Consider the following 144,179-nt stretch of genomic DNA (forward strand, 5'->3'; position numbering starts at 1 on the left):
GTACAAACAATCCTCAACAATAAACCAAACAACCCTAAGATTATCATCCACACTGGCTCGTTTGATATCCTACACAAGAAAACTGGCACTGAGATACTTAAAAAACATTTCACCCAGCTACTGAACACACTTAACAGATATAAAGATGTATTCATCAGTGGACCGATTGCATGCTTTCGCAGAGGAAAAGAAGCCTTCAGTCGACTACTATCTTTCAACACATGGTTGGCATCTGTCTGTCTGACACACAAACTGAGATTTAGCGATAACTTCAATGTGTTCTGGAACTGTGCAGACCGTTTTCAAGCTGACGGACTCCACCCAAACCGTAGAGGATCTCGACTACTAACAGCAAACATCAATCACGTGCTCCTGACCACAAATCAAGCTTCTCTCCCTATCCCTGTTGTGTCTAAGCTGACTGACGCATCCCAAACAACCTCCCATGGAACAGAACATTCAAACAGCCTCCTGCAAGGACATGGGCCCTGCACAGATCTGCACCCCCCGGATGAATTCCCTTGTGATGGAACAGCTCAGTGACAGAGACTTTCCCAAAGAAAAGCTACGCTAGGACAGCCACCATGCTATTTCATTGGACATACCGGTCATCATCACAAACAGAAAATGGCATGGTAAAAAGCATGGTTACAAACCTGAAACTAGTGTTAGAAGTCACAGAACTATCCATATTCTTCCAACAGATTTATCTACCCCTGTTTTATCTGTTAATACCCCACAGATGAAACTGGCCTTTCTAAATGTTAGATCACTAAATAACAAAACATTTCTAGTTAATGATCTGGTCAAAGAAAACAACTTAGACTGCATCTGTCTAACAGAAACCTGGCTAAACAATGACACGGCAACAGCAACTTTGATAGAAGCGTGTCCGCCCGATTACAGCTTTCACCAAGTTTCAAGGACATCAAAAAAAGGTGGAGGAGTCGCAGCTATTTTCTCCTCTAAACTGTTGTTCAAAATCACTGAGCTAGGTGAATTCACATCATATGAATATCTTGCTATAGAGCTCAAAACTGAATCAATACTTTTTGTTATTATATATCGGCCACCCAAGCACTCGCCAATATTCATACAAGAATTCTCTGAACTATTATCACTATGTGTCACTAGATATGACAAAGTAGTTTTAAACGGAGACTTAAATATCCAAGTAAATAAAAAAGCAGACCCAAGAACTATTGAGCTCTTAAATCTCCTTGACAGTTTCAATCTAACTCAACACATAACAGACCCAACACACCGGCACGGAAACACACTAGATCTAGTGATAACAACTGGACTAAATATCAATAATATTTCAATAACTGATCTACCCCTCTCAGACCATCATTATATACTTTTTAATGTGGAAATTATCCTAACAAAAAAAACAAAAAAGAATTCTTAGTCCATAGAAGATATTTAGACGATACAGCTATGATGACATTTTCTGAACAATTTGCTCTATATGAGCCGACTAACCATGATTGCTCTCTGAATGAAATGGTAGAGAACCTCAATGATGCACTATTATCTGTGTTAGACTCTGTTGCACCACTGAAAACCAAAAAGAAGTGCACAAGCAGAACCTCCCCATGGCTGAGAAATAAAAATGTTAGTGAAACGAAAAGAAAATGCTGTGCAGCAGAGAGAAAATGGAGGAAAACAAAGATCACTATCCACTACAATATCTACAAAGATACACTAACCACCTACAACAAAACCATCCGTCTAGCAAGGAGAGAATATTTCTCCAACATTATTACAGAAAATGCCAGAAATTCCAGAGTTCTTTTCTCCACCATTGACCAGCTGCTAAACACTGTCCCTGCCCCACCTCCATCCTCAGCAGTTAAATGTGAAGAGCTTGCTTTGTTCTTCAAGAACAAAATAACTTTGATCAGAGCGAGTATTATTAATAGTGGGGTCGAAACTGACATCAGTAGATTCTGCAACATAACCATGAGCACATTTACCTGTATCACACTCAGTGAACTTTCCAAAATTGTCAGCGAATCTAACTCCACAACCTCAGATATTGATCCTATACCCACAACATTCTTTAAGCGAGTGTTTGATAGTATCTCAGGTCCGGTGCTAGAGATTATAAACACATCCCTTAGAACTGGCGTCTTCCCAGATGCCTTCAAAACAGCTGTTGTAAAGCCCCTATTAAAGAAACCCAAATTGGATATGAAATGGCATAAATTCCAGCGGCACTGTGCAGATTTGAATAGTCAAGAGATGGCGGTTACAATAAATTTATTTTGCTTATACAGATCATGATTTAACAAAGTACTTTGTGATCAGTCATAACGAAGGAGGTGCTAGCCACAGGTCGTTCGCCAGAGTGATACAGAACAACCCCAAAACCCTGCCTTATATAAACTTTAGATCAAATGGTTTTTCTGAACTCTGTGATTGGTCAGCACTGCTCAGTGACAGTTAAGACAATGTAACCCCCCAGGTCAAGTGACCAAAGTCTTTTGATGTCACGGCTCTTTCTCTAAATGAGGACAGTAAAGATACCCTTAATGAAACACAAACAGGACACAGGACACAATCTCCTCGGCCAAAAGGTCAGGGCTGCTAGATCAACTGAATCCATCTATCCATCTCCCTTTAGGCCACAGAACTCAAACATCCCCCAACCTCTGTGCCCCTAGCTTCTCAATCAGGCATCATAAACCAATACCATAAATACCTTAAGACCAACTACAACATCCATTTGTTTAAACACAACCTCAGTCTATTAAAAATACATTCTTAGTAACTATATCAAAAAATGCCATTACATTCCTTACTTTTTTTTTTTAAACAACAAAGGCATACAAAAGCATAAGCATACAAAAATATAAAACATCCATACAGATATGGATGCAAGAAAATAAAGTAACCCCCTTTAATCAAAACATAACCCCAAAAATAACAAGAGAATTACATATCACTCACAGTAGCCTCTTCATCCTTAAATGGTGGAACCCAGTCAGAATCCTCTAAGGGACTATAGTTCATCATTTGAACAGCAAATGATTTAGCCATTGTCTTTTCCACAATCTTCCTTACACAGGGAAACAGACAACAAGCCAAAAACAATAGTATCAACAAAATGACACCTATTCCACACAAAACAGACAGAAGAACTGCCTTCCATTTACCAAACATTTCCCAAGAACCGTCAATCCATGACCAAACTCCTTTTGAATCATCAAATCCAGAATGTTCAGACAATTCTAATCTCAAAGTACGCATGCTTGATAATGCTTTAGTGACTGACCCATCCCTCGCTGTATTATTGGGAATGTACGTACAACATGTATTATTGAAAAGTACACAAACACCCCCTTTTTCAGCCAACAACATGTCTAGAGCAATCCTGTTTTGCCATGCCATCTCTGAAGTCTTAGCCAATTGTTCTGATAATCCAGAAATCGCATCAACAGTGTAATTAATAAAACTTTGCTGATTATAATATATATAATTAATCCAATCCACATTTTTGTTAACCGTACAATGTACGCAAAAGAATGATTCTAGTCCTGCAGCCACCTGATTTCTAGCTTTAAACTCAGTAGGCACCCCTCTTGGTACTCCAATATCATCTATGTAAATTCCACTATCAAAAGAACCAACAGGAGCAGCTCGTCTCTGTCTGCCTGAATCAACCGTCACATTTCCTAAAGGCTTAATCAACGTCTTACTAACTAACATCACCTTAGCACACACTCCCACCCATCCTTTTGGTAAACGTGATCTAATTCTACCCCCACAATACCAAAATATATCAGCTATATCGCGTCCTGGATATACCAATGGGCCAGAAGGTGGTGGAGTATGATGTTTTCCCTCACTATCCACACGAACAGAGCTTCTATACTTGTAACAAGGGTGTAAAGTCCCATTAACATCTCTAAACTGCATCGCCTCACAGTATGGATTTACCACCCAAGTATGTCCACAAGTTCCAATCTTTACTTTCCCTTCACTAAAGTTCCCCACGAATACTGTTTTAACAATATCGGAACTTTTCTCAAAACACTCAAACTTTTGCCCTGGAACTATAACAAAATCAATCAGAACATCTTCCGTTCCCTCGTTCTCAATTGGTCCAGTAAGCATAGGACGTACTGCTGCACATCCTAGATTGGAATTTAAATACCAAGCACTAGAACTCTGGTAATGATAGCAGTTAGTGGGACAGACTGGACAATTCCTGAACAAAACCAGATGACTACTGTCCACACATCTCGTTTTATCAATGTCACCTGAAATAATTCGATGGTAATTAAAATCATAACAACTAGTTGAATTAAATGGTGCTGGCATAATCAGTGAAACATCCTTAAGTGGCTGGCAATACACACATGGTGGGTGTTCTTCGCCTAAAACTTGTTTTACTGAATATGTTGCTAACTTATACCAAGAATTAAACTCCATCTCCGATTCCATTTCATCTACAACCTCTCTCTCATCACTTTTCAACATCTGGAACGTTGCAGGTGAAACAGTTGAAGTCATTGGATCTATTGTCATAGTATCATCAGAATTATGCATACTTTTATTCAAATACAAAAGCAAAAATACATTAAGAGCAATAAGAAATGCCATTCCCAAGACAAAACCCACTGCACCCCGTATACCACAAAGTCCAGGTTGTCGGAACTGATGCCATGGTCGTGCATCCGTAGTGGCCATCTTCAGTTGGCTTGTAGACAAACTTCTGTCTGGCGGTGTAGTCTAGTCGAATCGATTGCAAACGACGATCAAATTGCTCAGGGCAACTTTCAACGACACTGCACTTCACGTACAGCTCGGAAATTTCCTTGGTACTACGCAGAACGCGTATCCTCTGCTTCCGTCTCCAGACAAGGTGCACGCTTGCAATGGTTAGCGTGTATCCACGTTGCTCTCCCCTCGATCTTAACCGCCGGATTAGTCGTCAGGAGAATCTGGTATGGCCCCGTCCACCTTGGGTTTTACCAGGCGTTTCAGGTCCTTCACCACGATCCAGTCATCTGGTATCAAATCATGCAGCGGTCCAGTCATAGGAATAGCCTCCTTCACCTGCCTGTGAATCTCACACAAAATAGACTCCAAAAAGGTTGCACAGTGATAAACAAGCACATTCTCACAGAGGTCAGTTAAAGGTAACTGACTTCTTGTATCACTTCTCCAAAAATTGAACTCTACAAAATCCATCTATCAATACCCAAATGGTTTCTCTAACCTTAACTGTGAAGCTTATCGTGTTTAAATTCCTTTTCTCATAATACTTGTCCCACATATGAAGTATTAACAAAATGACCATGCATCCATTACAAATCCTCTTGTATGCTAAAATAATGCATTCTTCTTGATATCACACAAACTGTAGAGGCATGATCTTTCCATGTGTTAACTTAGCAAAATCTCAAGATAAATGTTTTATGCAGACCATACAACCTCCATTTTTTATTCTCATATCCTTCCTTTTTCCAAAACGCATTTTCTTGTGGATTAGTCCAAGTTCGAATCTCCATTCCACCATTCCTTTCTCCATCTGTCCGCTGTATTCTGTAATTCTTATCAAATATACTCAAACAAAACAAAATTCTCACTCTGGGTTAAATACAGTCCAATATTTTCAACTCAGCAATATCATATCAAACCCTCACAATCCTATCACAAATCCAAACTACTGAAGCTAAATTCATAAAACCATAAAACCCCCATAGTCACTCTCTGTTTAGATCAGTCAGTCATCAGTCAGTCATAAATTCCTAAACGTCATCTCTTCCTCTCTAAGAAGCCTGCGCTTCCCTTAAAGAATCCATAACAAATGTTGTATCAAGGTCACACAACAATTTTCCTCAAAAGAGTCCTGTAAGCCCAAATTTGTCAAGTTAGGCTCATCCGGACATAGCAACATCATCTCATCACTTCCTGTAAACATATCAACATCAAAAACATATTCTAGTTAGTTCATCAATGCATTCAGGCAATCTAGAAACTGCTCCAGCTAGTATCAGCACTAGCATTTTCCCTGTGGAATAATCATAATTGTTAGAGTGAATTCCACATTTGCATACAGCAAGTTGTGTCCCAGATCAAACTAAGAAACTTCCTGTTTCCATACCTTTCCCAAAATCATATGTAACACCAATGATGTATTTAACTATCAGTACATATTTTAACTCTTTTCCCTTTTATGAATTAACAAGCTTACACTGAAGCAAACTACTTTTGAACCAATTTGTATAAAATAAAACTATTTTAGAAAACAGCCAAATTACGAATAACCTCAACTTTTAGTCTCTTATTATCTTTTCTTCAAAAACCTTTAGGAACAGTTCAAATGAATACCTTTAAATTTCAGATTCCCTTTTAATTTTTCCCTATTTAAATTCACCAAATCAACTCTCTCTTTTTCCAAGACATGTAGAAAACTAGCATCACTACCCTAAACCAGAATTTAATCTGTATGATTCCAAAATAAAACATAGACCATAAAATGTTCTTAATGTAACCATTAACGAAACTTATACCCCATCTATATTTCTATATAGGTTAGATAGGTAGAACTTCATAACTTGCTTTGGCTGCAGTCCAGAACAAGCTACTTAGCACAACCATCACACCACAATTTATCAGACTTAATGAGTCTTCCCAAATTATTTCAAAACCAAATTATCATAACCCTCTTTATGAACCAATACCATAATGATACAACCTCATCACAGCCTAACTGTTTATCCCAAAACATTGTACCATGCCCTTAAGACAAAAGAAAATATAAACTCTCCCTTTTTCTTTTAAACCTTTAAATTCACAATTTAACATAAACCCGTAAAACAAAACCTTATTCTTTAACACCTCAAAAGTTTTATCAAAGCATGTAATGTATACACCTTTGAATATTCCTATATTTACCAGCTATCTCAATTACTCTTTGTTAGTGAATCAACTCAAATAAACAATCGCGCATTTCAAACTCGCATCAAACAGCGCGCTCTGGAACAAAGCAAAAACTCTCAACCTTTTTTCATTTCTTTTAAACAACACAGATGGTTGGCGTTTACCAGCTATTCACTTAATTTTGCTAAAGTATAACTTTTCCAATCCAATTAGAACTAATTTATGAACCAGGGTCTAATTTCTGCATTTTTATGGATACCATCACACCACAGATTTTCCGCTCGTAAATACAAGTTCTGGTCTGAAAGGCTCCTACCTCCCTGTTTGGCTAGGATTTAGAACAAATGTTAAATCATACATTTGTAAACCACCAAACTTCGAATTCATCTAAACGGACACATCTTTCACCATTAATACTCACATAATTATGCAGAATTACACCCTCTGGGATCACCTCAGTAAAACTCAACGTAACGGGACTTTTTTTTTTTTTTTTTTTTTGCCCCCACCTTTCCTCGGAATTTCTGAAACTCATTTAAAATGTCCTCAAACAAACAAAACCTTGTTAGCAAATGTCTCAAAATACTCATCACGTAACATATTTCAAAAGTAACCAAATTAATATGTAAAATTCGCTCCAAATGTATCTATTTCTCTAAATTTGCGTCTTTGTAAAGTTCTCAACTTCCATCTGCGCATGCGTCATGCGGTTACTCATCCTGGATCTCAAATATCAAGCTGCAATTCCTTTACTAGCCTGTACCCGCCTGTCGGTCTGTTAGTTTGTTAGCCAATGTCGTTGCCATAGTTGCAAATTCAACTTCCTGGACTCTCCTTTGTCTCAGGACAGAACAAAATGCACTTCCTCCACGTTTTCACCATTAGCCATTAACCAACAGTCACAGCCTAGATTTTCTTTACAATTACAACCTTTACAATTCTATCAACCATTAGTACTATTTTATTTTCAACATAAAAATTTGGCTCCGAAATCTACATATGCACCTAATATCACTCGCCAGAGAATGACAGTTTACCCATGTATTAGCATTCTGGTTGGACAAAGCTTCAACTTCAAGTCCATTTAAATAGGTAAATATGAATACCACCAAACCCAACACATTTCAACAAATCATCTCAGCAGCAATAAACACACATATGTAGTACCTTTGCCCTTGACAACAATCGCAATTCAGTCTCTCTAACTAGTTCCCCTTGTATACACTTAAGTCCCTCGGACTGGCTCAATCTTTCTAATCACTTCTTCATAACCCTTTACATATTTCTTTAAACAACAGTAACATCTGTGAACTTCCACAAAATTAAAAATAAAACCATCGAACATTTCCAGACATAAACAAAAAAAATTCCTTAAACAACATAACATTTCCGTTTGAACACATAACTTTCTATAAAAGTTTCAATAACCCCGGGATTGTAATTCTTCAAATGAATACCGCTTTTATTGCCAAAACTGGCCTTTTACCAATTATCCTACCCAAACACTAAATTTCCAGCGCGTTATTCAATAACGAATCAAGCTCATAATATAGAAAATCGGTCTGTACATAATTTCCAAATCAAGAGTATGGCAACTCACAATATTTTCTTAAGTTCGACAAAGAAACAGAAACACACATCTGTTTTCCCAACCAATATACTTCACAATTCAACGTCAAATTCTCAATAAAATGAGTGATAGTTTTTTTTTTTTTTTGCACTCACGTGTGGGCACTGCACGCAGAATGAGCTTCACTGAAAGAATCAACTTCCGCTAGGCTCAAGCGCATGCGCCTCTTTTCAAGTGGAGAATTCAGTCAAAGAATTAACATTAGCATTTTCAAAACAGAATGTCTCCGTCTTCAAAAACAAATGCCTTCTGGCGGTAATCAGACCGATGTAAAGTCTAACATCAAACATATAACGGTTAACACAGAGTTGTAAAACAATCGTCTCTCCTCTACCAACAGTGTCAACCGATAAACATTGTACGCCACCATTTCGAAACTCAACTTCCGGTCACGAACCCCTCTGATTTTGCGAGAGTTCGCTCACAATTTCCAGAAAACTTTCAACAAAGATGACACATCTCCGGACATTCACGTACATTTTGCTCAAATTCCCACAATTAAAGCACGCATTTTGGATTGACCTTACCTAGCAATTCGTGTTGGCCTACATGTTTTTTCAACAGCATGTCAACACGCTCTGCATCAGCTTTGACCATAGCCCACAACACGCTTATTCCAAACACAACAGGGACTCAAACCCTTTGTTCCGGAGAGGACTTTAACCTTTCCTTCTTGGAAACACAATGGCAATTGCAAGTCAAGGCACAAGCTTCAATCTTTGCGGGAATCCAAAGCAAATCTATAAAAAACATTCCAGGATCCTACTTTCTTGACTTTTCCTAGATATAACCGGCTGTCAGAAGAAATGGCAAATGTCTGACCTCTTCGTATTCTGTTCTCGCATTCCCGCAAACCCTCATGCGCCCGCGCATCCTGCCGCAACACCCCTGGCTGCGGATGAGGCGAAATTTGTTTGCGGAACAGCCAGAAAATCTCAATCGTGAATCTGTGGGGAAATAGATGAAAAATTCCCCACACTATTCTGTCCTAATATTTCTTTATCCCTCTACCTATCTCCATCCAATCAGAAAAAAAGCTCTCCAATCAGGCTAAAATCTATTCTTTTCTCCACTTCAAAAAAAATCGTGTATCTATTTCTCTCCACGAACCCATTTCGCAATACAATAAGGTCCTTAAAACAAAACGACTCCACACTCGAAAATCCACATTTATCAATCCATATTTGCATTTGCAATAAACTATCGTTACCATACTTTTGCTTCATGTAATCGATGTTTGGACAGGTCAATTCTGCCTCCAGACCATTCATTTTCAGAATTACAATCCATAAACGATAACCAACAACGGAAAATAAAGACACAATTACCACTTTTCTTTTCTAAAAACAATTAAATTCCGACTTCCCAACTTTCAATGAAAATAACTGCACAATCTTAAATTACAAATATTCAAACCGAAAAATAATTAAAGTTTTGAAAAATAATTAAAATTTTGATTTTTGTAATTTGTATATAGGTTGAATAATAGACACCATTAGTTACTCATACTTCTTTTAACCTCAAAAAACATAACTTGCAATTAAAACAAAAAATGAACACGCGTGTTGCAAACTTAAAACCTCTACTTTGAAATTTCACAGGCCCAATACCTTCTAAGCTTTTTTTTTTTTTTTTTAAACACTCAGCTGATTACCAATTACCAATTTTAATCTTTACCAATTTAATCTTTACCAATCCTCTAAAGTATACTTTTTACCATTTTACTCTTGGGACTCAGAAATCAATACATTTCCTGACCCAATTTCCCAGGGCCTTAAAGACACACAGCACGATATCACGTGTGAATTATTACCCTTTATGCGCTCGTCAGCACATTTCCTGCATGCTTTTTTGTACGACTCTAACGTAACGGGACCAACGTTCCAACGTTCCCCCAATTTGTACGACTCTAACGTAACGGGACCAACGTTCCAACGTTCTCCCAATTTGTACGACTTGCACGCACAGGACAAAGCTCTTCTCCAGTCTCCGCCCTATTACTAACTAAACCGAATTATTGACCATAGTCTAAACAACACACATTTAGACAACTCAAATTACACAGTAACCAAAAGAATATCTCACCGGTTCTTTTGAAGACCCCGCGTCAGCCACAAAACGTCCAACGGGCGCCCCCCCTGGCCCTGCTGTCTCACGCATGGCGGAAGGAAAGGCGGCTTTTTGCCGGAAGATCAATTCGCCGAGGGGAGCCGCCTGCTGAACGCCGTAGACCAATCGAGGATCCCCGTACTGGCCACCAAGTGAAATGGCATAAATTCCAGCGGCACTGTGCAGATTTGAATAGTCAAGAGATGGCGGTTACAATAAATTTATTTTGCTTATACAGATCATGATTTAACAAAGTACTTTGTGATCAGTCATAACGAAGGAGGTGCTAGCCACAGGTCGTTCGCCAGAGTGATACAGAACAACCCCAAAACCCTGCCTTATATAAACTTTAGATCAAATGGTTTTTCTGAACTCTGTGATTGGTCAGCACTGCTCAGTGACAGTTAAGACAATGTAACCCCCCAGGTCAAGTCACCAAAGTCTTTTGATGTCACGGCTCTTTCTCTAAATGAGGACAGTAAAGATACCCTTAATGAAACACAAACAGGACACAGGACACAATCTCCTCGGCCAAAAGGTCAGGGCTGCTAGATCAACTGAATCCATCTATCCATCTCCCTTTAGGCCACAGAACTCAAACATCCCCCAACCTCTGTGCCCCTAGCTTCTCAATCAGGCATCATAAACCAATACCATAAATACCTTAAGACCAACTACAACATCCATTTGTTTAAACACAACCTCAGTCTATTAAAAATACATTCTTAGTAACTATATCAAAAAATGCCATTACAGATAACAGTCTACTTGCAAATTACAGACCAATATCAAACCTTCCATTTATTAGTAAAGTACTGGAAAAGATAGTTTTAGTCCAATTAAATTCTTTTCTTGAAGAAAATAACATCCTGGAAGTCTCGCAGTCAGGTTTCAGGAAATATCACAGTACTGAAACTGCTCTCACCAAAATAATTAGCGACCTCAGACTAAACTCTGATGCAAATAAAGTCTCTATCCTTATCCTGTTAGATCTCAGTGCAGCATTTGATACAATTGATTACGACATCCTAATCAATAGACTGGAAAAGCTTATTGGGTTCACGGATAGTGTATTGAACTGGCTGAAATCATATATCACAGGAAGGAAGTTTTATGTTAGTTTAGGTGACCATAGGTCCAAGAAACATGAGAACTGCTACGGGGTTGCTCAAGGAAGCTGCTTAGGTCCATTACTTTTTTCTCTTTATATGTTACCACTCTGCAACATAATCAGAGAACATAACATAGATTTCCATAGCTATGCGGATGACACACAACTATATATATCCACTGAACCCAACGATGCAACGGCCATCAATTCCATTACCAACTGCCTGTTGGCAATAAACCAATTGATGAATGATAACTTTCTTAAATTAAATGAAGACAAAACCGAAGTCCTACTATGTGGCCCCAAATCCAAAAGAGAGATGCTTATTAAGAATCTTGGAGGCTTAACCCCCTGTCTTAAACCAGAGGTGACGAGTCTCGGTGTAATCCTGGACTCAGATTTGAATTTCAACTCTCACATTAATAAAGTGACCAAAACAGCTTTCTTTCACCTGAGGAATATAGCAAAGATACGACCATTCATAAACCAAAATGATGCAGAGAAGTTAATTCATGATTTTATATCCAGCCGGCTGGACTACTGTAACGCACTTTTCACTGGTCTTCCCAAGAAAACCACTGAAAGACTACAGCTCATTCAAAATTCTGCAGCTAGATTATTAACCAAAACTAAAAGGAGAGAACACATTAGTCCTGTCCTAGCTACTTTACACTGGCTCCCTGTTACCTTCAGAATTGACTTTAAGGTCCTTTTCCTCACATACAAAGCTCTACACGGACAAGGACCTAGCTACATTGCTAACTCCTTTATAAACTACACACCAGCTAGAACACTGCGATCATCAAATGCAGGCCTATTAGAGGTCACCAGAAGCAGTCATAAGAAGATTGGTGATTCGGCCTTTGTCAATTACACCCCAAAACTATGGAACAAATTACCCATAAATATTAGGGAAGCAAACACTCTAGACATTTTTAAAAGACAGCTTAAAACCTACCTTTTTACCGAAGCATTTAAGTAATTTTATCTCAAAAGGGTTTTCCTACTTTTTAAAGTTGTTTTCTCTCTTGAACAGAGATCTTATTGGGATTTTTATTTTTGTTTGAATTGTTTATCACTTGTATTATTGTTTTTATTGATTTTATGTAAAGCACCTTGAGCTACAATTCTTGTATGAAATGTGCTATATAAATAAAGTCTTACTTACTTATATGCTTATTGTCTTCGTAGAGACTCATTATAATAGTTTGCTCGGATGGCGAGAATATCACCGCTCTCTCTTTCGTCTTTTCCGCCATCATACCGTTAGAAAATCACCTAGCCCTAATCATAGGGATAACATATCAACATGAAACCTCCCCAGTTGATAACTAATATTAGGTCAAATATTTTTTTCATTACTAGTTTCCTGTAAATGTATGTTTAAATGAGCTAATGATGCATTAAGTTGTAAAATATTATATAATGTGCATACATTTCCAGAACGGAAATCAGAACATTGCATGAAGACAGAATGAAAATCCTTGTTTCATTTTGTCAACATATTAGAGTCCAAAGTTGACTCTAATATGTTGGCAAAGAAGCTGGCAAAGATACGTAATTCCCTCTGCTGAGAATCTATATCTTTCATAAAGATACTCATGAGGGAATGCGAAAGGGTTTTGTTGGTCTCTAAATGTTCTGGCTCTTCTGAGCGCACCTCTCACTATCCGCGCATCAAGCTCCACAGGATCTTCTATGAACGGTGATGGCATTATCCTCAAGAATGAGTTAGTGGGCGGGGCTTTTATACCGGTTGATCTCTGATCTCCAACTTAACCTGCTCCCGACCAGGTTAGCCGTTCAGCATGTGTTACCATGGCGATCTACCCCGGTAACAAGTGATCCTCCGTCGTAGTACAGAAAACCCTGGGTTGAACCTGAAGTTACCTCGCTAACGCCAAATCTTGATTCGTAGTACAGGCCCCTGGTCTGTTAAGATCTGTCAAGCTGGCTCCTCACAGGGAACTCTGCCCAATCAACAAAGGCAAAAATCTGATTAGACTCCAGTTCTCATGTGCGTTTCCCCAAATAGTTTTTCTGGATGCAAAATGAGAGGCATAGGATGAGGTTGATTAGTTTTGTCAGACCACTTAAAGTTGAAAGATTATATTACTTCATTCAATGTAAGTAAAGTGACATACTTTTTTTGGATGAATACACTGAGGCAAAGGGCAAGTTCAAAAGGAACAACTCCTTCAAAAAGGTTGTGTACAAGATCTGGAGGAAACCCAAAAGTAACATAAAAACATGAGGCGCTTTGACAAAATACAATTTGATTTCACACCATAATAATTCGGCAATTGTTTTTCCTCAAGGACTCCTAAATGACCCGCATGAATGTCTTTGGTTCTCAAAGTAAAGGCTCCACTTTTAACTTATTTAGTCTGGAACTCTGATCTTTGTGCAGTGCAAAATCTACATACATATGACCCTGAAAAACCTTCGACAAATCCTGCAAATTTCTGTGCACCAAGGTTGTCTGCAACCGCACACTGAACTGTGCCTTTTACGGTTCTGACCAACTTTGTTATAAATATCCCACTCTGTTCCAAAATTATAAGATCATTAATTACAGGTTCTAACACTTTCTCATAACCATAGCACTTCAGATCATTACTTTTGATTAAAGCAGCCAAATAGATGGAAGACAAAGCCGAGTTACCACCTGGTGGCAAATGACCCAGAATCCAATACAAACCACAAATGTTATGCTTCCGCTTTCGATGTCCCAAGTGGGTTACATATTTCAAAGTCATCAATGTATAATATCAATGAAATGCTTTCTTCCTTTGACAACAGTCAATTTTCTTTGAAAAGGGCACCATCGAAGAAAGATTTGTATATGTGTGCAGAAGTTCTCTGTGGCTGTCTATCTTCAGCCTTTAAATTAACAGCCTTGTCCAAGATTGTCTGGCAGTCAAGAATTTGCTGCAAAGACTTGAAATATACTGGAATGACTTATTAGTCTTTTGGTCGAGTATATATTCCACTGGTTCCACTACATTAAAGTAGTAAGCCTTTTCGCTTCCAAGCTGTAGAAAGAGGACCTGTATCTCCAATTGTTTCTTAAACAGGGTTTTTCTCACACAGTGCACTGGCTAGCTTTTCAACAACTGACTGGTCAAACTGTCATCCATTATCTTGTAATACTTTGCAAATGGTCTGTTGCGTAATCGGCAGAGAAAGAGAACCAATCAAATAGTTTAACTCCTGCAAAAGCTCATCAACAGCTGCATTAGACACAATACATGTTTTCTAACTTAAGGAGGACTGAAGCAAGTTTAAGCTCAATATCCTTATTCAAGTTTCTAGAATCCCCATTTTCAAAAGAAAAATCTAAATTGACATTGCTCTCTATACTTTCCCCATCTGAAATATCACTGGGAACAGTGGCACAGGATTCTTAAACAGTATGTATCCCAGGCTTAAAGACATTCACTGTACCAGAGTGTTTTCTGTATTTATGGCTTTTGAAGTTCCCATAGATGTTGGTTTTATATTCACAGTTTTGGAACACACGTTACGGTCTCCTTGTTGTTAAGATGCTGAAAGATGTGTTGAAAATATTCCCTTTCTGTGGAGAGTTGATTATGACCACAAATATGACATCTAAATGTGTATATAGCTTTGGTGACTGTTCATTGGGCAGGGTGATTTCTTGATAAATGGCTCAGTAGGGCATTCCAGGTCTTGAATCTACAAGCACAATTCAAATAAGTGCATGGATATGAATGGCCCAGTCCGTAATGCCTATGATTTAGTTTATAGTGCTTGTAAGGCAGAGTTTCTGGATACATGTACAGCTTGTGTCTCTGTAAGGTCAAGAGGTCATACAGCGAGGCCCCCTCTGAGCAGAATATAGCATGCAGTCCAGACAGTGGGGAGACAGTGAGGAAAATCATGTACAAATAGGGCTTATGTGATTAACGACCACTTCACCTGTTGAACGTTCTAGTGTATCAGTGTACTGACCACTGAAGACCCGTTAAGGAAGCGATTCTGTGCATTCTATGTTTGAACATGTCCAGATACTGTATTTAAGCACTCTTGTAAGAGAGTCTTCACTCATGCTAGCCACTCTGTTGTGGATTGGTGGCATGATCCGACGTCGAGATAATAAAACCGAGTCAACCCTTTTTATAATTGTCGTGACTCCTTCCGGCCTGCCTTCTCCAGAATTTACATCTTATCAGTGCTTGAGCAGTTCCGATCTTCTTGTAAGCTTCCTCCCACAGTCCTTGCATTTCCACATTCAGCACAACACTGGAAAAGCAAAGAGATGGACTTTAATGGGCAAAATCTAAATTTGGGAAAAACAAGGAGCCAATTGATTTAAAACACAAAAGTCCATCTTGTCCAATTTAGTCAGCCCTCTCTGAATAGACCTTAAGGGATAACTTTTTTGTCAGTCAAAATATTGTGTTTACTTCAGAACAGTCATGTCGGCTACATACAGCCTTTCCATTGCACTGTAGCACTCTATTCTAGGGGTATAACTTACCTTAGGTAGTCCAATGAGTCCAGGCTTGAAGTAACCACCATCAGTCAGGGAAAAAACACATGAGAAGAATATTAACATTAAGAGGAGATTACATTTCTATTCAGTGTTAACCTTTCATTCATTTGTTTACACATGGCTGTCACAGCTCATTACCCCACCTGATAGGCTTAACTGTTTATGGGCCAGAAGACATGAGTCTAAAGCATAAGCAGCAACCGGTGACACAAACTTACACTGCTGCTTATTAGTACACTGGCACAATACTGAGCTGGGTAACGCCTAACTTAACGTCAGCCTCCGAGCGACTAGTATAAGTGTGATGCTTTTGTACAACGAGCATTTACCACCGCCGCCTTCATCATTAATGTAAACACGAAGACAGCCCTGCCACCTAGTCAGACGGAGCAACATCGTGTTATCACGATGTCCGGGAGTCAGGTGGCTGAGCGGTGAGGGAATCGGGCTAGTAATCCGAAGGTTGCCAGTTCGATTCCCGGTCATGCCAACTGACGTTGTGTCCTTGGGCAAGGCACTTCACCCTACTTGCCTCGGGGGAATGTCCCTGTACTTACTGTAAGTCGCTCTGGATAAGAACGTCTGCTAAATGACTAAATGTAAAATGTTATCACTGCATGTCCCACACAGCAAAGGTTGGTGTTCTTTGGTGGGCAGCAGAACGTACATCCGTGTGTAAGAGAGCTACCTGCACTCTATCCTTGTCCTCCTCACCGGCCGCCTTCGTAATTAAATTGAAAGAAACAATGGCGGCAGCACTACTGTACATTCACACTTTCTAATAGGACCACAGTTAAGACAAAATTACACATCACTATGGCTGTAAGGTTCTGAGTGTAGATAAAAAAGTATGACCGTGCACAAACAGGCGCCGAAGTGGTGTGAACAAAACCGCGGGTGCGGGACCTGTAGCTTTTTCTGTCCTCGTAATGTGCTAATAAGCAGCTATACATTACCACAAAACTTTGTTACTACAGCTATACCAGTACGGTATTAAACTACAAGCATAGTCCTGCCCACATAGTACTAACCTACCAGTCTGCTTGAGAACAACAAACTGGTCTTATATAATTTGCATTAACTGCTAGCTAGCTCGTTCTTGCTCAAGGCTTTCTAGAAAACTGTTAATCTAACTGGCAAAGTAGCAGAACACTGCTAATGATTTTGCTAGCTACTGATTAACTAAACTATCTCTGAGTCTGGACTAGGGATGGGTATGGAGAACAGGTTCTTGTTTAGAACCGGTTCCCAGTGAATCGATTCCTTGGAATTGTTAGCAAAATTCCTTAAGGATTCTGTTAACGATTCTCTATTCCGTTGCGCATGCGCGAACTTTTATAGTTTATTCAGACAGACTGCAGCAAACATGGCAACTAGGAAGAAGCGTTCTAAAGTTTGGTTGTATTTCACACAACAAAATGACATCAACGCCACTTGTAACGCGTGTAAAAAGTCTATTTCGTCGAAGGGAGGAAATACTACAAATATGAAGAAGCATTTGAACACACAGAATGGAATGAAGTTACTGGAACGTCATGTGTTCGATGCATGCAGCAGCGCAGCTAACGTTCGCGCTTCATCTCTAACTATCTAAGGTAGAGCTAAACTGCTCAAAAGTGATCACAACCGCTTGTTACTGTGTGAAGCAATTTGCCTTTGTGTGTAGTCGATCTAGTTAAATTCTGTCCCGTCGTTTGAAGCATACATTTTAGCTCCGGCATTCGTCTCCCATTAGTATTGATCTTATTGATCATTTCACGTTATCGGGGCGGCGTGTGTTATCAGCAAATCTCCGTCTAGATTTTGTTTTGAAAACAGAGGCCTGAAGAGGCCTAGAGGTGGTAGGTATTAGCTCATTTCAGAGCCAGTCGAAGCCAGTTTGAGAAATTCGTGTAGAACGAGTGTGTGTGTGTGGGGGGGTGCAATACGCACAGACCTAGTTGGCTGTAGAGGGGAGAATCGATAAGGAATCGAATCGATAAGCAGGAATTGATAAGGAGTCGGAATCGTTAAAATCTTATCAATACGCATCCCTAGTCTGGACTATTAATTTTAATAGAAACGTTACACATTAGTGGATTGAATATAAAGCCATAACACTTTTCTTTTGAAAAACCATCAAAATACATCGAAAATAAGTTACGTTTTCGTAAAATTCCTGAGGAGTATTGAGAGCTAGCCACTAGCAGCATGTGCCCGCCTTTTGGATCTATGCCAATTTAACTCACTAACGTTTCACATTTAATGACAGTCTAGCTTTGGTTCAGTCAGTTTACTAATCACTTAACCCCCTACTGTATGCCTTATGAAATAATGGATAAAAAAATTATTTGGTCAGACTTTTGTACTTATTATGGTGCACAATAATAGCCTGGTCCTAACCAGACTCTCGTACATTGCATTTGTACAGAGAGTCTGGCCTCGCTCCATTGACAATCGTTGACTTCCTTGTAGGCGGGTTCTCTGTTGAAGTTTAAAACTATTGGATCTGCCCAGAGCCACTCTGATCTGCCATAACCAAACTCTAGCGTTCACCTTAGCCAATTCCTTCACCACTACTGTAACAGAGCTAGCTGCCGTAGCTGGAAAATCAAACTGTTCCCAAACCCCGTGGGGAGGAGGGCCACAACATCATGGCCACCAACAAAACTTGTTCTTGCTCCGGCTTTAGCTGTTGGATATTCGGCAGCGTTGCCACAACGGACCGAATGGCTTTGCTCACATCTTTCTCCGCCGCCATTACGGAACTACAACACAAACTAGTGCACGACATCAACGTCATCGTTGTCAGCCACTCCCTCTGTTCGCTGATTCGCCGGTAGAAAATCAACCTGAAAAATCTGACTTACGTACCTCATGGCCAGACATATGTACAGAAGCAAAAATTAAATTGAGCAGAAGTACGTAGGAGGGGCAGAGCCAGGCTATGGAAAATGGTGGTTAGAATGGAAATTTTCAGAAAAGGCGTGTACGTCATGACGTCATAGGAAAAGACAAACTGCAAATGTTTACTCCTCGACAGGTCTGCAAACGCCTTTGTAAACCGAGATTTGTTAAAACTTAACCGAGACCGTAGGTCGAGGTTTACAAACAAATCGTTTTACCAAATCGAGGCGACAAAGCATTTGCTGACCTGTCGAGGAGTAAACATTTGGCTTCTTATATACTACAACAATACGTGTGTAACCTACACCCTACTGGCTCTTCACTAAGAGCCAGCGGTAGCTAGAACGGTATTTCCCATGGTTGTTCAATTAAATGAATAGGGGAGGAGGCGGCGTACAAAATAATGCACTTTATTATCAGTATGGTAAGGGACTCACACGAGCTACTGATACAACACGCAAATCAAGGCTACAATTTTGTTACAATGCCTGTTACAAAATGTCAAATCAAACTATTGTAATTAAATCAATACAAAAGAGGGCACTCTCACTGCAAAGAAACAAAAAGACAGAATAAGACCCGTCCAACAAAATAAGTGACACACAAAACACTTGGAGGTGGTTTCACATGCTATAAAACAAAGGCACACAACGACAAACCGCAAGCCCTGAACTGCTGTTCTATAGTAGTTGCCCAGGAACCGCGACTGGTGTTTAAATAATTGATTTCATAAAAATCTACGGTGGGGAAAAAGTGGCTACTAATGATCCTTGAAAGTAGCAAACATCATATTAGCCACTCGTGCATCAAACGTACTGGTTTTACATACATTACAACTAGTGCAATTAATACCTGTACGTCCGTGCTGAGGTCAGACTGCAGACGGGAAATTGTATTTCTAGCACGGGACACTACAAAGACAATAAATGCATAATCAATACCAACATTTCCCATGTAATTCCACAACTTACACTGTTTAAAACACCTCACTTTTACCGTCTTAAAATCTCAGTTAAAACACAAACATTGGTAAGCATAGACTACGTGGTGACGCTTGTCCTTACCCGCTTCACATTAATCACCGCCAGCCAGCTCTGATTGAAAACAAAAGACTAATTGTGGCATACCATTTACCTGTATTTAATTGAAATTAATGTGGTCACGTGACAGAACCAGGTGAACCAGATGGCTCCCTGGTTTATTCCCCTCCCACCTGTCACACGTGGGAAGATCCCAAATCAAACACGTCGAATCTGGAGCAGACGCCATGTTGTCAGAGCAATCAGCTGCAGGTCACGTGAAAAACGATCCAAAGACTCGTAGAAAGGCAGAGTCGGGAAATTAACGAATCGTTCGTTTCCTCTAGCTACCACTACAGAGCCTATGCTGGTCACGTGAAAAAAGATCCAAAGACTCGTAGAAAGACCGAGTCGGGAAATGAACGAATCGTTCCCTCTAGCGTTTCCTCGAGCTACCACTACAGAGCCTATGCAGGTCACGTGAAAAATGATCCAAAGACTCGTACCCGAAGACCGAGTCGGGAAATGAACGAATAATTTCTGTTTACTTGGACGAGCCAATGCAACAGTCCCGATGCACGGCCACGAGAAAATGAACGAATCACTCTTTGAGAGGACTCGTTACTCCCGAGTCCTTGTAAGGATTCGTTCAAAATGAACGAATCGTTCACGAACGACACATCACTAATAACTTACCATAACAGCCCCGATCAGGGAATCCAGTACCCCGTACTCCCGGAGCACCCCCCACATGAGCCCCCGAGGGACACGGTCAAACGCCTTTTCCAAATCCACAAAACATGTGTAGACTAGTCGGGCGAACTCCCATGCACCCTCCAGGACCCTGCCGAGGGTGTAGAGCTGGTCCACAGTTCCACGGCCAGGACGAAAACCACATTGCTCCTCCTGAATCCGAGGTTCGACAATCCGACGGACCCTCCTCTCCAGAACCCCTGAATAGACTTTCCCAGGGAGGCTGAGGAGTGTGATCCCCCTAAAGTTGGAGCACACCCTCCGGTCCCCCTTTTTAAAGAGGGGAACCACCAGCCCGGTCTGCCAGTCCAGAGGCACTGTCCCCGATGTCCACGCGATGTTGCAGAGTCGTGTCAACCAAGACAGCCCTACAACATCCAGAGCCTTAAGCAACTCCGGGCGGACCTCATCCACCCCAGGGGCCCTGCCACCGCGGAGCTTTTCAACCACCTCGGCGACCTCAGCCCCAGAGATAGAAGGCCCCCCCCCCGATGTCCCCAGACTCTGCCTCCACGTCGGAAAGCGTGTTGGTGGAATTAAGGAAGTCTTCAAAGTATTCCTTCCACCGATCCAGGATGTCCCCCATCGAGGTCAGCAGCGCACCATCCCCACCATATACAGCGTTGACAGTGCACTGCTTCCCCCTCCTGAGTCGCCGGATGGTCGTCCAGAACCTTTTCGAAGCCGTTCGGAAGTCATTCTCCATGGCCTCGCCGAACTCCTCCGACGCCCAGGTTTTTGCCTCCGCGACCGCCAAAGCCGCATTCCGCTTGGCCTGCCGGTACACATCAGCTGCCTCTGGAGTCCTACCAGCCAATAAAGTCCGATAGGCCTCCTTCTTCAGCTTGACGGCATCCCTCACCTCCGGCGTCCACCACCGGGTCCGAGGGTTACCGCCGCGACATGCACCGACCGCCTTGCGTCCGCAGCTCTGGTCAGCCGCCTCAACAATGGAGGCCCGGAACATGGCCCATTCGGACTCAATGTCCCCGGCCCCCCCCGAGACATGATCGAAGCTCTCCCGGAGGTGGGAGTTGAAGCTCCTTCTGACAGAGGATTCTGCCAGCCGTTCCCAGCAGACCCTCACATTACGTTTGGGCCTGCCAGGCCTGACCGGCGTCTTCCCTCACCATCGTAGCCAACTCACCACCAGGTGGTGATCAGTTGAAAGCTCCGCCCCTCTCCTTACCCGAGTGTCCAAGACATTCGGCCTCAGATCCGACGACACGACTACAAAGTCTATCATCGAACTGAGACCTCGGGTGTCCTGGTACCAAGTGCACATATGGACACCCTTATGCTTGAACATGGTGTTCGTTATGGACAAGCCGTGTCTAGCACAGTAGTCCGACAACAAACGGCGCTGCCGTTTGGTGCGTAAGCACAAACAACAGTGAGGACCCGTCCCCCCACCCGAAGGCGGAGGGAGGCTACCCTCTCGTTCACCAGGGTGAACCACCAACGTACAGACGCCGAACCGAAGGGAAACAAGTATCCCCACCCCAGCTCGACGCCTCTCACTGAGGGCAACTCCAGAGTGGAAGAGAGTCCAGCCCCTCTCAAGGAGACTGGTTCCGGAGCCGATGCTGTGCGTCGAGGCGAGGCCGACTATATCTAGCCGGAACCTTTCTACCTCACGCACCAGCTCCGGCTCCTTTCCCGCCAGCGAGGTGACGTTCCACGTCCCTAGAGCTAGCTTCTGCAGCCGAGGATCGGACCGCCAAGGCCCCCGCCTTCGGCCGCCGCCCGTCTCACACTGCACCCGACCCCCATGACCCCTCCTGTGGATGGTTAAGCCACTGGAAGGGGGTCCCACGTTGTCTCTTCGGGCTGTGCCCGGCCGGGCCCCATGGGAAAAGGCCTGGCCACCAGGCGCTCGCCATCGAGCCCCACCCCCGGGCCTGGCTCCAGGGGGGGGCCCCGGTGACCCGCTTCCGGGCAGGGGCAACTGGGAACCATTGTTCGTTTTCTTCATGGTAGTTTTTTTGAGCCACGCTTTGTCTGGTCCTTCGCCTGGAATCTGTTTGCCTTGGGTGACCCTACCAGGGGCATAAAGCCCCCGACAACATAGCTTCCAGGATCACTAGGACACGCAAACCCCTCCACCGCGGTAAGGTGGTGACTCAGGGAGGGGCAAAATAAATAAATAAAAGATCTCGAATATACACCAGATTATTCTAATCATGTCTGGCCTACTTCCACACCCTTTACTTTTCCAATAAAGTTTTGAATAAAATTCCAATTAATCGCTAATCTATGAAAATAGCATGAAATCCTCGCAGATCTCAATATATTTTTCAATTTTGTGTCAAAAAATCTCAAATATACACCAGATTATTCTAATAATGTCTGGCCTACTTCCACACCCTTTACCTTTTCAATAAAGTTTTTAAAAGAATGATAGAAAATCGCTAATCTCTGAAAATAGCATGAAATCCACGCTAATCTCAATATCTTTTTCAAACTTGTCTCATAAAATCTCAAATACACACCATATTATTCTAATAATGTCTGGCCTACTTCCGCACCCTTTACTTTTTCAATACAACTTTTTTTTAAATGATAGAAAATTGCTAATCTCTGAAAATAGCATGAAATCCTTGCTTATCTCAATATCTTTTTCAAACTTGTGTCAAAAAAATCTCAAATATACACCAGATTATTCGAATAATGTCTGGCCTACTTCCACACCCTTTACGTTTTCAATAAAGTTTTGAATACAATTCCAATAAATCGCTAATCTAAGTAGGCCAGACATTATTAGAATAATCTGGTTGTGTATTTGAGATTTTTTTAAACAAGTTTGAAAAAGATATTGAGATAAGCAAGGATTTCATGCTATTTTCAGAGATTAGCATTTTTCTATCATTTAAAAAAAAGTTGTATTGAAAAAGTAAAGGGTGCTACCCTTTACTTTTTATGAGAATAATCTGGTGTGTATTTGAGATTTTATGAGACAAGTTTGAAAAAGATATTGAGATTAGCGTGGATTTCATGCTATTTTCAGAGATTAGCGATTTTCTATCATTTTTTAAAAAGTTTTATTTAAAAAGTAAAGGGTGTGGAAGTAGGCCAGACATTATTAGAATAATCTGGTGTGTATTTGAGATTTTATGAGACAAGTTTGAAAAAGATATTGAGATTAGCGTGGATTTCATTCTATTTTCAGAGATTAGCGATTTTCTATCATTCTTTTAAAAACATTATTGAAAAAGTAAAGGGTGTGGAAGTAGGCCAGACATTATTAGAATAATCTGGTTGTGTATTTGAGATTTTTTTAAACAAGTTTGAAAAAGATATTGAGATTAGTGAGGATTTCATGCTATTTTCAGAGATTAGCGATTAATTGGAATTTTATTCAAAACTTCATTGGAAAAGTAAAGGGTGTGGAAGTAGGCGAGACATTATTAGAATAATGTGGTCTATATTTGAGATTTTTGGACACAAGTCTGAAAACGTTATTGAGATTAGTGAAGATTTCATGCTATTTTCAGAGATTAGCGATTTATTGGAATTGTATTCAAAACTTTATTGAAAACGTAAAGGGTGTGGAAGTAGGCCAGACATTATTCGAATAATCTGGTGTATATTTGAGATTTTTTGACACAAGTTTGAAAAAGATATTGAGATAAGGAAGGATTTCATGCTATTTTCAGAGATTAGCAATTTTCTATCATTTAAAAAAAGTTGTATTGAAAAAGTAAAGGGTGCAGAAGTAGGCCAGACATTATTAGAATAATATGGTGTGTATTTGAGATTTTATGAGACAAGTTTGAAAAGAATATTGAGATTAGCGAGGATTTCATGCTATTTTCATAGATTAGCGATTAATTGGAATTTTATTCAAAACTTTATTGGAAAAGTAAAGGGTGTGGAATTAGGCCAGACATTATTAGAATAATCTGGTGTGTATTTGAGATTTTATGAGACAAGTTTGAAAAAGATATTGAGATTAGCGTGGATTTCATGCTATTTTCAGAGATTAGCGATTTTCTATCATTTTTTAAAAAGTTTTATTTAAAAAGTAAAGGGTGTGGAAGTAGGCCAGACATTATTAGAATAATCTGGTGTGTATTTGAGATTTTTTGGAACAAGTCTGAAAAAGATATTGAGATTAGCGAGGATTTCATGCTATTTCCGTAGATTAGCGATTAATTTGAATTTTATTAAAACCTTTATTGGAAAAGTAAAGGGTGTGGAAGTAGGCCAGACATTATTAGAATAATATGGTGACCGTTTGTTTTTTATATCCATAAAAATATTATAAAAGTCATAATTTTTCAAAATTGTATGGGTAATTTTCACCCGGTCCCTAACTCGACGCTGCAAAGTAGCGTCTTCTGAATGTGAGACGAATGTTGAACGTCGAATATGAAACAAATTTTACCTCGCTATACAGTATGATCAATCTACCCAGACGCTCCCATGTTACCCCGCTCCTCATCTCTCTCCACTGGCTACCTATCATGGCCCGTATCAGATTCAAGACCCTGGTACTGACCTTCCGAGCAGTGAACGGGACTGCACCCGTCTACATCAAGTCTCTCCTGCAGCCTTACACCCCCACCCGTCACCTACGGTCTTCTTCAGACAACCGCCTGGTGGTCCCACCGCTCAAGACCGCCCGGTCCCAACACAAGCTCTTCTCCTGTCTGGCCCCCCAGTGGTGGAATCAACTCCCCACCTCCATCAGAGACACTGACTGTCTCTCCACCTTCAAGAAAAGGCTCAAGACGCACTTGTTCCGGGAGTACAACGGTACTTAGGAATGGTTGGCTTGACCCGATGTTAGTTTCCTCAAGGATCACAATGACTCTTGCTTAGAGACTTGTTGCTCTTGTGGTTAGTGGTAACTGATTTAAAATTTTTGTACTCGCTGTGATATATTGTTTTTATTATTGTTGCTTGTTTTTTTTGTTTTTTTTCACAGGTACACTTGCACTTATAGCGGTTCATGTTGTTTAATTGTAACTTGTTTAACGACATGCTCTTATGGTTCTTCCCTTTGGCACTTACTTTGGTTGTTCACAATGTGTGCTTCATGTTTTGGCTACTCCCAATGTTTTTGTGGCTATCTTGTTGTTATGATCAGTGACCTATGCACTTTGTAAAGCTCTCTCTTGGAAGTCGCTTTGGATAAAAGCGTCTGCTAAATGAATAAATGTAAATGATAATCTATTTGCTATTTAGAGCTATGGAAGATGGGCATACACTTCAGGTGCGTTACCCTAGTTATATAGTACATTTTCATTAGGTTGCTATAGTCTGTTTATTGCTACAAACACGCCGTAGATAGTTTTTTTTCTTTATTCTGTCCTCACCAAAATCCAGCCGCCACTGATATGCATAGGCCCTATATTACTTTTTTTTGTCAGCCAGCAGATAACAACTCCGCCCCCTTTGACTGTAGGCTCCACCTGCGCACGGTGAGACTGTCAAACATGGCGGCGAATTGACAGATCAACGACTAGTTTTTTCTATCCGTGTCATCAGTCACAGATAGCCTATAAGCCAGGGACCTGGTAAACATAAGGATTGAGCATTTATGATAGTAAATGCTTAGTAAATTGAAATAACCCTCTTGATTGTTATTTCGGTGTCCGTTCTGAGACATTTAAGTGGACCATAGCGTGCAACAGTAAACAGTGGACTATAGCCTTGTGAATTCCACCGACATCGGAGAATATTTCTCGAAATCCGGGAGTCCTGCTTTCGCTTTAGCGAAATAGCAGTAATGTATTAGAGGTAAGATGTACGTTTTTCATAATTATATTTTAATGCTAATGGTTATTGCTTTTGATTGTGTGACTGTCAGCTGACACCTCGCCCCTGGCAGGTCGATTCTATCTTGACACGAGAAACCGAAGAGAGTAATAAGGGGGGAGAGAACAAGAAGGCAGGAAGAGTTGCGTAGCCTACAGGTGGCGTCATCCTTGGTCTTTCGTTAACAGGAGCCAAGTTTCAATATCATCCTTTTGTCATCTTAACAGTTCCTCACATCCACTCTCACAGTATCGCATGATTAATGAGCATCATAGGATAATAATGGACCTTCCTCCCATTCACTAGTAATAGAGTCGTCAAAAATAGATCAAAGTAGGCCTATATCCCTAAAACAAACGTTATAACAATTTAGTATACATATCACCATGCATCTTTGTAGGCCTAGTGCCCTTTGTTGTTGTTTATGCTATAATCCTCCAAATTAAGTTTAGACTTCTCCCATGGGAGGGGGGGGTCTGATTGGCTGGTAGGTGGCATGTAACTGTATAACTCGAGACAACTAGGCCTATATCAACAGGAGCACCTTTCAAAATAAAAGTGCACCATCGGAAGTTCGGTAACTAATAAAAACTAGTGCACAGTGCCCGTGATGCAGTCGATGTTTAAAGGGGTGATTGACTGGGTTTTTGGGGTATTTCACACTGTTCCTTAAGGTCTCTGAATAGGGTATGTAACATTGGTTGGGTTGAAAATGGCCCGGGTGCTGTTCTATGCCCCCTGATACATCCTCTGAAATTTTCCCGGGAAAAAACGCTACGTTTTCTCCTTTTATGGTATGCTCATGAATATATAGATGAGCTGCGCGCTGATTGGTTGGTTTACAGAGTGAAGCTGTGGAGCAAAGACGCAACACGGCCAACACTCACTGAAACAACAAAGGTGGAGACTTGAAATAAAAACTTACAAATAAATCTATTGTGTCTACACAACACTGTTTTCAACAGATTGACTAGATATCATTTGAAATGATTACTTTAGTTGTTTCCACTTCTGTTTTCGAAGCAAACTGGATCGACTTAGGTGGGTAGAACGTTACAGCTCCTGGTCTAATGCGCCACCTGGCTTGAGAAACCCGTTCTCAAAGACTTACTTTTAGTCATTATTTGGGTAGCACACATATTCTAAATGCCTTCGGCGGAATTCAAATGAGCCATTTTAATATAGATTAATCTAGATTAACGCCAAGATTACAGTGAGATTAATCTAGATAAAAAAAATTAATCTATGCCCACCACTACTCTTAACGCGCCAGAGTTCGTAATAAGGAAAACAGGGAAATTCTGTTTCTTTATTTAGAAGCCATTCACTTTCACAACCGATATGGCCATAGTGCTTACTGCTGGTGTAACAATGAATTGTCTGCTTTCAAAGGAGTTTGCTGGAATTAATAGACAGATAAACGTTAGATTTTTTGACGGAGCCGAAGCAAACGTCCGCGACCACTACACACCATCTCGCGAGAAACACTGCCAAATGACTCCACTTTCATGATGAATTCCACATAGACTATTGGTCCAGCCATTTGTTGTGTTTGCTTTATTCTGGATGCACACTAAGCCTGTGCATCTAGTAACTATGGCTTCATTGCTAGGTAATAGGAAAGTGTAATCGGTACTTGTTGATGAATTCTACAAAGCCTACCCTGATGCTTTTAAAATCAATCTGATATTCTCCCTTCTGTAATGTTCTGACATCAGTTACCTTACCCTTCACACATAGACTACCACTGGGCTATTTGGCCATTAATGTGTAATTAAATCAATTTAGTACAATTTGCCTATCTAGTTCAGTAATTTTAGACTGTATCCATGAATCTCTAGCTTCAGTCATTTATTGACAAAGACAGTTAGGCGAACTGGTGTTCTATTTATTGCGTTATTGAATTGTCTGTTGTATGTGTCAGTGAATTAATGTCTGAGTGATTGGTTGGGTACATTGAACTGTGTGTTGGTTGTGGTCTAGTGTACATGCCTACAAGGCAAATGCAGACATTCCCAGGGAGGATGGAATAGCACAGGCTTTCTGCTGCTGAAAAGAGATAGAACCGCTCACTCTTCACTAAAACTGTCTGATTGCACAGGCCTTATAACAAGACAAGCACCCGTGTGTATATGCACAGCACAACTTCTGTATCACTGCTGTCTGAAACTCCAAAACATAGAATTGCTCCTTCACTATGTATTCACTTGGGTTTTTAGGAGTATTGTTGTGCATTAGGGTATATCGGTTAAGTGGGGCTATAGACTTAAAGAGCCTGTTAATCAAAGTTTATTTTAACAAAAAAAAAATCTCACTCCATTTATTTTTTCATCCCTTCTCTGTCCACGAATAGGCAAATACCCCCCCCCCTCCGCCCCACAAACACACACACACACTCTCTGCAATGTCAGTACCCAACGCCACCTTCTCGACGTCCCCCACTTCAACCCTGTGCCCCCCTTCAGCCCTAGACTCCCTCTCTGTCTCCTCTCTCCTGTCCGGGGACCTTGATGATGACGTAGGAAGCACAGAGGATGTGGGGCTGGGGGATCTGGAGGTGAACCCATATGACGGACTGCCCTTCTCCTCTCGGTACTACTCTCTGCTGGAGGAGAGGAGGAGCCTGCCCATGTGGAGGATGAAGTACAGCCTGCTGGAACACCTAGAGAGCCACAGCATGGTGGTAGTCAGTGCCCGGAGTGGGACAGGCAAGAGCACACAGGTGAGGGGGAAGGTGAATGACACAAACTTAATGGGGCATTTGCACACACAGCGGCGCTGCAACAAATTGCAATACATTTTCAATGAAAATCGGGATTGGCAAGGAGTGTCTAGCTAGAACTAACGCTATATTAGATTACATTTGCAAAACTGGATTAAAAAATTATGGTTACTATTTACTAGTATGATTAGGCCTACTTCTAGTATTATCTTAATAGTAGCTAGCTATTACTATTACCAACAAACTAAACTAACCGCTGCGCTGTAAATTAAGCTAGATGGAGCTAGAAGTACCGTAACGTAAAATTGTCAACTGTATATGATGCTCTATCTAGCCACTACTACTAAATAATATTAGCAATAATCATATTAGTAAGTAATCATCATCAAGCGAGTCAGGTGGCTGAGCGGTTAGGGAATTTGGCTAGTAATCAGAAGGTTGCTAGTTCGATTCCCGGCCATGCAAAATGACGTTGTGTCCTTGGGCAAGGCACTTCCCCCTACTTGCCTCGGGGAATGGCCCTGTACTTACTGTAAGTCGCTCTGGATAAGAGCGTCTGCTAAATGACTAAATGGATATGGAAATGTAAACGATAGGCGCGAATAGCGCAAATGTGCATGTTTGCATTGACTTTACATGTAATCACGACGCGCAAATAATTTGCTTTGCGTTTGGTGTGAACACAGCATTAAGGTTGACGCAATATATAACCACGCAATATTGCAGCTTTTTGCGGCATTTCATAGTCAGTAGCGACTTTTGGTGAGATTTTTTGGCCAACTCTATTTTGTAGAGCACTGCCCCATAGGGGGGTTCTGCTCCCAGTGGTTTACTATGGTGGCCATGAAGTGCAAAACACACACACTAATACGAGTGCATCCCCCAAATGAAAACACTCCCCCAAATACAAGTCAACTCCCCCCAAATAGGATGACTTGCTCACCTCCCCCAGAATACAAAGACATGCTCCCCCAAATGGGAAACAAAATTACATTAACCTGTTTACGCTCCTGTTTCGCTCGCGAGACAAAAATGCTGCCCCCCCCCCCCCCCCCAGCTACGACGCACTAAATTCTAATAAATATATTTTTTAGACGCTACACATGTTATACATCATTGGAAAGCTACGATTCTTGTGCTTGTAGATATGTAAACCATTTCAAGATCGAGTCACAACAACAAGTTTAGTCAACGTCTTTGTCCAGTCACCACTTTGGTGTTGTTTACAAAGCCAAACTCTCTACTTACCCTCAAAGGTTCCGTGTCGTCCTGGTATGCAAACAACACATCAAAACTTGATCTGCGTACATTCCCAAGGGTTCAAAGTATCTAACCATGTAAAGTAATTCGTCCAAATACAATGTTTTACGTTCATGAATAGCCATTATCCTTTGTTTCATCATGCAAGTTAGCCGACGGAAGAAACAACTTGTTCACATAAAAGTGCACCTTTCTCCGGTTAGCAACGGTCTATTTACTATCCAAAGGCATCAAAATGTCCGCTGAACCCTCCCCTTTTGATTGACACCAAGATTGACCCAATCGGAGCTTCCATTGCCTGTCCAAGGCCTTCAACAGCCAAGCAACGACTCATCTGAATTGATGGCCCATCACACCCCCACCTGGGTTTTCTTTGTTTGAAGCTCAGCCCAATCAAAACCAATCTTGGAAATGACTGACACGTCTTTTAGCCAATCACATTCTGAAAACAATGATATGGGACTTCCCAGGTAAGTGAAAACATTGAAAAGCTGTACTCTCTGCGTAAATAGCTGCATATGTTCATGCGTTGTGCGCGCTGTTGGAACGGAGATTATTGACGCAGTTGGTTATCGATTTCATCATGGCAAAGAAGACACAGAAAACGAAGTATTGTCTCACAGAAGTTTTGGAAGAAGTAACTGGACATGATAGTGATTTATCAGACAATGTATCCGAGGAAAACACAGATTTTTCTGACTTTGATTCAGAAGCTGAGGATTTATATCAGGAAGGAGGAGATATTACCTTGGATAAGTAAGTTTCGTTTTATATTATAAAACATATTTTACTGTATATTCTGCACAAATAAGCTTTAGTTTCAAATCCAAAAAAAAAATGTTGCCGTGTGTTTGTAATCATTTGTTGTTTCTTTGTTCCACGTTTCAAGATACTAATAGAGCTACTTTGGCGTTGTAAAAACAATGTTTTATAACATATCAATAAGTAACCCTATTAGTATATCTTATTTAGTGAAACATGGAACAAAGAAACAACAAACACACGGCAACATTTTGTTTTCGTAATTGTTTTTGTAACTTTATATGCATACATATTTGTTGTTTCACTGAATCAGATCAGATAGCTCCATTTGTCATGGTATAACATTGTTTTTACATAGGGTTAGGGTTAGTATTTCTTCTAGCACCAGAAAAACTATATATTTGTGTAAAATAACTTACAACAGAAGTTCATGTGTGTGTGTTTCAATGTTTGAACTGCATTTGGGGGAGGTGTGTGTCTCTTTGTTTCAAGGTGTGAACTGAGTGTGGGGGTGGGGGTGGCTTTGTTTCAAGGTGTGAACTGAGTGTGGGGGTGTCTGTGTTTCAGTGTGTGTGTACTGCTGATGTAGAATACAGAAAATATGGGAATGGTTTGTAACTGACTGTTTATTTTGTCATTATAGGAAAACATCTGATGAGGACTACGAGCCGGATATTCCTGCTCAAGTCAGCAAGCGGCCCCGTACAGCAGCAGGACAGGAGGACAGCAGCAGCTCATCCAGTGATGAGCCTCAAACTCCCCAGAGAGGTTCTGCCAGCAGGAGAAGGCCAAGAGGAAGAGGAAGAGGAAGGGGAAGGGGGAGAGGCAGCAGCAGAACCAAAGCTGGAGCGTCAACAAGCCCATCTGGAGAGAGATGGAATGATGTTGACATTCCTGACATAACACCACCTCAGCCTACTTTCAGGCCGACGAACCCACCTGGACCCCAGCTAATTCGGACAGCGACCTACACAGCCCTGCAGCTTTTCCAACTTTTTTGGACAAACTCGGTATTACAAACTATCCTTCTAAACACCAATGAGTTTGGCTTGACTCACCACTCCACACCCACTCACCCCTGGATTGATCTGACATTGCAGGACATGTTTACCTTCATTTCCATGGTCATCTACATGGGTCTAGTAAAATGCTCTACATTTACTGATTACTGGCGAAAGGACAAACTGCACAGCTTCCCTTTCCCAAAACAGGTAATAACCGGGAAGAAGTTCCTCCGAATCTCCAGATCTCTTCATCTGAGTAGCATGGCGGACGATGCTACTAATGAGCAGAGGAGAGGCACAGCAGCCTTCAACCGTCTTTGCAAGATCAACCCAGTTTACCAGGAGATAAGAGAAGCATGCAAAAGGAACTATCACCCAGGCCAGGATATTGCCATTGACGAGAGGATGGTTGCCTCTAAAGCTCGCATTGGCCTAAAACAATATATGAAAAATAAGCCTGTTCGCTGGGGATACAAACTGTTTGTTCTGGCTGACTCGAAGAGCGGTTACACATGGGACTTTTTTGTGTATGAAGGAAAGCTCCAAGGAAACACTGGCAAGGGTCTCAGCTATGAATCAGTGATGGAGCTAATAGACACACAGTTGCTGGGCACCGGGTACAAACTCTTTGTTGACAATTTCTACACAAGTCCCACCCTTTTCCGAGACCTCCTTCAGAAGAGGATCTGGGCATGCGGAACCATCCGCACAAACAGAATTGGATTCCCGAAAACAAAAGAAAACAGTTTGGACTCAAAATCTCCCCGCGGCAGCATTCGCTGGATAAGGAACGACCCCCTCCTCTTTGTCCAGTGGCGAGACACAAGGGACGTCTTCCTGTGTTCAACGCTCCACACAGCACATGCACAGGACACGGTGCAGAGGAGGGTCAAAGGTGCAGATCAGCGCTGGATACTGAAAGACATCCCAGTTCCGCCAGTGGTAAAGAACTACAACCAGTGCATGGGTGGAGTGGACCTCTCCGATGCACTGATCGGATACTATAAAGTACTCCACAAGACCCAGAGATGGTACAAGACCTTCTTTTATCATTTCCTGGACATTGGGATTGTGAACGCCTTCCTCCTTCACAAAGACATTGCAAAAGGAAAAGGACAGGTACCTCTGACCCAGAAGGCCTTCAGAGAGACCCTTGCTGTTGAACTGGCAGAGTTGGGGCCTCAACCCTTACCCGGTCCCTCATCTTCCATCGTGACTCAACCCACAGCTAGTCACAGGCCAGTGCATATCAGTGGAGACAGCACCGCTGGTCGGCAGAGGTGCAAACACTGTGGTTTACTGACACCAGTGAAGTGTTCAACCTGCAATGTAGCTTTGTGCTTTGTCCCCAAACGTGACTGCTACAATAACTGGCATGTTGCCAAAAACATTTTGTGAAATTGTCAATAATTAGTGTCAACAATTCACTGTTTGTAAATAGTTTGGTGTGTTTTTCTTATATAAACTAGTTTTTCCACAATAGCTCTTGTTTTGACTCTTTTATTTGCACAAAGTTTAGTTTGAAGAAGGTAAAAAGCACTCTTATGCCTCAGTTACTCTGTTTCAACAACACTAATGGTGAATCTGAATATGGAATATGATAGATCTGAGTGTCACCTTTCATTAGAGCCCAAACATATGACTGTACGTGAAAGAGTTCAAAAGTTGTAGCCTTTTTAGGCTAGGTATGTGGCCATGGTTACCAAGGGTCCTTTTGGAGTCTCCAAAGGGCACTTTCAGAAAACGCCTGGATGTACCCTTAGAAAAACATGTGTATAACATTCATTTTTTGTGTTGTTATGATCTACTTTTGAGTTTTATTGGGTCAGGCTTCAGGCTGGTGTCCAATTTTATCTTCCAGCTAATACCTACCACTTCTAGGCCTCTTTAGGCTATTGTTTTCATAACAAAATCTAGGCGGAAATGGAAACTTTCAGTTTCCTTGTGTTCAAGCTTCTATTACTCAACACCAGTAGGACTAACATGGGTCCTGACAACAGGGGAAAAAACTTCAGAGTGTCAGCTTTCAAAAGAGATCATTTACATGCATGTACTCCAAATGGTTCAAGAACAGCTTCCAATTTACTTTGGGTATGCTGTTTAGGCGTTTTTAGGCACATTTAACAGGATGCTTAAGAGGTTAACTCAAAATGGAAAGGGTAAGTACAACACATTCGTCGCTGATTGGATGCACACTAACTAACAGGAAATAAGAAATTGATTGACAGAAATACGAAATGTGGACCAGGATCGTTGTTTGACTATCGATTTTTACGTTTAACACGCAATTTATACTTTTGCATAAGTAATTGCTACATGCTTCAACAGCCAAACAACTGTCCTGGTGCACGTAACTCTGTCATTATTGCATTTTGTACTTCTGTCAATTAATTTCTTATTTCCTGTTAGTTACTGTGCATACAATCAGCGATCTGTTTAGAGTTAATGTAATTTCGTTTCCCATTTGGAGGAGCCTGTCTTTGTATTCGGGGGTAGGTGAGCAAGTCACAAACAAAGTGAGAGAGATGGAGAGAGATAGACATTCATAGTGAGTGGACATACTTCATATCAGTAGCAAACTGACTTTAAACCTTGGCCCTCTGACCCCAATTACTCATCGAAAAAAAACACGATACAGCGCGCACACAGCATTGCTGCATTTCAACTGCTGGAGTTGAAATGCCTCTCAAAAGCTTTGGTTTTCTGCACAAAATTAACTTCTAGTGTAGGTCTTCCTTTGATGATTAACTCCAACTTCTCTTTAAAAGTTAACCTTGAAAATGGTGCATATAACAAATGTGAAACAATGTCCTCCTCACCAGGGGGGTATTCTGCGTAGCTCGCTAAGCGGTTTAGCAAGCTAATTTTCAGGCTAAGATAAAAAACGCCCTCTTTTTGGTTTGTGGAAGCAACTTTCGATAAATCACCATAGTAACATCAATTAGCACTAACCTGCTCCAGAGCAGGCTAACGTAAGTGTAGCTGGATAAGCTTGCCACACCCCCGGAAAATAACATGGCAGCTCCCTTTTTGAGAGACCCAGTTGACCAAGGAGCTATATATTTTAGTTTGATTAGCTTTCCATACCAATAGAGTTCTTCGCGATTGCCAAGATCCTTTATTTCACACGGACGAGTTCTTGTTTGAGCGATATCGATTCAGCCGACAAGGACTCATTTATTTGCAAGACCTTCTCGGGCCGTACATTGCAAATATCACACGCCGCAGCAAGTTTTATGCTTTATTATGAGCTTATGCTGCTGTATGTGAATATGTAACGCTGTTTTAGGAAATGTCTTGTTTTATCTGTTGTGCCTGTGCTTTTTATATGTTTCACTGTGGGAGAGTGGGAAACGTCATCGATTCCTTTTTATGTCTTGACGTGAAGAAATTGACAATAAAGCTACTTGAAACTTTAACTGTGCTTCAGACTCTGCATAGCCTTGAGTTTTTTTGCGTCAGGTATAGGCTACATTTTTATACAGTATAGGCGATGCAGAAAACATTGGCAAAGCCGCAGCATGCGTTGCTGTAAGAAAAGTGTACTTGGCGCTTAACCAGCTGATGAATCGATTCATCATATTCCCTGGCCATGTCCCAGTCAACGAAATCAAAGAGGGATTTACACATAGGCCTACATGCATCGTCTCCTTGGCCGTCTCCTTGGCCAGGAGGCATATGCGAGGAAACCCGCATCCTGGTTTACACCTGCTTTTCAGAGGCGGAGAATTTTCACCGCAAATTAGAGGTGCCCTTTCTATGGAGGATTATAGGGGCCACAACTAAATAAATAAATACTTGGATAAATAAATAATTATATAACACAAAGCTTAAATAAATGACAAATTATATAATGAAATGCCTAATTGACATACAAAATATATAAATTACAAATTAAATGAGACACTAAATATATAAATGTTACATGTATTTGTGTGTGTGAAATATATATATATATATATATTTATAATGTTTTAATGTGTTCACATTTATTTATTTATACTTTCATTTATTTATTTATCCTTACATTTATCCACGGTGTAACTTGCTGCAGCAAAATAAATCCGTCGTCCGCCGTCACCAAGTCAGGGGGCGGGTTAAAGCCTCTGATTGGTGGTTCAACTTGATTCGACTGCTTTTGACTCATTCAAGATGGCAGCACCTAGTGCAGATTCAATGAATGAAATATTGCATGCTACAGTTGTCGAATTTTGTCGGTAGCTGAAGAGATGGAGGCAACTGCCAATTCACCTTTTTTTTATACATCATATTGAGAGCTTCGCTGAAATTACAGCATTAGGGGTGGGCGAATCGATCTCAAGACCGATAGTATCGATACCAACGTTGGTATCAGTAATAAGATCGATACTTAATTTTCAAATTATGTTCTCTACATTCAGTACACAATTCCCTTTACATCATAGCGGTTGTAACTTATGCAAACACCGTCTAACTTCGCTCAAGCTCACTTTGCCCCTCCCCTGCTAGGCTGTGAGTTGTTGCCGGCGTGTACGTGCAGTAACACGACTCAGCGGCACACACTAACGTATTTTTGACAAAACTCTTTGTCCTGTGTTTTATTATGATCATAATCATGAACAAGTAATTAAAGGAAAAATCATTAAATTATCATGAAAATTCACATTTTAATTCAAATTTTAAATTTTAATTCAAATTTTAAATTTTAATTCAAATTTTCATATTGATGTTGCATTCACTTCATAAATTATGAGGCATTGCGCCCTCGACACGAAAGTAGATAAACTGCTTTTCTAAGTAAAAAGTAATATTGAAAATCAGCAATATTGGTATTGGCAGGGGCGCCGTATGGCCCTGTATTTACTCCTTGGTATCGGATCAATACCAAATTTTTCAGTATCGCACACCCCTAGCAGCTGCAGAGTGAGGCGATAGAGGATCCCTCTAGATCGAAGAGAGCTTGATCGACTGGTTGAGCCTGCCTGGTGTGTAATACTGTTCATTCACCAGAGGCTTGAACCCGCCCCCTGACTTGGTGACGCAGACGACGGATTTATTTTGCTGCAGCAAGTTACACCGTGGATAAATGTAAGGATAAATAAATAAATGTAAGGATAAATAAATACATGTAAGTATAAATAAATAAATGTGAACACATTAAAACGTAAATATATGTATATATATATATAAAACACTAGTGGTGGGCATAGATTAATTTTTTTAATCTAGATTAATCTCACTGTAATCTTGGCGTTAATCTAGATTAATAGATTAAAATCGCTCATTTGAATTCCGCCGAAGGCATTCAGAATATGTGTGCTACTCAAATAATGACTAAAAGTAAGTCTTTGAGAACGGGTTTCTCAAGCCAGGTGGCGCATTAGACCAAGAGCTCATCTCCTGTTTCCAAAATGCATCACAAACTGCTTGAGAAAGCTGTTCTACTATGGTAATTGGTGATGAAAATAAATTATGTTCAATAAGATGTACTTGTGTTTCTTATATACTAGTGTAATAATTGGACCAATACGCTGTTCCTATTGGTCCAGAAGACGTTCTCAAAAGTTAATAAATCCGTTTATATACCTCCTGAAAGTTCGCAGAGGTAAATAAACGTTTTTACGGACCTAGCAACAAGCGGTTGCCTTGGAGATGTAGCCATTGACCTTAACAACGTGGCATCTGCTCGGCAACAAAGTAGCCTAAATTGCCTTAAAAAAAACTAAAACAACCAAATATGGTTTTTGCACAGGTCCGCAAACGCCCCGCAACGCCCCGCAAACGCCCCGCAAACCTCGACCTGCGGTCTCGGTTAACAAACGTTTTAACAAATCTCGGTTTACAAAGGCGTTTGCAGACCTGTCGAGGAGTAAACATTTGCTGTTTATTAACTGTTTATTAGATTAGTTAGCTTGGCTGATAGAGCTGTGCTGACGGGCTTGCCTCGGTTGCACTCAAACATCGTAGTTTGACGACAACTCTTCCCCTGTGCTACATCAGTGCTTGGCCCGGCATCTTCCGCATTAGCTAAGGGATGCTTTGCGTTTAGGTGGTATTTGAGACTGGAAGAACTCCTACAGTAAACTAATTCCGCATAGCACAAGGTGCAAACAACCTTAGTTTTGTTGAGGTTTCCATAGGGAAGCTTCTTAAAAATACCTTTTCCCTGAAGCAAACCAGGCGGCTTCATAGCTGCATCCATGTTAGCACGTCACGTTTGATGTGATAATTTCATACACAAGGCATACACACAGGTTCGAAGACTCGTTCTCGCCCCCTACAGTGCAATTCGGCTAGGTATACATCCGCGCTAAAATATCAAGGTGAAAGTCATCATAGCTTGCGTAGTATAGACCCAGCTCCCAACCCAACTTTGAGAATAGATTAACGGCGATATTTTTTTTATCGCCAATAAGAGTCGCAACGCGTTAACGCGCGGTAATGCCGATAACGGCCCACCACTAATATACACACAAATACATGTAACATTTATATATTTAGTGTCTCATTTAATTAGTAATTTATATATTTTGTATGTCAATTAGGCATTTCATTATATAATTAGTCATTTATTTAAGCTTTATGTTATATAATGATTTATTTATCCAAGTATTTATTTATTTAGTTTTGGCCCCTATAATCCTCCATAGCTTTCACGGGCAGTTTTTGTACATACCACGGAATACATAATTAGGTGCACTTTACGCATCCCCTCCCATCTCTTTATGGGAAACTCCCACTTTCCCCTTGACCCTCCCGTGAATGCATATGCACGACACGGAAAAGCACAATTTGCCATTTTCAGTTCCCGTGACAGGCAGTCTGCGCTTTTACCTCAGCGGCATGTTTTTACATACCTCGCCATGCTTTTACGTGCACGTTGCGCGCACTGCCCTCAGTGTAGAGAAAGGCATGCAGGATTTCCTTCAGCAAGTGTTGGGAGATTATAGTAATTAATTGCTTTTTGCTGTAACTCAGTAACGCGTATTACAACGTATTTTTAATCCTATATTAGGTGTTGTTTAAGAAAAATAAAACAAGAAAATTCTTGTTTTAAGAATTCACCAACACCACGAAACATTTCGGCACCAGAGAAAAAGAAAATCTGTGAGTAAAAGAGTAACACTATTTCCTGTTGAAATAGAGACTGAATAGACAGATTCTACATTTGCGAGATGGACTCCCATCATTTTCAGTTAATCAGAGACAAGGATAAGAACATTATAGTCCAATCGATGTGCGACACCAAGGGAACGCTCTACTGGATGTATAATGAGCTGCAATAAACTCAATTTAGCATTTTGGAATACTTCCGCGGTTATTTTGGTGAAAGTAACGCAACAGTAGTGTAAAGCATTACAATTCAGAAACAGTAATATTGTAATATAACTAATGACTCTGAAATGACAGTAACTAGTAATCCACATTTTGAAAGTAACTTGCCCAACACTGTTCTTTAGCACCTGAAAAGAGGGGGCAGAGCATAATCCAGTCTACAAACAGATGCATACAGTAAATGTGCTCTCTTACACTACTGATGGTCAGCACAGGACAGAAAGACGAAAAATATAATCCTTAATAACATCCTTCCTCTTTATCGTGCTTAGATTCCTTCAGTAACCCCTCTCCTTTCCATCCCTCTCTCTCCCCCACCTCTCCCTCTTTCCCCAGGTACCCCAGTGGTGTGTGGAATACGCCCTCTCACATGAATTTTCCCAAGGTTTGGTGTGCTGTTCCCAGCCACATTCCGTAGCAGCTGCGAGCTTGGCTCTTAGGGTGGCTGACGAGATGGACCTGAGTCTAGGCCTAGAGGTGGGCTACAGGGTCCCCCACGATGATGGTTGCACACCAGATACGCTGCTCAGGTAAGGAGGGGAAGATAATCACACGCACACACATGTACATCTAGAGCATACGTGTCAAACTCAAGGCCCGCGGGACACATCTGGCCCGGCGTACGTTATATCTGGCCCGCTTGTTTTAATGGCACAGCGATATGAAGCACCAATAACACACAAACTACAAATCCCACAATGCAGCACAACAGCTGCCTTATGATGCGCTCTGTGCACGCTCACATTAACTGTGGAAGTCACTATCTAGCATCACATCAAACCCAGAATACGTCCTTAATTTGGGCTAATCCCCGAATGTTTACAACATCTGGCTCCGCGCCTGATTAACACTTGGATTGATAAGCAGTCTCGAAAATTGTAATAATATAACAAATAATGTGATCCCTTTCCGTCATCATGAATGATACCCCCCAAAAAAATTCACTGCACCCCCATTCAAACCAGGCTGCAAATGGCCCTGGATGGAAGGCAGTTTCAAGAAAGATGGGAAAGCGAATATATGTTTTCAAGGAGAAAAACTGGTATGTACTTTGTGTTATGAGGCGATGTCGGTCATTAAAGAGTACAATATCCGTCTGCATTTTGACACCAAACACAGAGATAAATATGCCAAATTTAGCCTCCAAGAAAAACAGCAGATTGTCCAAGAATTAAAAGGTGGACTGCATCGCAGCAGAATATGTTTACAAAAGCTACAGCTAAAAACAATGTTTTTACATAGTTACATCGTAGTTACAACTGGCCCTTTGAGGGCAACCATAATGCTGATGTGGCCCTCGGTGAAAATGAGTTTGACACCCCTGATCTAGAGGAACATACTGTAAACACACTAAGGCATACACATACAGTACAGCAGAACATGCTATAAAGACACGTCCTCATCCCCCCACACATATTACAAGTAATCTCAACTCCCTTATAACAGGGATTTCCACCTTTACCCCTCAAGCATGAAATAAAATACTGGATTTTTACATGTCCTTGTGTGTATCAGTACAATGGTACTTTGTATATGGTGTGTTGGGAAAAAAGTCTAAATAAAAAAATACAGCGATGTATTTTTCCATATCCTTCTCTATCTATCCATCCCTCGGTTTCTCCTTTAGATTTGTCAGTGACTCCCTACTGATAGAAGAAATTATGTCGGACCCGCTACTGCACCACTATGGCGTCCTGATCCTTGATGAACTCCAGGAGCGCACCGTGCCCACTGACGTCCTCCTAGGCCTCCTCCTCGACCTTTGCCGCCAGCGCCACGACCTCCGCGTGGTCCTACTCACTGTCCCATCTCTTGCCCCACGCCTTGTCACCTTCCTTGGCCCCGAGGTTCCACTCCTCACTCTGGACACACTTCTCACACATCAACCTGCCAGGGGTCAGGAGGAAGGTATGGTTGAGGATACCCTGCCATTGGTTGCTGTGGAGACGGTGTACCGGGAGCCCCCCATGGGGCGTGAGCCCGCTGTAGCAGCATGTCACATGGTATTGGACTTACATCGCCGAGGGGAGGAGGGAAATGTGATGGTGTTCCTGTGTAGTGGCCAGGTAAAAATACATAATTAAGTAAATGGCGTAGAGATTTACATTTATATTCATTCATCAGACACAGGCACCAGATTGTCAAGGGCTAGAGGTAAAGCACAGTGTTACAGTGATTTTTGTCAATGAATAGTCCGTGTTGCAAGACACAGAACAACAAAACTGTACAACAACATCCCCAAAAGTAAACAAGTACACAGAGGAGCCACTGTCCTGGGTTGCCATTGTTGGACTGGAGGAGATGGAATAGGAAGGACAGAAAAGTTGTGAGAAGAAGGGTGGAGAGTAATTCAGGGAGCAATTAAAGAGCAGGAAGAAGGAATGTGTTCAAATGTATGAGAGATGCCCAGGCAAAGAAAGAGTCAAAGAAGGATTATTAAAAGTTTGTCATAGAGACGGTGAAGAGGGGAGTGGTGTGAGTATTTCAGCTAGAGAGGGTAATAGATAGCAGAAAACATCTAAATATTGGTCGTTAAACTGACACAGATGTCTCTTTCTTAAGGTAAAGGGATAGTGTTGGGCAGTGTGGGTCAAAGATGAAAGCCACAGTTCTATCTTTTGAGATTCCAATCCCTTTAACTGATTGCCATAACCATAACCGCCATAACCATCTCCCTGAGAGAAGATAATTACAATTATAAAGTGCTGTGAAGAAGAAAACCAGTGAAATAAAGGTAGTGTTTACGTGATTGTAATTCCCCTATCATTTATCATTTGCTCTTATTTACAACTCTTGCTAAATCATATTGTAGGTGTGCAATAAAAGAGGCAAGCTCCTGTAGCTATAGCATCTCATGAAATAATGTCCCCCTGTCTCCTCAAGCATTCTTTGGCCATTCAGCATGGTGAAATAGGAAGTTTAAGATTATTGGAAATCCTGTTGCCACAACAGACATGTACTGGATATATCAGTAAAGTTTCCACTTTTGACATACACTTTCTTTCTTCCCCCATCTCCCCTCTATGTCTCTCTTCCAGGAGATTGAGGAATGTGTCTTTCTACTAGAGAAAGAGTCTGTGGCTTTCAGTCCTGAGCTGGGTCCTTTTCGAGTCCTCCCCCTTCATGTTGGCCTAGGCCGGGCCACCCAGCGCATCTACGAGCCCGAACCTGAAGCCTCTGTGCTGGGGAAGACGGAGAGCTCAGAAAACCAGGAGGATCTGGAAGCACCAGGGTCAAAGTCACGGGTTAAACGCAAAGTCATACTCACAGACACATTAGGGGAAGCTTCCTTCTCTCAGCCTGGAATACGATACGTCATTGACACAGGCCTTCAACTGAAAACAGTGAGTAACTCAGTGAGATTTAATGACATGTAGCTTCATGAAATCATTTCAGATTTTTATTTGCATACTAAAAGCAATATGGTGGTTAACATGGTATGTAGTTTTGACATTGGTAGAGATAAAGAAGTCAATTGACGAGCCATTCTTTGATGATCTCATTCCATTCCTGTCTCATAGGTTTATAAACCACAAATCAGAGCAGACTCCCAGGTCTTACGGCCAATCAGCAAGCACCAGGCAGACATGCGCACTCAGAGGATCAACAGTCACTTACCAGGTAGATTCACTTCAAAGTCCTAATCCGATGCTTGTTTTCCCTACTGATGATCCAAAACATTATAACCACTCACAGATTAAGCGAATAAGGTTGATAATCTACAAGCAAGGTCTGGGTAGATGTGATGGTAAGCAATAAATCAGTTCTCGTAGTTAACTTGTTGCACATTGGAGAAAAGACATGAGCGACTTTGAAAAGGGCCAAATTGTTATGGCCAGACGACTGGGTCAGAGAATCTCTGAAACTGCAAGGCTTGTGGTGTGCTCTCGGTCAGCAGTGGTTATTAAAAAAAAAAAAATCTCGATATTGTCCAAAAAAAAATAGATATTCGATATATATCTTGATATGTTTGCATTTGCATTTAAATAATAAATAAAAACATGGTTTTCTTTTTGCGTCCATTAGAAAACAACAAAAACTATCTAGATAGATCAGCTATTGTTACAAAGTACAAAACAGTGTTGTGCACATTTTTAGCAGTTGCCATAACATGGTACTTGCAACTTGATAAAATGGACCTCACATGGAACAATTCATGGAGAAGTCCTTATGTGACAGGACAAAAAGAGAGCAAAAGAGAGTGCCTGTGTGATTGCAATTTTGTTTGTGTGTTTGTGTGTTTGTGTGTGTATTTAAAGACAGAGTAGTCAGACGGTGATCTTAAAACACAAGCCACACACAAGGACCAGAAAAAAGGAAAAAATATATTTTTTATTTGTATTTTTTATATTCGATATTCACAATATTTTCTAATTTTACATTGTCGTCAAAATTATTGCGATATTATCGCTAATATTTGATATATCACCCAGCCCTAGTACCTATTGACATTGGTCCGAGGAGGGACAAACCGGCAACAGGGTGTTGAGTGCCCAAGGCTCATCGATGCGCGAAAGCAACAAAGGCTATACCATCTGAACCAACATTGGCTCAATTCACAGAAAATGTTAATGGAAGTTGATATGACAGAATGATAATGATGAAACAGGAAGAATTTGTCACACACATTGCATTGCACCCTGCTGTTTAAGGGGCTGCTTAGCTGCAGCCCGGTCAGAGTGCCCTTGATGAACTGGACGTTGGAGCAGTGGAATAAGGTTGTGTAGTCTGATGCGTCCTGTTCTCTTTTACATCACGTGGATGGATGTACAGTACTTGTGCTCTGTTTACCTGGGAAGTGATGGCACCAGGATGCATTGAGGAATGATGACAAGCCGGTGGAGGGAGTATGATGCCATCTTGGATATGACGCTGTAGGGATTAATATATGCCAAACACCCAAAACTAATTCCCCTATGTTTTAAAGGACGAGGGAAAACTGAGCAGTATTAACCAAATAATGCCAATACCAATGGAATTTAACCCTGATTTAACCCTATGGGTTAAAAACCCTATGGGTTAAAATTTAACCCTATGGGTTAAATCAGAGCAAGAATGGTCAAAGTAAGGAAATGAAACATATTTTATTTTTATTTTTTACACTTTATTTATGCAGGGTTTTTCCTGGGTCAAAATAGGTCTTCGGTGCTCCAAAAAAAAGAAAAAAGAAATGTATATATATATTCTTTTTTTTTCTTCTTTTTTCTAATCAATGTATTTATTCCCAGGTGTTTTGCATCTCCCACCCCTTCCCACCCCCCCCCCCACCACCAAAACTAAACCTATATTTCGGAACAGGTTAATGTAATAGTCTAATAGCTAATGTAATATTGCACATATTTTCATCCTAGAACGAGGGTTCGGCTGTAGTTTACTTGAAACATACTATTGAGAACATATTCGCTCACATGCATTGCACACGTTTTTTTTTCAGACTTTTTTTTGCCTTTGGCGCTCGGGATTTGTCATTGGTGCTCGGGAAAACGGCTTTTATGCAGGAAAAACCCTGTTTATGGTGATTTTTAAACAATTTACAGACAATACATTTTAGAAGTTGAATGATGTAAAATTAGTTACAACAACAATTGACATCTCACATGACATATGACCAGTGATGCCGGTACTCTAATCTGACCACTTTTTCCAGTAACGAGTAATCTAACGCGTTACTATTTCCAAACCAGTAATCAGATTACAGTTACTTGTCCAAGTCACTGTGCGTTACTATTTTGTCATTAATAGTAAAATATATATTTGATTTCTTCTTGCGTCTCTGGGAGTTAAGCCTATGCGACAATTAAGTCACGTTTTCAGCACGAGGGTCACGTGTATATACATAGACCTACCACTCAGCGACACAAACAACAATGTAGCAGGAGAGAGAGAGATGCGCATTTTCGAGTTGGAAATACAATCACTATTTTGAGTATTTGTCAGCTAAAGATGGAAATATCAAGGTTCGTTGTACACTTTGTGCTGGTGGCGACAAAGTGCTATCAAGCTACAAAAACACAACGTCAAATTTTAAGAAACATTTGGAGTCGCAGCACTGCACAGTCAAACTTATAGAGCCGGTTGTCAATAGGTGTGTTCGACTTCATGCAGCACCGGCGGCGCCTGCAGCCCGGCTGACTTGAAGCGGCCAATGGCATTCTCAACTTCAAGGCAGCCAGCTGCAGGCGACGCCGGCGCTGCATGAAGTCGAACGCACCTATTTTTATGTTGAGGCGGCGGGGGTGTTGTCGGCAGCTGCTGAATGTAACTAATAAAGTAACTTGTAATCGAACTTAGTTACTTTTAAAATCAAGTAACTTGTAAAGTAACTAAGTTACTTTTAAAATCAAGTAATCTGTAACGTAACTAAGTTACTTTTTCAAAGTAACTGTGGCAACACTGCATATGACAGACAGACCTAAGGGAACGAGAAAAATAAAAATAATAATAATAATAAATATAGCTGCAAGCAGCAGTGCAGGTTCCTCCGCAAAATGGCAAAATATTATAAACATGTACACTGTCGAAGATCGAGAGTTGGACAACAAGAGAGCAAAACTACTTCATGTTTGGCCAACAACAGGCTGAATGGGGATTTGAACTCATGAGCATAAGGTTACAAGTCAGTCTCTCTATCCTCTCTGCTACACACCAACTGTTGAGATTGTATGAATAGAAAGGGCAGAGTATTAGCTTAGCTAGGTCAGCTTTGCGACAAAGGAAGAAACGGTTGACATTTCAAGGTGAAATTGCATGAAATTGTGCATGGTATTTCAGAATGATGTCATCCTGTTTAGCAGATAATCAAAAGCTGTGGAGTATAGAGCTGTGGACCAGCTCTATACCCTCGGCAGGGTTCTGGAGGGTGCATGGGAGTTCGCCCAACCAGTCTACACATGTTTTGTGGATTTGGAAAAGGCGTTCGACCGTGTCCCTCGGGGGCTCATGTGGGGGGTGCTCCGGGAGTACGGGGTACCGGACTCCCTGATCGGGGCTGTTCGGTCCCTGTACGACCAGTGCCAGAGTTTGGTCCGCATTGCCGGTAGTAAGTCGAACTTATTCCCGGTGAGGGTTGGACTCCGCCAGGGCTGCCCTTTGTCACCGATTCTGTTCATAACCTATATGGACAGAATTTATAGGCACAGCCAGGGCGTTGAGGGGGTCCGGTTTGGTGACCTCAGGATCGGGTCGCTGCTTTTTGCAGATGATGTGGTCCTGTTGGCTTCATCGGGCCGTGACCTTCAGCTCTCACTGGAGCAGTTCGCAACCGAATGCGAAGCGGCTGGGATGGGAATCAGCACCTCCAAATCTGAGGCCATGGTTATCGACCGGAAAAGGGTGGAGTGCAATCTCCGGGTCGGGGAGGAGATCTTGTCCCAAGCGGAGGAGTTCAAGTATCTCGGGGTCTTGTTCACGAGTGAGGGAAGGATGGAGCGTGAGATCGACAGGCGGATCGGTGCGGCGTCCGCTGTGATGCGGGCTCTGCATCGGTCCGTCGTGGTGAAGGAGCTGAGTCGAAAGGCGAAGTTCTCTATTTACCAGTCGATCTACGTTCCTACCCTCACCTATGGTCACGAACTGTGGGTAGTGACCGAAAGAATGAGATCGCGAATACAAGCGGCCGAAATGAGTTTTCTCCGCAGGGTGTCCGGGCTCTCCCTTAGAGATAGGGTGAGAAGCTCGGTCATCCGGTAGGGGCTCAGAGTAGAACCGCTGCTCCTCCGCGTCGAGAGGGGCCAGTTGAGGTGGCTCGGGCATCTGATAAGGATGCCTCCTGGACGCCTCCCTGGTGAGTTGTTCTGGGCACGTCCCACTGGGAAGAGGCCCCGGGGAAGACCCAGGACACGCTGGAGGGACTATGTCTCTCGGCTGGCCTGGGAACGCCTCAGGGTCCCCCAGGAAGAGCTGGTGGAAGTGGCCGGGTGCTATAACTTGTCATGGAAGGAAATTTCAATTCATGCCTAGCATCAGTGGGGATGTGTCCTGGCTTAGGTTACTGAAATGAATTTGTGCAACAGGCAAGGGATCCACCTGAACAATAAATGTATTTCATTAGAGATAACCATTAGAGTTATCTCTACCATGCGTAGACTACAAGTAGCTAGCTACTGTGGTGAACCTGGCTTGTTTTGCAGTGGTTTACACAGTCTCGCTAAACAGATGATCGAAGTGTTGTGATGGGCTCAAATAATCAGAATCAGAATGGGTTTTATTCACCATGAGAGTTTGCACAGACAAGGAATTTGCTTTGGCAGGAAGGTGCAAACATTAAACATATAGGAATCAAAAATTTAAATATGAGGACTAACTATACTAAGGGTACATAACTACCAAACTATGGGTACATAACTAGCAATGGAATTAGATTAAAATAAACTTTACAATAAAATCAAAAATAAAATATAAGTAGCAGTAATTTACAATATAAAAATATAAATATTACAAAAAAATACAAGTGGTACAGGATTGTATTGTCCAGTGCAAAAAGCAGTGTTGTTTTAAGGGCATTTAGTCATGAAGTCAGTGTGAACCCTTGGCCTTATTGAAGAGGCCAACAGCGTAAGGTAAGAAACTGTTTTTGTGGCGTGTTGTATTGGTCCTGATGGACCGCAGCCTTCTGCCGGAGGGGAGTGACTGAAACAGGGAGTGACCAGGGTGGGAGGAGTCGGCCACAATCTTCCTTGCTCGCCTCAGGGTCCTCGAGGTGTGCAGGTCCTCGAGGGTAGGCAGATTGCAGCCAATCACCTTCTCAGCAGTGCGGATGATACGCTGCAGCCTGCTCTTGTCCTTGGCAGTGGCAGCAGCAGTACCAGATGGTGGTGGAGGAGGTGAGGATGGACTCAATGATGGCTGTGTAGAAGTGCACCATCATTGTCTTTGGCAGGTTGAATTTCTTCAGCTGCCGTAGGAAGTACATCCTCTGTTGTGCTTTCTTGGTGAGGGAGCTGATGTTCAGTTCCCACTTGAGGTCCTGGGAGAGGATAGTGCCCAGGAAGCGGAAGGACTCCACAGTGTTGACTGGGGAGTCACACAGGGTGATGGGGGTGAGTGGGGCTGTATTCTTCCTGAAGTCCACAACCATCTCCACTGTCTTAAGAGCATTGAGCTCTAGGTTGTTCTGGCTGCACCAGGTCACCAGGTTGGCCGCTTCCCACCTATAGTCAGACTCTACTCCACCAGAGATGAGCCCAATGAGGGTGGAGTCGTCCTCAAACTTCAGGAGTCTGACGGACGGATGACTCGAGGTGCAGCTGTTGGTGTACTGGGAGAAGAGCATAGGAGAAAGAACGCAGCCCTGGGGTGATCCAGTGCTGATGGACCGGGAGTCAGAGACTTGTGTTCCCAGCTTAACGCACTGCTTCCTGTCAGACAGGAAGTCTGTGATCCACCTGCAGGTGGAATCAGGCATGTTCAGCTGGGAGAGCTTGTCCTGAAGCAGGGCGGGGATGATGGTATTGAGGGCAGCTAGCATCTTTCTCCGCCGCCATTACGGAACTACAACACAAACTAGCGCATGACAGCCACTCCCTCTGTTCGCTGATTGGCCGGTAGAAAATTAACCGGAGACATCTGACTTACTTACCTCATGGCCAGACCTAGTACAGAAGCAAAATCAAAATTGAGCGGAAGTACGTAGGAGGGCAGAGCCAGGCTAGGGTGGGGGCTTCTTATCCAACAAATTACACCCCTGAACTTTTAAAACATATCAATGGCCTACTACAATTGTAAATATCCTTTGGCCTCTTCTCCTATTGGTCGTTGATACAATCTAATCTAAAATCAAATATTTTCTGCCAATTCTGCACAGTTTTTGGGGACTTTCCACATCAGCACCCATTTCCCAGTTCCTCTATTCTGCACTACTACACTTTGACTTTGAAACTTTTCACAGATGAGAGTGAATAAGAGATAATGGTAGTGGGATGGTGTTCCACTGTTCTGCTTCTCTTTTTCGCCACTCCTATGAAACATTTATGGGCACCACTGCTTTTGCCTGTCAGTGCCTGCAATGCTGGGAAGAAAACTATATGACAACAATAATGTTTAATGTAACTGGCCTTTCTAACAGTAAAACTGGCCCCAGCTTGGCACCACAATGGTCTAGAAACTCCCATAGCTGCATTGCAAATCAAGACAAGAGCCTTTTCATTAGGCCCAGTGGCAGACTCATGCTGTTTGAAGTTGTCAAATATCACCACTCATGGACTTCTGCCTAAATTGACATGCACCAACTCAGACTAATGAGTTTCAACAACCATTAGCACATTTACTCTCTATTTTTTTTACTCTTATCTTAATGCAAGACTATGTTTAAGTTATTGTCTGAAATTCACCAACTGCTTTGGTCATGCTATCTTAAAAGTCTAGTCCTTTAGTTTAATTGTGCCAAAGAAGATGATAAAATGACCAAGCTGTGTTTGGTTGATTCAACTTTATAGTTCTGTAGAAGAAGACATTCTGTTTCTTTTAGCAGTAGAATTAGCTGTGTTCAAACTAGCCACAGAATGACTACTAGTCTAGAATGGCTATTAGGCCAAGGAGTGGAGGTGGGGGCTTGGTCAGCCCACAATGTCCTGAAATGTTGTGTGTGCGTCTCCCCAAGCTCGCGCGTGTGTCAAGGGCTCTGGCTCCTTGTGTGTGTGAGAATTTGGAGTGAGGAGCAGAGGGAGAGAGGATTTGGGGAAAAAGCCCTAGCAATTATCCAAGCATGCATATTTTAAATATTCATAATAAATCTACTTTTCATCTTACATTCAACGTTTTCTCAGATTTGTGTACTAAACATTCTCAAGAGTCTTCATTGCTTTATTTCAATCATTTTTGGAGATATGAAGTTGCCTTTACACATGGTAACATGTGGTAGTGTCTTCCTCGTGACATACCAAGTTTGGTGTTGATATCTCAAAGATTTGCTGATATATGATCCAACTTCCTGTTTGGTTGCTTTGCTGCCGATTTTGATTTGCTGTACCGGACAAACGGTTTTGAAAATCAGAAATCCCTAGGATGCCTTTTGTGAGGCTCAGTCTGGAAATATGTAGGAGGAGTAGCGAAAAAACGTGTTTCCTTAATCTTTATTGTACAGAAAATCCAATATGGCGGCCGTTATAGGTTCTTGAGACTTTTTTGTTCATCCTGAGAAATAAGGCATATGTAATGAATTTCAGAATTTTGGAACTTATGGCCTGCAAATTAGCCTGGTCCTAACCAGACCCTCATACATTTCATATGTACAGAGGGTCTGGGATCGCTCCATTGACAAGCGTTAACTTCCTTGAAGGCGGTTACTCTGTTGAAGTTTAAAACTATTGGATCTGCCCAGAGCCACTCTGATCTGCCATAACCAATCACTAGCGTTCGCCTTAGCCAACTCCTTGACCACTACATACAAGGCATATGTAATGAATTTCAGAATTTTGAGAGTTATGGCCTGCAAATGGCATCACTTTGAAAATTGACATATTGGGGCGTGGCCTTTAGCGCCACCTATTGTCTAAAGTGACCCATGTTTGGTATGGTAGTTACTAATGGTCTGCAGTTTCAACATGCCAAATTTCACAACTTTTTACAGTTGTGGTCTAGGGGCTGCCATTGACTCCCATGGAACCAGCATTGTAATAATAATAATAATAATAATAATAATAACTAGAGAGGGTACAATTTCTGGGGAAATTGTAGGGTGTGCTTGCTTGCGTCGGTTGCACAGGGGTCCGTTTTTGAATGACATTTTTACAACTGATATTTCTGTATATTTTATATAAAAATGAATACTTATTATTTATAAAGATTACATAGATTTAAAAGCATTTTTTGCAGCTCATTTACAACTGAAAATACGAGTGAAGTGTAGAATGAAATAGATGTCTTCTCATTTCCCCTGCAAGAGGCAGCCTCATCGTTGAATCAAAACGAATACATTTGGCAGACCGGTGTAAAAATTGACCTAATCTCTATGACTTAAACGTCCTTTTAAGTTTTTCCCTTCTCGTGATATTTTAAGGAATTTAGCCTACTCATATTGCATTCATTCATGAATAAAGAACCCCCTTTGAAGATTATTCTACGACGTTACCGGCAGTAGAAGATGGAATCGCGATTCAAACAGTACCATCTGCTAACTGAAAATATGCCCTCAAAAACGTAAATAAGCTTGACATTTATTTAGTGAAAAATCGCTTTCATAAAAAGCTCACTGGTAGCGATCATTGTCAGTAACAACGCCAAGTGCGATATAGCCCTGTGTGGAGAAGCTGCCCCGGTAAATTGTACTACTACGGTACAGTACTAGACTACTGCTGTGTTCGTTCGTCTTGGTAGCGATTGCGTTGGTTGAATTGGATTCAACGTTCCGTTGTACGGTTTAGGCTGAAATTAATTATTTTCATGAACAGATTGACAAAGTTTAGGCTGTGGCAATGAAGTTAAGGTTAGTAGTTAGATAGACTTTTGATTTAAGTAAGGGGAGTGCCGAACATGTTCTGTCGCCGTTTGACTTCCTACAGCTGTGTCGATGTTTTTGTCGTGTCTCGCGTAGGCTACAGCGTTGCAGTGAGCAACACTGGTTTGAAACCACAGGTAATGATAATTTCACCCACAAATCGTTTACTTGTAATGTAATGTCATAATAAATCCTACAACGAAAATGTAATTGTGAGGAATGTTTATTTTAATGATTGAAAACAGATGCATCATAGACCACTGTAGTATGTGTTGCCCGGGCAACAGAGGCTAATGTCATGATGCTAATACTTCCGAAAGTAGATGTACTTCCTTAATAAAATCAGCTTATATTGTACATTACACGTCACAATTGTGTGTCATATCACAAAGTAAAATTAGTAAATAGTTATCACCCTGGCCTCTTTGCTTGTGGCGTTTCTGCAGCTGCCTTGCAGTAAAGCAGTTAGCTTAGCTATCTCCCAGAAGTTAACGAGCTGCTAAACTAATGTTCTGCTAGAGGTAGTCACGCGAGTTTTCGTGACGTTAGTGACGTAAGTAGCGTCATTGACTGTGGCTAGCAAGTTAGCCACCGTTAGCTTCACTTTTCGCCACAAAAACTTAATTTCCACTTAAACCATACAACGGAACGTAAATCCCAATAGAAGCAACTCAATCGCTACCAAGACGAAACTTTTGACACATAGGTTGTCTATGTATGCCAAATATTGACTGAGTTTTGGGGGGGCAAAAAGAATAATAATAATATATATGTGAGAGAACAAAGGTTGTGCCCTTGCCGAAGGCAAAGCACACCCAATAATACCACCAATAACAATAGGGTTCTCCTACCGGAGGAACCCTAATAAGAATACTAACAAAAATAAAAGGTTCCCTCCTACCGGAGGAACCCTAATAAGAAGAATACTAACAAAAACAATAGGTTCCCTCCTACCGGAGGAACCCTAATAATAATAAGAATACTAACAAAAACAATAGGTTCCCTCCAACCGGAGGAACCCTAATAATAAGAATAAGAATACTAACAAAATCAATAGGTTCCCTCCAACCGGAGGAACCCTAATAATAAGAATAAGAATACTAACAAAATCAATAGGTTCCCTCCAACCGGAGGAACCCTAATAATAAGAATACTAACAAAAACAATAGGTTCCCTCCAACCGGAGGAACCCTAATAATAAGAATAAGAATACTAACAAAATCAATAGGTTCCCTCCAACCGGAGGAACCCTAATAATAAGAATACTAACAAAAACAATAGGTTCCCTCCAACCGGAGGAACCCTAATAATAAGAATAAGAATACTAACAAAATCAATAGGTTCCCTCCTACCGGAGGAACCCTAATAATAGACAAAACAGCATCCTTATATCCCTATATTTCAGTATATGAGTAAGACAGATCAATAGTGACAAGATATACTACAGTGACAAGATATAATGCAATATATATTTACAGTTCTAGGCCAGGTAACATATTTACATGTTGTATAAAAGGATCCCATGTTTTATGAAATGTATTCATTGAGCCATTCAGTGTACATCTTATTTTTTCTAGTTTTATGTTTTGCATCATGTCTCTGATCCATTGATTATGTGTTGGAGGCTTCGAATCTTTCCATTTAAAAAGAATGGCACGCTTAGCCAAAATGAAACGCATATTTAATAACATTGCAAATGAATGAAATCAATTACAAGGTGAAGGTTTTAAATCTGACCGACTCTACCTTGATTATTGTAAATCAGAGAGAGAGAGAAACAGGTGAGCAAGGAGAATGAGTAGGACAAGCCAGAACTGAGGACAAGCCCTCAGGAGATGAAGAATCCAAAGAACAATGCTTCACAATTCTCTTTATACACAAGAACAACCAATCAGACCACATCTTGACCCTTACTTATCAATATATGGCAGCAAATCGCAGCCTCGGCTGGTCGGTGCGCACTGTTTTGTCTTGTTTTGTTCGTAAATTGACCCTTACATATCAACATATGACTATAAATGTGACAATAAGTTATACAATGAGGTGTGAGACCCATCAAGCAGTGACTCTGTCCAGCAACTCCAGATTTAAAAATATAAGAGGTGGGGGCAGCACTGGGACACTGACCACGCCATGGTCCACCTGATTCCTGCATACAGGCAGAAACTAAAGCTCTGTCAACCTGCTGTGAGGACATCAAAACAGTGGACCAGTGAGGCTATGGAGGATCTGCGGGCATGCTTGGACTATACTTACTGGTATGTGTTCACGACTGCTACCAGTCTTGTAACGCTGAGTCAAACCTTCAACACAAGAGAACGGACTTTGCATTTTATGACACCTCATACAATGCCACTATCTTTCTGGATGAGCTTCAGAGGGTTGATATCAGACCCGGTGTTTTCTTCTCCCCATGGGGGGGGAGGGGGAGAAGGGCCAGACAAATGGCCCACTTTCCTCAACCTCTCCTTACTCCAGAGAAACTCTGGATCAAACAAAGGGATCTATCCAAAACTGAACTTTATGGATGTATAAAACATTTCTCAAAGACTACACTGTTCATGAACACTTCAGGGACTAAATAGAATGAATAGGCTAATCTCAGACATTGCATTGTAATGAATTTGTCTTTGTTTGACTTGGTAAACCGTGAATAAATCTTTCAGGCTGTTTTCGGAAGATGCGATTCACACCAACAAGTTAACACAACTTGAACCATAATTGGGCCAGGTACAGTGCAATGTAGTCAGTACAACAATACTGGGTGATAAAACACACAGTCAAGAAACCAGGATCCTGGAATTTGATGGAGTGCGAATATTGTTTTCTTTTCTTCACTGCGGTGAAATAACCGGATCTCGACGCTTCTTATGATTAACACAAAACAATCACACCTCTCTTAAAAGCGTGAAAAGGTCTAAAATCTTTGAAGCTGAATATATGGGCTAAAGCTTTCCTGCTTTATCAACATTCAGACAGGCGTATCTGCTCCAACTATTTTCAGATTTCAATGTATGACACATCATTTGAAAGCTTACAATCTCCACTTTCACAATCTGTAACACAATGAGAAATGAGTTGGCCAACAACCTTTTCACCAGAGCATGTCACATATCAGGGGGGTGCCCCGATAAATGTGACACAGTCCAGTCAAAAGGGGACATTGTCGGCAAGGTCATTTCTCCACCCCACTCCATTAACGACTCACCTGGCCAACAACTTGAATGAGTTCTACTGTCAATTTTAAAGACAGTTGGACTGCCTGACCCACACCTACCCACCCCAGAGGCCCCCTCCCCCACCACCACAGAGATAACTCTTTCCATTCAGGAGGGAGAAGTAAACGGCAGAACCCCCGCAAAGCCGCTGGGGCAGACTATGTCTCTCTTGCCACCCTCAAGCACTGTGCTGACCAGCTGTCTCCGGTGTTCACAAACCTCTTTACCATCTCTCTGGAGTGATGCCATGTGCCAGCAATTTTGAAGTCGTCCACAATCATCCCTGTGCCCAAAAAGCCAAGGCCAACTAGACTTACTGACTACAGACCTGTCGCCCTGACCTCTGTGGTAATGAAGTCTTTTGAGCGCCATGGACCCTCTCTCCTGGACCCCTTGCAGTTTGCCTACAGAGCTAACAGGTCTGTAGACAATGCAGTAAACATGGCTCTTCACTTCCCCCTCCAGCACCTGGACTCCCCGGGATCTTATGCCAGGATCATGTTTGTGGACTCAAGCTCTGCTTTCAACACCATAATACTGGCTCTGCTACAGGACAAGCTCTCCCGGCTGAACATGCCAGACTCCACCTGAAGGTGGATCACTGACTTCCTGTCTGACAGGAAGCAGGGCGTGAAGCTGGGGAAACAAGTCTCTGACTCCCGGCCCATCAGCACTGGATCCCCTGAGGGCTGCATCCTTCTCCCTGTACACCAACAGCTGCACCTCCAGTCATCAGTCCGTCAAACTCCTGAATGTCCTTTCTGCGGCAGCTGAAGATGTTCAACCTGCCAAAGACAATGATGGTGCACTTTTACACAGCCATCATCGAGTGCATCTTCACCTCCTCCATCACCATCTGGTACACTGCTGCCACTGCCAAGGACAAGAGCAGACTGCGGCGTATCATCCGCACTGCTGAGAAGGTGATCGGCTGCAATTTGCCATCTATCGAGGACCTGCACACCTCAAGGTCCCTGAGACGAGCAAGAAAGATTGTGGCCGATTCCTCACAGCCTCGACACACACTGTTCCAGCCACTCCCCTCCGGCAGGAGGCTGCGGTCCATCAGGACCAAAACCTCATTCCACAATAACAGTTTCTTTCCATCGGCAGCTGGCCTCATCAACAAGGCCCAGAACTCCCAACTGCCACTAACACTGGGCCTCATTCACCAAATGTTCTAAAGAACAAATTTGTTCTTAAACCCCACGTTGCAGTTCATGAAGATTCTGGCATTCACCAATGTTTTCTTATTTGGGATTTGTTCTTAGGTAAGAACAGAATTTACGCACACCCAAGAGCACTCTTACACACAATTGAGAGCTGACATGTTTGCGCAAAATAAGTAGTTATACCGTTTTCGTCCATTCTAATTTAAAGATCCTGTAAAGTGGACCTGGAAACAAGTTTTAAGTTCGCCACACCACAGAATAATGTGTTATTAACTACCCATCCAAATTCGAATGAAAAAATAACACAGACAAGTATGTTAAATTAGGCTTTGAAATCGTGAAAAAATCAGCAGTCTTCTCTGCTTGAGACTGGGGGGGTGTGTCGCCTGAAGGAGCTGAAGCTCCCCCCCTCGCTGCCTAGTGCCTACCTCCGACCCAGATAATGGACGCTATGTCAAGCCGAACAAAACCGTATAGAATTAGAATGTATTTGTTCAATGAGTGAAACATACAGATGCATATAAATTAGATGTTCCCCTGAGCTGTAACAGTAAAAATGGACACCAGAGACAGCAGACAGTGAGCTCTCCAACTAGGCTACTTCTAACACATTAGCTACCATTTCACCAAAATACCATCATTATACACCAAGTAGCCTAATATCAATTTAGCGGTTTGCACTAACTCATAGCAGAGATACCTCTGGAAATGTTATCTAGTATAATTATAACAAGCACACAGAACTGAGTGATGAACTGCTGGCGGCGGTGGATGGTCCAGGTGAGACCGGAGGATGAACGGCCGGAGGGGCGATGCTCGGTACGGCTCCGCGCTGCAAGAGAAGCCGTGTGTTGGTGAACCCCGTCTGTCTCTGGTCCATGTTAAAACTGTCCGCCGTGAAATGGTCAGTGCAGAGGCGGCTGTTGGAGTTTATCCGAAGCTTTCCATGAGCGTGGCTCTTCACAAAATCTATCCACCTATTTTTCCTTTCATTATCAATAGTGAACTTAAATGGCGTTGCAGCGCAGCTGGAGTTCTTGCATCCAGGGAAGATGCAGTTGCGGGTGGTGGGAGACATCCTGAAGCTAGCTAGCTAGCTGATGTAGGCTGCAATAACAGTACAGCAGGAGGAGCATTCAGTGATCTGACGTAGATAGGGCGAAATGACGTAGATAGGGCATTTTTTGGCTCCGCCCATTAAAACCTGATCTGAAAACGGAAGAGAAACTGTTCTTCAGTTTAACTCCACATTTCAGTGTGACAAAGTTTTAGCGCTTTGCACATGCTTTCAGGAACTCATTTCACACATATATAATGTACTTAGAAGCAAAACATGGAATTTACTTTACAGGATCTTTAACACCGAATTTAATACTATTAACTAATATGGAACCAAGGTTAACTAAGCAGTAAGTAATAGCTAATTTACTACAAAGGTAGTTCCTTGGTAGGTATTTGGTTATTACTAAATACATATATCCTCATTGAGAACTACTTGTGAACTATGACCAATTAAGAAAGAATAACCAATTAATTACTAATCACAAAAGTAATTTGTCTAAAAAGTGAACAATTAGTTTTTTTTACTCTGAACATGGTCATAACTTTTCAGAAGCTTGTTCGTCAAATGGGTTCTTTGTGGAAACCAGTTTATGAATATTATATCCCCCCAAATACGTTAGCTACAGGTTGAGATTGTGACTACTCTTACCAAAGGATGGACGTATGTTCTCTGTTTATTTCAAACTTAAACATGGTATAATACAAATAATGATAATTTGTTTAACATTTGTAATCATTGTGAAGTGATGCTGACACGCTCATGATTGGATTAGTTCACTATTATGAGCTCTTAAATGTCAGTTCAATGTCTCAGACTCCAAAGACCTACCTTTATGTTACAGTAGCCGCCTGAGGAGGACTTCTCTTTAGGATATGAATATAAACATTTATGTTTTCTTGTCAAAAACAATTTGCATCCTGCATTTATATTGCGATAAGCGCAAAACCACATCTTCCAGATTACAATGCTTGTTAGAATATCACTAGTGCCTCACAGAAATGTATGCCTGTACCGTATGTGTATAAATATAACATTACACTTATATTACTTGTGAAAACCAGTATAACTCCTCACTAATTACTCAAGCATTACCTTGTCATCCTGCAGGAACTACTTGTGATGTGGACCATTATTTTAAAGTGAAAAACATGTTAACTCCTCACTAATTACTCAAGCATTACCTTCTCATCCTAAAGAAACTACTTGTGATGTGGAACATTATTTTAAAGTGAAAAACATGTTAACTCCTCACTAATTACTCAAGCATTACCTTGTCATCCTGCAGGAACCACTTGTGATGTGGACCATTATTTTAAAGTGAAAAACATGTTACCTCGCAAGATCTACAACATAAAACAACTTCAGATTTGGTAAAAAGAAATTACGTTTTTTTATATGCACTGGAAGATTTCCATGAGATCGTAAAAGAAAATCCTACATAATGCAAAAATGCACATGGGCATGCAAGAATAAAGCACTTCGTAAAATATGTCTGAAAGAAACATTCTTTGTTTGGCACAATGATGAAACCTAGAATTTAAACAAAAATTCTGTATTTTGGAATGAAACATTCAACACATTCAACAAACTGATGAAAAACTGAGTCAAACATAATGGCTAAATACGTATTAAGTAAGTAACGCTACATGGCTAACCCTAACCCAAACCAACGTATAGGCCTATACTCACTCTATGAGTCTAGCATTGGCCACTACCAAGCCCCCACCCCTCTTCCCTCGGCTTGAAGCAACGGCCCCGGTGGATGTAGGTGGTATTGCATTTATTGTTAGACTTCGTTTTTATTCTATTAACTCCAGTCAACATTTACAAAACTATCTCCCCCAATAATTTTTGTTCGATTCTCGAACCTGGCTCATACTACTAGCTTTTTCATAGAATAATTTTTCCTGATTTTTGCTAAGTTTGAAACCAATCCGAAAGGGGTAAACTAGCACCCCATTTATTTGCTTACGTCAATAAACGTTGCCTGCAAATGTGCTCGCGGATACTAACAGGGCACGAGCACAAAAGTTCACATTGGCCGATAGACGATTTACCTGGAGCTGAATGAGCCATATTGAATGAGCACAGGGAGAAATGGCTTGAGTTGCCTGCCTTGTTGTAGCAAGTTTAGCAAATGGTTGTCACACATACATGAAATGTTGTTAGTATAGTTTATTCCTGTTATTTTAAACGTCAAATGTCAAGAACGTTTTTACGTTCATGACATGATGGCAAATATTATATTATGTTAAGCGTGAGCATAGATTGTTGACATGTCTATCTGGAGCAAAGACGAAGATTATACTAAGATAATACTTTAACTGATAACCACAATAAGAAATGATATAAATTTGATTAGTCTTGCCTTCAGAAGCTTTTGTTAAACACACCCATTATTCTTTTTTTTTAATCGTGTCATCAAGCCAGACTGCTTTTGTGGGACAATGAAGGTCCTCAGTGACTATGTTTCAACCCCACTTATATCTGATGGAAACGTCTTGTATATAGGCCTAGTTCTATGCCCCTTTCGAAGGCAAATGTTAAATAAAGTATATTTTAGACACACTTCTCAAGCTTTTATTTATTACATTATTTCCAAGTCTTATTAGATCACGTTATATCCATTAATAGGCGTTTGGTTTTGTAGGTTGAACATATAAAACACAGGCCACATTTTTAAGCTGATATGTAAATTGAAGGCAGTGTGAATTTCGTGGCATTTCGTTTGAATATACAGTTGACAGTAAGCTATGGTAAGTCTGCATTATGGAAGATTTCTGTTACCAAAATAACTATTAAGCTTTCTTTGCCTGGCGAGAACAACGACGGAGCTAGGTGTTCATGTTAACAGTTTATTTATTAAATTCGCACTAATTCCACAATTCGAAATTCGCACTAATTCTAGCCTACAATTCGAAATTCTAGTGAAATTCACCTAGTAGCTATCTAAGGGATTATGTTAGCCAAATACTGGATATTTACCATCCATAAAAATGTGCCAAATGATTGATCGCGCTCCAAACTCATTAATTGACGTTGCACCAGAGTATAGGTATAGGGAAAACATGACATGGATTTCAGGACAAACAGGTTTCGGTAAGCCAAGTTGACTGGGTTTGGAAAATGGACCGGTCGGGATTTGATATTTTCGGAGCTGCAGAAAGACGTAATAGCAGTCACATCGAAATTGCACGCATAATCATACAGTAGGCTATGATCAAATATTGCGGCGGACGTGTCCCATAATCATACAGTATGATCAAATATTGGGGGGGACATATTATAACGTTAATATTCATAAACTGGTTTCCACAAAGAACTCATTTGAGGCACAAGCTTCTGAAATGTTATGACCATGTTAAGAGTAAAAAAAACACAATTGTTCATTTTTTAGACATTACTTTTGTGATTATAAATTCATTGGTTATTCTTTCTTAATTGGTCATAGTTCACAAGTAGTTCTCAATGAGGATAGATTTATTTAGTAATAACCAAATACCTACCAAGGAACTACCTTTGTAGTAAATTAGCTATTACTTACTGCTTAGTTAATCTTGGTTCCATAATAGTTAATAGTATTAAATTCTGTGTTAATGTAGTACTACCTATTACTTCCTGTATAACTACTCGTTAACAACGGACCATTATTCTAAAGTGTTACCCTAGTAGCTCTATCAATATCATAGCAGACAAAAGTATGTCAGCAGTATGAAGGTGAAAAAAGTGTTGCTTTGAAACCAGAATTGTGAGACAGTGTTAAAGGTATATCTGTCATTGTTATGCATTGCAATATTTTCTTACGGTTGACAAAGGAGAAAAAAGAGTGAAATGAAAAGGGTATCTTATGTAATTTCATAAATGTTAAAGCGTTATGTTAGAGCTCAATGCTCTTAAGACAGTCACCCCATTACCCTGTGCAACCCCTGTCAACACTGTGGAGTCCTTCCGTGATTGGGAACTGAACATCAGCTCCCTCACCAAGAAAGCACAACAGAGGATGTACTTCCTTCGGCAGCTGAAGAAATTCAACCTGCCAAAGACAATGATGGTGCACTTCTACTTCCACGTCTGTTTGAAGTTTCTTGGCGAATAAAACCCATTCTGATTCTGAAAAGTATTAATAATTGAAAGATGTAAAAACATAAATACAGTTTGAACAGTGTTTCTAGCTCTTAAATATAGTGATGAAGAGCGTTGGCCAATCGGATTGGTTCCTTGTTTCTTGTAACATAGCAACGGATGGTCATTGTCAGCAAACCTAGAATCTAGGTTTCAGGTTCAAGGTGGAGGAGAAACTTATCATGTGTGCACACCCATTCTAGCCTGGCTCTGCCCTCCTGCATACTTCCGCTCTTTTTTAATTTTATTTTTGCTTCTGTACATAGGTCTGGCCATGAGGTACGTAAGTCAGATTTTTTTTTTTCTACCGGCGAATCAGCGAACAGAGGGAGTGGCTGAGAACGATGACGTTGATGTTGTGCGCTAGTTTGTGTTGTAGTTCCGTAATGGCGGCGGAGAAAGATGCGAGCAAAGCCATTCGGCCCGTTGTGGCAACGCTGCCGAAAATCCAACAGCTAAAGCCGGAGCAAGAACAAGTTTTGCTGAGTTTTGTTGGTGGCCATGATGTTGTGGCCCTCCTCCCCACGGGGTTTGGGGAACAGTTACAGTAGTGGTGAAGGAATTGGCTAAGGCGAACGCTAGCGATTGGTTATGGCAGATCAGAGTGGCTCTGGGCAGATCCAATAGTTAAACTTCAACAGAGTACCCGCCTACAAGGAAGTCAACGCTTGTCAATGGGGCGAGGCCAGACTCTCTGTACAAATGCAATGTACGAGAGTCTGGTTAGGACCAGGCTACACCCAGTCCTGTTCAGACACTGAATTTAAAGATTACATAAATATAATAATCCATGGTGCAGGTTTGCCGATGTTGTCGTTGTCCCTGGTGAGTTTTTTAATACTTTTAAATTCAATCTCGTCACATTACGTGACTTTGTTGTGCAACTGCCAAAGCTACTCTAACTGTGATTAAAATGCTGCTGCAAAAAGGCTAAACTATTGTGGGTAGTAGATAAGATCATGTTACATCTAGCCAGCGGATCATGTATGTCAAAGTGGTATTTGTACAGAACACCGTACTGTAGGCGTGAATAATGCATGCATGGTCATCATCGTTGTCCATCTTTAGCCGAAGCGAAGAGAGAGGATTTAATGGGAGATTTCCTACAGTAAGCTAGATCTACTGCTTCAAATTGAAAACGGAGACGATATTTTGATTACAGACAAGTTCCTTAACCTCTGTTGTCAATATCGCCGATAAAAAGTAAATACTGTTACGAAGCATTTGTTTGTAGGTCTACGTCGATAGACATAGATAGCTATGTGACCTGGTTTCGCCGTTCTATGGCAGCTATGATGACAGTCGTAGCTAGCGTTGCAAGCACTCGTCACTAGAATGGCCATAACTTTAAAACAGAAGACCATATTTCAAATATGTCTGCTGTTCTACATTGCCCACACAATTATGTATATATATCAACTCTAACATGGCCTGTATCTTGTATTGAAAGTGCTCGAAAATGAGCTCGTCTATTGTATGGTGGACTGAGAAAACATATTTGTCAAAGCGGAGCGAGCGGAGCGAGCGGAGCGAGCGGATGTCGTGGGAGAATTCCTACTGTTAGATTTACTGCTTCAAATTTAAAACGGAGAAGATATATAGAGTAAAGAAAAGTTTCTTAACATCTGTGTTCAATATCGTCGACTAAAAGTAAAAACGTTTCAGTTACGAAGCCTTTGTTCGTAGTAACGCCAGCTGCAGTAAACCTTTCGTGAACCCAGTTTGGCTGTTCGTGACGGTCGGCTATGACAGTGTTGAGCCTCGATTTTTGCAGATGTTTGTTAAACTTGCTTAAAGAAAAATTATCTAGCTAGATTATGTACACGTTAAGCTCAATGTACATACCTTGTTTGGCCAATTTGGTCGATTGTGGAAAAAAGTAGAACCGTTTTTAGTTATGGAGAGCCATCGCGCTAGCTTGGAATTGTGTTATCCCACTCATCACTTCAGTGGTCATAACTTTTATACAAAATAGTCTATTTTAAATCTGTCTGCTGTTCTGAATTCATGACAAAATTACGCACATTTCATACACCTCTAACCTGTCCTCTAGCTTGTATTTAAAGTGGTTAAAAATTAGGTTTTCTAAAAAAAGTATTGACGAGTTTTGTCAGAATGGCTCTGTGAAATCGTCTTGATAAAGGATGATTTTCCTAACACAATCATACAAATATTTATATAATTAGAAAGCCCTACTTCTTGTCTTCAAAATGGTATAAACAGTTCAGGTCTATTATTTGAAAAACTATGCATATTCAGGCAGGAAAGTGTTAAAGGTTGAATTGTGTCTAGCTGAAAGTATGCTGAAGTAGTTACGTTTGAAAGAGGAGGAAGCTTTTTAATGATTTGAAAGGATTTACCATTACTTTTAATGGGAGAATAATTTGCACAAAAACCTTAATATCTTAAAAAGTATAAAAGTGAGAAATACCAAAAGACATAGCACACATCTCCTGAAGGAGCTGAACGTTTTGATACAAACATTGTAGGAATCGGTGAAAGTATGCAGGACTAGTTAAAGGACAATAAACGGCGGAAGAACTAAGAAGTTGGAAAAACAATAGTGAGATTGCTGAATAGCATTCTCACTATTGTTTGTCGCCACTTATATGCACCCTGCTTTTGTGTTGCAGATGTTCCTAGGGTCGCAGTACAGTACCCCTCGAACTTTCGTGCTTATAACACTTATATTCTAACGTTCTCACCTATTCCGTGTATCCCAGAAACTAAAGGGGTTCTTCATTTAAAAATCCACAAAATGTTCAGTACGTTTAGTCATGGTGGAGTAGAAAAGTGCTTGCTCTTGCACACGCTGCTAGCTACAAGTAGCTAGCTAGTACTAGCTACTAGCTGCTTTGATACAGTAACTGAACACAAATAAACATTTCTAAAACCAAGACAACCATTTATATACTTTTTCAGTCTCCTGTAATATCAAAGACCTAATTTTAATAGAATAATATTACTAAAATGCTCAACTATCACTCTCTCGGTCTCTACAAACGTCAAAAATTTCGCTGAAGTCTCGCCCCCAATAATACTCTTTGGATTGGTTGAACAGCATGTCAGTTCATACTGCAGAAGCTTTGACTGCTGGGGGTGGGAATCTTTTGGTACCAAATCGATTCAAATCGATTTTTGGGGTCACGATGCGATTACAAATCGATTCACGATTTTTCAAAGATAAAAAAATAAATAGATGTGAATCGCTAAAAGACTGAATCACGGTTCAAATGTGAATTGATGTTTTCTCCCACCCCTATTATTTACCATGCATGTCTATGGACGGGTGGTTCGGCCCACCAGCCGCTAGGTTTTGTATTGAAGTCAATGCAGCCAGAGGAGGACGGAGGCTACCAGTCAAGTTCCTCCTTATATTTTGTGCTGCTACCCCACTTGAAAGGGATTTGATGCATCCACCCCGAAATAAAGAACTGGATTTCACTCAGACCATTTTTCCTTTTCACCTCTTTTTATTTTGGTTTTCAGTTTTCAGCTTTCACTTCAGTTCAGGTGAAAAACCTTTTAACACAAATATACACATATTTATATACACATTTTTATCAGATTTTTCCCGTTTTTAAACCCAATATAACATATTTAAAACCGCAATTAATTAAACTAACACCATGCATATAATCAAAAGCATTATAGACTGGCTCATATTATCCCTCTATTTCACCAATCCCCCAAAGCAGTACGCACTCTCAATATTTACCAGACACTAACAAACATTTCACAATTTGAAGCACATTGGTTGACAGCGGTAAGCCGACAAATTTCCCAGGCATCAAATCACTGTGGTTACATGGATTCGAATTACTGACTTATTTTGGCTGAAATAGAATTATCCCCTTCTTGTAAACACCTTTGTTCGAATAATTGCGGTCCGACTACAATACGATCGACACCCCGAGATAACTCGGTCCGAGTCGGTTGATAATTCGGACATCGCATGCTTGTAAACGGTGAATTGGGCTATGAACTGGACTCTGCGTCTTTGCGCATGCTTGAGATCCCGCCGCCCTCTCTCCCAGGTTGTGACACGGAAGTCGAAAGAGACGATAAGTTGTCGCTGCCGGGAGCCGGCCCGGCAGAAACAAACAAACAACGCGATGGACAACCCAAGAGGCAACACGCATTTATGGACCGAAGAGCAGACGCAATTCATGCTCAACCACGTAGCTTCACCTTGCTCTCCGTTCGCCATCTTTCTCAATGTTGATGTTGCTGGTAGTGGTGAAGAGGTCAAGCGGAAATGGCTGTATCACCACTAGTTGTAATGAAAACAGCGCCACGTATCGTACTGGGATATGACATGCTTTCGGCCAATGATTCGCTTTATTCACTGCCATATATATTAGGAGTAGCAGTTGCCCCAAAGAATAGCATTGTCCGAAAAAAGCTAGATTCAAATTGATACCATCATGGAAACGTACTGAAAGGGTGCAGTGACGAGAGTTTCATGACTCAGATTCTTACCGGCTGCCATTCGGGTGTTTGTAGGGCATCAGTGCATCTCTTGCTGGCGATCACGGCAGCTTTTGACCAGTCTCTCTCTTCCTTTCAACTCTTGCCGTTCGTCAACAAATGTTTACTTCCGATGTCTCCTTTTAAAGCCCCGGGTGGAAGCCTGTAAGGGCACTCTGGTTCCGCCCACTTCAATGATAGTGTCCACTCCAGTTTGACTTGACACTACATGTCCTCCGGATGTACCGTAGTTCTATCACAGACAGTACTGTTGAGTTACTGTAGACCTTCAGTTCAATATTGTGTATTTTAATAAATGTATCCGTGACATATTAATATATTCAGTATAGTTTTATCTAATATGTGTTACTTTTTAACCCTTTTGTTATCTTCGGGTCGTTCTGACCCATCAGTCATTGTGACCCACCGTCGTATTGCGACAACTTTACCGCATACAAAAACAAAGTGAAGCATTTTCTTTTAACCGTTGGGCTGTCTCAGACCCCCCACATTGCAAAGGTTAAAATAAAATTATTTTTATTTGTTTTTGTATTGGGTAAAATTGGGTAAACACAACGATGGTTCGTTGTGAACCTTTGGGTCATGTGACCCGAAGGCAGCACAAGGGTTAAGTTTCAAAATGTTTTATTTTAAGAAATTTCACTGAGGAGGATGATCCTCCCCTGACGAGCCTCCACTGGCAGATGGTCATAATGTTTTGACTCATCAATGTATGATGGACCAGCTTTGTCCTTTCCCAATTTATATTTTTCATAAGGTTTCTTTCACCCCTTTCTTCACCCCCAACCCACATTCCCAGGTCTATGTTTCCGTCTGTACCCCCAGTCTTTGTATGAGGAAGGCATGGTGCAGGCCTGTAGTCCAGGGGTGGTGGAGGAGAACCTCAGCCACCTAGTGCTGCTGCTCAAGAGGCTGGACATTGCTGACATGGGCCAGTGCAAGTTCCTAGATAGACCAGGTAATAGAAAACAGTCCCACTGTTTTGTGCCCTATAACTCCTATATTGTTTAAGTTTAGCTTCAGGACAGACTGTTACCATCTATGACTATGTGGTCAATGTACTTTTTTTTTTTTTTTTACGTTTTTATACTCTTATCTTAATATTATCTTATATTCTCCTTCCCTCCAACTGTTTTTTTTATGTTATATCCTGCCAGCTCCAGAGTCTCTGATGCAGGCTCTGGAGGACCTGGACTATTTGGCAGCGCTGGATGACGATGGCAATCTGTCTGAGGTGGGCATCATCATGTCCGAGCTTCCTCTAGAGCCCTCACTGGCCAAGGCTCTGATAGCAGCCTGCGAGTATGACTGTGTCAACGAGCTGCTCACCATCGCTGCCATGTTAACAGGTAAACACACAAAAATCTTGGTTACACACATATGTACACATGCACCGACACCCTCTACTTATCTCTCACTTACTTCAAAACACAACCACAACCTCCGAAAAATATTCACAGCGCTTCACTTTTTCCACATTTTGTTATGTTACAGCCTTATTCCAAAATGGATTTGCTCAATACTTTGTTGAAGCACCTTTGGCAGCAATTACAGCCTCAAGTCTTTTTGAGTATATTATATAACTATTTTGGGGAAGTTTCTCCCTTTCTTCTTTGAAGGACCACTCAAGTTCCATCAGGTTGGATGGGAAGCGTCAGTGCACAGCCATTTTCAGATCTCTCCAGAGATGTTCAATCGGGTTCAAGTCTGGGCTCGGGCTGGGCCACTCAAGGAAATTCACAGAGTTGTCCCAAAGCTACTCCTTTGTTATCTTGGCTGTGTGCTGAGGGTCATTGTCCTGTTGGAAAATGAACCTTCACCCCAGTCTGAGGTCCAGAGCGCTCTGGAGCAGGTTTTCCTCAAGGATGTCTCTGTACATTGCTGCATTCATCTTTCCCTCGATCCTGACAAGTCTCCCAGTTCCTGCCACTGAAAAACATCCCCACAGCATGATACTGCCACCACCATGCTTCACTGTAGGGATGGTATTGGCCAGGTGATGAGCGGTGCGTGGTTTCCTCCAGACATGACGCTTGACATTCAGGCCAAAGAGTTCAATCTTTGTTTCTTCAGACCAGAGAATTTTGTTTCTCATGGTCTGACAGTCCTTCAGGTGCCTTTTGGAAAACTCCAGGCGGGCTGTCTTTTACTGAGGAGTGGTTTCCGTGTGGCCACTCTACCATGCAGGTCTGATTGGTGAAGTGCTGCAGAGATGGTTATCCTTCTGGAAGTTTCTCATCTCTTCAGAGCAACGCTGGAGCTCTGTCAGAGTGACCATCAGGTTCTTATACCAGCTTGATTTTCCACCGACTGAGAGCCAGAGTAGGGCTACGTCTTTAAACACGTCATACGCCTCCGTTGTCCTAGCAACGCAGCATGAAATCATTGTAACAAGTCATTACAACATTGTCAAACACAAGTCATAAAACATTGAAGTCATTGTAACAACAATGGAGGAATACCTACCAGTAATTTTAATGTTGGCTATACAAACGTATACTGCACTTCGTAGACGTGCATTTACAGCTCTTCATGGTCGCTATGAAGACAGGTTACATTCAAGAAGAACGGTAGGCTAATTATCTTGAACGTTTTGGCTGTTAGTATTATAGCTAAACGTAGCAGCTCATATGGACTATATCTGTAAACAAACCAAAACATACATGATTTTACCTTTGCAGTTCGTATTATGGCTGAGGGCAAGGCGGAGGTCAAATTTTGTGTGGACATACCCCCGATCACGCTATTGATGGGACACAGTTGTGCCGGATTTCACCCCTGCACAGTTTGTTCAAAACTTTCGAGTGTCCCGGGAGTCTTTTGAATACATTTGTGATCAGGTCAGGCATCTCATGGGCAGAGTGAATACAAATTACCGTCTCGCTGTTCCTCTGAGAAAACGTGTAGCAATTGCTCTCTGGAAGCTGGCCACCGGCAGCAAATATAGGTCCATCAACCACCTTTTTGGTGTTGGTATAAGCACAGTGTTCAACTGTGTTGAGGATTTCTGCGCCGCAGTCATAAATGTCCTGCTTCCTCAACACATCGCTACTCCGGATGCTGCCAAGCTCATTGAAGTGGCCACGTTCTTCCATAACCACTGGAGAATACCACAGTGTGTTGGCGCAATAGACGGAAGCCACATCCCTATCATTGCACCTGAGGAGTATCCCCGGGACTACTTTAACAGGAAAGGGTGGCACTTGATCGTCTTACAAGGAGTTGTGGATGGGAAAGGCCTGTTTTGGGATGTGTGTGTGGGCTATGCAGGGAGTGTGCATGATGCTCGAGTGCTAAAGGCCGAATTATACTACTCCGACTCCGTTACGGACAGACGGACGGAGTCGGACGGATTGGTTCGTCCGACTCCGTCCCGGGGGGGGGGGGGGGGGGGGGGGGGGGGTGGTGGGAGTGGTGGGAGCCCCCCTGAAATGAATCTCTGCAGGTCGGGATGTCTGCATTAATGCACAACACATCTTACCTCCTTTGGGTTGTTGTACAGAGCTAGATGGTGCCGGTGAGCTGCTGTCCCGTAGCAGCGGCAAAGTTGTTTCCTCACCCTACTCCACTTCCACATCATTGACAGACTACTCTATAAATAGCCAAATCAAGAGAAATGTGTCTTAAACATAGTCTTTCAAACTACAATTACATCAACTTCAGTCTTTTTGTGGTGACAAACTCAACTCGTGAAAACATTTACTTTTCACTTTTGTAGCCATGGTTACGGAAAGTTTGCTAAATAGCAAGAGCTAACCTATCAGCTGTTTTAGCAACTAGCGTCAGCAGTGACGTGCGGTGAGGTTCGTGGCTGGGGAGGCACTGACTCTTTCAAAGTCAGATTTACAAATATAGGCTATGAATTCAACAGAGCAGCATCAATTCATCATTCAACTGGCTGCTTGCATATTGACTAATGGTTATGTTTCATATCCCATATCAGCATTCTTTACACACACATAGGTAAGGTAGCTACATATTTGGCCAAAGAAGAGCTTAAATTTATAGCGGCTCAGAGAGAGCGCATTTGCTCTGCACCCTCCGTGTTCTTAATATGCCATCACAATTCCACAATTCATACTCATTCAATACAAATGAAAGTATATAAAGTCCATAACAAAAAGTCAAATGTTGATTTATTCTTTAAAATAACTTAATTTTTTCTTATCTGGTTTTATATATATTTACTCCTTTCCCGTCGTTTGAAGCAAATCTTTCAGCTCCGGCATCGGTCTTCCATGATTTATCACGCAGTTTTGATTGAAAGTCCAGTTTTGAGAAATGTTTTAGCTTATATATATATAATCTTCCTTTTTGCAGTCAGGGCAAAAAATAAAAAATAAACGGACTGATAGGGTGCACTTTTTCTACTTCACTTTTTTAACTAGCAACAACTACCGACAATGCCATTTATCTGTAATACATGAAGAAGAACAATAGCAGAACAAGCCCGTGTGCTCACACGACCCCTTCAGTGAGGCAGAGGTACTGGCTGCCTCCCCTCATGCTTTTTCACTGCAGCGTTATTTCAGATTAGCAAGACTAGACTATGGAATGTGAGAACGTATCATAAAAGTGTGTACAAACATTACATTGGTGACATACAGAGATATCAATTGCACGTGCTCAAGTTGAGCAAAAAAATGAGCAGCTCAGCCCAGTTTGTGAGGGATTGCGCAATCCGAGAGGAGGCTCGACTAGTCGCTGCCTCCTTTCGCGTCTTTCCCCGTATTTGAACAGGAAATTACACAAATTCAGCGATATTGACTATAAAAATCATTGGAATGATTGGAACATACAATAATCACATTTCAATAATCACATTTCTATCACAGATCAGCGGACAAATATATTTTTTTATTTTTCATCATTATTTGTTTTTTACATTTCATGATGACAAAGGCGAGGCACTGCCTCCCTTGCCTCCCCTGACCGCACGTCACTGAGCGTCAGCTGCTAACGTCAACAACTTTACCGTTACCAAGCGATTTAATGTAATGTTAAAAGGAGACACAGTTAATAAATATATTTAATGACTTGACGTAATGAGAAGACCTACCTGAAGCAGCGAAACTTTGTCTGCTGTCATCCATCAATTCCTTCAGCATTGCTGTGGCTGAATTCAGCGCCCCCCTCACCTGACAAGCCGGTCTGTCACCTAATACCGGGTCCAGGATGTCGTAATATGTTTTTTTTTTAGGATGACCACTGCCACTTCGCCCAAGGTCCTTCTTCTGGTCCCTATATTATTTTTTAATTTTTTAAATTATATTTATTAGTTGTTCTACACTTCTGTCTTAGCCAGCCGCGGGTATCTCCAGCTTTATCTTTTCAAAAAAAAATTTTGTTCTAACGGCACCGTCTAATTTATTTTGAACTTCTGTGGTGGACCACAGAGCCAGTAAACATGTCGTTTCCTCCTCAGACCATTGCTGTTTTAGTTTAGCTTCCATTTTATTAGCTGTTGTATTGGTCTTTTTAGAAGTGGCGGCGTAAAGTGTATTTGTTTTGGCACGGGACGGGACGATAATCCCGCCCCCTGGCACCCGACGTCACCGGTTCTTGTTTCTGGCCCACCTTAAAGTTGGTGCTGAGTTGGAACCTGTTTTTTGGAACCGGAGCCAGGTTTATTTGTTTGGAAAACCGAAGAACTGGTTCGAGAATTGGAACCAGCCCAGAACCAGCACCGGCTCGGCTTTGGTGGAAAAGGGATATATGTCACCTCCCTGACTAAGGCCCTTCTCCAACGATCACTCAGTTTGGCCGGGCGGCCAAGTCTAGGAAGAGTCCGGGTGGTTCCAAACTTCTTACATTTATGGATAATGGAGGCCACTGTGCTCATTGGGACCTTCAATGCTGCAGAAATGTTTCTGTACCCTTCCCCAGATCTGACCCTCAATACAATCCTGTCTCGGAAGTCTATAGACTGGGATTCCTGGGACTTCATGGCTTGGTTTATGCTCTGACATGCGCTGTCAACTGTGGGACCTTATATAGACAGGTGTGTGCCTTTCCAAATAATGTCCAATCAACTGAATTAACCACAGGTAGACTCCAATCAAGTTGTAGAAACATCTCAAGGATGATCAGTGTAAACAGGATGCACTTGAGCTCAATTTTGAGTGTCATGGCAAAGGCTGTGAATAGTTAAGTAGTTTATAGTTATAGACATTTCCCCCCTAAAAAATTCACGTTGTCATTAGGGGGTATTGTGTGTAGAATGTGGAAAAAATTAATTTAATCAATTTTGGAATACGGCTGTAACATAACGTGGAAAAAGTGAAGCCCGGTGAATACGTTCTGGATGCACTGTACACCTATCAATACATTCTAATTACCGTATCTCTCTCAGACACACTGGCTGTTTATCAATCCGAAGAACGTTAAGAACATACTTGTGTTCTTGAGAAGAACGTTCTTGCCAAGCGTCTTGGGAGGACGGTCTTGCAAGACCGCGAGGATGGAGAACGATTTGAGATGCGTGTGTTCTTGCTGTGACTTCTGGGAAATCAAATGCGTTCTCACTGACCAAGTCACCATCCAATGCATCCTCGATAAAAGGGGACATTTCCGGGTATTTTTGGCGTTCTTGGTGACTTGTGTTCTTTGGATTGGAACCGTACTTGGGCAATGAAAGATGACGTCATACGAGTTCGCAAAAACACAAGCATGGAGAAAAACGTGGATTGATAAACAGCCAATGTCTTTGCGGGGACATACGACCCTTAATGCTTTACTAAACAGTCCTCCTGCCCTCTGTTTCCAGCTCCGCCATGCTTTGTGACTCCTCCATCTAACAGAGAGGAGGCTGCAGCTACTCACAGACTCCCCCTACTGCACACAGAGGGAGACCACTTCACCCTCATTAACATCTACAATGCCTACATACAGCGTGAGTCTCTTGGATCTATTTTTTACACACTTACATAGTTACACTTTCTCGAAAGTGATTATTATTTCTATGTCACAATGTAGAAGTAGTGGTAGCCATCAGACTCGGATGAAAACAAAAGGTGATCATGCCTTTTCAGTTGTGGCCCCTACTCTGTGGAATAAACTGCCAATTTTTATCAGATCCCCCACCACCGAGACATTTAAGTCTTGTCTTAAAACATCTTTTTATTCTTTGGCTTTCGAGTCAGTTTAGGGTCACTCGTGCTTATTGTAATTGTGTTGTTTGTCTGCTGTTCCTACTTATTGTTGTTTTGCCTTTATCTGATGACTTTGTACAGCACTTTGGTCGGCATTGGCTGTTTTTAAATGCGCTCTATAAATAAACTGACTTGACTAGAAATTTATTTTACAGACAACGAAGATGAAGCATGGTGTACCACCAACTTCTTGAACCCAGTTGCGTTACGTTTAGCTGTGTTGATCAGGGGGGAGCTCCTGGAAGTGATGAAGCGAATAGAGTTGCCTGTCTCACCTCCAGCCTTTGGTTGCCAAGATAACTGCACCAACATCAAGCGTGCGCTTATCTCAGGCTTTTTCCTCAAGGTAGAGAAAAACTGTTTGTTTTGTGTGAATTTTATGGGTAAAAGATCATTGTGATGCCTACTAACCTTTCCAGCTTTTCCTCTTGCAATTCCTCTTTTATTTCCCAAACTCCTTGTCCTTCAGGTGGCGCATGATGTAGATGGCTCTGGTAACTACCTCCTGTTGACTCATCGCCATGTGGCTCACCTCCACCCCTTCTCTTCCTACCTGTGCCGTCGTCCACGCCCCAGCCCACCTACCTGGGTCCTCTACCATGATTTCACCATCTCCCATGACAACTGCATCCGCATTGCCTCCGAAGTTCATCCCCACATGTGAGTATCCTGGCAAAATATTTTTCATTAATAAAATAATATTTATAAACATCATAATCATATTTGTATTACTTTGTTGGAGCATCTGCATTGTTTTGTCTTTGCAGCAGGCGCAACAGTTGTTTCACTCAGTTTTATCAGGTCTCCTTCTGAGTGTCAAAACATAATAAAAACTTAACCTCTTTCCTCGCCTCTTCTCAATGTGATAGGCTAGTGGAGCTGGCCCCTCAATATTACCTGGGTAACCTGCCACCAAGTGAGGGGAAGGAGCTGCTGATGGAGTTGAGACAGAGTCTGGCTTCCCCAGATGAGGACCAGGAGGGGAGCTCAGATGGAGCCTATGGCAGGACACACAAAGAGAGAAATACCAACAACATGGGAGAAACTCAAAGCCAGTACAGCAACGAACTCTGTATAGTCCAATAAAAGGAACCAGTGAAAACCTTGAATAAATAACCAAGAGTTGTGGATACTTTGTGCAAGATGCTCTCAAAGGTTGTCACTGAGGTCTTCCAAGATTACTCTGTTTACATATTAGGGAACAGGAGTTAATGTACAGGTGTCTGGAAACATCACCTAATTTAAGAATATAATTGTTAGATGTGGGGAAAAAGCTTCATTTGAAGCAAACATACAGAATTATTGTACACATTTTAATGCAAAGTAATATATAAAAATCAATATATTGGGGAAGAAATTGATGACATTTTATATACAACCGTGGTTTGTACGCTTTTCATTTAATCAATAAATGCTCCCAGGCAGTCAATGGATGATATTTAAAGGTCCCATTACATGAAATGTTCACTTTAGGAGGTTATTTAACATTAATATGAGTTCCCCTAGCCTGCCTTTGGTCCCCCAGTGGCTAGAAATTTCGATAGGTGTAAACCAAGCCCTGGGTATTCTTCTCCGCCTTTGAGAAAATGAAAGCTGAAACGCTCGGTTTTGAAAATCCTCTCCTTATGTTGTCATAAGTAGGAAAGATACCTCCCCTTTCTCTGCTTTGCCCGCACAGAGAATTTGGCCCACCAATGAGAAAATGAGCTACGACTGTGCGAGCGCGATATTAGTTTTTCCTCGAGACATCATGGCTTGCAAACGACCAAGCATGGCAGTTAGCCCCGCCTCTTTCTTCCTCATAGCATTTAAAGCTACAGACACAGAAACGGCACGTCCTGAGGAAAGCTCATTGTGGGACTGCTCGTAGAGGCTGTAATTCTGAACCAAGGCTGAATTTCGGGAAAGAGACTTCAGATACAGTATTAGGGGACCACTAAGGCCTATATAAAAGCATCCAAAAACAGCATGTCATGGGATCTTTAATTCCCAAGAAGCACCAAGAAAGTGAAGCTGACAGTTTGAATCTGTGTTAATCTCAGGGCTGAGTGGTTTACAATGGACTTCCCGATATTGTACAGAGCTTCAATTTCAATGGTATCAGAATTCAAGATTTTTGTGATACCATTAATCTTTTTACCCTTATTGTGTTTACTGTTTGTACTCTGATAATTTCTTCCCCACTCCAACTGTTTGAATAATGTGTGTGTAAGTTCAGGGCATCTTCCCCATATCTTCCGTATCTTCAAAATTATGTTTTGAACACGCATTAATAAAAATTGTATTTCCTGAACACCAGGGGCCTCATGTATAAAATATTGCGCAGCTTTCATACCAGAAGATGGCATACGGCCAAAACTTGAAAAGTACCTACGCACAGAAATATTCACATGTATAAAACCGGTCGTACGCCAGGTCCTGCGCTACTTTCCTTTATAAATCACAATCAACGTGAGATTGACCACATGTGAACGAGCCACTGACCCCCCTTGCCTCCTCCCATAAATGAATATGCAGATGGATTATAAATGAGCTCCTGAGGTCATTTCTTTGTCTGAATTGAAATTGCTAAACACGCAAAAAAGAACAAAATTCACAGACTGTGAGATCGAGGTTCTAACAACAGAGGTGGAGGCGAGAAAATGTGTCCTGTTTGAACACATGTAACAGATGTGTTCAGGGCAATGGAACAACAAATTGCCTTTTTCTTTTATTTTGCACCACAGCTTCCCTCGGCATTACAAAATTTACTAGTAACCATACACATTCTTAAAATACATACAAAGTACATTACATAATGTATTGAATGCACACTACAAGCCAAGAGCTATAACATTTAGCAAATGTTTCAACACGAAAAACCAGAAGGGATAACAGTGCCACCTAGAGGGCCAATTAGAAAAGTGTGCATAGGTGAGCGATTACACAGCAATATCTAGACTTATATTTACATTTAGTCATTTAGCAGACGCTCTTATCAAGAGCGACTTACAGTAAGTACAGGGACATTCCCCCCGAAGCAAGTAGGGTGAAGTGCCTTGCCCAAGGACACAATGTCATTTTGGCACGGCGGAGAATTGAACTGGCAACCTTCAGATTACTAGCCCGACTCCCTCACCGCTCAGCCATCTGACTCCCTTATATACAACAAAGGATAGCGCAAACACAGCTCTCTAGACAACAAATATAATCAGTAAGTGATTATAATTATTAAATTAAAATGATAACAAAGCGGATCGAGAGGGGGCCAGTTGAGGTGGCTCGGGCATCTGATAAGGATGCCTCCTGGACGCCTCCCTGGTGAGGTGTTCTGGGCACGTCCCACAGGGAAGAGGCCCCGGGAAAGACCCAGGACACGCTGGAGGGACTATGTCTCTCGGCTGGCCTGGGAACGCCTCGGGGTCCCCCAGGAAGAGCTGGTGGAAGTGGCCGGGGAGAGGAAAGTCTGGGCCTCCCTGCTTAGGTTGCTGCCCCCGCGTTTTGAAAATCCTCTCCTTATGTTGTCATAAGTAGGAAAGATACCTCCCCTTTCTCTGCTTTGCCCGCACAGAGAATTTGGCCCACCAATGAGAAAATGAGCTACGACTGTGCGAGCGCGATATTAGTTTTTCCTCGAGACATCATGGCTTGCAAACGACCAAGCATGGCAGTTAGCCCCGCCTCTTTCTTCCTCATAGCATTTAAAGCTACAGACACAGAAACGGCACGTCCTGAGGAAAGCTCATTGTGGGACTGCTCGTAGAGGCTGTAATTCTGAACCAAGGCTGAATTTCGGGAAAGAGACTTCAGATACAGTATTAGGGGACCACTAAGGCCTATATAAAAGCATCCAAAAACAGCATGTCATGGGATCTTTAATTCCCAAGAAGCACCAAGAAAGTGAAGCTGACAGTTTGAATCTGTGTTAATCTCAGGGCTGAGTGGTTTACAATGGACTTCCCGATATTGTACAGAGCTTCAATTTCAATGGTATCAGAATTCAAGATTTTTGTGATACCATTAATCTTTTTACCCTTATTGTGTTTACTGTTTGTACTCTGATAATTTCTTCCCCACTCCAACTGTTTGAATAATGTGTGTGTAAGTTCAGGGCATCTTCCCCATATCTTCCGTATCTTCAAAATTATGTTTTGAACACGCATTAATAAAAATTGTATTTCCTGAACACCAGGGGCCTCATGTATAAAATATTGCGCAGCTTTCATACCAGAAGATGGCATACGGCCAAAACTTGAAAAGTACCTACGCACAGAAATATTCACATGTATAAAACCGGTCGTACGCCAGGTCCTGCGCTACTTTCCTTTATAAATCACAATCAACGTGAGATTGACCACATGTGAACGAGCCACTGACCCCCCTTGCCTCCTCCCATAAATGAATATGCAGATGGATTATAAATGAGCTCCTGAGGTCATTTCTTTGTCTGAATTGAAATTGCTAAACACGCAAAAAAGAACAAAATTCACAGACTGTGAGATCGAGGTTCTAACAACAGAGGTGGAGGCGAGAAAATGTGTCCTGTTTGAACACATGTAACAGATGTGTTCAGGGAAATGGAACAACAAATTGCCCTTTTCTTTTATTTTGCACCACAGCTTCCCTCGGCATTACAAAATTTACTAGTAACCATACACATTCTTAAAATACATACAAAGTACATTACATAATGTATTGAATGCACACTACAAGCCAAGAGCTATAACATTTAGCAAATGTTTCAACACGAAAAACCAGAAGGGATAACAGTGCCACCTAGAGGGCCAATTAGAAAAGTGTGCATAGGTGAGCGATTACACAGCAATATCTAGACTTATATTTACATTTAGTCATTTAGCAGACGCTCTTATCAAGAGCGACTTACAGTAAGTACAGGGACATTCCCCCCGAAGCAAGTAGGGTGAAGTGCCTTGCCCAAGGACACAATGTCATTTTTGCACGGCGGAGAATTGAACTGGCAACCTTCAGATTACTAGCCCGACTCCCTCACCGCTCAGCCATCTGACTCCCTTATATACAACAAAGGATAGCGCAAACACAGCTCTCTAGACAACAAATATAATCAGTAAGTGATTATAATTATTAAATTAAAATGATAACAAAGCGGATCGAGAGGGGGCCAGTTGAGGTGGCTCGGGCATCTGATAAGGATGCCTCCTGGACGCCTCCCTGGTGAGGTGTTCTGGGCACGTCCCACAGGGAAGAGGCCCCGGGAAAGACCCAGGACACGCTGGAGGGACTATGTCTCTCGGCTGGCCTGGGAACGCCTCGGGGTCCCCCAGGAAGAGCTGGTGGAAGTGGCCGGGGAGAGGAAAGTCTGGGCCTCCCTGCTTAGGTTGCTGCCCCCGCGACCCGACCCCCGGACAAGCGGAAGATGATGGATGGATGGACAAAGTGGATCAGTTTCGGATTATATTCTAACATTTGTGCAGCAACACTTTTTCACACATCAGCATTACAACATTAGTGTGAGGGAAGGAGTCCAACGGAAGCTTAGAAGGCACAGAAGAGACTGAGGGCCTCATTTACTAACACTGCGACCGCAGCTTAATCTGCACCTTGGCCCAACCGCAAATAGCGCACTGTGTATTTACGCATTTTTTGTGGTATTTATCAAACAGATCCTCGTCGGGCAATCAGCGCCTTACTCCGCCCATTAGTGTTAATTAGTGTGCCGTTAAAAGACGGGAGAAATTGCCTGCATGTTAATGCCACCATGGGTGATAGAAAACGAAAAAGAAAGTTCAGCGAACAGGAGCTAGAATTATTAGTTCACGAAGTGACAGCTAACATTAATATATTACAAGGAAGAAATACACTGCCTTCACAAAAAAATTCCATCTGGCAAACAATAACATGTAATAATATAGCTGCAAGCAGCAATGAGGTGGCCAAGCAGTCGAATGACCCATAAAACATGTTAGACATCCTCAGAAGAGGGTTACAAGTACACGCAACAAGTTTGGTGTGAATCCATCAAAGATTTGCTGAGATACGACCCAACTTCCTGTTTGCTGGCTTAACGGCACATTTTAATTGGCTTTACCGGGCAAACGGTTTTGAAAATCCAAAAAACATATGATGGCTTTTGTGAGGCTTGGTCTGAAGATGATCTCTGCCAAATTTGGTGAAGATTGGAAAACATTTGTAGGAGGAGTAAAGAAAAAAGTTTTTTCAGTCATTCAAAATGGCGGCTGCATCAATTCGGCTGTTATCGAGAGTTATCATGTGTCACACACGGGATGTCCCAAGATATCATGAGACAGAGGAATCAATTCCTGCTTATCGATTCGATTCCTTATCGATTCTCTTATCGATGTTCCCCTCTACAGCCATAGGTCTGTGCGTCCTGCACCCCCCCTCCCCCCCCCCCCCCCCACACACACACACACACGTTCTAAACGAATTTCTCAAACAGGCTTTGACTGGCTCTGAAATGAGCTAATACCTACCACCTCTAGGCCTCTGTTTTCAAAACAAAATCTAGTCGGAGATAGAAACTTTCAGTTTCCTTGTGTTCAAGCTTCTATTACTCAACACCAGTAGGACTTACAGGGGTCCTAACAACAGGGGAAATAACTTCAGTGTCACCTTTCAAAAGAGACCATTTACATGCATGTACTCCAAATGGTTCAACAACAGTAATGTACTTTGGGTATGTTGTTTAGGCGTTTTCAGGCACATTTAACAGGACTATTAAAAGGTTAAACAATTAAAATGCTAAGTTTAATAATGGATTAAAAATCGATAAGCTCAGTTTAATAATGGGACACGCGAACGTTTGCTGATAACACACGCCGCTCCGATAACGTGAAATGATCAATAAAATCAATACTAATGGGAGACGAATGCCGGAGCTAAAATGTATGCTTCAAACGACGGGACAGAAGATAACTAGATCGACTACACACAATAAAGGCAAATTGCTTCACACAGTAAGTGGTTGTGATCACTTTTGAGCAGTTTATCTCTTACCTTAACTAGATAATTAGAGATGAAGCGCGAACGTTAGCTGCGCTGCTGCATGCATTGAACACATGACGTTCCAGTAACTTCATTCCATGTGTGTTCAAATGCTTCTTCATATTTGTAGTAATTTCCTCCCTTCGACGAAATAGACTTTTTACACGCGTTACAAGTGGCGTTGTTGTCATTTTGTCGTGTGAAATACAACCAAACTTTAGAACGCTTCTTCCTAGTTGCCATGTTTGCTGCAGTCTGTCTATGCGCAAACTTTTATAGTTTATTCAGACAGACGTTCGCATGTCCCATTATTAAACTGAGCATATCGATTTTTAATCCATTATTAAATTTAGCATTTTAATTTTAATCTCGATACCCATCCCTACACTTAAGTGGCTTCGCGACTTGGCCACCAATAAATGCATTGTCATCTATGTGGTGGGAGGTGGAGGAGGTAAAAAAAAAAAGGTGGCAAGATATCAAGAGACGCACCAAAGAAAAGGTTGCATTCAATCGAGCGCAGACCAGGATGCCTGGTTCAGGCCCCCCACAATCCGAACCACTAACAGTTTTAGAATCAGTTGTCCAACAAACACTGATTTCTGAACAGGTGTAGGGTGTGGAGGGGGTTATCGATACCGCGGAGCCCTCTGTTCAAGGTATGTATGGTCTGGTACCCCGTTGTGAACTTAAATGGACCAATTACAGCATTATTATATTCCTATATTAAATGATATGAAATATAAACATTTAAACAAATACCATTTATGTTCTATTTTCACCTGTATCCCCAGCCAAACCCCTGATGTCGCATGCACAGTTTTCATTTAGCAGCTGATTTGTAATGCTAAAACACCTTGTTTCGTTACAAATGGAACAGACCTGTAGCTGTTTTTATTTCGTTGGTGTGATAATGTGTTTTAAAACATCATGCTTGTAACGTGTTATTCTTTGTTTGCCCTTTAGCAAGCACCTCCAGTGAACCTGGACCGACAGTTTCGACAGTGCCTGGATCTGCCTCTTCTCAACACTCTGCACTTAGTGCAAATATTGAGCTTGACTTAATGCTTTTGACTGAGCAACGCGGTCAGACGAGTGCTCTCCAAGCTCTCTCAAAGGACGTGTAGCACATGAGCAGGACTCTGAGGCGAGATTCAGGCCAGCTTGTGTGCGCCATGAATGGGCTGGTGAGGGCCATCACTCAATTATCTCGCCACCAGCAGGAAACCAACAACTGCCTGAAGGCCATTGCTGCCAGCATTGCAGGTGGTACGAAGGAGGACACTCCAGCACCTGCGCCACCCATACCCTTACCCCGCAGCCCTGCACTACGCAGACCCTCTGATTCCAGCGATGGGCCATCCACTTCACAACCCACTCATGCTCTCAGAAGTAGACCAATCAAGACTGAGCAGGCACACACAATTCCAAAATAAATCAAACTATGTAAAACAGTCTGGGTTGATATATGTGCCATTTTTCCACTTGACACGAACGTCTGCCCTCAGCCATTTCATTCGCTACGTAGGGAGGGTCATCGATGTTCTCTGGGGGCTCCTCTGGGGGCTCCACGTCCTCTGGAACCTCCAGAGGCATACCATGTCGGATGGCTATATTGTGTATAATGCAGGAAGCCACCACTATCTTGCACACTTTCTGTGGCGAGTATACATTTACATTTATTCATTTAGCAGACGCTTTTATCCAAAGCGACTTCCAAGAGAGAGCTTTACAAAGTGCATAGGTCACTGATCATAACAACGAGATAGCCACAAAACATTGCGAGTAGCCAAAACATGAAGCACACATTGTGAACAACCAAAATAAGTGCCAAAGGGAAGAACCATAAGAGCATGTAGTTAAACAAGTTACAACTAAACAACATGTATACCATCGCTCCCCCTGTTCGGTCCAAGCTGCGCATCCGGCTTTTCAGAACACTTAACGTTCGCTCAATCGCTGCCCTTGATTGGATGTGTGCGCGGTTATAATCGTGTTCTGCTGTCGATGCTGGGTTGGGTATTGGTGTCATGGCTGTTGGGGATACCCGCCATCACCTACAGCAAGATGTTGAAAATAACTAGCTTATAATGAATATGCTATTGGGTGGCATTAATGGATAAACTGTCTAATATAACAATATAGATGTGTATGGCGAGATTAATTATTTGGTAACCCTTCCTTTTACAGTCCCTTAAGTACTAGGTATTTACATAGAAAGTAAAGGGTATGTTATGTGTTTTATTGGGTATTACTGATTGGTACCAAGGTGGTAAATACCTAGATAATTCAAAGTATTTACCCAATAACTAAATACTAACGTGCTGGTCATTACTGGGTAATTTTCACTGGTCCTAATTAGGTAAAGACAGAAGACAAAACTTAGTATTTACCTGGAAACTTATAAATATTACTATTTAAATACCGCTGGTAGTAAGTTGGTAACTACGGGAGATATATATGGTAAATTATAATGTGTTATTGGGTAAATACCACTGCTACTAAGTAGGTAAAGACGGCCAAGCTCCAGCAGAATTACGAACAAAATACTCTACTATTACCCTGCAGTTACCTAAGGTTTATGTCGGTAACAGTCCACGTCTAATGTAGTACTTTACAATAAAATACCTTTTCAGATACATTTATCGATGATGGCCTCATTTACTTGGCTGGTATAGCTACCTACCTCCGCGGGAAGAGTTTTCCTCTACTGTCATGGTAAATCTTGTTGGATACTGGGTATGTTCTTGCGCATGTTTGGACTATTTACTCAGTAAGTAATCTGAAACTGGACTGTAAAAGGAAGCCGTGTTTGTTTCCATGGTGTTACCAGGCTCTTACCATACCCTTTGTAAGCGAATACCACTTTGTCAACGTTACCCTTAGTATGAACTTGTACTATACGTTCCAAGGCGATACCAGGTAAAACATGGCTATTTACTCGGTAAGTAATATGAAACTGGACTGTAAAAGGAAGCCGTGTTTGTTTCCATGGTGTTACCAGGCTCTTACCATACCCTTTGTAAGCGAATACCATTTTGTCAACGTTACCCTTAGTATGAACTTGTACTATACGTTCCAAGGCGATACCAGGTAAAACATGGCTATTTACTCAAAACAAAAGCACGCAAACCAAAAACGCTGCAAATACATAAACGCATTGCAAAAACGAAAGCACGCAAACCAAAAACGCTGCATCCAGTTTTCACAACGGAAGTTGTCCAGGCCTCTAGGGGGAGCGCTAAATGGAACAGCTTGATTTTCGGCCCCACGGAGCGAGAGACATATGAGAAGTTTGTTTTGGAAATGGGACCAAAATCGAAGTTGCTGTTTTGAAAAACTGTAAAAGAGGAGGGCCGCATGTAAAAATTAAAATAACCTTTTTATGTCGCTTCTTTACTTCGATGTTGGTCCAAACTTCTCATATGCTCTCTCTCTTTTGCTCCATGGGGCCGAAAATCAAGATGTTCCACTTAGCGCTCTCCTTAGAGGCCTGGACAACTTCCGTTGTGAAAACTGGATGCAGCGTTTTTGGTTTGCGTGCTTTCGTTTTTGCAACACGTTTATGTATTTGCAGCGTTTTTGGTTGCGTGCTTTCATTTTTGCAATGCGTTTAAGTATTTGCAGCGTTTTTGGTTTGGGTGCTTTCGTTTTTGCAACGCGTTTAAGTATTTGGTTGTGTTGTGTGTATTTGCAGCGCGTTTGCTGAATGCTGCCCATGTGTTGTCAAATTCATGAAATTGTTTTCTTAATTTGCTTGTGTTTTGTCTATTTGCATGTGTTTTCTTAATTTGCAGCGTGTTTGCACATGTCGGCCACCGTAGGTATTCGCTCACAAAGGGTATGGTAAGAGCCTGGTAACACCATGGAAACAAACACGGCTTCCTTTTACAGTGCAGTTTCATATTACTTACTGAGTAAATAGCCATGTTTACCTGGTATCGCCTTGGAACGTATAGTACAAGTTCTTACTAAGGGTAATGTTGACAAAGTGGTATTCGCTCACAAAGGGTATGGTAAGAGCCTGGTAACACCATGGAAACAAACACAGCTTCCTTTTACAGTCCAGTTTCAAATTACTTACTGAGTAAATAGCCATGTTTACCTGGTATCGCCTTGGAACGTATAGTACAAGTTCATACTAAGGGTAACGTTGACAAAGTGGTATTCGCTTACAAAGGGTATGGTAAGAGCCTGGTAACACCATGGAATTAAACACGGCTTCCTTTTACAGTCCAGTTTCAGATTACTTACTGAGTAAATAGTCCAAACATGCGCAAGAACATACCCAGTATCCAACAAGATTTACCATGACAGTAGAGGAAAACTCTTCCCGCGGAGGTAGGTAGCTATACCAGCCAAGTAAATGAGGCCATCATCGATAAATGTATCTGAAAAGGTATTTTATTGTAAAGTACTACATTAGACGTGGACTGTTACCGACATAAACCTTAGGTAACTGCAGGGTAATAGTAGAGTATTTTGTTCGTAATTCTGCTGGAGCTTGGCTGTCTTTACCTACTTAGTAGCAGTGGTATTTACCCAATAACACATTATAATTTACCATATATATCTCCCGTAGTTACCAACTTACTACCGGCGGTATTTAAATAGTAATATTTATAAGTTTCCAGGTAAATACTAAGTTTTGTCTTCTGTTTTTACCTAATTAGGACCAGTGAAAATTACCCAGTAATGACCAGCATGTTAGTATTTAGTTAATGGGTAAATACTTCAAATTATCTAGGTATTTACCACCTTGGTACCAATCGGTAATACCCAATAATACAGAAAATATACCCAGTAATGACCAGCACGTTAGTATTTAGTTAATGGGTAAATACTTCGAATTATCTAGGTATTTCCCACCTTGGTACCAATCGGTAATACCCAATAAAACACATAACATACCCTTTACTTTCTATGTAAATACCTAGTACTTAAGGGACTGTAAAAGGAAGGGTTACCAATTATTTCTACAAGGGACATGGGTTCACTACAACATATCCCCACTGAAACAAATAAACTTACCAAGTAGCCAGGCCTCTCCAAAAGCCCCGTTGCTCAATATTGGATAGATGGCACTATTCCGGAAGATAAAACTGTCATGGACAGATCCAGGGTATTTGGCTACCACATTAGTTATGGTCATGTTGGCATCACATATGACCTGGACATTAATTGAATATGTATGCTTTCTGTTTCGGTAAATGTGTTCGTGGATTGAAGGTGGCAGAGTTTGGATGTGGGTGCAATCAATGGCTCCAATGACGTTTGTAAAGTTTGCAATTTGAAAAAAATCCTGTTTGATGAATGTGATATCGGTTATCGTAGTGGGGAAATGTATATATTGACCAGTGCGCCGTAGCAATGCGTTGAGTACCTAGGTAAATATTTGGCTGAGTGAAGGCTGTGATATACCAACTGCTGATGCTATAACTGTTTGAAATGATCCTGATGCCAATATTTGCAATGTTGCCAGGAGTTTAACAACTGATGGAATGGAATGTGATCGCCGGGTGGGAGGTTCGATGTCGTCTCTGATCTGGTTAAGTAATTGTAGTATTGCGTGGCTGGTTAACCTGCCCAGCTAACACATGACGTTGCGGCAACGTTGCCAGTAAGTGCTCAGTTGGTAACCCGCGACGTTACCTACTGGCAACGTCGTGGCAACGTTGTAGCAACGTTTTAAAGGGAATGTTGCCAGTTGGTCCCATGGACAACGTTGCCACGACGTCGTACCTTGGTCGGCTGGTTACGTTATTTTTAGACCCGTGGACAACGTTGCCGCGACGTCGTACCTTGGTCGGCTGGCTACGTTATTTTTTGGTCCCCTGGACAACGTTGCCACGACGTCGTACCTTGGTCGGCTGGTTACGTTATTTTTAGACCCGTGGACAACGTTGCCGCGACGTCGTACCTTGGTCGGCTGGCTACGTTATTTTTTGGTCCCCTGGACAACGTTGCCGCGACGTTGTACCTTGGTCGGCTGGTTACGTTATTTTTTGGTCCCATGGACAACGTTGCCGCGACGTTGTACCTTGGTCGGCTGGTTACCTTATTTTTAGACCCGTGGACAACGTTGCCGCGACGTCGTACCTTGGTCGGCTGGTTACGTTATTTTTTGGTCCCGTGGACAACGTTGCCGTGACGTTGTACCTTGGTCGGCTGGATACATTACTTTTGGTACCGTGGGTTAAGTTGCGGTTAAGTCGCTCTTTGGTCGCAGGACAACGGATCTCGAGTGCAATATAGGCTAGTGGTTTATCCAGAGATGGAGAGATCACACTGGACTGCTCTCAGTTCTGACACTTTTGCAATGTATCCATAGTCTACATGAATTTCAATCACACACGATATTAAATGTTGCACCCAGCACGTATAAATGTAGACAATGCATGTAATTCATGTGCAGCTCAGCCCCAGCATGTCATTGGTCATCAATGTTCTCATATGCAGAAACATAGCTTTAATAAATAAAAGACTGAATTTGGAATATAATTTAGTCTTTCATTCTTTACTATAAACATGTACAAAAGCAATTAATGTGTGATGTGTAACATGATTAAGCAAACATTCTTTGTATAGCACACCAAAGCTGTATGACACACAATGCAAATTTGTGCTCCAATAATTTTTGTAATACAAAATTGTTAAATGTGACCAAAAGGTAAGCGACTCTTAAGAGTTTCATTTCCAAAGACAAGTCATCACAGAATATTACAATTCTTCCTTAGCAAACCTGCCCCTCAGTCTGCCCCTGAGCAACAACTTTGCGCATGCCCATTTCAACGCATCGCTGAAACTGGGGTTTCAGAAGAGATTTTGCAGGGGTTCAACACCGTCTTGTACGCATTGGATTTCAACTGGAAATTAGCTACTTCAAAGGTGAGTTTCTTTACAGAAATAGTTTTAAATATATAAACATATTTTCAGAAATTGGATGGGGCATGCTAATAGGTATATGTTTTTAAATTTAGGCTATTTAGCCTGTTTATGTGCTATCAGATTCACATTGTTTACGTTAGGATTTCGCTAGCTACAGTACAGTAGAGGTTAAACCCTTCAGAAAGTTATGTTGAAATACTGAAAATGCATAGGCCTTCATGTTATCAAAGTTTAGCGTCTCACAAATCACTCACAAAATAATCAGTGAAAAATAAATGTTCAGAACTGTTAAAAAACCTTGTCCCAAAATAGTTTATTTTGCCCGGAATTTTCAAAGACTGTGGAGCTAGCGTGGCTGATCACGTTTTAATCACAGTCGGTCATGGCATGCACAGCAATGGCGTCTGTAAAAGTATCATGTCACAAATTTTTCCAATTTGTACATGACATCTGTTTTTGGATACGTTTATTCGTTTTAACCTTTAGATGCGTGAGTTCTAAATATTTCCGACGCTTCCACCATTTATTTTTCCAAAACGGCAGCTAGGTAGCTTTAATTAGCTTCCGTTACCTAGCAACCTAGCATAATACTCGTAGCAATGCTACTACCTGCTAGTGTTACTTGTTAGCCTACTAATTGTAAATTTTGAAGCCATACTATAGCGTTTGTCATATAGTTTTTGTCTATCGGAAAATAGTCGGTTGGAATGTTCAGAATCACACATGTGCGACGCTACAATGTGGGGCCCTGCTTTCGAACGATCACATATGTGCAATGCTACTCCTTTAATATCAATATGCTAAAACTATGTACATAAACTACATTCCACTTTCATTTCTGTACAGATTATCCTACCACCGTCACACGGCCTAGCACTGTGTCCCTGGGAAATGATGGTAAAGTAATGAATGACCGTTTAAAACAGTGACAATAATTGTATGAGCCATGGCAACCCTAAAGGCTATGTTTTGAAGCAAAAGCATTACTTAAATCTTTTGCATCACCAGATTCCATACCCCTAGATGTCAACTCTGGTCTGGTGGAGGTGAACCCATTGGGGGCCCAGGAAAACAGCTGGCAGCCAGGCAAGTGCAAATATAAGACACTCAAAAATATATATGCTTTGTATACAACCATTCAAGGTAACATTTGTTATTTACATCAATGTTACAGCTAATCTAGAATAACCACAGTGTATGCCAATCATGCTAACTCTTGTAAACTTGTTTTACTTGTCTTTAATGACAGACACATTACAGGTTATGCTCTGGAAGATGGAGACATTGGAGGAGAACCAGCGAGAGGCTCTCCTATTCAGGCGACTACAGGGCAGACACACTAAAGAGGTGCCAGTGATGGACCTACAGGTGGCCCAAACACAGGCTGAACTCCAAGACCTTGAGGAGCGCCTTAAGGTACTGGAGTTGCGAAAGAGAGTGGTAAGTGTTTGGAGATGCCATGAACTATGGCTTACATGCAGCGTTCAACGTTCACATTGGTGCTGACAATAAGTTCATGACTTCTAATTCCAGACGCTGTGATGAAGTGGAAGACGGGACTGGGAGAGAAAGCTGTGGAGCTCCTCATAGAGGAGACACTCAAACACACCCCGGCAGCCCATTAAAAACAAGCCAGGTGAATGAATCATGATTGCAGCTTCCATATCCAACCTTTCACATGGCTATGTGACAAACATCTAGAATCACATATTTTTTTGATGATGTACATTATTTTAGATGTGATTTTTTAATGACTTGTATAGCGCCTTTTTACACGTGCAATTATGTTGATAGAACACTAACTTATTTTGTGCTTCATTGTCAGGGCCAACAGACAGGACCTGTAGCTGGGACTGGCAGAAGATTTGAATTCACTGTTTGGCACTTTGTTTGAAATAAAATGACAATGTTACTTGGAAATGCTGCCTTGTTTATGATTAGCTGGAGTTAGGCTACACATCACGCAAACATAATCCTCCTAAAGTTGGCTACCATGTAGCCTATTATACAAGAACAAGTAGCATTTTGGGCAAATGAGGTCTGCATATGAACCGCCCCCAATATAAGCAGTAGAATTGAGAAATATAGGTTACTTAGTTAACGTTGCAGTTACGGACTGGCAACGTCACAAAATTACATTGCTAGGAGGTCGCGGTTACGGACTGGCAACGTCGGAAAATGACGTTGCCACGATGTCGCGGTTACGGACTGGCAACGTCACAAGATTACGTTGCGGTTACGTTCTGGCGTCCCACAGATGCACGATCCCGCAACGTCGCCAAAGACGTTGCGGCAACGTATGTTTGGTCATCGAGTGACGTTGCGGCAACGTAAGGGCAACGTAACTGTGTTAGCTGGGTACCGTCTAATAATTTTTGGTTCGCTTAACTGGAAAAGTGTTATTCGTATGAAAAAAATTATTTCTGCGCGTTGCCTTTTTCTGTGTCTTCGCCTTGCTCTTATAACTGCTGCCATATCGCTTGGAAGTTTCCAGACTCAATCAAAACGTGCTTCCTGGTTAAGACCTGCTTTTATGAGGACGATAATTATCCCGCAAATTAGAGACGCACTCTCGCCAGGCAGTTTTAGTAGGCCTAAATACCACGGAATACGTCATCAGGCGCACTTAACGCCTCTCCTCCCATCTCTTTGCGGCACACACCCACTTTTCCTTAAACCCTCCCAGCAGCGGTAATCTGCGTTTTTACTCAAGTGCGCTGTGTTGGAGAAATTTAGAATGTAAAGTTATATTCTGAAAATACTGGTGCTAGCATTCCTTTGTCAGTAAAGAGCCCTCTCCCCACATGATCTATAGATGACACTAGGCTTACGTAAACAAACTGACCTAGGTTGACCATTATCATACTAGAGGTGCAATAAACCTTATCTGTGTTGAGTGAATCATATGGTCAAGCCTAGGGTCGGAGAACTCTGTAAGTTTCCACGTGCACGCGCACTCTGTCTCTGGGATCGATCATATTGACAGCTGATATGCAGGGGAGGAGGCTTCACACCAATAAATGGTCTTACCTGAAGACTTGTGAACCAGACAAACTTTGTAGCACAATGGCGTGATGTTTTTGTCTCCTTGTGGGCCGGCCGCAAGCAATAAAGCTTTCTTAAACTTGTTCACCGACTGACTGTGCAATGCTTGATAGATTAATATTTCTGACAGCTGCCTTTGTAAATACGGTGTTATGTCTTTACCCGCTATTTCACGTCTGAAATGGGCGCAATCCTGTTAGTAAATGAGGCCCTGAGTGCAGTTTGGAACACTTGCGCGTTAAAGAAATTATGAAAAATAATAGTAAGTACAATAATTCCATGAAATATAATTCACATATACAAAATGGAATGACAAATTATTAAGTGCATTTTTAACTCTGTTACACACACATACTGTACTACCACGTTCTTCTGCATCCATCTCCTCCCAGCCCTTGACATTTAGCAGCCCCCCTCCCAACACACACACACATGCTTTGCATGAGCTAAAACCCCTGAAAGAGGACTGTTTTGCAGAGCTTCTTTCTCGTGCTCCCTTTCTGCAGTTCAAGAGAGGTGAGTTTGGCAATGTGGTGCAGCCTTATTTTGAGAAACACAGACACAACCAATGACAACAAGTCAGAATGATGGTTGTCGATGCCAAACTGTGTCTCCACAATGTGTTCCCCAAGCAGAAAAACATCCTCCGTTCCAATCTCCTCTCGGACGATGTGTGTGACTGTCGACACCTTAGGAGCTTGCACTGTTGGAGCTCGGCAGATCACCCTCTCTGCAGCTCTCAGCACTTTATAATAATAATAATAAAATAAAAAACATTATATTTATATAGCGCTTTACACAGTGGTCAAAGACACTTTACAGAACAGAGAAAATAAGAACAAAGCACCCTTAATATACAAAGATTTAAAAAAAAAACTAGATAATAAAATCAAACCTTCACTGTGCCTTGTGATGGAATCAGGGCTGTTTTTCAGGGCTAGAAGGTGGTAGCTCTTGTCAAATGGTACAGCATCTCTGACCAAGCTTGCATGGCACACATCACAGGACAGATTTCGTAGAATCTGCTGGACTACAAACCCTGCTATGTATACCAGAGCATTTTCCACCAGACCACCGAACCGAGTGGGGAGATAACTGTGGTCACATACAAGGACCGACATGTTGGCGAATGGAGATGGGTGCTCTTCAGCAGTTTCAGCAGAGGACATCTCCACAGCAGACAGGAACACATTGCTATCTTGGGCTGCCACATTGCCTGTCTCACTAGGTGAGACACCACACCGAACCATCAGAAGGCAGAAGATGGCCTGGAACTGGCGTGCCGATGGATTGTTATTCCAGCCGCCTTATGGAAAACAGGCACACAATATATACATTACTCACAAGACATAACAAAAATATTCATTAGGTATATTTTCAGAATTTATTGTAATTAAAAGAACACCAACCCTACCTGACGCTCTGATTGAATTAAATAGGAGGCTGAACCTGATCCTGGCTGAACCTGTAGGTGAGCACATAATGGTGAACTTAGAGCAGTTCAGGAATCATCAGCATCAACGTGTCGATATTGATGACAAATCCGATGACCGACAAGTACCTGCAAAAGAAAAACATTTTATTACTCTGATCATGGCAAAACAACGGAGCATCTTAGGAACTCAATGCATAAGGGAACAACGGAGCATCTTAGGAACGCGATGCATGAGGGAACAACGGAGCATCTTAGGAACGCGATGCATAAGGGAGCAACAGAGCATCTTAGGAACTCGATGCATAAGGGAACAGTGTCCTTGAACTCATGTCATGAACTTAACAAGCACTATTTTAATAGACCTCTTAGATCGGTGAAGGGGTGTTCCATCTTTTGTCACCAAAGTGAGCAAGTACTCCCTGGCTCTTGACAAAAATGCTTTCCTCTCCAGCCAATTCAAAGCACCCAAGGGAGCTTTGAATCCTTTGGCACGAGGATTGCGTCCATTCATTGTATCAAACAGCCTGTCAATAATCTATAAAGAAATATCGGCATCTAAAATCACTATCATTACAGGGTTTCATTAGGTATCACATAGTTGAAATCAATACTCATCTAATCAAAATATACAGAGAACACAGTACATATTGATTATTTCTAAACTGTATGCTCAACGAGTAAACATGCAAGTATTTGCTTGACTTCCTGTTGTGGAAAAATTCTAGTGGCACTGTGTAGATTTGAATAGTCAAGAGATGGCGGTTTCAATAAATTTATTTTGCTTGTACAAATTAAGAATTAACAAAGTACTTTGTGATCATTCATAACGAAGGAGGTGCTAGCCACAGATCGTTCGCAAGAGTGATGAAGAACAACCCTAAAACCCTGCCTTATATAAACTTTAGATCAAATGGTTCTTCTGATGGTCAATCCATCAATGTAGCAAACTCTGTGATTGGTCAGCACTGCTCAGTGACAGTTTGACTCCATACCAAGTGTCCCACAGTTCTTTGATGTGGCATCTCTCCCCAAACCAGTAGATGGTAAAGCCACAGGAGTTCACCAGTCAAATGGTCAACTGTCCTTTGTGTGGACATCTTCAAACAAGTATTTAATTAACACCACCCATGCAACAGGAAGGGTCAGAGCAGCTTGATCAGTTCATCTATCTTAAACTGCTCCCTCAGGTCACAATACAATTGAATCCACATTGTCTCCAGACCAGCTGTCTCATCCTCCCCAGGTGTCATAAACTGCAAATGGCATCTCTACCAAATGGAGTTGATTCAACATTCATTGTATCAAGCTTCTTAACCAACTGTAAACTTCTCCTAAAACACATTCATCATATATAAAACACACACATTATAACTGTATTCCAAATTTCCACCACACTTCCTTCCTTCCATAGGTATACTTTGAGCTACAGCAAATTTCAGAGCTTTACCATTCCAATGAATTATAAAAAATGAAAACATGTACTTGGTTCTATAATCACTAATTGTATTACCTCAATGAATTCTGCCGTTGCCTCACAGTCCTTAAACTAAGAGTACCCAAGATCCCTCATTGTGCGGAGAGCCACTGACACGGAGCGACTCAGTGTATGTGCAGCAAGGGACACCCTCATCTTGTGGTTCTCAAAGTAGACATGTTTGTCTGTAACTTTATTGGCAGCATGCAGTCCATTTTTTGCACATCATTGAGATGATTGATGCACCTCCAATTGATCTGTCCGGTGGTCGTTGCAATTGGACTGTATGCCTGCAGAGTAAGAATTAGTCACTGCTCAAACAAGTACAAACAGCAAAATGTTGATCATCACGTCCGGCCATAACTGTGCAAATGGACAGAAAACAATATTTAGATATAACTTTTAGCAGCAGAGGCATAACTTGTACAAATAGGTCTACAATAATCATCATTTACCTGCAACATATTACGTGTCAACTTGAGCATGTGGCAAGCGTCCATCATTACAAATACTTTCTCGCCAGTCACCGGATGCAAGAAACTGGTTTGGAGCGGTTCTCGTGGGTCTCCCTTCAGCTCACACCCAAGTTGATTGCACATACTGACATTGGAGGCATGCCCATCCATTGTAACACATACCACCCGAATGCCCCGTGCATGCAGCTCCAAAGCATGAGTCAGAAGGACCCTTTGTGTCTCTGGAGAGAGTGACTTGGTCAGGAAATAAGCTATGGGAGCCTTCCAATGTCCTTGTAGACCGACAACCATGAAAACAAAAACTTGTTTCCATCCACCAAGTCTACAAAACCAGACATTGACTGGGTATGTGGAATGTAGTGGACATGTTTTCTGATGGACATGGCATCCAACATCAGGGAAACATGTCCATATTTAGCCTGGTCTGCCTGGCATCTTCTCTCCAGCATATCCAGCATCATCTTGTTCTGGCCAGACTTGGCATCCACCGAAAGCAGCCACCTGTACAATTTTTTAGAAGAAGCTATTTAACGTGATTGCATCAGTAATTTCCAAAAATTAAATCGGACAACATTAAGCCTACCTTTGTAATGTATGTGGATGTGGGAGGGGAAAATGTCGAGTCTCTCTGAGGTATTTGTATGTCTTTGGACCATGGGGATGGAGCGTGAGCGCAAACTCTCTGTAGTCCTTTGTGTACTCATGGCGCTGCTTTGCCATGAGGTCTATCTGAAGATCTGAAATGTTATGATTTAAAATGAATAAGTCCTCCTCAGATAAAGAGAGTAAGAATAACATGTAGATTAATTTCAAAGTGCTCATTTTGTCTTACTGGAGTAGAATTCAAGCTTCTCTTTGAGCTCTTCATTAATGAGGTTCTTATCCCTCAAATCCCTCAAAAAACTCTTCAATGTGGTCTTTGCCCTCTTTTCTCTGGCCATGGAATTCTTCTTCTCTCGTTCCAGACTTTCCACTCTTGCCAAGGCTTCATTGAGTCTGGTCTTAACCCTTGTGCTGCCTTCCGGTTACATGACCCAAAGGTTCATAACGAACCATTGTTGTGTTTACCCAATTTTACCCAATACAAAAACAAATAAAATAATTTTATTTTAACCTTTGCAATGTGGGGGGTCTGAGACAGCCCAAACGGTTAAAAGAAAATTATTGGGTGTGCTTTGCCTTCGGCAAGGGCACAACCTTTGTTCTCTCACATATATATTATTGGGTGTGCTCAAGCCTTCGGCGAAAGCACAACCTTTGTTCCCTCACATATATATTTATTTATTTATTATTGTTTATTTTCGCCCCCCTAAGGATCAGTCAATATTTGGACTACATACACAACGGCGGTGTCAAAAGGTTCGTCTTGGTAGCGATTGCGTTGGTTGTATTTTTATTTACGTTCCGTTGCATGGTTTAAGTAGAAATTGCGTTTTTGTGTTGAAAAGTGAAGCTAACGGTGGCTAATTTGCTAGCCACAGTCACTGACGTTACTAACGTCACTACGTCACTAACGTCACGAAAACACACGTGACTACCTGTAGCAGAACATTCGTTTCACGTCTGTTAACATGGGGGATAGCTAGGCTAACTATAGCTTTACTGCAAGGCAGCTGCAGGAACGCCACAAGCAAAGAGGCCAGGGTGATAACTATTTACTCATTTTACTTTGTGATGTGAAACACAATTATGAAATGTAATGTACAATATTAGCTGATATTATTAAGGAAGGGGCCCACATCTACTTTTGGAAACGGTAGTCTACTATTTCACTGAAGCATTAGCATCATGACATTAGCCTCTGTTGCCCGGGCAACACATACTACAGTGGTCTATGATGCATCTGTTTTCAATCTTTAAAATAAACATTCCTCACAAATACATTTTCGTTGTAGGATTTATTATGACATTACATTACAAGTAAACGATTTGTGGGTGAAATTATCATTACCTGTGGTTTCAAACCAGTGTAGCTCACTGCAACGCTGTAGCCTACGCGAGACACTACAAAAACATCTACACAACATGTTCGGCACTCCCCTTACTTAAATCAAAAGTCTAACTACTAACCTGAACTTCATTGCCACAGCCTAAACTTTGTCATTCTGTTCATGAAAATAATTAATTTCAGCCTAAACCGTACAACGGAACGTTAAATCCAATTCAACCAACACAATCGCTACCAAGACAAACACAGCAGTAGTCTAGTACTGTACTGTAGTAGTAGAATTTACCGGGTCAGCTTCTCCACACAGGGCTATATCGCATTTTGCGTTGTTACTGACAATGATCGCTACCAGTGAGCTTTTTATGAATGAGCGATTTTCCACTAAATAAATGTCAAGCTTATTTACGTTTTTGGGGGCATATTTTCAGTTAGCAGATGGTACTGTTTGAATCGCGATTCCATCTTCTACTGCCGGTAACGTCGTAGAATAATCTTCAAAGGGGGTTCTTTATTAATGAATGAATGCAATATGAGTAGGCTAAATGCCTGAAAATATCACGAGAAGGGAAAACTTAAAAGGACATTTAAGTCATAGAGATTAGGTCCATTTTTACACCGGTCTGCCAAATTTATTCGTTTTGATTCAGCTATGAGGCTACCTCTTGCAGGGGAAATGAGAAGACATCATATTTAATTCTACACTTCACTCGTATTTTCAGTTGTAAATGAGCAGCACAAAAAAAATGCTTTTAAATCTATGTAATGTTTATAAATAATAAGTATGCATTTTAATATAAAATATACAGATATATCAGTTGTAAAAATGTCATTCAAAAACGGACCCCTGTGCAACCGACGCAAGCAAGCACACCCTACAATTTCCCCAGAAATTGTACCCTCTCTAGTTATTATTATTTTTATTTTTTTTATTTATTTTTGCCCCCCTAAAACTCAGTCAATATTTGGCCTACATAGACAACCTAGGTGTCAAAAGTTTCGTCTTGGTAGCGATTGAGTTGCTTCTATTGGGATTTACGTTCCGTTGCATGGTTTAGGCTCAAGTTAAGTTTTTGTGGCGAAAAGTGAAGCTAACGGTGGCTAATTTGCTAGCCACAGTCACTGACGTTACTAACGTCACGAAAACACGTGTGACTACCTTTGGCAGAACATTCGTTTCGCATCTGTTAACTTGGGGGATAGCTAGGCTAACTATAGCTTTACTGCAAGGCAGCTGCAGAAACGCCACAAGCAAAGAGGCCAGGGTGATAACTATTTACTAATTTTACTTTGTGATATGACACACAATTGTGATGTGTAATGTACAATATAAGCTGATATTATTAAGGAAGTACATCTACTTTTGGAAACAGTAGTCAACTATTTCACTGAAGTATTAGCATCATGACATTAGCCTGTGTTGCCCGGGCAACACATACTACAGTGGTCTATGATGTATCTGTTTTCAATCGTTAAAATAAACATTCCTCACATATACATTTTCGTTGTAGGATTTATTCTGACATTAGTAAACGATTTGTTGGTGAAATTACCATTACCTGTGGTTTCAAACCAGTGTAGCTCACTGCAACGCTGTAGCTTACGCAAGACACACTACAAAAACATCTACAGTACACAGCTGTTTAGGAAGTCAAACGGCGACAGAACATGTTCGGCACTCCCCTTACTTAAATCAAAAGTCTATCTAACTACTAACCTGAACTTCATTGCCACAGCCTAAACGTTGTCAATCTGTTCATGAAAATAATTAATTTCAGCCTAAACCGTACAACGGAACGTTAAATCCAATTCAACCAACGCAATCGCTACCAAGACGAACACAGCAGTAGTCTAGTACTGTACCGTAGTAGTACAATTTACCGGGGCAGCTTCTCCACACAGGGCTATATCGCATTTTGCGTTGTTACTGACAATGATCGCTACCAGTGAGTTTTTTATGAATGAGCGATTTTCCACTAAATAAATGTCAAGCTTATTTACGTTTTGGGGGGCATATCAGTTAGCAGATGGTACAGTTTGAATCGCGATTCCATCTTCTACTGCCGGTAACGTCGTAGAATAATCTTCAAAGGGGGTTCTTTATTAATGAATGAATGCAATATGAGTAGGCTAAATGCCTGAAAATTTCACGAGAAGGGAAAACTTAAAGGGACGTTTAAGTCATAGAGATTAGGTAAATTTTTACACCGGTCTGCCAAATTTATTCGTTTTGATTCAGCTGAGGCTGCCTCTTGCAGGGGAAATAAGAAGACATCATATTTCATTCTACACTTCACTTCAAATATATTACAGATGTTAAAATGAATTTTTGGTGTACAGACATTTTTACATATCTATGTTTACATCTATGTACAAATGTATGTTTTTCAAAGAGGTATGTGTGTTTTGGTTTGACCCATTGCGGGTTACTGTGTTCTCGAAGTTCTGTTGTTCTTTTCGACTTGACCTCCAGCTAGTGAGGTACGTTTTCTTGGGGTCTGAACATTATTAGAGAGCTGTGGTGAAATGTCGGGTTCATATTCATGTTTAGTAACCAGTGGGATATGTACAGTAATATAGTGTAAATATTACGGAGTTCGTTGACTAGGGTGCCTGTTGTGACTTGTGGGGATGGCGGTTGATGAGGTTCCCATGTGCTCACTCAGGTGGCCGAGAGCTAGGAGCGAGGTACACGCAAGAGCTAACTGTAATGTCTCTTCGTGTAGGGATGCGTATTGATAAGATTTTAACTATTCCGATTCCTTATCAATTCCTGCTTATCGATTCTCTTATCGATACTCCCCTCTACAGCCAACTAGGTCTGTGCGTCCTGCACCCCCCCCACAGACACACTCGTTCTAAACCAATTTCTCAAACTGGCTTTGACTGGCTCTGAAATGAGCTAATACCTACCACCTCTAGGCCTCTTCAGGCCTCTGTTTTCAAAACAAAATCTAGTCGGAGATAGAAACTTTCAGTTTCCTTGTGTTCAAGCTTCTATTACTCAACACCAGTAGGTGTTACAGGGGTCCTAACAACAGGGGAAATAACTTCAGTGTCACCTTTCAAAAGAGACCATTTACATGCATGTACTCCAAATGGTTCAACAACAGCTTTCAATGTACTTTGGGTATGTTGTTTAGGCGTTTTCAGGCACATTTAACAGGACTATTAAAAGGTTAAACAATTAAAATGCTAAGTTTAATAATGGATTAAAAATCGATAAGCTCAGTTTAATAATGGGACACGCGAACGTTTGCTGATAACACACGCCGCCCCGATAACGTGAAATGATCAATAAGATCAATACTAATGGGAGACGAATGCCGGAGCTAAAATGTATGCTTCAAACGACGGGACAGAAGATAACTAGATCGACTACACACATTAAAGACAAATTGCTTCACACAGTAACAAGCGGTTGTGATCACTTTTGAGCAGTTTAGCTCGACCTTAGATAGTTAGAGATGAAGCGCGAACGTTAGCTGCGCTGCTGCATGCATCGAACACATGATGTTCCAGTAACTTCATTCCATGCTGTGTGTTCAAATGCTTCTTCATATTTGTAGTATTTCCTCCCTTCGACGAAATAGACTTTTTACACACGTTACAAGTGGCGTCATTTTGCCGTGTGAAATACAACCAAACTTTAGAACGCTTCTTCTTAGTTGCCATGTTTGCTGCAGTCTGTCTGAATAAACTATAAAAGTCGGCACAGAGAATCGTTAAAGGTGACATGACATGAAAACTTCACTTTAGGAGGTTATTTAACATTAATATGAGTTCCCTTAGCCTGCCTTTGGTCCCCCAGTGGCTAGAATTTTCGATCGGTGTAAACCAAGCCCTGGGTGTTCCTCTCTCTACGCCTTTCCGCTCAGAAAATGAAAGCTCAATTGCTCTGTTTGAAAATCTCCTCTTTGTTACGTCACAAGGAGGAAGGTTACCTCCCCTCTCTCTGCTTTGCCCGCCCAGATAATCTGGCCCGCCCATAAGAAACTGAGCTACGACCGTGCAAGTGTTTTTATCCTCGAGAGACATCATGGCTTGCAAACGAACGAAGCATTACATTTGCTCAGTTTGGATGTACAAAGGAAAACAAAAATATTTTTACAGTTCCTTCATCCGAGCCTCTGAAGACCCAATGTTTTAATTTTATTTTCTATTTTCGAATCATTCGTTTCCTCTAGCTACCAGTACAGAGCCTATGCAGGTCATGTGAAAAATGATCCAAAGACTCGTAGAAAGACCGAGTCGGGAAATGAACGAATCGTTCCCTCTAGCGTTTCCTCTAGCTACCACTACAGAGCATATGCAGGTCACGTGAAAAATGATCCAAAGACTCGTAGAAAGACCGAGTCTCCTCTAGCTACCACTACAGAGCCTATGCAGGTCACGTGAAAAATGATCCAAAGACTCGTAGAAAGACAGAGTCGGGAAATGAACGAATCATTTCTGTTTACTTGGACGAGCCTATGCAACAGTCCCGATGCGCGGCCACGAGAAAATGAACGAATCACTCTTTGAGAGGACTCGTTACTCCCGAGTCCTTGTAAGGATTCGTTCACGAACGACACATCACTAGTTCTGAGGAAAGATCCTTGTGGGACAGCTAGTAGTGGCTGTGATTCTGCACCAAGGCTGAATTTCGGGAAAGAGACTTCTGATACAGTATTAGGGGACCACTAAGGCCTATATAAAAGCATCCAAAAACAGCATGTCATGTCACCTTTAACAGAATCGTTAAGGAATTTTGCTAACGATTCCAAGGAATCGATTCACTGGTAACCGGTTCTAAACAAGAACCGGTTCTCGATACCCATCCCTATCTTCGTGTACAGGGGGAAATAAACCGGTCTCCAGCAGATCTACAATTGTGGCAGTCTTCAATCAAAAATGACACCATGCAGAGTGAAGCATGCTACATGTGTGTCAGGAATGCATGTTCAACGCGTCTTCTATTGTGTGTATGGGTTTATTGGTGTGTGTTTAATATGAGTGGCAGCAAACAAGTGAGATGTTAATGTGTCCAGGAACATTATAATATGAATTTTAAAGTAATATTCACATTATTAGGTTGAGGTTGTAAGGTTGTCGTTTCTTGGCAACGATGAGAGGCAAAGGACAGGCTTTCTTCTGCTCTTCTGGAGGTTGTCGTAGCCCTGCCCTTTTCCAACTAAAATGAAGAAGCGAATAATGAAGAATGAATACAATATAAAGGGATACGTATCTTACCCTTCCCTGTGATTGATAATAGAATATTTACATTTATGAATGCTAATAGCCTTATGATGATACACATACTCTTTGGAGGTGAACCGGGAAGCTGAATACTGATGGAATAACGCCATCTCGGAGTCGGACAATCTGCCCGGTCCTATCTAAATCGCCCTGTTGAAAATGCTGACTACATAGCACTAAAGAACCACTTGCAGTGAATCCTTGTCTCCGCAAAGTTACTTCCCACTTCTTCCTCAAATCTGTGTCCTTGGGAAACCTTCAAAATGAAAACGGAAGATTTTGTAGAGTACAAGTAGCGACTGCCCTGATACCTACAGTCGGTGCCACTTGTGTAAAATTCGCTGGCCAATGTTATACCAGTAATATTTGTTTTATTTCTACAATACCATTCTTGTGTCAGTTGTGTCATCTAAGTCAGTGTTATGGAATAGGACTTATCAAGTCTCAGTTCATAGCCGGGTTTACACCGGCCGGTGCAGTAAACATAGGGCTAGGCTAGCTTGCTAGCTACAATTTCAGTACAGTAATATCAAAGATTCTTGCTCCTAATTTCTCAACTCTGGTAAGATTCTATTCACAAAATGCAACAAATAGTACTGTAATGTTAAGTATTACTAGTGAAAAGTATTCCCCTGAGCCCTATTTGAGATAGTTACTTACTTACTTACTTACCTTCAAGAAAAGGCTCAAGACGCACATGTTCCGGGAGTACAACGACACTTAGGAATGATTGGCTGGACCTGATGTTAGTTTCCTCCAGGATCACAATGTCTCTTATTGAGAGACTTGTTGCTTTTGTTGGACATACGGTCTCGGTTAACAAACGTTTTAACAAATCTAAGTTTACAAAGGCGTTTGCAGACCTGTCGAGGAGTAAACATTTGCAGTTTATTGCTTTTTTTTCTTCTTCACAGGTACACTACAGGCATGGAACTCGGGCAGCGCGCGCCATATCACCCATCGCCGTGTTCTCAGCCCATAGGCTTAGCATGCACGCACACGCGTCCTCGATTATCCTTGTGTTCTGCGCCACCATCCCCTTCTCCCCCATGTGGTCTATCTGTTCTCCCCGTGGGGGATTTAACTTGTTGCTCCCTGCCTCATGTCATGCATGCTGCAGTGAAGGCAGGGAGCGCTTCCCCATGTACATCCATTCCGCCAATGTTAAACCATTTGTCATGTGTATGAATAAATGGTGAAATCAATCACGTGAGTGTCTTGACTGAACTTGCACTTTTGTGGTTATTGCTGTTTAATTGTAACTTGTCTAACTACATGGTAGTTAGACAAGTTAATGCATAAATGTAAATTGTAATGTAGAGTTCGCCATGTTACAGAGCCAGACAAGACTTTGCGGACGGTCCGCACATTCTCACGTCTGCTCAAAAGTTTCTGTGATGGCCCGCACATTCTCATGTCAAGTACATTTTTATACATCACATCGTGTGTGTGAAAAACAGTGTACGCAAGCTTTTTGTGCGTACGCAACGTTTATACATGAGGCCCCTGGCCTTTATTTTGTTCACTACCTTAATCTCATGTTGTGAAGGGGATTGATGATGGAGAGGGGTAAGATACAAGGGCAGAGGGATGATTCGCATGTGAGGGATGGTCTGAGGAGGCATGGGGTGAGTGCTCATCATTCCACTCCTTAAATGTCCATTTTCAGCAGGTGGAAAGTGGCTTGCACAAGGCTGAGAGCTAGCTCCCCCTCATCAGGTAAAACTACACAACCTGTAAAAGGGCACATTTTGTACCACTGGTTGCTGCTTTAAGCCCTGCCTAAGTATGGCATAGGTTAAAAGGTATCCCGTGCTGTAATTACTTCATTATTTCTATCTTAATGGAATGGAACTCTCGCTGAAATAAGCGAGACTTGACGAAATAAGCCTGGCTTTTCCTTAAGCTACGTTGATGGAATACCCCCCAGGTGCTGGAGGGTGAAGTGGAGTGCCATGTTTACTGCGTCGTCTACAGACTTGTTGGCTCTGTAGGCAAACTGCAGGGGGTCCAGAAGAGGGTCTGTAATGGAATTCATTTTCAGAAACAACCATGAAACCGGGTGGAGACAGCACCCGAGCAGGTGGGACGCGTAGGCAACTCCCTGCTGCACAGGAGAACAAGCTCAACCCTCTTCTTGTGTTTTTTTGGTTTACTGCACTGTATTATATATTCTGGGGTAGGGACAGATAGTTAGTTGGACTTTGTGAACCAGCCCAAACTCTGTTGCGGGTAGGGAAACGTAGACAACCCCAGAGCTCTGTACTTGTTGATTTCCAACTGCTGCATTAAAGCTGATATTATGGAACCTCTGCGACTCCAGACCACTCTTTCTAGAACACAGATTTGTGTCATTGAATACCATCATTACATATTGGAATAGACACAAAATATTTCAGTCCTTCAATAGCCTTATAAATACAGATTGTTGCCTAAACGACACTTCCTGTGCGCAGTAGCCTACTGTTTGCCTTTGATTCACTCTGCTGGCAAACACAACAACAATCATGGCCGCAGAACGTGTTACGTTTTCGGGGAGAAATATTCACACTATTTCGCTTTCATTGAAGATATAGGAAAATACATTGAAGTGAACTGCAAACTGCTCCCCAACAAAATACTATCTACTGCCAAAAGCAGCACTTCAAACTTAAAAAATAAGTGTCCACAGAGAAACCAAGCTGGAAGCTAGTGAAAAATCCACTTTGAACCTTAACCCTTGTGTTATCTTCGGGTCATTCTGACCCATCAGTCATTGTGACCCACCGTCGTATTGCGACAACTTTACCGCATACAAAAACAAAGTGAAGCATTTTCTATTAAACCGTCGGGCTGTCTCAGACCCCCCACATTGCGGTTAAAATAAAATGCTATTTATTTGTTTTTGTATTGGGTAAAATTGGGTAAACACAACGATGGTTCGTTGTGAACCTTTGGGTCATGTGACCCGAAGGCAGCACAAAAGGTTAAGAGAGATGGCGACCCGTTTCCACAAGTGGCTGCTAACATTTATTCACACAAATATATTATTTTTGAATTTAAAACCTTTTTGATGTTTAAGATTGTTTGAAATAAACGTTCTTCTTTAAAGAAACACAATTTTGCTTCTGTAGCCTATGTTCTTGCACATTTTTTACAAAGTCAAACTCGCTACTATTAAAAGTCATAGTAAAAGTAATATAATAAGTGATAATATTACTTTGTACAGAAAGTAATAATGTAACTTAATCACACTACTCTTACTGAACAATAATAAGTAATAACTAATATATTACTTTTTTAAGTAACTTCTCCCCCAACACTGGTTGTAACGCAGAGTCCGGGATCAAATCACACAGCCACACTGTAAAAAAAAAAACACTGTTAAAAAACAATAATTTTCTAGCAGCTGGGGCGCAAAAGAAATACTGTAAAATAACCGATTCGTACAATGACATGAATTTTCCATAATAAAAATGTTTGTGTAATTTCTAATAAAATACTCAAATACTTCAAGGAGTCATAAAAAAAAGATTATATTTTATTTAAAAAAAAACTAGCAAATAAACTTTACTGCACACTGACCTTTGACGATTTGGCCACTGACGGACAGATACATTTATCAAAGTGCAATTTATAGCAGGTGCAACTAAGGTACAGCAGGTGCAACTAAGGTTCACAGTGAAATTGAAACAGTTGCCCCTCTTGCAACATTCTTGCTTACAAAACTTTCAATTGTGTGTAATTTCTAATAAAATAGTCAAATACTTAAGTCATAAGTCATAAGACGTCATAAGAAACAAAGAACAATTTCCTAAAATGGCTTTCTAAATGGCTTTTAAAGGAGTAATACAAACAAAGCTGAGTGGTACTTAACACACATTCAAACTCAAACTCACTGAATTAATATGCAAGTGAAAGAAGCAGGGTTTCTTCTGGATTTTTTTCTTTTCACTCTCTCCATTCGTAGTCCGAAATTTTGGTTATCAAGAAAAGCACCTTTGGACATACCGCCAGCGGCTTTCTGGAAGCATTCTTCTCCACTTTCGATCCCTTGTCTGGGTTTATCCTGAAAAGGCATCTGTCGAATGAAATACAACAAACAACTTCGGAAATAAAATGTGGACTGTAATATACTCATTTCATATATTAGAAATAAAAGTGACCAGACAAGTGGGAATTTGCACAGAGCATGTTTGGTACAGTGAGAACATGCAAACTCCCACAGTGTATGCTACATGTCCACAGATTTTATTAACTGGATCTGTGTAGGACTCCAACCCAAGCACATGGAGGATGCCTTTGCAAACACAACTAGAGAGGGTACAATTTCTGGGGAAATTGTAGGGTGTGCTTGCTTGCGTCGGTTGCACAGGGGTCCGTTTTTGAATGACATTTTTACAACTGATTTCTGTATATTTTATATGAAAATGCATACTTATTATTTATAAAGATTAAATAGATTTAAAAGCATTTTTTTTGCTGCTCATTTACAACTGAAAATACGAGTGAAGTGTAGAATGAAATAGATGTCTTCTCATTTCCCCTGCAAGAGGCAGCCTCATCGTTGAATCAAAACGAATAAATTTGGCAGACCGGTGTAAAAATGGACCTAATCTCTATGACTTAAACGTCATTTTAAGTTTTTCCCTTCTCGTGATATTTTCAGGCATGTAGCCTACTCATTGCATTCATTCATTAATAAAGAACCCCCTTTGAAGATTATTCTACGACGTTACCCGGCAGTAGAAGATGGAATCGCGATTCAGACAGTCCCATCTGCTAACTGAAAATATGCCCCCCAAAACGTAAATAAGCTTGACATTTATTTAGTGGAAAATCGCTCATTCATAAAAAGCTCACTGGTAGCGATCATTGTCAGTAACAACGCAAAATGCGACATAGCCCTGTGTGGAGAAGCTGCCCCGGTAAATTGTACTACTACGGTACAGTACTAGTAGACTACTGCTGTGTTCGTCTTGGTAGCGATTGCGTTGGTTGAATTGGATTTAACGTTCCGTTGTACGGTTTAGGCTGAAATAAATTATTTTCATGAACAGATTGTCTGTTCCTAAACGTCAACGTTTAGGCTGTGGCAATGAAGTTCAGGTTAGTAGTTAGATAGACTTTTGATTTAAGTAAGGGGAGTGCCGAACATGTTCTGTCGCCGTTTGACTTCCTACAGCTGTGTAGATGTTTTTGTAGTGTCTCGCGTAGGCTACAGCGTTGCAGTGAGCAACACTGGTTTGAAACCACAGGTAATGATCATTTCACCCACAAATCGTTTACTTGTAATGTAATGTCATAATAAATCCTACAACGAAAATGTATTTGTGAGGAATGTTTATTTTAAAGATTGAAAACAGATGCATCATAGACCACTGTAGTATGTGTTGCCCGGGCAACAGAGGCTAATGTCATGATGCTAATGCTTCAGTGAAATAGTAGACTACCGTTTCCAAAAGTAGATGTGGGCCTACTTCCTTAATAATATCAGCTAATATTGTACATTACATTTCATAATTGTGTTTCACATCACAAAGTAAAATGAGTAAATAGTTATCACCCTGGCCTCTTTGCTTGTGGCGTTCCTGCAGCTGCCTTGCAGTAAAGCTATAGTTAGCCTAGCTATCCCCCAAGTTAACAGATGTGAAACGAATGTTCTGCTACAGGTAGTCACGCGTGTTTTCGTGACGCAGTGACGTTAGTAACGTCAGTGACTGTGGCTAGCAAATTAGCCACCGTTAGCTTCACTTTTCACCACAAAAACGCAATTTCTACTTAAACCATGCAACGGAACGTAAATAAAAATACAACCAACGCAATCGCTACCAAGACGAACCTTTTGACACCGCCGTTGTGTATGTAGTCCAAATATTGACTGATCCTTAGGGGGGCGAAAATAAACAATAAATAAATATATATGTGAGAAAACAAAGGTTGTGCTCTCGCCGAAGGCTTGAGCACACCCAACAAGAACATGTCCCCTCCATGTAAAGTACCAGTCGTTCAGTTATATGAAAATGTAGGTGGCCAACATTTGAATATGGTATCAAATGATGGTATCTTCTTCCAAGGAATTTCAAAATTGAAGTGCCAGCTGTTGCCAGACGGTCGACGAGGTGTGAAACTCCTACTTGGACTCGGTCGATGAGGAGTTAAATCCATACTTGAACTTGATGTTGACATTGGTGAGAGGGAACTTTCTGTGTTGCAACCACCTGAAAGGTGCATAAGTACACAAAGAATAACTTAGGTGGCTGTTAGGATGCAACATGCACAGTGCAACGCAAAAGCCATCCTTTTTCCATGCCCTGTAAAATTTGGGGTGGGTTAGTTACTTTTCTACCAATCACAGAAACAAAACAAAATCTATGTAAATCTCGCATGTTTACAATGTGCGAATCTGACTACAATGTGCGTCTTTTAGACGCGAAGAAGGTCACTCTTGTATGTAGTTCAAATCTTCAAGGTCATAGACTCCTGAAGAGCCTCAAGCAAAGTCTCAAGTTCTCTTAGCTTTGGAAGAGTTGATGTAATGAAAGAGGCAAGATCACTCCTTCCATCCATGACTATAAAGGACAAATGAGACAGACTCATAGTTTGGGTTATCATTGTTCTATAAGTATTAAGAAGGTGTCTCTGCAAGCAGTAAAAGGTGCTTGAATGCTTCTTGCCCATAAATTCATCTCCAGCTAAAAGTTGATCATGTATTTTCAACCAATCAGACTAACATTTCTAGTAATCTCTGAGGAACTCTATTCTTCACACTCTTATGGGGATGTGTTGACTGCAACACTCCTTAAGTATATGTAGAGTTCAGCTTCAAAACTAAATGTATAATAGAGTACTAGTATTCTGGCAGATTTGTTTAGTCTGGATTCATCTTTCTATTTTTCCCTCATTATCTTTACTCTGTGTCCACGACACTATGTTTTAGTGAAATTACACTGGTCCCAAAAAGCTTGTATGCAGGCAATGGATAATAATCCAGTTTGAGCTCTGCTTTCAAACACGTCATGCTCTGCCGTGCCTCTTTTGTGGTATACTGGGCTCGACGTCATGTGACGTCGAACCAGGAAGCAGGGGTCAGAAGAAAGCATGGTGAAGGCGGCACATGTAACATGCGTGACTTGAATAAACATGAATGAATAAATCATAAGTTTATATATATCTTTGTCATCGTGAGTTTCCTGATCAACAAGAAACACAACATGGTACCAGGAGTGGCCGAACTTGCCTTTAACGTTGTTGAGTTTTAGTACAACAGAAAACTAACGGAAAGACGTGTGGATTTAGCAGTGTTTGTTAGCCCGTTGCTGTCATGGATCAACTAAAGCCTCCAGCGGAATTGAAGCTTACTGGCAATGTTGAAGACCAATAGAAGCGTTTCAAGCAGCTTTTCAGTCTCTACCTTGTGGCGATAGGAGCGGCTGAAAAAGACGACCAACAAAAGGTTGCTCTGTTTCTCAGTCACTGGCTCGGACGCCATTGATGTCTTCAACAGTTTTCAGTTGAAGAACAAAAGAACTATGAACTAGTGTTAACTCGATTTCAGACCTTTTGCACCCCCAGGAGAAATGAGACATTTGAGAGGTATCTTTTCAACAGTAGATGTCAGATCGAATCAGAAACTGTTGAAGAATTTATTATGGACCTAAGACGTGTAATTTCGGTCAACTTTCAGAATCGCTAATACTAGATAGAATAGTGTAAGGGACAAAGCGCTCAGAGAAAAGCTACTGGGTGAGAATGATTTGACGTTGGAACAGGCCGTACAGATGTGTCAAGCCAGGGAAGTGACACAGAGCCGCATACGATCAATGGACATTGGTGTTGTGGGTGACACCGAGTGCAAAGTGGAGTATATGCGGCAATTGTGGAGGGGTGCACTTACCTCGTCAGTGTCCAGCATATGGAAAGGAGTGTCACCACTGTGGCATGAAAAATCACTTTGCACTCAAATGTGGGCAGCGAAGACAACAAAATACAGTGCATTACGTTAACGAGGAACAGGACAATAACGAGTTTGGTGAGGAGGCTTCAAGTGACCTTTTTGTGGGAACAGTAGCACTTGCAGGACCAGAAGAGGATTGGACTGGTACTTACAAAACGAATGGAACAGACATTGTGTTCAAACTAGACACAGGGGCACAGGTCAACATAATTCCTGAGTCTGACCTGTTACGCTTCCAGGTAAAACCACAAGTAAACCCAAAACATAGGTTAAGGTTATAATCATACAGTCGTGAAGAAATTGCCACTTTAGGGACATGCACATTAGTGATTCAGATTGATGATAGATCACATAACAGGGTTTTTCCTGCATAGAGAAAATTTTGGCGCGCGCCAAAGCCGTTTTCCCGAGCGCCAATGACAAATCCCGAGCACCAAAGGCAGAAAAAAGTCTGCGATAATTTTTTTTTTGAAAGTTGTGTTCATCACGCGTGCAATGCATGTCAGCGAATATGTTCTCAATAGTATGTTTCAAGTAGGCTACAGCCGAACCCTTGTTCTGTTTTGATCAATAGTAATCGAGTTGATAAGCGTGTCTTCTTGTCTGATCAATACGCAACTTTGAGGTGCGCGAATGGACAGAGCGGCCAGTAAACTGTCGTTCCGCTGCGAGGGCCAGCCCGACGTGCACGAATACACCTGTACAAATGCAAATTAAATTTCCACTCAAAATGCTGACAAAAGTTTGTTTTAGCCTACGATTTCCAACGCAGCCTCCATTGGTATTCTTAACCTGGAGTGATAATATATAGTGCAGTGTTTCCTCTATGGCTACATTTCTGCCGCCACGGTATCAGAAATCAGGCTGTACAACATTTTAGGCCGTCTATCAGCAGTGATTGTTAGAGAGCATGTCGGAGAATTGCACGGACACGCGCTTCACACCGCAGTTGAGATTGCGTGTGTGCGTCCTTGAGAACTGTAAGTCGTATAACTTATGTTGTCAGTTCATTGAAGCCTGTTATTGTATAAGTCTATAGTTTTTGCAAATTTAAATCAAGTTAACTGGTGATTTTCGTTGTTTGTATTCTTCCCCTGCTAGCTAAATTGTCTGTTGATTCGATAGCGATTGCTGCCCTTGCTCAGGTTTGTATTTTAGGTGCATTATTATGCTGAAGTAGTTTTAATTAATAAAAAGTGGGTTTATTGTTATCATTTGCTACAGAATGCTTAGCCTATCAAGATCAAATGAAGCAAGCAGTGTACATGCGTCAGAGTGGCCTACCTTAATCGATAGGCTAGGCTACTGACCATTTACAATAAGTTGTTACGTCAATTATTAATTGGCAGCATTTATGCCATTTAGAGCATACTTTATGAGTGTACGGTGTCTTTAAGTAGCCTAACTTTATTGCTTTAGGGGAAATAGGACGAAAATATGTGCAATATTACATTAGCTATTAGACTATTACAGGGGGGGGAGATGCAAAACACCTGGGAATAAATTGATTAGAAAAAAGAAGAAAAAAAAGAATACATATATTATTTTTTTTGGAGCACCGAAGACCCATTTTTACACAGGAAAAACCCTGCATAAGGTCCCTTTTGTAGTAGTTAAGGGTGAGAAACCACCCATCATTGGGTTAAAGTCATGTAATGAACTGGGTCTAGTGAAACTAATTCACACAGTGAATGGTGAAATACCTATGGTAGAGGATGGATATGCCGATGTGTTTCAGGGGATAGGAATACTCAAAGTGCAACACAAAATTGAGTTGGAACAGCCAAACAGGCCAGTGATCCATGCCACTAGAAATGTACCACTGTCATTAAGAGACAAGCTAAAAGCAGAGTTACATAGGCTGGAATCATTAGACATAGTAGAAAAAAGAGAAGAGCCTACTGAATGGGTACACTAATTAGTCATAGTAGAGAAGAAAGATGGCTCACTTAGGCTATGCATGGATCCCAAAGAACTAAATAAATATGTAAAAAGAGAACACTTCCAACTACCCACTAGGGGTGAGATCTTTGGGGACATAGCAGGGGCTAAATTCTTCTCTAAGCTTGATGCCTCCTCTGGGTTTTGGCAGATCCGTCTAGATAGGGAGAGTACAAGGCTTTGTACTTTCAACACTCCCTTTGGTAGGTAGTCGTTTAAGAGGCTACCAGAGTTAAAACTTAATGCTGATAAATGTGAATTCAGAAAAACAGAAATTACCTTCTTGGGTGAAAAATTTACGTGTGATGGTGTTCAGATAGATCAAAGCAAAGTAGCAGCAATTAAGAACATGCCACCTCCTACTGACAAAGAGGGTGTACAAAGGTTCTTAGGCATGGTTAACTATGTAGGTAAATTTGTGCCTAACCTGGCAACGCATACCACTCAGATGAGACAGCTGCTGTGCCAAACTTCCGAATGGCAATGGGACAGCAATCACCAGAAAGAGTGAGGAGCTCAAGGCACTAATCATGCATGCTCCAGTACTAAGGTTCTATGATGAGAAACACGTGACCAAAATCTCAGCGGATGCCTCTAAGGCAGGTGTGGGTGCGGTCCTTTTACAACAGTATGGAACCAGATGGCGCCCAGTTGCATATGTGTCAAGAGCACTGACAACATTTGAGTGTAACTATGCGCAGATTGAAAAAGAGGCATTAGCCCGGTCATACGCATGTGAGAAATTTCATGTATTCATCTACGGTAAAACAGTGTGGGCAGAAACAGATCATAAACCATTGGTAACTATAGACAATAAATGTCTAGCATTCACACCACCAAGGGTACAGAGGTTGTTCCTGAAACTTCAGAAATATGACTTGCAACTTGAATACCGACCAGGAAAACAATTGTTCGTAGAAGATACATTGTCTAGAGCTGTTGATAGTTCTGAACCAAACCACATGTATGAGCAACAAGAGACCATACATGTAAATCTTATCAGAAAGAGTTGCCCTGTATCAGATGAAATGTGGACTGTGATTTCACATGCTACTGCTGCAGATGTGTGTTTAAAAAAGGTCATTCAGGCCATAAAATGTGGTTGGTCAGTACAAGATATACCAAATCCATATGGCCAATACAGGGATGAATTATCTGAACTGGATGGAATCCTATTTAAGGGTTCAATAATTGTTATACCAACAGTGTTACAGAAAAACATGCTGATTAAAATACATGAGGGTCACCTAGGGATAGAAAAATGTAAACGGCTGGTGTTGTTCTGGCCAAAGATGAACGCAGATATAAAGCAAACAGTCAGAGCCTGTGAAACATGCCAGAAATACAGATCAAAACAGAGCAAAGAACCGTTGCTTGTTTTCCTGTTTCTCTTTATTGGGTGTGCTTTGCCTTCAGCAGGGCACAACCTTTGTTCTCTCACATATTTATTATTATTATTATTATTGTTTATTTTCGCGACCCTAAAACTCAGTCAATATTTGGCCTACATAGACAACCTAGGTGTCAAAAGTTTCGTCTTGGTAGCGATTGAGTTGTTTCTATTGGGATTTACGTGCTGTGCCCTACAGTCTCCCCTACAATGTGCCCACTAGGGCATACTTTCCCAAAGTGAGGCCGTGATGACACTAGGGTCGTCGTCCCATTCCCATTGTTACACTGGTGGGGCCCCATGCCGTGCAGTAGCAGCCTGTTGTGTATTCGGTCTATATTGTATAGCCTATTGTTCATTCATTACAATACCACCACGCCACCTAAGGGCGCTGTAGCCTATGTTATGTATGCTGTGTGTAATGCCATTGGACTTGAATGAAGAAGTGAGATCAAGTATGGACGTTGAACATACGGTGCACGTTCCTGCCTCGTTCTTATTTTACAATAGTAACCTACAATACTAGTACAAGTGCTTACAGCTAGGGATAGAACACAGCCCTTTGAATTTTTCCATCCCTGCCCTTCAAACAGCCAGTCTGCCCAGGCCCATCTGGACCTGTGGAGGCAGACTATGTTAATTGGAAATCTATCCATAGCCTAAATGTACACTACATTTAGGCTATAGGGCAGCTGTCCATACACTACCAGGCAGAATATTCATAATTGGATTTGAATTAAATGTGCATGTGTAATAGATCAAATGATATATTCTCATGCTACGCCATTTTAAATGAATGTTCTGCCAGGCAAAGTGTGCCACATTTTGGGTTACCTTCTGATCTGCGATGGAAGTCTATACAAAAATACTTATTTCAGTTAATCCCCATTTTAGTAATGGTCACCTTTCCCTTTTATTTTAAAGCTCAGCATTTAACCTATCAGTTACGAAATGTGTTTGCCAAAGTCATTTTGAAGTAATTTATAAATTTTGTTCAAGTGTGTGAAGACAAAAATGTTTTTAGCCTACATCAAGTCCAAACCACGACCTTCTGCAGTGCTTTGAATTCATACATAGCCATCCATCCATCATCTTCCGCTTGTCCGGGGGTCGGGCAGCAACCTAAGCAGGGAGGCCCAGACTTTCCTCTCCCCGGCCACTTCCACCAGCTCTTCCTGGGGGACCCCGAGGCGTTCCCAGGCCAGCCGAGAGACATAGTCCCTCCAGCGTGTCCTGGGTCTTCCCCGGGGCCTCTTCCCAGTGGGACGTGCCCAGAACACCTCACCAGGGAGGCGTCCAGGAGGCATCCTTATCAGATGCCCGAGCCACCTCAACTGGCCCCTCTCGACGCGGAGGAGCAGCGGTTCTACTCTGAGCCCCTCCCGGATGACCGAGCTTCTCACCCTATCTCTAAGGGAGAGCCCGGACACCCTGCGGAGAAAACTCATTTCGGCCGCTTGTATTCGCGATCTCGTTCTTTCGGTCACTACCCACAGTTCGTGACCATAGGTGAGGGTAGGAACGTAGATAGACTGGTAAATAGAGAGCTTCGCCTTTCGACTCAGCTCCTTCTTCACCACAACGGACCGATGCAGAGCCCGCATCACTGCGGACGCCGCACCGATCCGCCTGTCGATCTCGCGCTCCATCCTTCCCTCACTCGTGAACAAGACCCCGAGATACTTGAACTCCTCCGCTTGGGACAAGATCTCCTCCCCGACCCGGAGATTGCACTCCACCTTTTTCCGGTCGATAACCATGGCCTCAGATTTGGAGGTGCTGATTCCCATCCCAGCCGCTTCGCATTCGGTTGCGAACCGCTCCAGTGAGAGCTGGAGGTCACGGCCCGATGAAGCCAACAGGACCACATCATCCGCAAAAAGCAGCGACCCGATCCTGAGGTCCCCAAACCGGCCCCCCTCAACGCCCTGGCTGCGCCTAGAAATTCTGTCCATATAAGTTATGAACAGAATCGGTGACAAAGGGCAGCCCTGGCGGAGTCCAACCCTCACCGGGGAACAAGTTCGACTTACTACCGGCAATGCGAACCAAACTCTGGCACCGGTCGTACAGGGACCGAACAGCCCCGATCAGGGAGTCCGGTACCCCGTACTCCCGGAGCACCCCCCACATGAGCCCCCGAGGGACACGGTCGAACGCCTTTTCCAAATCCACAAAACATGTGTAGACTGGTTGGGCGAACTCCCATGCACCCTCCAGAACCCTGCCGAGGGTATAGAGCTGGTCCACAGTTCCACGGCCAGGACGAAAACCACATTGCTCCTCCTGAATCCAAGGTTCGACAATCCGACGGACCCTCCTCTCCAGCACCCCTGAATAGACTTTCCCAGGGAGGCTGAGGAGTGTGATCACCCTAAAGTTGGAGCACACCCTCCGGTCCCCCTTTTTAAAGAGGGGAACCACCACCCCGGTCTGCCAGTCCAGAGGCACTGTCCCTGATGTCCACGCGATGTTGCAGAGTCGTGCCAACCAAGACAGCCCTACAACATCCAGAGCCTTAAGGAACTCCGGGCGGACCTCATCCACCCCAGGGGCCTTGCCACCGTGGAGCTTTTCAACCACCTCGGCGACCTCAGCCCCAGAGATAGAAGGGCCCCCCCCAATGTCCCTAGACTCTGCCTCCACGTCGGAACATGTGTTGGTGGGATTAAGGAGGTCTTCAAAGTATTCCTTCCACCGATCCAGGACGTCCCCCATCGAGGTCAGCAGCGCACCATCCCCACCATATACAGCGTTGACAGTGCACTGCTTCCCCCTCCTGAGTCGCCGGATGGTGGTCCAGAACCTTTTCGAAGCCGTTCGGAAGTCATTCTCCATGGCCTCGCCGAACTCCTCCCACGCCCGGGCTTTTGCCTCCGCGACCGCCAAAGCCGCATTCCGCTTGGCCTGCCGGTACACATCAGCTGCCTCTGGAGTCCTACCAGCCAACAAAGTCCGATAGGCCTCCTTCTTCAGCTTGACGGCTTCCCTCACCTCCGGCGTCCACCACCGAGTCCGAGGGTTACCGCCGCGACATGCACCGACCGCCTTGCGTCCGCAGCTCCGGTCAGCCGCCTCAACAATGGAGGCCCGGAACATGGCCCATTCGGACTCAATGTCCCCGGCCTCCCCCGAGACATGGTCGAAGCTCTCCCGGAGGTGGGAGTTGAAGGATCTGAGGCCGAGTGTCCAAGACATTCGGCCTCAGATCCGACGACACGACTACAAAGTCTATCATCGAACTGAGACCTCGGGTGTCCTGGTGCCAAGTGCACATATGAACACCCTTATGCTTGAACATGGTGTTCGTTATGGACAAGCCGTGTCTAGCACAGAAGTCCAACAACAAAACACCGCTCGGGTTCAGATTGGGGGGGCCGTTCCTCCCAATCACGCCCCTCCAGGTCTCACTGTCATTGCCCACATGAGCATTGAAGTCCCCCAGGAGGACGAAGGAATCTCCGGGAGGAGCGCTTTCCAGCACCCCTCCCAGAGACTCCAAAAAGGGTGGGTACTCTGCACTGCCATTTGGTGCATAAGCACAAACAACAGTGAGGACCCGTCCCCCCACCCGAAGGCGGAGGGAGGCTACCCTCTCGTCCACCGGGGTGAACCCCAACGTACAGGCGCCGAACCGAGGGGAAACAAGTATTCCCACCCCAGCTCGACGCTTCTCACCGAGGGCAACTCCAGAGTGGAAGAGAGTCCAGCCCCTCTCAAGGAGACTGGTTCCGGAGCCGATGCTGTGCGTCGAGGCGAGGCCGACTATATCTAGCCGGAACTTCTCTACCTCGCGCACCAGCTCCGGCTCCTTTCCCGCCAGCGAGGTGACGTTCCACGTCCCTAGAGCTAGCTTCTGCAGCCGAGGATCGGACCGCCAAGGCCCCCGCCTTCGGCCGCCGCCCGTCTCGCACTGCACCCGACCCCCATGACCCCTCCTGCGGATGGTGAGCCCACTGGAAGGGGGTCCCACGTTGTCTCTTCGGGCTGTGCCCGACCGGGCCCCATGGGAAAAGGCCCGGCCACCAGGCGCTCGCCATCGAGCCCCACCCCCGGGCCTGGCTCCAGGGGGGGGCCCCGGTGACCCGCTTCCGGGCAGGGGCAACTGAGAACCATTGTTCGTTTTCTTCATGGTAGTTTTTGAGCCACGCTTTGTCTGATCCTTCGCCTGGAACCTGTTTGCCTTGGGTGACCCTACCAGGGGCATAAAGCCCCCGACAACATAGCTTCCAGGATCATTAGGACACGCAAACCCCTCCACCGCGGTAAGGTGGTGACTCAGGGAGGGGATTCATTCATACATATCCTACATTCAAATAACATTTTCACTTGCTGCCACGTTCTTTTTTTTGGCTATTATTCTCAACCTCCTGCTGAGAATATAGGCCAGTGAACGGTTTCAGACACCTCATCAAATTATGCTAATTATCAGTAAATGCATTACTTATGTTAATAAGTAGTCTAGGTAGGCCTACAATTTACGCATTTAAAGAGTCAGCAATGTTTTGACAAGTTGTCTCCCTCGCCGTGTTAACTGTGGCAATATTGCCCTTTTTGGGGATAACTCCAAAAGACTCAATCAATTTACGCTGCTGAAAATAACACCACTCTGATGGTTTACGCTCTGCTTTTTGCAACATAACTTTTTTTTCGACAATTGCCTGATCTGGACTGCTTCTGTTCTCTGTGTGCGCACACAATCGAAGCTTATTGAGGTATAGCTTAAATTTGCGTTGCTTGTTAGTGGAACGGAAACGCCTTGAGGCTTAAATCTAAATTGACATTTACCTAAGCAAGGCTTTTTCGTGTAAGCGCGTTTTTTGTTAGCGACGTTGATGGAATACCCCCCTGGACTCCCCAGCATCCGACACCAGGATCCTCTTTGTGGACTTCAGCTCTGCCTTCAACACCATCATCCCCGCCCTGCTTCAGGACAAGCTCTCCCAGCTGAACGTGTCCGAATACACCCGCAGGTGGATCACAGACTTCCTGTCTGACAGAAAGCAGTGCGTTAAACTGGAAACACACGTCTCTGACTCCCGCTCCATCAGCACCGGATCTGCTCAGGGCTGCGTCCTTTCCTCACTTTGCGGTTGACACCACCCTCATTGGGCTCATCTCTGACGGGGATGAGTCTGATTACAGGTGGGAAGCTGACAACCTGGGGTGCGTTTCCCGAAAGCGTCGTAAGCCTAAATTGATCGTAGAATCCATCGTAGGACGAATCTTAGTTTTACGGGCCGTTCCTAAAGACATCGTAGCTAAAGTGTCTCTTGAAAATTCGTAACTCTTGAAAGTGCATAGATTAGCCTACTCCTTACGAGCATGTTTGGGAAACGCACGTAAGAAATATCGATGGTTTCGTTTTTTGCTCGATCGTTGCTACGATCCATCGTTATCGGGAAACGCAGCCCTGGTGACCTGGTGCAGCCAGAACAACTTACAGCTCAATGCTCTTAAGACAGTGGAGATGGTTGTGGAAAGAACACAGCCCCACTCACCCCCATCACCCTGGGTGGCTCCCCAGTCAACACTGTGGAGTCCTTCCGCTTCCTGGGCACTATCCTCTCCCAGGACCTCAAATGGGAACTGAACATCAACTCCCTCACCAAGAAAGCACAACAGAAGATGTACTTCCTACGGCAGCTGAAGAAATTCAACCTGCCAAAGACAATGATGGTGCACTTCTACACAGCCATCATTGAGTCCATCCTCACCTCCTCCATCACCATCTGGTACGCTGCTGCCACTGCCAAGGATAAGAGCTTAAGACTTACATGGTGCAGGTTTCTGTCACCATCTGGTTTTTGCCGTGCTCCATGAGCTAGCATGAATCACTTTAACTGTAGCCTTGGTAATGTGTTATAGTTTTAGCTTTGGCCACCACTGACTCAATTTGTCCAGCAATACTAATCGCTTTTTGCAATGTAAGGTCAGTTTCTAGCAGTGAATATTCCTGAATGCGTGGAGTGCATGTTTTCTCCACAGTCTGATCTCTGATCATGTAATCCATCTGTGTCCCAAAATCACAGTTCACGAGTAGTAACTTTGACAGCTTTGATCGAGGATGTCTTAAAGTTGAACACCTACCACAAGGACAAATAGGTAAAAGGGTGATATAATATAAAAAACTGCACACAATCAGGAAACCATTTGTGAAGTGGAATTGAATACTCATTTATTATGAATATTGACAGGTCTGTTCTTCAAATTTTTAAAATAATTTTATGCTGTCCTTTTTAACCATCACTGACTGTCCCATTTTTACCTGAACATTTCATCGGAGTAAGGTAGGGCTTCTTGGGGTGTTTGAATGTACAAATCTTCTAAAGTATTTAACTTGCCATATGTTTTCCTTCATGGTAATATAGCAGAGATCCATAGCAATTTCAACAAAAATCAGTTTAGGTAAGAGTTTTGACCATTCTAGTGATTAGTGGAAAAACCAGAATTCCCCCTTGAGTAATGAACAATTTAAAAAATAATCAGTCTATGTAGTCTTCCGAGTTTTTGGTTTTCTTGGTAATGGCACATTCAGTTTCTGAAGGAAAATGTGCGCAAAGCATTCAATGCAGTCTCATAATGTTCATCAACCACTGTAACTGTGTTTTCTCTTTTAGGGTAGTGCCATCACATAGTTATCAAACATGAAAGTCCATGCAGTAAATTTAATATACGGCTCACCCGGAGTTTCTAGAAATGCAGGAGGCGGTGAGAGAGAAAGTAGGGCCATCCAAGTTGCCAATATGTAATGCATTTAATCCGACATAAAACTTCAGGACTCGTGTAATCCTCTTCATCCTCTTAATTCATACACCGCGGCAAACTCAACTCTTGCTCGTGCCTTCTACATTTTTTACAAAGCGGCATCTAGCATTTGCACATATTCTCAATACACAACACACAACTGATTCCATTCAAGGCATCTTCATCATTTTATCAATAGCTCACTCACTCTGTGCTAAGTAATTGCAGAAAATATAGTTAGACATCCTACCTCAAATGCAAATATAAACGTGTGTGGAGCCCTATTTTTCTGGAATGTATCAGTTCTGCAATGTTAAAGTGAAGTGAACACATTTCTAATCAAGCTGAGTGTTTTTTGTCAAGCTGTAGCTGGGGACGGCTTTCTATGACAGGCGGATACTGTATAAAAGTAGTCATACACCTACCCTGCACCTTAGATCTGTCTCACCAGGCACACAACCAACTCATCATGGCTTTCTTTAAGATCACTTTGCCTGTCTTCATTGCCCACCAGAGCTCTGGTAAGAACATTTTAGGATGTTTCAATCAACTGATTGGTACACACTAAGAACACTGTTTTATTCATTGTTATTTAATTGTATATTGATAGTATTCATTGATATATTATGGATTCAAGTTTAAATGTGGTGGAACAAGCAACGAAAATGTTCCCAATTGCCACTTTCTACCAGCTCTTGCCAGGGTTATTGATGCTGAAGGAAACAGAAATGTGTGGGACAACCTGACAGTAAGTGTCTTGTTCCTTGCTACTTACCTTACAGTAGTTGGTTAGTACTTCTTCCATTTACGGCAACTTATATTTTATTTCATTGTATATTTAATTCAATTCTAATCCCACTTAGTACTGCTAGTTTATGTACCCTTAGTATAGATAGTCCACATATTTCAATTTTAGGTCCCTATATGTTTATTGTATGCACCTTCCTGTCAAAGCAAATTCCTTGTCTGTGCAAACTGTCATGGCGAATAAATCCCATTCTGATTCTGATTCTGATGCAAACATTTTAATTGAATAGTGGATATGTTTTTATTTAACAAATGATGTAAACCAACAATACAGTCAAAAATATTAAATGGCTTTCATATCCATGATATTAGTGTACAATTTGAGCTAGTACAAAGGCAAAATGTTTTGCCATTTAATGTCACTAAAAAGTAATAAGAACATACATTTCACTTCTCTTTTTTTGGAAAGGTGTGGGTTTAACTGAGTTATGTATAACCGTAGCCTTCCTCTTTCCCTGGTAGAATGGTTTGTTAATAGAAAAAAACACATGACTCTTAAAAACCTTTAGTTTTTTGTGCCTCAGTCTTGGTCCAACTCAACCATTTTTATCAGTGTCACTTATTTTTTCAGACAGGGGACACCTGCCAGGACTGTACCCAAATATTTGAACTTCTTCTTGATATGTTCTCCAACAGAGACCTTCAGGTGAAAACAATTAAAGCTGCTAAAACAAATTTCTCAGGCCTACTTAGGGATGCAGTGTTCAAGATAACTGTTGATATATGTATATCCCTTTTTAAGGTATGGGTAATCTCTTTTCAGATATCTGTAGTAAAAACATCTGTTCCTAAGACTTTTAATTTGTGAGAAGGTTGCTCTGTTTTTAGCTACTCCTGACATTACACTCTAGCTATCAGTTCCATATCGTTGAGGTGAGATGGGAAAGACTTCCTGTTTTCTATCTTACAGTATAAAAATAAACCACAGATGTAGCACCTATAGAGCATCTACCAACCAGTTCCCCTTTAAACAGCTCCAATCCAGGGCCGGCCTGACCCAATAAACAAACTAAACATTTGTTTAGGGCCCCGCGATTGGTTCGGGGCACCGAACCAATTGCAGGGCCCCGAAATTCAAATAAAATAAATGTATTGCCAATCAAAGGGCCCCCTACACTATTTTTGTTTAGGGTCCCCAAAACCCTAGAGCCGGCCCTGCTCCAGTCACATCGCTCTTGCCTCTTCTTCATGCAGGAAAAGATCAAAGAAAGTCTGGAGGAGCTGTGTGAACGTCTGCCAGGACCAGGAGCCTCTAAAATCTGCAAAAATCAGATTGACAAGAACCTTCCCATGGCAATTGCTTTCTTGACTTCCACTGTTGTATGTATTATTTCCCTTTTTATATTTAGCAGCAATAATTATTGATGTTTTTATACTTGTCATTGATGTAAATTGGGGGATGAACTAGAAGTGAATTGTGGAGTCAATCATCAAGTCCCTCCCCTACTCTACAGAAACCAGGTCAGGTTTGCAATATGTTGGGACTCTGTGGCACCCAGTCAGATATATCGCAACAGAACCTGCTGATAAGTCACATTCGAGAAGATATGAGGGCAGCCATGATAGTTTCAGAGGTGAGGCATTAAGGCAGTAAGACTTGATACTGTTTCACACCCTCGGTGTTTCCTTGTCAGCCCTTGGCTCTCCCTCACTCCCTTTACCCTCCCCTCTACTGTGGTCGCTTTACCAGGTGCAATCTACTCAAGAGTGTACCTTCTGCATTTATATAGTAAAAACGGTTTAGCGCCTGCTGCCCAAAGAAAGAACTGAGGTAAGAAATACGCAAAATCACTTTATAGACACACATGCACATTTCAACCTTTCTACTCTGCTCATCTCTTTCTTTCTTGGCAGAGTGCTGTGATTGACTTGCTCGGAAGAGTGTGTGGCATTCTTCCTGCCTCTGTCAAGGACCAGTGTGAGGGTCTGATTGAGAAATACGGTAAGAAGTTGCTGGACTTGCTCCTAAGCTATGCCACCCCTCAGGCCATCTGCTCCATCATCCACATGTGCAAGGGCCAGGAGACTCAGATGTTCGTGGGTGAGACACAACTTCTCAGTAGCCCACATTTACAGTCTTCCAATACTGATCAGTTTCATACATATATATAGTAAGGCTGGGAATCTATAAAAAAAATGTTTTCGCACAATATGCTGTGAGTAATCGCAATTAATCACATTTTCCCCGAGTTTGTTATCATCATGTAAAACACTGAATTAAATCAATTAGCACATGTATATTTTAAATAGAACATTTTATGACATCTCGTGAACTGTAAACAGTCTCCCCTGGGAACTACAGAATAGTCATTCCCATCAAATATATGCAGCAACTTTATAAACAACAAAGTGTTTATGTGCACGTTGAATATTTAAAGTTTAAACCCTGAAGGTTATCAAAATTACTGGACAGGGCTCTACGCTAACTTTTTTTTGCTGGAGCACATGTGCCCCCAAGTGAAAAACTAGGGGCACAGACAAAGATTTAGGGCACAGTCAGTTTCTGTTTTTAAAAACTTTAAACATTGCATCATTATTAGACTATTGAATAAATTACACAAAAATGACCGGAAACGGGATTGGTGACTTATTTATTCATTACATAGTCATTTATTACTTTTTTTGTACTCATTGTAACATTGTTTCAAACTGACTGGCTTGGCCAAGCTTTGTAGCATGGGAGTCTTGATCTTTTTCCAGCTGACTGCCAGTTTTCAGCACATTTAGTGGCATCAAACATTTCCGGGGAGGGCGCCTCTGTACTGATCCGAATGAGGTCCTCTGTGGTGGATGGGTTCAAACTACTCATTAATGGGAAATTTAGTTTTTATGTTGTATTCGGACCGGTGTTCATGTAGGGTCGCAACTGCGCTCTTGGTTTTCAGCATGGCTTGTGGTAGGACAGAAGGGGATTCAGTTGGGGGGTTAATTTTGTTGACGGAAGCATTGTTTAAGTTTCTATTGTTAAACTCGTGTTTATTTTGGTATGTGTCGGGTTGGACGTTAGTGTAGGGCTGTTTTGGCAGCCCCTTTGTCACTGGTCACCCAGACACTCGTCTGGGACAGTCGTTGATTTGCATGAATGCTAAAATGACAATCACACCTTCATGACACACCTCTGGAAAGGTGGTCTCAACAGTTGAAGAGGAAGGTGGACCGAGGAAGACTCTGAAATTATCATTAAAAGTTGTGTTCTTGTAAATATTGTTCTAAACAGCTTTTAATGTCATGTTTGATATGATTTTGTTTCTTATTTTATGTATTACATTCTAGAAATAATTGTATTGCTGTAACATGTACATTTACAAGGTTTACAGAGTTTGTGCTTGCAGCAGACCAACATGTGTTTAACATATTCCCTTGTCTTGCAAGGGCACCACTTGGTCTACTGCAGCCTTGATTAATGATCCAATTTGAATTTGTAGGCGTTAGACAACTTTTCAGTCATATGACCGGTGTCCCCATTTTAGTCAGGTTTGGGTGTATATAGGAAGACGTTTTTACCACTAACTTTGAGTTCTGTTTACGATACAGCTCCGGTGCGTTAGGTGCCTAGTCTTCGTTGTGAATACCTTTGTTAACCATTGCTCTGAAGGTATGGTTTGTATTTGATATTTCATTATCATTGTATTGATTATCTTACTATTTAGATAATAAACTATTATTGTGCATTTGAAGTTACTTGTTCTCCTTGAAACGTATCTATCACGCTACGGCGGTGAAAACTTTGATCTAGTCTGGTTGATGCGGCTAATACTGATTATAAACATAGACTTTTGAAGTAGGTTTTAACTTAAGGCCTCTGAGTCACTCTCTGAAGTGTGGGAGATGGGTATGGAGATCTTTCAAAGGGCCATTCACAGCTACATCACTTCCGATTTTACCCAGACAGATAGTCACATGGCCCCCTGGAGTAGAACCAGGACTAAATTGTACAACACGAATTTGCTGTAAGTCAGGCTCCACCCATCCTCCTACCCAGAGCTCTATAGGACACATACCAGTAAATGATATGGTGTTTAATCACACCACTTGGTTTAAAATAACCATTGAAAAAGATGCCACCATAGGCAAATTGGACACTATGTATTCGCAAAATAACAATGGCTCAGATCCTAAGAAGTGTTACAACACCCCAGATCTCAGCTAAGCCATGTACAAGTGTACACACATAGAACCATATAATAGAACACATTTTGGATACACGTCCTTCTTGTTTGACCTTTCTTCCCCAGCAGAAGACTTCACAGAACCCAAACCCTTTGTTTGGACAAAACGACGAGAAGGTATGTACTGTGTTGGTTTGTGCGCCACAAATCCTACACTTTGGACAAATTAAAAAAATTGTACTTGGTCACCTACACAGTGTTTTAACTTATCTACATGTGTTTACCACAAGCCAACACAGTGCCCTAAAACCTATCCTGTCCCCAAGGGGGGGCTTATTAAAGGGAACATCAACAAGACCCTTTTGCATGATGTTAATTTGATAATGGTGCATGTTTCTTATAACATTTCTAATGTTTTATCTGCATATTTGTCACACTGCACCCCACACGACACTACATTTGCATGGCTTAAGTCACGTATTGATGACCTAGTATCTGATTACAAGGACAGGCTAGCTGTCCAGTCCCCAGCTTCACAAACACGCTCTAAGCGTGACTTATTTGCTGATGTAACAGGTCTTTTTGGCACTGGTAATTCTTTAGCCAACACCTATCAGATAACTAGACAATCACAATACAGCACATGGCTTGCGAATCAAATTGCCACAGGTTTCCAACATATCACAAGTGGCAGTGATAACATAATTAAGGCAGTTAGCTCCGAAGCCAAGGCTCTATTAACGCTTAGTCATATGATGTTTAATCAGACACACAATCTAGAGTCTGAATTAGCATGTAGAAGTTATGCTCAGGATTTGTATGCTGCTGCACGTCAGGAGATTCTTGATCTTAGACTTCGCAAAACTCCTCGTCATGCTTTAACTGACCTTGTTTCCTTGTTAGACCTGAACAGGTGGTTCAACTCCACCAACATGAAAAATATCCATTACGCTGAGTTATTGTCCACTATAATGATGTATGACAATAATGAATGTGAAGGTTGTATTGGTTTTTATGTGACTTTTCCATTTATACACCCCAACCAAGTTTTTCCAAATTCCACTACCATACGCTCCCTGGGCGTCATTGTTAAAGACCAAATTATTAAGTGGGACCCTATTACCGGCTATATGACTGTTAAGAGAAATGACGATTTATTTACCACTCGTTCTTGCTGTCATGAGACTTCAAGTTATGTTATTTGTACATGTAACACATTACAGCCTGTGTCCTTTAATGACACAAAATTGATCAATGTTAATTCACTTCATGGTTATTCTGATTCTATTCAAGTGTCCCACACACAGTGGTGCGTGGTCAGTGAAATGACTTCCTTCTCATACGGAGGTCTAACCTGCCCAGCTAACCACACCTTCTGCCTGGAGGTGAGGGATGACACAGGGATGACTCAGCAAGCCTACACCTGGTGGGACTGGGTGTTCCGTGGGTGTGTCATCGCCAGCCTCCTCATTTTAGCTGTCACCCTGTTCCAGTGTTGCTATTTCAAGCATCTCATCAATTCTCTCCGAACAGCCATGGTCACTACTTTAATTCCTGTTCCCCTGAACCTTTCTGTGTTCCATGGGAACAAAAGGGGGAAACTGTAGGGCTGTTTTGGCAGCCCCTTTGTCACTGGTCACCCAGACACTCGTCTGGGACAGTCGTTGATTTGCATGAATGCTAAAATGACAATCACACCTTCATGACACACCTCTGGAAAGGTGGTCTCAACAGTTGAAGAGGAAGGTGGACCGAGGAAGACTCTGAAATTATCATTAAAAGTTGTGTTCTTGTAAATATTGTTCTAAACAGCTTTTAATGTCATGTTTGATATGATTTTGTTTCTTATTTTATGTATTACATTCTAGAAATAATTGTATTGCTGTAACATGTACATTTACAAGGTTTACAGAGTTTGTGCTTGCAGCAGACCAACATGTGTTTAACATATTCCCTTGTCTTGCAAGGGCACCACTTGGTCTACTGCAGCCTTGATTAATGATCCAATTTGAATTTGTATGCGTTAGACAACTTTTCAGTCATATGACTGGTGTCCCCATTTTAGTCAGGTTTGGGTGTATATAGGAAGACGTTTTTACCACTAACTTTGAGTTCTGTTTACGATACAGCTCCGGTACGTTAGGTGCCTAGTCTTCGTTGTGAATACCTTTGTTAACCATTGCTCTGAAGGTATGGTTTGTATTTGATATTTCATTATCATTGTATTGATTATCTTACTATTTAGATAATAAACTATTATTGTGCATTTGAAGTTACTTGTTCTCCTTGAAACGTATCTATCACGCTACGGCGGTGAAAACTTTGATCTAGTCTGGTTGATGCGGCTAATACTGATTATAAACATAGACTTTTGAAGTAGGTTTTAACTTAAGGCCTCGGAGTCACTTACGGTGGATCTCCACGCTCCGAAGGAATTTACCGGAGCCTCTGAGTGATTGGTTTACATACTAGGTCTACTATGGTTAAATCCATATTATAGTAATGATAAACGACTGATTAGTGAACACGCATACTTTAGGGTCGATGCTCTGATCAAGCAGACAATTTTTACCTACGCCAGAGTTTCATGCCATTAACTGTTTAGCGCTCAAGGTTACAGGTAACGCACTTGTGCACATTTCTAAAATTGGAGTCAGATATTAACGAGTCAATTATCTCCCTGAACATCTAACCACAATTGAATTGGGTTTCCCAAGTCGGGGACAAACACCAAGCGTCTCCGGCCTTACGAGATCTTCCCCAACCTACATTAGTTTGCTTAGTTCTATTGTTCACACTGAATGGGAAGGTTAGCTAGCTAGATCGCTAGCCAGGCTGTTACAGCACAGGACAGATTCAGTAGGCTATTGCAGGACGCAGCCTGTGAGGTTTATCCGAGTCACGATTATAAGTAGTTGAAATCATGGTTTGAGCATTTTCGGGTTCCATAGACGCAAAAATGGTCTTGCGTTAATTGCGCTAAATTATTTTTTACGCTTTAAACATTTCAAATGAATTGCTAAGATTAACACGTTAACTTTCCCAGCCCTAATATATAGTATTAAGCCTGAACCAACATCTCATCATAATTATTTGATTGTTCTTGTAACCCCATCTTTCTCTGACAGAGAGCGGTCTTGTCTCTGACTGCGACTCTTGTGTGATCCTGGCTGTTCTGAGTCGCCTTAACTTGGGTTCCAATGCCACAGAGATACAGACATCATCTCCGAGCCAAAGAAAGTTAAAGGAAGAAAGGAAGGATGTGATTTAAATTCAGCTATTGTCTCTCTTTACAGTGTGACAGCTTTACCAAGTACCATGGGGAACAACTGAAGGGGTTTTTGGGTAAAAAGGGTCCTCCCCTTGATGTGTGTGAGGTATGTCACGTTTGAATAATTTACTGTCCATTCCATGTCTACAGACTTTAAAATGTGGTGGTAGCTGTGGAAGAAAAGGGGAGGGGGGGGGTCATAGTTTGTTTGTCTGTGTGAAGGGGTGTAAGAGCTGAGAAGGGCAAGATATTGTTGGTTGGTGATCCTAACTTGATTTTGCTGCTGCTTCCCAGAAAGTGGGCCTGTGTGGAGGAATGGGCGGGCCAGCAGGGCAAGAAGGAAACCCCTGCACTGTGGGTAGCAGCTACACGTGCAGAGATCTGAAGACTGCTCTGGAATGTGGGGTAAAGACAACAGTGGTTTTAATTACGTAGTATAATACCTAAATGACTTAACGGTCTGACTGTTCTTTTTTGTCGTTTTTTGTAGACAGTGCCCTTTTGCCAGGAACATATTTGGGAATAGAGATTTTGCTCAATACCCCTCTCTCAAATGGAATGGTAGGTGGAATGTATTAGGAAACTAACATATATAGACATTACAAATGGCTAAGAAATAATCTTCAAACTTTTTTTCTTCAAGAGAGCCTGAGGTATTTGCTACCACTGATGACCCTCATTTCAACATCCAATTGCAAATATGACCCAGTCGAAATTTCTCAAACTATGTTTGTCTGTCAGATAGTATGATCTGCACACATTGGAGTTAGCTGATTGCATTGTCACTGTTTTTGTTTGCCTCTGTGCCTTTTTTGAAACTTTCAGAATAGGGCTATGATTGTTTTTCATCAGATTTCTTTCTAGTACATTCTAGACATATACTGTACTTTGAAAGTATTGTTTTAGCATAAACATTTTTATTTATGCATTTAGATATAGAACAATTTGATCACCAGCTCTTTCAATAAACAAATTATGCACAACTGCTTATTTTCTTTGTCACTTGGATTATTTGTTTCCAGAGAAGCGGACACTCAATACACACCACGCTGAGCCGTCAGTCGACATCATTTACTCCTTTTAGAGACAATAAACTTAGATTTCTTCCAACACTACTATCACCCATCACACCAATGAAAGTGAGTTTCTAAACACATTCAAATATATATATATATATATAATATATATATATATATATTATATACTGAACACTGGAACCTTTGGTATGGAATTTTTATTCAAACAAATGTGTTTGCAGACCAGAAACGGTATTATTCCTCCAGAGATGGAACTTCAGAGACAGAGATCATGGTTTTATGACTTACAGTTGAACATAGGTGAGAGGATGGGAAAAGAAGAAGGGCAAAGGAGTGGACAAACCAATAGAAAAGACACTCCACTAATTTAGTAACTAGAATGACTGACAAAACCGAATTTGATTAAACAAATATATAAAAATGAAGCCTTCCATACAAACCTACAGAGAAGCACATAAACAAGGTTGGTTTCTCTGTACAACACCAGCCATACTTTGCCTTTATCTGCATGATCTTGAGGATATAATAAAAAACTGCTTTTTTAAATCATGGGAGATCAAGTCCAAGTCATTTCAGCTATTCTTGTTGCACAAGTTTGATTTCAAATATGAAATTATTTTAACATGTGCCCAGTGCCCAGGATCAAATAGGTCACACACATTCCTGGAATTATAGAGTTTTGACCATTCTAGTGATTAGTGGAAAAAACAGAATTCCTCCTTGAGTAATGAACAATTTAAAAAATAATCAGTCTATGTAGTCTTCCGAGTTTTTGGTTTTCTTGGTAATCTACCATAAAGTGTCCCAAATACCTGACTTCACTATATTTCTCTCTACGACCACATTCATTTTCTGAAGGAAAATGTGCGCAAAGCATTCAATGCAGTCTCATAATGTTCATCAACCACTGTAAGTGCTGTCCCTCAGTGCCTAAACAATGTATGATCAAAGCACATTTTCTCTTTTAGGGTAGATCCTCTTCAGATAGTGCCATCACATAGTTATCAAACCAGGCCATGTAGTAAGTCCATGCAGTAAATTTAATATACGGCTCACACGGAATTTCTAGAAATGCAGGAGGCGGTGAGAGAGAAAGTAGGGCCATCCAAGTTGCCAATATGTAATGCATTTAATCCAACATAAAACTTCAGGACTCGTGCAATCCTCTTCATCCTCTTAATTCATACACCGCGGCAAACTCAACTCTTGCTCGTGCCTTCTACATTTTTTTACAAAGCGGCATCTAGCATTTGCACATATTCTCAATACACAACACACAACTGATTCCATTCAAGGCATCTTCATCATTTTATCAATAGCTCACTCTATGCTAAGTAATTGCAGAAAATATAGTCAGACATCCTACCTCAAATGCAAACATAAACGTGTGTGGAGCCCTATTTTTCTGGAAGGTATCAGTTCTGCAATGTTAAAGTGAAGTGAACACATTTCTAATCAAGCTGAGTGTTTTTTTGTCAAGCTGTAGCTGGGGACTCCTTTTTATGACAGGCGGATACTGTATAAAAGTAGTCATACACCTACCCTGCACCTTAGATCTGTCTCACCAGGCACACAACCAACTCATCATGGCTTTCTTTACGATCACTTTGCTTGTCTTCATTGCCCACCAGAGCTCTGGTAAGAACATTTTAGGATGTTTCAATCAACTGATTGATACACACTAAGAACACTGTTTTATTCATTGTTATTTAATTGTATATTGATAGTATTCATTGATATATTATGGATTCAAGTTTAAATGTGGTGAAACAAGCAACGAAAATGTTCCCAATTGGCACTTTCTACCAGCTCTTGCCAGGGTTATTGATGCTGAAGGAAACAGAAATGTGTGGGACAACCTGACAGTAAGTGTCTTGTTCCTTGCTACTTACCTTACAGTAGTTGGTTAGTACTTCTTCCATTTTAAAGTACAAAATGTTCATTAAATACACATTGACCAGTGCAGCTGTGCTTTTGTTGAGATATAGCACATAAAGCATTTACATGCAAACATTTTAATTGAATAGTGGATATGTTTTTATTTAACAAATGATGTAAACCAACAATACAGTCAAAAATATTAAATGGCTTTCATATCCATGATATTAGTGTACAATTTGAGCTAGTACAAAGGCAAAATGTTTTGCCATTTAATGTCACTAAAAAGTAATGAGAACATACATTTCACTTCTCTTTTTTTGGAAAGGTGTGGGTTTAACTGAGTTATGTATAACCGTAGCCTTCCTCTTTCCCTGGTAGAATGGTTTGTTAATAGAAAAAAACACATGACTCTTAAAAACCTTTAGTTTTTTGTGCCTCAGTCTTGGTCCAACTCAACCATTTTTATCAGTGTCACTTATTTTTTCAGACAGGGGACACCTGCCAGGACTGTACCCAAATATTTGAACTTCTTCTTGATATGTTCTCCAACAGAGACCTTCAGGTGAAAACAATTAAAGCTGCTAACACAAATTTCTCAGGCCTACTTATGATTTGTGATCACAGTCACATACGGATGCAGTGTTCAAGATAACTGTTGATATATGTATATCCCTTTTTAAGGTATGGGTAATCCCTTTTCAGATATCTGTAGTAAAAACATCTGTTCCTAAGACTTTTAATTTGTGAGAAGGTTGCTCTGTTTTTAGCTACTCCTGACATTACACTCTAGCTATCAGTTCCATATCGTTGAGGTGAGATGGGAAACACTTCCTGTTTTCTATCTTCTTTCTATCTTTCTAAATTCAAATAAAATAAATGTATTGCCAATCAAAGGGCCCCCTACACTATTTTTGTTTAGGGCCCCCAAAACCCTAGAGCCGGCCCTGCTCCAATCACATCGCTCTTGCCTCTTCTTCATGCAGGAAAAGATCAAAGAAAGTCTGGAGGAGCTGTGTGAACGTCTGCCAGGACCAGGAGCCTCTAAAATCTGCAAAAATCAGATTGACAAGAACCTTCCCATGGCAATTGCTTTCTTGACTTCCACTGTTGTATGTATTATTTCCCTTTTTATATTTAGCAGCAATAATTATTGATGTTTTTATACTTGTCATTGATGTAAATTGGGGGATGAACTAGAAGTGAATTGTGGAGTCAATCATCAAGTCCTTCCCCTACTCTACAGAAACCAGGTCAGGTTTGCAATATGTTGGGACTCTGTGGCACCCAGTCAGATATATCGCAACAGAACCTGCTGATAAGTCATATTCGAGAAGCTATGAGGGCAGCCATGATAGTTTCAGAGGTGAGGCATTAAGGCAGTAAGACTTGATACTGTTTCACACACTCTGTGTTTCCTTGTCAGTCCTTGGCTCTCCCTCACTCCCTTTACCCTCCCCTCTACTGTGGTCGCTTTACCAGGTGCAATCTACTCAAGTACTCGAGTGTACCTTCTGCATTTATATAGTAAAAACGGTTGAGCGCCTGCTGCCCAAAGAAAGAACTGAGGTAAGAAATATGCAAAATCACTTTATAAACACACATACACATTTCAACCTTTCTAATCTGCTCATCTCTTTCTTTCTTGGCAGAGTGCTGTGATTGACTTGCTCGGAAGAGTGTGTGGCATTCTTCCTGCCTCTGTCAAGGACCAGTGTGAGGGTCTGATTGAGAAATACGGTAAGAAGCTGCTGGACTTGCTCCTAAGCTATGCCACCCCTCAGGCCATCTGCTCCATCATCCACATGTGCAAGGGCCAGGAGACTCAGATGTTCGTGGGTGAGACACCATTTCTCAGTAGCCCACATTTACAGTCTTCCAGTACTGATCAGTTTCATACATATATAGTAGGGCTGGGAATCTATAAAAACAAATTTGCGCACAATATGCTGTGAGTAATCGCAATGAATCACATTTTCCCCGAGTTTGTTATCATCATGTAAAACACTGAATTAAATCAATTAGCACATGTATATTTTAAATAGAACATTTTATGACATCTCGTGAACCGTAAACAGTCTCTCCTGGGAACTACAGAAGTCATTCCCATCAAATATATACAGCAACTTTATAAACAACAAAGTGTTTATGTGCACGTTGAATATTTAAAGTTTAAACCCTGAAGGTTATCAAAAATACTGGACAGGGCTCTATGCTAGATTTTTTTTGCTGGAGTACATGTGCCTAGCCTGGTCCTAACCAGACCCTCGTACATTTCATTTGTACAGAGGGTCTGGGATCGCTCCATTGACAAGCGTTAACTTCCTTGAAGGCGGGTACTCTGTTGAAGTTTAAAACTATTGGATCTGCCCAGAGCCACTCTGATCTGCCATAACCAATTGCTAGCGTTCGCCTTAGCCAACTCCTTCACCACGGAGCTAGCTGCCGTAGCTGTAAAATCAAACGTTTTCCCGAACCCCGTGGGGAGGAGGGCCACAACATCATGACCACCAACAAAACTCAGCAAGGAATGTTCTTGCTCCGGCTTTAATTTATGGATATTCGGCAGCGTTGCCACAACCGCAGAATAGCTTCGCTCGCATCTTTCTCTGCCGCCATTACTGAACTACAACTCAAACTACTGCACAACATCAACGTTCTTCGGGTAAATGAAGAAGCTTGCGCCCTTAAAATAGCATCTGAATAACGCGCCATTGACTTTAGACTACGTTTTTTCTGGTCTGTGGCGGAATTGTTTTTCTGAAACTGCAAAATAGCACCAGGGAACGTTTGCGCCGGAACACGCCTCCTTTTTTCGCTGAACCGCCCCCGGAACTGCGCAAAGTCATTCCCTAATTTACCGACGTGCTTCTGTGGAGGGAAAAGTCTGCTTTGCGTCGAGTGCAAACTAGGAATGATACTTGCGTCGTTGACAAAGTCAATTGCGCTGGGTGCACGATAGGGCCCTGCATCATTATTAGACTATTGAATAAATTACACAAAAATGACTGGAAACAGGATTGGTGACTTATTTATTCATTACATATTCATTTATTACTTTTTTGTATTCATTGTAACATTGTTTCAAACTGACTGGCTTGGCCAAGCTTTGTAGCAACTGCGCTCTTGGTTTTCAGCATGGCTTGTGGTAGGACATTTACATTTTACATTTACATTTAGTCATTTAGCAGACGCTCTTATCCAGAGCGACTTACAGTAAGTACAGGGACATTCCTCCCGAGGCCGCAGCACCCAACCAAAATCCTCTGGCCGCGCCACTCTCACTATGGAACCGGCAGGAATCAAGCACGTCTCCCCTGGAGTTCTTAGTCGAGCCTGCCACTTATCAGCCAATCAAAAAAAAGAAAGGGTCTATACAATAGCCAATCGGAAAATAGCACCATTGTATCTGGGTAAGATTTAATGCAACAACCAATGGAAAAAAAGCATATCCTGTAATTTTTTACGTGATTCTGCTACAACGTCTTCCAAAAGTTTTGTTCACCTACAGAGCAAACCACTGGAGCTCGATCATCACTTTGAGCACAGTCATGATATCCTGTTTTAATGTTACAACAAATTCACAACTTGTTTGACACAAACAATGACAACTTGACTGCTGTTAGAAAATGTTTCCCAGATAATTAGCATCAGTTTTTCATGAGTGTCTTAACCAACAGTTGTTACAGCCTGTTCACTGACAACACCTGCTCAGAACAAGTAGTTCATAGATGTAGCCGGTGTGTATCGGTGAAACTCACTCCTCAGGTATGTAAAAGGCCACCCGCGTGGACGGTCAGCTAGCTTTTCGTTGGCGTAGTTGGTAGTGGTGGCGCTTGGAATGTCAGAGGTGGCAGGTTCAAACCCAGTGCGGGACGAACATAGGCCTGATACCTTTGACGGAGCTTGCAATATTTCGTCTGATACATATAATAGGCCTAGTCATATTTTCGTTATCACACGATGACTGACATATTGTCACATTATAAACATCTCTTTCCAAATACGCGTAATAATTTCATGTGTTTTGCATAGTCGATGTTATAGGTCACTTTTAAAATAATGTCATATTTTATAATTATATCCTGGCCATGGATGCATTAATCATTGCTGCCTTTCAAAGATGTCAGGTAAAAAGCAATTAATTAATTAATTTTGACCCCCTGGTGGGGGGTGGGTATGGGGGGGAATGTCACTCTTGCCTGTCTTCAAAACTTGAGAGCCCTGATTTTGTTGACGGAAGCATTGTTTAAGTTTCTATTGTTAAACTCGTGTTTATTTTGGTATGTCGAGTTGGACGTTAGTTGGGTGTGCTCAAGCCTTCGGCGAGAGCACAACCTTTGTTCTCTCACATATATATTATTATTATTATTTTTATTTCTTTTTGCCCCCCTAAAACTCAGTCAATATTTGGCCTACATAGACAACGTAGGTGTCAAAAGTTTCGTCTTGGTAGCGATTGAGTTGCTTGTATTGGGATTTACGTTCCGTTGCACGGTTTAAGTAGAAATTACGTTTTTGTGTCGAAAAGTGAAGCTAACGGTGGCTAACTTGCTAACCACAGTCAATGACGCTACTTACGTCACTAACGTCACGAAAACTCGCGTGACTACCTCTAGCAGAATATTAGTTTAGCAGCTCGTTAACTTCTGGGAGATAGCTAGGCTAACTATAGCTTTACTGCAAGGCAGCTGCAGAAACGCCACAAGCAAAGAGGCCAGGTGATAACTATTTACTAATTTTACTTTGTGATATGACACACAATTGTGATGTGTAATGTACAATATAAGCTGATATTATTAAGGAAGTACATCTACTTTCGGAAACAGTAGTCTACTATTTCACTGAAGTATTAGCATCATGACATTAGCCTCTGTTGCCCGGGCAACACATACTACAGTGGTCTATGATGTAGCGTTATCTGTTTTCAATCGTTAAAATAAACATTCCTCACATATACATTTTCGTTGTAGGGTTTATTCTGACATTAGTAAACGATTTGTTGGTGAAATTACCATTACCTGTGGTTTCAAACCAGTGTAGCTCACTGCAACGCTGTAGCTTACGTGAGACACACTACAAAAACATCTAGCTTACACAACTGTAGGAAGTCAAACGGCGACAGAACATGTTCGGCACTCCCCTTACTTAAATCAAAAGTCTATCTAACTACTAACCTGAACTTTATTGCCACAGCCTAAACGTTGTCAATCTGTTCATGAAAATAATTAATTTCAGCTTAAACCGTACAACGGAACGTTAAATCCAATTCAACCAACGCAATCGCTACCAAGACGAACACAGCAGTAGTCTAGTACTGTACCGTAGTAGTACAATTTACCGGGCAGCTTCTCCACACAGGGCTATATCGCATTTTGCGTTGTTACTGACAATGATCGCTACCAGTGAGCTTTTTATGAATGAGCGATTTTCCACTAAATAAATGTCAAGCTTATTTACGTTTTGGGGGGCATATTTTCAGTTAGCAGATGGTACTGTTTGAATCGCGATTCCATCTTCTACTGCCGGGTAACGTCGTAGAATAATCTTCAAAGGGGGTTCTTTATTCATGAATGAATGCAATGAGTAGGCTAAATGCCTGAAAATATCATGAGAAGGGAAAAACTTAAAATGACGTTTAAGTCATAGAGATTAGGTCAATTTTTACACTGATCTGCCCAATTTATTCTTTTTGTTTCAACGATGAGGCTGCCTCTTGCAGGGGAAATGAGAAGACATCTATTTCATTCTACACTTCACTCGTATTTTCAGTTGTAAATGAGCAGCAAAAAAAAAAATGCTTTTAAATCTATGTCATCTTTATAAATAATAAGTATGCATTTTTATATAAAATATACAGAAATATCAGTTGTAAAAATGTCATTCAAAAACGGACCCCTGTGCAACCGACGCAAGCAAGCACACCCTACAATTTCCCCAGAAATTGTACCCTCTCTAGTTTGCTTAGTTCTATTGTTCACACTGAGTGGGAAGGTTAGCTAACTAGATCGCCAGCCAGGCTGTTACAGCACAGGACAGATGCAGTAGGCTATCGCAGGTCGCAGCCTGTGAGGTTTGTCCGACTCACGATTATAAGTAGTTGAAATCATGGTTTGAGCATTTTCGGGTTCCATAGACGCAAAAATGGTCTCGCGTTAATTGCGCTAAATTATTTTTTACGCGTTAAACATTTCAAATGAATTGCTAAGATTAACGCGTTACCTTTCCCAGCCCTAATATATTGTATTAAGCCTGAACCAACATCTCATCATAATTATTTGATTGTTCTAGTAACCCTATCGTTCTCTGACAGAAAGCGGTCTTGTCTCTGACTGCGAATCTTGTGTGATCCTGGCTGTTCTGAGTCGCCTTAACTTGGGTTCCAACGCCACTGAGATACAGACATCATCTTACCTAAGCTCTGTTTGCCAGCTGCACCCCAACATCCTTCCTAAGGTTTGACTCGTCACTCCGAGCCAAAGAAAGTTAAAGGAAGAAAGGAAGGATGTGATTTAAATTCAGCTATTGTCTCTCTTTACAGTGTGACAGCTTTACCAAGTACCATGGGGAACAACTGAAGGGGTTTTTGGGTAAAAAGGGTCCTCCCCTTGATGTGTGTGGGGTATGTCACGTTTGAATAATTTACTGTCCATTCCATGTCTACAGACTTTAAAATGTGGTGGTAGCTGTGGAAGAAAAGGGGAGGGGGGGGGTCGTAGTTTGTTTGTCTGTGTGAAGGGGTGTAAGAGCTGAGAAGGGCAAGATATTGTTGGTTGGTGATCCTAACTTGATTTTGCTGCTGCTTCCCAGAAAGTGGGCCTGTGTGGAGGAATGGGCGGGCCAGCAGGGCAAGAAGGAAACCCCTGCACTGTGGGTAGCAGCTACACGTGCAGAGATCTGAAGACTGCTCTGGAATGTGGGGTAAAGACAACAGATGTTTTAATTACGTAGTATAATACCTAAATGACTTAACGGTCTGACTGTACTTTTTTGTTGTTTTTTGTAGACAGTGCCCTTTTGCCAGGAACATATTTGGGAATAGAGATTTTACTCAATACCCCTCTCTCAAATGGAATGGTAGGTGGAATGTATTAGGAAACTAACATATATAGACATTACAAATGGCTAAGAAATAATCTTCAAACTTTTTTTTCTTCAAAAGAGAGCCTGAGGTATTTGCTACCACTGATGACCCTCATTTCAACATCCAATTGCAAATATGACCCAGTCGAAATTTCTCAAACTATGTTTGTCTGTCAGATAGTATGATCTGCACACATTGGAGTTAGCTGATTGCATTGTCACTGTTTTTGTTTGCCTCTGTGCCTTTTTTGAAACTTTCAGAATAGGGCTATGATTGTTTTTCATCAGATTTCTTTCTAGTACATTCTAGACATATACTGTACTTTGAGTGTTGTTTTAGCATAAACATTTTTATTTATGCATTTAGATATAGAACAATTTGATCACCAGCTCTTTCAATAAACAAATTATGCACAACTGCTTATTTTCTTTGTCACTTGGATTATTTGTTTCCAGAGAAGCGGACACTCATTAATCAATAATTTCAATACAAACCACGCTGAGCCGTCAGTCGACATCATTTACTCCTTTTAGAGACAATAATCTTAGATTTCTTCCAACACTACGATCACCTATCACACCAATGAAAGTGAGTTTCTAAACACACACACACTAAGTGTATATACTGAACACTGGAACCTTTGGTATGGAATTTTTATTCAAACAAATGTGTTTGCAGAGCAGAAAGGTTATTATTACTCCAGAGATGGAACTTTAGCCATTGTCCTTTCTACAATCTTCCGTAAACAGGGAAATAAACAACAACCCAAAAATAACAGTATCAACAAAATGACACCCACCCCACACAATACAGACAAAAGGACTGCCTTCCATTTACCAAACATTTCCCAAGATCCGTCAATTCAGGACCAGACGCCTTTTAAATCATCAAAACTGAAACAGAATTCTCTGACAATTCCTTAGTCAAAGTATGCATGCTTGATAATGCTCTAGTAACAGACCCATCACTTGCTGTATTATTGGGAATATATGTACAACATACATCATTAAAAAGTACACAAACACCTCTTTCGGCTAACAACATGTCTAGGACAATTCTGTTTTGCCATGTCATCTCTGAAGTCTTAGCCAATTGTTCGGCTAACCCGGAAATCGCATCAACCGTATAATTAATAAAACGTTGCTGATTATAATATATATATAATAAATCCAATCCATATTTTTGTTAACCGTACAATGCACACAAAAGATTGACTCAAATCCCGCAGCTACCTGATTTCTAGATTTAAACTCAGTTGGCACAACTCTCGGCACTCCAATGTCATCTATGTAAATTCCACTATCAAAAGATCCTACAGGCGCAGCTCGTCTCTGTCTACCTGAACCAATTGTCGTGTCACTCAATGGTTTAATCAATGTTTTGCTAACTAACATAACCTTAGCACATACTCCTACCCACCCTCTTGGTAACTGTGATCTAATTCTGTCCCCACAATACCAAAATATGTCTGCTATATCACGTCCTGGATATAACAATGGACTAGAAGGTGGTGGAGAATTATGTTTTCCCTCACTATCCACGATAACAAAGGTTTTTCTATGGTGACAAGGATGCAACGTACCATTTACATCTCTAAACTGCATTGCTTTACAGTCTAGATTAACTATCCAAGTATGTCCACAAATTTCAGCCTTCACTTTTCCGTCACAAAAATTCCCCACAAACACCTTTTTTTTAAATAATATCAGAACTTTTCTACATTTACATTTATGCATTTAGCAGACGCTTTTATCCAAAGCAACTTCCAAAAGAGAGTTTTACAAAAGTGCATAGGTCACTGATCATAACAACGAGATAGCCCCAAACATTGCGCGTAGCCAAAACATGAAGCATACATTGTGATAAGTCCCAAAGGGAAGAACCATAAGAGCATGTAGTTGAACAAGTTACAATTAAACAATTTAACTACATGAACCTCAAAAGTGCAAGGGTGTACCTGTGGGAAAAAAGCAAGCAACAAAAATATATTACACAGCAAGTACAATAGTTTTAAGTCAGTTACAACTAACCAACAAGAGCAACAAGACTCTCAATAAGAGTCATTGTGATCCTTAAACATCAGGTCCAGCCAATCATTCCTAAGTGCCGTCGTACTCCCGGAACAAGTGCGTCTTGAGCCTTTTTAAATTTTTTATATTTTATTAGTGTTCAGAATCTCACATATACATATTTCAATGTTTCAGATTCTATGTATACGGCAAACAGTATACTTATTTTCTTACTATTCAAGTATAGAAATGAGAACAAACGAACACATATACAAATAGACAAACAAAAACAGGGAGAAATCATTTTCCATAGAGTAAAGAAATACAGTCAGGCCATATATCTGTGACATAGTTGTACCATTTTTGCCAGTGCTTAAGAAATGTTTCCATTCTCTGGTTAACATGAGCTGTAATCTGCTCCATTCTGTAGATTTCCATTACAATGTCTCTCCATGATGTAATTGTAGGACACTCTGGTAACAACCATTTTCTAGTAATATTCTTCTTACAGGCCACCAGCATTGCATTCATCAAGTGTTTGTCCCCTTTCAGCCAACTCTGAGGTAAAATTCCAAGGTACATGATCTTAAAGTCCAAAGGAATGTCCTTGTGAAAGATTTCCTGTAGAGTATTGTGTATCGTCTTCCAAAAGTCTTTAATGATGGGACAGTCCCAGAAGATGTGGTAGTGGTTTGCGCTTTGGTGTCCACACTTTCTCCAGCAAACAGGGATGTTATCGCTATAATGAGATGTCTGAGATGGTGTAATGAAATATCTTATATAATTTTTCCAGTTAAACTCTCGCCAGCTTATTGAACTGGTACATTTCCATTGGTATCCCCATATTAATGTCCATTCTTCCTCAGAAATATCTATCCCGGATTCCTTTTCCCATTTTGCTTTAATGTATGCTGTTGAATGAGTTTTAAGATCTAGAAAGCATTTATATATGGATGATATCACCCCCTTTACTGCAATTTGACTTATATGCTCTTCTAAACAGTTCTATGAGACTGGAGTTTGCCTCTGTTACATTTTTGTTGACATAATGCCGCCCGCAACTGTAAGTAAAGAAGTCCTGTTTCTCCAGCAGATAATTTTCTTGAATCATTTCAAAACTTAACAGTTTGTTTCCATTCATAATATTGCATAAAGCTGTTAGTCCATTATCTCTCCATTTCTTGAATCTGGTGTCCATTTTATTTGGTGTGAAGTCTGAGTCATATCCACACCATTTAAGGGGCAGTAGATCTCCATCTAGTTTATATTCTCTGATTATATTTTTCCACACCTTAAGGGTCAATTCGACCCATGGATTATCAGAACTGTTTATGTAGTGTTGCAGTTTAGAATCAGCTATAATTGTTGAGCCTTTTCTTGAAGGTGGGGAGACAGTCAGTGTCCCTGATGGAGGTGGGGAGTTGATTCCACCATTGGGGGTCCAGACAGGAGAAGAGTTTGTGTTGGGACCGGGCGCTCTTGAGCGGTGGGACCACCAGACGGTTGTCAGAAAAAGACCGTAGGTGGCGGGTGGGGGTGTAAGGCTGGAGGAGAGACTTGATGTAGTCGGGTGCAGTCCCCTGAGAATGAAACATTATCGTTACCATTATGATTATACTGCTAGACAGCTACTGTGGCATACATGGCTTCACTAAACAGATAATCCATTATCATGACCTGCTTGATGACTGTGGCTGGATTCAAACCTATGACCTTGCACTTCAAAAGAGCCCGTGAGAGGGGCAACATCGTCTAGTGATAGCTGAAGAACCAAATTCAGATCCCTAGTTTTATTTTTAATGATTTATTTGGAACGTTAAGTGCTTTTAGTGCAGCGGGTAGAATACTAGCCAGTTCTATGGCTGTGTTTGGGGATATGTAACGGCTAGTATACATTTTCTGACTGCCTCTAAGGCTCTGGCAGAGGTCCATTTTGAAGGTAACCAGGCAATGGTCTGATAATATAGGATTGTGGGGGTGGACAATGACGCCAGTCACAATTCCCCATGTGAGAACTAAATCTAATGTATGCGAGTGCAGATGGGTAGGTTTGGAAACCACCTGTGAGACCTGTGGAATCTATTAGAGCAGTAAAGGTCTTACTTAAAGGATCTTTTGGGTCATCCACGTGAATGTTAAAATCACCCATAATTAAGATGTTATCAGTATATGTCACAAGATCAGCACTAAAATCAGCAAATTCCTCTAGGAAGCGGGAGTATGGGCCAGGGGGCCGGTATAGAGTGACTATACAAAATGAGGGAGGGGGGCAGGAGTAGTAGCATTACTCCTCTTTAAAGTAGTTGGTGGTTTCATGCAAATTATTTCAAATGTTTTAACGGTGTTCACAGATTTTAGGCTGAGGTTGAAGATAGCTTCATATATCATAGCAACACCACCACCTTTCTTTGAGACACGAGGAACGTGTGAGTACGCAAAATCCGGAGGCGATGCTTCATTCAGGGGGGAATATTCGTCAGGTTTAACCAGTTTTCGGTGAGTCCAATCAGGTCCAGGCTGCATTCAGACATCAGATCATTAATCAAAACGGCCTTTGTGGAGAAGGATCTGATGTTTAGGAGCCCAACATTCCAGTATGGGTTTTTGGCAGTTTTAGTTGTAGATATTTCTTCCCAAAAGGTGGCACTGTTAGCAGAAAACTTAGTAGGAAGGGCAACGGGGGAGCAAGGCTGAATACACGTTAAATTGGTATAATTCCTAATAATTGGAAAAGGGGCGGGGGACCGACACCGTCTCAATGGGAAAAACTACATCAGCAACCACACTAGCTACACTACAAGCTAAGCTATCGGGCCCCAAACAACTCACAACATACCAATCAGACTCTCTAAGAGACTGTGGCCCGGCTTGTTCTAGTGAGTGTCAGGCCTGCTCGAAAATAGCTTAAATATTCCTAGACAAAAGAAAAGCACCTCTCCGGCTCGGGTGGAGCCCGTCACCTTTCAACAAGCCAGGTTTGGCCCAGAAACGAGACCAATTATCTACAAATCCTAAAAATTGTTCTCTGCAGAAGCGAGCCAACCAGTGGTTAAGAGAGACAAGTCTGCTGTAGATCTCATCAGTCGCCCTAACAGGTATTGGACCAGAGACTATTACTCGATGCCGACTCATCTTTTGAGCAAGGTCACATGCCCGTGCTATATTAACCTTTGTGACCTCTGACTGCCTCAGCCTAACATCATTGGTGCCGACATGTATGACAATATTCTCGTACCTATCATCAGTGTGTGCGCCATGTGCCTTAGCTTTGGCCTTTGCCTTAGCCCTAGTGCTAGCCAGCACCCTAAGATTAGCTTCTATGTCGGTAGCTCTGGCCCCAGGCACACAGTAAACTGTCGCTGGTGGCTCTAATCTAATGTTACGAGTAATGGAGTCACCGATCACTAACGTCTGATGAGTCCCACTCCCACCATGCTGCAAAGGCGAAACCGGTGGGGCTAGTCTTGAGTCCTCCCTCGCGCTAAGACTCCCTGTCGGTGATGTTGCGCCAGTCGCATCTAAAGTTACTAGCTTACTTTCTTCCTCGAGCGACTGGACACGACTCTCTAACAGTCAACCTATCGAGTAAAATGACACATGTAGGACAATGTGAGTGGGTGAGAGACATTATAGCTAACTTACGTTAATAGCTTGTGCCAGCCAAGAAAATCCGTCAAGAACGTTGGAGTTGGCTAGTCGAACTGGCACAGTAGCGTCGAGTTCCAAGGAAGAAAGCCACGCCGAGTAAACCTATAAATAAGACTATAAATGTGTAGATTAAATCGGGAAAGACAAAATAAATGAAGTAATATGTAATATATAGCGATTAACAGGAAAAACTTGGGAAAAGTTTGGAGCAGCAGCTCAGGTATGCAGCGCGGTGTATCGTCAAACAGGAAATGCGTTGGGTGCCCTAGCAGCTTCGCTGCTTGGCCCCTAAATATAGCAGCAAGCAGCGATGCAGGCAAAATATTATAAAAATGTACATTGTAGAAGATTGAGAGTTGGACAACAAGAGAGCAGAACTACTTTAATTTTGCGAAAGGGGAACCGCCCGTTATTATTCTTTTGGAAGAGGAGGGTGAGGAGGAAGTTCAGGAGGAAGATGTAAACACCAGGGGCCTCATGTATAAAGGATTGCGCAGCTTTCATACCAGAAGATGGCGTACGGCCAAAACTCAAAGTACGCACCGAAATATTCACATGTATAAAACCGGTCGTACGCGGTGACTGTGAGATTGAGGTTCTGACAACAGAGGTGGAGGCGAGAAAATGTGTCCTGTTTGTCAGCCTATCATCAGGTAGGCTATTAGCGACAAAAGAAAGTCGGCGGAGTGGAAAACTGTCACTATTTGCGCCCTTTCTTGTTTTTAACCTGTAGCACTTTGAGATTTAGCTAAATGTAAAGTGCATTACAAATAAAATCATTATTATTATTATAGGGCCATAAATGATGTGGGTTCAGAGAACCGGACCATGGCAGAAATTAAGAAGAAATGGTCCGATGTAAAACTTTAAATGAAGAAACGAGTGGTGGCGCATCGTAACAGCATGGCAGCTATAGGGTTAGCGTGACATGCATTTCCTGAGTGATTTTGTCGTTCGTTTGACACCCTCAAGTTTAACAGAAGTTATTAAGTGGTGGCGGATTAAACAGAAGGCTATATAGCATTTCCCGTTTTGGGTTATGGCATTTTGATGTGATCATCCACATTAATGATCAAACTTTTATTTGTATGTTTTTTGAATAGTCAACGCATTTTCTGGCATGGCAGACTTGTTGAGTCTTCCACCAACCCTTAAGGTGTCGTCTTGGAGAATGGGGTCCAGTTTGAGCAACTGACTGCTGCGGCTGAGCTGTCTGCCCTTCTGCAAGGTTTTGACCTCTTCTCTGAACTGCTGTCTCTGGCTGCATCGGATAATCTCTGATTCCGCAGCTACTAAATCATCCAAGGTAAGTGATTTCTTTCCTATTGTTCTTTTGTATTTCTTCATGTGTTGTTCTAATTTAGACTTTTGCTTTTCAGGGTCCTTTTCAGTTTGATGGATTGTTTGTGATAACTCTTTTCTTTCTTCCTTCAGCTTCCACAGAGTTTCCTTTACTTTC

The 144,179-nt window shown here is 41.7% G+C and overlaps 4 protein-coding genes, 2 long non-coding RNA genes and 1 pseudogene across 10 annotated transcripts; 6 read left to right on the forward strand and 1 right to left on the reverse strand.

Annotated features, from left to right (window-relative positions):
- Positions 1–26,329: 26,329 nt before the first annotated feature.
- Positions 26,330–75,697, forward strand: dqx1 (DEAQ box RNA-dependent ATPase 1). 2 transcript variants are annotated; one of them, XM_062478466.1, is made up of 12 exons: positions 26,330–26,669; positions 29,041–29,409; positions 40,086–40,279; positions 41,377–41,815; positions 42,788–43,093; positions 43,271–43,370; positions 67,048–67,206; positions 67,406–67,597; positions 73,015–73,140; positions 73,555–73,745; positions 73,869–74,059; positions 74,269–75,697. In XM_062478466.1, the coding sequence occupies exons 2-12, from the start codon at positions 29,092–29,094 to the stop codon at positions 74,483–74,485; spliced, it is 2,433 nt and encodes an 810-aa protein (XP_062334450.1). In that variant the 5' UTR covers positions 26,330–26,669; positions 29,041–29,091; the 3' UTR covers positions 74,486–75,697. The 2 variants fall into 2 exon arrangements, with proteins under 2 accessions (XP_062334450.1, XP_062334451.1); XM_062478467.1 differs by lacking the exon at positions 29,041–29,409.
- LOC134034300 (piggyBac transposable element-derived protein 4-like) lies at positions 30,485–34,063 on the forward strand. Its single transcript, XM_062478761.1, has 2 exons — positions 30,485–31,425; positions 32,075–34,063. The coding sequence occupies exons 1-2, from the start codon at positions 31,253–31,255 to the stop codon at positions 33,831–33,833; spliced, it is 1,932 nt and encodes a 643-aa protein (XP_062334745.1). The 5' UTR covers positions 30,485–31,252; the 3' UTR covers positions 33,834–34,063.
- An 11,889-nt stretch (positions 75,698–87,586) lies between the features above and the next one.
- Positions 87,587–89,153, forward strand: LOC134033863 (uncharacterized). 2 transcript variants are annotated; one of them, XR_009932178.1, is made up of 4 exons: positions 87,587–88,147; positions 88,259–88,690; positions 88,784–88,886; positions 89,076–89,153. It is a non-coding gene; the product is annotated as an uncharacterized LOC134033863 (long non-coding RNA). The 2 variants fall into 2 exon arrangements; XR_009932177.1 differs by having other exon boundaries at positions 88,259–88,666.
- A 4,778-nt stretch (positions 89,154–93,931) lies between these two features.
- LOC134033850 (THAP domain-containing protein 2-like) lies at positions 93,932–102,901 on the reverse strand. The gene is made up of 6 exons (XM_062478141.1): positions 102,774–102,901; positions 100,927–101,119; positions 100,732–100,798; positions 94,513–94,698; positions 94,264–94,417; positions 93,932–94,181 (listed from the first exon to the last, which is right to left on the reverse strand). Exons 1-6 carry the CDS (start codon positions 102,899–102,901, stop codon positions 93,932–93,934), a joined length of 978 nt encoding a protein of 325 aa, XP_062334125.1.
- A 16,350-nt stretch (positions 102,902–119,251) lies between these two features.
- Positions 119,252–127,038, forward strand: LOC134033851 (prosaposin-like; annotated as a pseudogene).
- A 3-nt stretch (positions 127,039–127,041) lies between these two features.
- LOC134034024 (uncharacterized) lies at positions 127,042–128,043 on the forward strand. Of its 2 annotated transcripts, XR_009932185.1 has the most exons (4): positions 127,042–127,170; positions 127,359–127,469; positions 127,555–127,625; positions 127,708–128,043. It is a non-coding gene; the product is annotated as an uncharacterized LOC134034024 (long non-coding RNA). The 2 variants fall into 2 exon arrangements; XR_009932184.1 differs by lacking the exon at positions 127,708–128,043 and having other exon boundaries at positions 127,555–127,701.
- Positions 128,044–129,637: 1,594 nt separating this feature from the next.
- sftpba (surfactant protein Ba) lies at positions 129,638–137,473 on the forward strand. Of its 2 annotated transcripts, none has more exons than XM_062478334.1 (12): positions 129,638–129,739; positions 129,911–129,966; positions 130,470–130,544; positions 130,966–131,091; positions 131,226–131,345; positions 131,462–131,548; positions 131,632–131,818; positions 136,293–136,435; positions 136,521–136,601; positions 136,790–136,900; positions 136,986–137,056; positions 137,142–137,473. In XM_062478334.1, the coding sequence occupies exons 1-11, from the start codon at positions 129,688–129,690 to the stop codon at positions 137,019–137,021; spliced, it is 1,074 nt and encodes a 357-aa protein (XP_062334318.1). In that variant the 5' UTR covers positions 129,638–129,687; the 3' UTR covers positions 137,022–137,056; positions 137,142–137,473. The 2 variants fall into 2 exon arrangements, with proteins under 2 accessions (XP_062334318.1, XP_062334319.1); XM_062478335.1 differs by having other exon boundaries at positions 131,632–131,719; positions 137,142–137,472.
- The last annotated feature ends 6,706 nt before the right edge of the window (positions 137,474–144,179 follow it).

Source organism: Osmerus eperlanus, chromosome 14, assembly GCF_963692335.1.
Source record: "Osmerus eperlanus chromosome 14, fOsmEpe2.1, whole genome shotgun sequence".
Classification (NCBI taxonomy): domain Eukaryota; kingdom Metazoa; phylum Chordata; class Actinopteri; order Osmeriformes; family Osmeridae; genus Osmerus; species Osmerus eperlanus.

Coding starts and splice junctions, on each gene's coding strand:
- dqx1 (XM_062478466.1), top strand. CDS start 29,092: ATGTCAGTACCCAACGCCACCTTCTCGACGTCCCCCACTTCAACCCTG. Junction 40,280..41,376: donor ACACCAGATACGCTGCTCAG/GTAAGGAGGGGA, acceptor TTTCTCCTTTAG/ATTTGTCAGTGACTCCCTAC. Junction 43,371..67,047: donor GATCAACAGTCACTTACCAG/GTAGATTCACTT, acceptor CCACATTCCCAG/GTCTATGTTTCCGTCTGTAC.
- LOC134034300 (XM_062478761.1), top strand. CDS start 31,253: ATGGCAAAGAAGACACAGAAAACGAAGTATTGTCTCACAGAAGTTTTG. Junction 31,426..32,074: donor GGAGATATTACCTTGGATAA/GTAAGTTTCGTT, acceptor TTGTCATTATAG/GAAAACATCTGATGAGGACT.
- LOC134033850 (XM_062478141.1), bottom strand. CDS start 102,901: ATGAATTCCATTACAGACCCTCTTCTGGACCCCCTGCAGTTTGCCTAC. Junction 101,120..102,773: donor CTGGGGGGTATTCCATCAAC/GTAGCTTAAGGA, acceptor TTCATTTTGAAG/GTTTCCCAAGGACACAGATT. Junction 94,699..100,731: donor CCTGTCCTTTGCCTCTCATC/GTTGCCAAGAAA, acceptor TGTAACCGGAAG/GCAGCACAAGGGTTAAGACC.
- sftpba (XM_062478334.1), top strand. CDS start 129,688: ATGGCTTTCTTTACGATCACTTTGCTTGTCTTCATTGCCCACCAGAGC. Junction 129,967..130,469: donor ATGTGTGGGACAACCTGACA/GTAAGTGTCTTG, acceptor TTATTTTTTCAG/ACAGGGGACACCTGCCAGGA. Junction 131,092..131,225: donor CTTTCTTGACTTCCACTGTT/GTATGTATTATT, acceptor CCTACTCTACAG/AAACCAGGTCAGGTTTGCAA.